The 109,395-nt window shown below is 47.4% G+C and overlaps 8 protein-coding genes across 10 annotated transcripts; 4 read left to right on the top strand and 4 right to left on the bottom strand.

Annotated features, from left to right (window-relative positions):
• Window positions 1-21,187: 21,187 nt before the first annotated feature.
• On the bottom strand, window positions 21,188-22,174 carry LOC128273413 (protein atonal). The gene has a single exon (XM_053011368.1). It carries the CDS (start codon window positions 22,172-22,174, stop codon window positions 21,188-21,190), a length of 987 nt encoding a protein of 328 aa, XP_052867328.1.
• A 7,134-nt stretch (window positions 22,175-29,308) lies between these two features.
• On the top strand, window positions 29,309-33,674 carry LOC128270031 (uncharacterized). The gene is made up of 5 exons (XM_053007434.1): window positions 29,309-29,494; window positions 32,451-32,616; window positions 32,730-32,872; window positions 33,219-33,360; window positions 33,431-33,674. Exons 1-5 carry the CDS (start codon window positions 29,416-29,418, stop codon window positions 33,672-33,674), a joined length of 774 nt encoding a protein of 257 aa, XP_052863394.1. The 5' UTR covers window positions 29,309-29,415.
• Window positions 33,675-48,480: 14,806 nt separating this feature from the next.
• Window positions 48,481-81,159, bottom strand: LOC128274261 (estrogen-related receptor gamma). 3 transcript variants are annotated; one of them, XM_053012395.1, is made up of 6 exons: window positions 80,802-81,159; window positions 53,149-53,289; window positions 52,406-52,706; window positions 51,551-52,335; window positions 51,299-51,474; window positions 48,481-51,204 (listed from the first exon to the last, which is right to left on the bottom strand). In XM_053012395.1, the coding sequence occupies exons 2-6, from the start codon at window positions 53,281-53,283 to the stop codon at window positions 51,042-51,044; spliced, it is 1,560 nt and encodes a 519-aa protein (XP_052868355.1). In that variant the 5' UTR covers window positions 53,284-53,289; window positions 80,802-81,159; the 3' UTR covers window positions 48,481-51,041. The 3 variants fall into 3 exon arrangements, with proteins under 3 accessions (XP_052868355.1, XP_052868353.1, XP_052868354.1); XM_053012393.1 differs by lacking the exon at window positions 80,802-81,159 and adding an exon at window positions 60,998-61,405; XM_053012394.1 differs by lacking the exon at window positions 80,802-81,159 and adding an exon at window positions 60,998-61,405 and having other exon boundaries at window positions 51,302-51,474.
• Window positions 81,160-82,025: 866 nt separating this feature from the next.
• Window positions 82,026-92,086, top strand: LOC128272735 (uncharacterized). Its single transcript, XM_053010604.1, has 3 exons — window positions 82,026-82,881; window positions 87,588-87,716; window positions 90,776-92,086. Exons 1-3 carry the CDS (start codon window positions 82,491-82,493, stop codon window positions 90,901-90,903), a joined length of 648 nt encoding a protein of 215 aa, XP_052866564.1. The 5' UTR covers window positions 82,026-82,490; the 3' UTR covers window positions 90,904-92,086.
• Window positions 92,087-92,563: 477 nt separating this feature from the next.
• LOC128275610 (uncharacterized) lies at window positions 92,564-94,118 on the top strand. The gene has a single exon (XM_053014170.1). The coding sequence runs from the start codon at window positions 92,582-92,584 to the stop codon at window positions 93,956-93,958; it is 1,377 nt and encodes a 458-aa protein (XP_052870130.1). The 5' UTR covers window positions 92,564-92,581; the 3' UTR covers window positions 93,959-94,118.
• A 477-nt stretch (window positions 94,119-94,595) lies between these two features.
• On the bottom strand, window positions 94,596-96,698 carry LOC128270030 (zinc finger protein 3 homolog). Its single transcript, XM_053007433.1, has 4 exons — window positions 96,593-96,698; window positions 95,915-96,524; window positions 94,916-95,844; window positions 94,596-94,843 (listed from the first exon to the last, which is right to left on the bottom strand). The coding sequence occupies exons 1-4, from the start codon at window positions 96,696-96,698 to the stop codon at window positions 94,596-94,598; spliced, it is 1,893 nt and encodes a 630-aa protein (XP_052863393.1).
• Window positions 96,699-97,806: 1,108 nt separating this feature from the next.
• LOC128270029 (uncharacterized) lies at window positions 97,807-104,633 on the top strand. The gene is made up of 4 exons (XM_053007432.1): window positions 97,807-99,231; window positions 99,300-99,561; window positions 100,662-101,339; window positions 101,906-104,633. The coding sequence occupies exons 1-4, from the start codon at window positions 97,807-97,809 to the stop codon at window positions 103,660-103,662; spliced, it is 4,122 nt and encodes a 1,373-aa protein (XP_052863392.1). The 3' UTR covers window positions 103,663-104,633.
• Window positions 104,634-104,864: 231 nt separating this feature from the next.
• Window positions 104,865-107,020, bottom strand: LOC128271804 (torso-like protein). The gene is made up of 2 exons (XM_053009457.1): window positions 106,598-107,020; window positions 104,865-106,518 (listed from the first exon to the last, which is right to left on the bottom strand). The coding sequence occupies exons 1-2, from the start codon at window positions 106,895-106,897 to the stop codon at window positions 105,688-105,690; spliced, it is 1,131 nt and encodes a 376-aa protein (XP_052865417.1). The 5' UTR covers window positions 106,898-107,020; the 3' UTR covers window positions 104,865-105,687.
• Between the last annotated feature and the right edge of the window lie 2,375 nt (window positions 107,021-109,395).

The following is a 109,395-nucleotide window of genomic DNA, read 5'->3' as shown; positions in this document are numbered from 1 at the left end:
ATCCTGCACCAGCAGATTGCGCGCACTAGACGCTTGATCGCCGCTCGCCGCAACCAAATTCAACCATTGAATTAAATATAAAGGTTAAAAGCTTTGTTTCAACATTTCTAGAACAGGTTTAAAACAGCACGTTCCCTAGCATGGAACACCCGAACTCAAAACAACGCCCTTTATGCAATGCAAAACACAAGACGTGAGGTGATTTTTCCACCACATCCTGTTATTTTTTTTCCATTTCCTACAGTTTAATGGTGAAATTATTTTGTCAACCATGTTCATAACTCGAATCGAAAGAGGACTCGCCGGCTCAATTGTGCCCTATTATTCAAAAAAAAAAACACGAAAATTGCTTCCTTTAGGTTCATCCCCGCGGGAGCCAAGTAAACAATTGGACGCGAAATTTTCCACTATTTACACTGATCAAACACACGTCGTCGAGCCCCCGAGCCCGAGAATATGCTCGCCATGTTCGCCAGAACGCGCGCCCGGAAGGCAAACTCGCTATTGACTTTGGCTATGCTGTCCGGCCCGCGCTGCCGCGACGATTACCACGACGCTGGCCGTGATTGACGCACTAATTGGATCGCCGCCGGACCACGGCCGCCGGTCCGGAGGTTTTGGTTTCACTTGACTTTTCACTTGACCCACGCGCCGACCGGCCGGCAGTGACCTATGCTCGCCGGATTCGTTGCGCCAATCGGTGAAACTATTAGCGGTGCGATTATGTAGCGAAAAAGTCGTTAGGAAATGGTTTGCATAATCCACGGGACCATCCACTCCAGGGGGGAATGGTAAACACCCCGGAACCCGGAGTTATTGTTTTCCCGACTGTTGATCATTGCGGGATGAGAGGTGCGCCATAAAATATTAAAGCTGATGCTGGTACCACGCTGATGAGACTCATGAGTGCATAAAAGAACGGGCATACATCGCATTAAATCGATTCTCTGCACCGGTCCCTGGGGGCGAGCGAACCCAGCGCTCATGGAAGTCAAGTGCAGAGAAAAAGGCTGCACCGCTTGGCACACATTGCGCCTGATTAAACATTGTTCAGATGCAGCGTGGTCCACTTCAGCACGTGGGCCCGGGAATCCACTTCGGAAGTCCAGCACCAGTACACAGTCGGGATGGACCGGGCCGCGGTCCAATCACTGTCAAATAACTGTCATAATAAACAGTGCCAATGGCTGAACAGGGCGACCGTTCGGAAAGGCAAACAGCTTACTGACAAACCCGCCCGGTTTGGCAACTAGCCGCGGACATGGGCGCAGGTTTTGGCAAGCGAAGTCTGGTGTCCGGGCCGCACACGCCGATCCGATTCCGACGGTCGATGGCTGCTCGAAGGTGCGTGGCTCGGGCTTTTCGGGTTGCGTGAAGATTAATTGTCGGCGTGCGGGCCTGTAAACAGCCTGCTTCGTCCTAGCCGACCATCGCGGAGCAAACCTATAATTAGTTCGCGGTCGCAACTATGTTGCGGGAGAGCCTCGTGGTGCGTGCCCGTGCGTTGATCGGGTTCGAGCGGATCTCAGTTTACCCCTTGGTACGGGACTTCCAGGAATTTCAGCGATGGTCCAAACCATCGCTGGTGTTGGTTTCGGTGTTAACCCTCCCGAGGCTGTCCAGACGATTCCGCGCGGTCAGAATGAAGTCATAACGAGGGCTGAATGCCTACAAAAAAAAAGGATATTTAAATGTGACGCAAGGATTGCGTCGGTGCGTGTGATTATCGCAGCGTGTGTTCCTTCACCCAAGACGTAAAAAAAAGGATCGATCGCGTTCGGTCCGACGAACTGTATGAAGAAATTAATTGAAGCGCGAGGCCTCGATGGTTCGGCTAGTTTACGTTCCCCATAAAAAAAAAATGAATGTTTGGGTTATGCTTCGCTTCCTAATACGCCCCTACGAGGAGAAAGTAAACAAACATCGCTGCCGACTGCCGTTGTTTTAGGTAGACTAAAAATTAATTTATCCATCCACAGACTTTACAGTTGGCGATAGGTCGTCAAAATTCTTGAGCCTTCAATCAATTTGAGCAGGTTACCAAAACTGGGCCAAAAGATCGCTTTCCGACACCCGCAGACATGCTGCGACACTCCGAGGTGCGCCCAAAATCACGATTAGAACCCGGTTTGAAGTAGCGCGCGCGGTGGGAATTGAGTCGTTCGCCGGCCTGTCAAGGAGTTGAATCACACTGCGGTGAGAATTCTATTCGGGTTTGGATTGTTGTTTTCGGGAAAAGGGTAAAACCCGACCACAAACCTAGGTTTGCGGACGTGACTTGACGTAAAGGGTTATTGGGACGCGAAAGGATACAGAGAATCCCGAACTTGGCGGTTGTTCAAAGGATAAGCAGAATCCAGTGGGAGCTTCAGGATGCGGAGCTGCTGTCAGCGAAGGATTCCTAGGTGTGAGCGTTGGTCTGATGCAGTAGAATCTCTCGTTCTGTTAATTTTAATTGGATTATGCATTAGAACGCTCAGTGGCAAATAATTTTAAGGTTAATTTGGCCATTCATGTACGAATTTTCACCAGACCAGTGTTCAAATTTACTGACAAAATCGCTTAAAATTTTCGTGAATTTGAGATAAAGAACACAACTCACTATTAATTTTGAAATGTTGCGTCTGCAAGGTTTTCTGTAGCTGATTGCGTACGAAATTGAATGGCTCGATGATCGACAGTCATCATAGTTTCAACCGATCGATTATGATGTCCTTACGAATTTGACAGCACACACCAATTAAAGAAGAATTTTTTTTCTTCTGATCCCACCGATAATGAAACTGGAACATTTTACAAAAACAACAATCCTTGCCGATTCGTCCACCGAACTGGTAAATGCACCGAAATTAGCCGATCGGGGATCGGCCGAATCGCTTGATCCAATCCAACTCCATCGGGCTCGTCGGGTTCTCGTGATTTCGATGCCTGATGATAGTCATTAAGTCACCCCCGAACTGGGTTAAAATCGATTTCCGGTTTCGAGCCATCGATCGGAAAGGCAAGTGGCATCATTAGAGTGCCACGGCGTGTCATGGCGAAAACGAGGGTCCCCGGCACGCCGTCGCACGGCACAACCGGTACAACAGGAAAAAGGATTCACTGAACGAGGAAGCATTAATTTAATTCCGGGTTCCTAAATCGACCAACTCTACGGTCCCGATTCGTCCATCGTCGTTCCGGACTGTGCTGCGTTTCGCTTCGTGGTGTGAGCGTTTCAACGAAGGTAGAAAACTTGAGGACTGTGATCGCAGTATGATAACAGATGCTGTAGATCCTCCTGGGCAAAAGAAGCCACAGTCAGCAGCGGAAAAGAAAGATCGACGCATCGATCTTTTTGATGCACCCAAAAACCGCGCGCCCGACATTAGCGATGCTCGATAAATGTTGAGGATCTGAAGGAGGTGCTTCTAAAGCTGCCAGGTCACGGCGTGACAATGCGCTCGATCATCGGGAGACCGTGGCATGCCGCTGGCACCGGGGGATATGTTACGCCCGATTATATCCCGAGCGAACCCTTTGAGCCACACAGTGACCGGATTATTTATGACTTCCGATCGCGCCCAGAAGTGAGAAATGAGATGAGTCGGTGATGAGAAAGTACTCTCACACCGGTGGAAAGTTCTCAGCCGCCTGAACCGGAAGTTCGGTTATGTAAATCGCTCCTTCCATCCTTCGCTCGCACAGTGTGGCCCCCTGATTTCGGGGGAACCGAAATCGTTCCGAAGTTCACCATTCAGAGGTTAAATCTCCCGCGGTGAAACGGAAACGAACTGCCAGGGGTGAGCAATTTCAGACAGATCGCGGCCCGACCTGCAACAGGAAGAAGGCAAAAAACGTGTGCCCCGTGTGGCCATGGCAACACTTCCGATCACCTGTTGGCGGGGGCTTTCGCCCGGAAGACGAGCCTTGTAGCGATCGTGTTTTTGGCAATCCGGTGCCACCTACGAAAGCAGTTTTTGCAACCCACCAAAAAAAAAGCAAAGAAAAGCTATTCGGGCCGAAGAGAGGTTCGGGCACCAGCTGAACGATTGAAGAGACGGCCAGAAGGATCAGTTTCCTCTGATCCGCTTGGCGGTGGCTTCGGCCAACTGACGGGGTGCAGCTCAGGCTGGAACCGGACGCCGATTTCGGACCCTTTACGAGAGGAGAGAGAAAAAAAAGGATAATGAAGGAGGCTAGCACGGTGTGCCCAGCAGCCCTAGCCCTAGATCCTGGCCACGTGTGCATCGCGTATGGTCAGCACGGTTCGAGCCGCTCGGGCCAGTCGGTCATTAGATTTGTATCAAGTGAAGCAGCACGATCCCTTGGCCTAGATCACTTTACTAGTTCATTTGGTGCCTCATTCGTCTCGTGGTTCGCTTTTGGTTTCTACCTCCAACACCGATGAAGCCCAGCTCGTCTTCGCTGTGCCGCCAGTATGCTGGAGGAGCACGTGCTGACATATGTTTGATGCTTTTTATTTGTTTTCCGTCACCGATCGCAATTAAGCCTCGTACACGTTCGATCGGATACTTCGCCCGCCGGTCCGGTGCGGTCAGTTGTTGGAGTCCTGAAGGATTATCTCGAGCGCTGTCCAGCGATGTGAGCAATGGCAATCGGCTTGATACTTTATCGTTTTTTACGGATTCCGATCCGCAGGATCGTAGCAAAAGTATCGGTTACCGGTTACCCGCGAGCAAGGATATCGCTCGCTGGTGATCGACACCAAACGGACGATCCTCGGGCTTCGTGTCAATTACCTCGACGAAATAAACCCTTCATTTGCGTTTGGTTTCGCGTGTGAAGATTGTTGGCGCCTGTGCTGAAATTGATTTTACACATTAAACCGCGGTGTACGCATGGTCTACGCATGCTGCCTCGCGTAAGGAGCTGCGGCCTTTTAGAAGAACGCAGTGGCAGTGATTGGCAGTGACAAGCGATGACAGCTTCTCGCCGGGTGGGCACTTTGATATTTTTTTAATGTAACTTTTCAAGACACATTCATTTAACATAATTAAGCATACGATGATTAAAGTGTTTATATCAAAATGTTTTTAAAATTGATTAAATAGTTTGTGATGGTGGAAAGTTACTTTTATAATAAAGAGAAATAATAAGGACAAAAAATCACCTCTTGCTTTTAGTGCTACATATCTCGCGGGCCAAACAACCACTTGAAATAGCAATTTATTCATTTTAAAACTTGAATGCCTATATCTTCCAGAGAAGTTATTTTTAGTTCTTCAATTTGCTTAAATTAGTTTGAACGCCTTAATATGACCTAAATATTTTAAAAGATCCGTTTTGCTTCGAGATATCTTACATGCCAATTGTTTTTAGGGCTAATCGTGTTTTAATGTAAAAATATGCGTCCTATATTCGTCGTTAATTTGTTAGAAAAGCAAGGACATCAGCACCGGAAAGGTATCTGTTATTGATACTACTCGAAATCGACGGAATGGCTGGTTTGGGAAAGTGGCCGAGTTCCCTTTGCTATTATTCGATCCCATTGCAACCCGGAAGCACCTAATTCGGCACCTTTCACGTGGCACAATCGTGGTCGGAAGGCTACTCTGATCTTTGGCGGCACGCTACAATGACAATATAGCCCAGGTTCGGTCCAGAGCGGTTCGATCTGACGATGTGCCCCAGTATTGCGACCACTTATCGTCACTAATTAGACCTATCGCTTCAGATCTTTTTGCCGACTTGCCGACCGGAGGTCGACTCACGTGGGTCACTATCGAAAAGCAAACAAGTGGTCCGTTCCGGGACCTGTTCCGGTTGCTTCGGTTGACCGCAGGAGTATTCTACCGGGAGTGTTGATTTAACAAATTGCCTACCGCGTCGGATCTGTGGAAGACGACCCTAGGTCGACCGACGGATGTCAGGGATTGTGGGTTGCGCAAAAACGTAAAAGAATTTCAGCAACCGCTACCATAATGAGTAGGCGGTTGGGCATGTACCGCCCGAGGCCTTCCGGAAGAAGGCGTAAGGATGCGGGTATCAGATCGAAGGAGTCGTCGGTGTGTTTTCGCTTCTTTAGCCTGTGGCCCTTCATTGTTCGACCATTGTGGCGAGGAGATGTTGTAGGCACAGGCACAGGTAGGTCCGGGATTCCTTTCGGAACTAGTGACCAGCCGTCGTCGGTAGGTGTGAAAATAACAGCCACAACATTAATCCTCTTAAGGACACGGTGCGTTTCAGCAAGTGTTCTGAACTAAACGGGCGTGTCATTGGTTTCAATTGGACGCGACGTGGCCGTCTGCAGAGTCACAAAGGATGGAGAAAACATAAATTCAATCCCCCGGACCACCAGGCACGTTTTGGGATCAACCGGTTACGCTAAATTTGGTTAAAATTTATCGATGACCTCGATTGGAATACCCAGCCGAAACGGACCCTCTACGGCCCGATGGGGAGGATCGATAGAGTTATAAATCACATCTACGAGGATGCGTAAGGGCCGCCGTTGTTTTCGGTGCTAGCGTATTGTAGGATCCGATCAGGCAGGAATATTTCTGAGGCGGTTTTAAAAAGAAATTCTCCGGAATTTCCATCATTACGGTAATCGGTAAGGTTCGGTCTGTCATTTTACGATTCCCGAAGAATAGGTTTCCAGATTGAGTAGAAAGAAAATAATAGTACCAATGCGGTGTGGTACAAATTTTAATGACAGAGAATAGTACTCAACAAACGGCGCAAACCCAGAATGAGAAAAAAAAGTTCGGGAAGAAATGCCTCAGCAGCTTGTTAAGTTAAGTTGCTCTAGGGGTAAGTTTTAGCAAATTGTAATTTATAAATACGAAATAATATTTTTTTTTTGATAGAACACAAGTTTATAGGTTTCTTCAGCTTTAACTGTTATTACAATATTTTGTTGGTGTTGGCAGTTCTTTGCAGTTCTCTTAACAAAGTAAAGTAGTTATATTTAGGAATAGTAACAATCTAATAAATAATACGATCATAATAGTCATAAGCAAGACTCGATAGTGACGAAAGGATGAATGCGATACAACTCCGAGACTATATTCTCTGTAAGAAACAATATGTCAGAACATTGTTCGCTTCCTATAGCTAGGCAAAGGACCGTGATGACCGTGTTTTGTTTCAACATGTTTAAATTCATAAAAAATAGAATAAAAGCCTCGTTTATCATCAAAATAGATGTGGTGAAACTGCGTTAATAATTTGTGCCATTCTATGCCCTTGTTTTGCGGAAAACCATTATTGTTTTGTTTGTGTTTAACGCGTAAAGCCACATGGTGTTCGTTATCTGGCAATGTTCAGCTTCAAACGAGTTATTGTGAGAAAACGTATATTTCATAATACTTTTCATTAAAATCGAAACTAAAAGTATCACCATCGAAATAAAGATTTTACCAAAAGCGAAGTCACAAACAAGATAATAATACTAATCGCTGTTTGCTGCTGCATCGCTGTAACTTGTTAAATGTATAATTGCCTAATCAATTCACAGTTTAAATCATCGTAGTGAGGTCGTGACGAAAACCTGAATTTTGGTAGTGCGTAGAGTAAACCACGGTTGTTTGTTATTTGCGTTTAATATGGGTAATTCAATTTCTGGCATGGCCCTATCCTTGTACACACATCAGCGTCACTTACTGCAGCAAACCAATATTTCCGCTGCATAAAAACGTGAATGAATCACTTTCAGCTTCGAGCAAAACGACGACACGCTCAGGTTCCAAAGCACCATAATTCAACGGAAGGTGTATAATTTATCGTTTTACTCAATCACCTCATTCACGTTCCCGAGGATCCCGAATCGATTCGAGCATAATCCTTACATCCTGTGGCGTCACTTCTTGTTGTTGTGTTTTTTTTGCGCCATATAATCGGTAGATCCTTTAGAGCAACCTGCCAATTTAGTGGCCAAAACCGTGGGTCACAATCATCATCAATTGGCAGACCCTCGCGGGGAACCGACGGAACCCCTTCAGAGAGCTTCAACGTCGAAATCCTACGGCGGAGGGTTATCCGACGATCGTGTGCGCCTTTCATATCGCGGCCGGCGCAATCTTCATTGAGTGGCCGTATTTGTTTTAGCCACAACGGAACGAATTAAGTTTACGATCGGTAAACGGCCGGCGGGCTGGAACCAGAACCAGAAGCAGCAACGGTCGCCCGGACGCTCGAAGCAGTCACCGCAAAATGGTGCCTTGCCGGGCACCTTCAAATTTCGACCACGGTGCCGCCGCAGACGCAGGGGTGCGATATGTTCCCGCCGAATCCGGCACCATAGCTGACGAAAGTGCCGCGAAGTTTCACGCCGTGATTGATTGGAAGAAATTGGGATTTCATAATTTCCGCAGCCGGCTACTTCGGCTCCTTCGGGCCTACCGTTCCTACCGGGGGAACGGGGCAACGGAAATCGAGACGTCGAGTTAATCGATTACGCGCAGGGCGCGGAGACCCTTCATCGCGAGCGCGCTGAAGATGCTGGAAAGCCGGAGAATCTGACGAAAGGGTGATGAATTGGATTTTTATGGGAACACAACGAATCAACGGACTCGCCCTCAAGGATTAAGGGCGTACGATCGGGCGATCGGGCGCTATATCGGGGTTGGTCGGGATAAAAACAAACAAAATTGAGACATCAGGAGTGGTTTCACTTGTCTCGAGTGTAGCGAAGTGCCGGTTTGCTGTGCTGCGTGTGCAGAGTGCAGAGCGCTCGTCGACTCAGCACCGCGTAGCGAGTGCCTTCCTCTAATGACCTAACAACCTGCTGGCGCTAGTTGTCCGCCAGGTTCCGAGAACGAAACCTTAGATCACTGGCGCTGGCTGGCGGTGATTGTAATCGAATTGGTTCGCTAAATTAATCCGCAGAGCCGTTAACCTCACAGAACCGAAATCCTTATCAGCCTACAAGAATCAAGAGGCGGAACACGGCCACATCGAACGTCCGCACTCTGGTTGCCGTCAGCCCGAGGATCAGCAACATAACAAAAAATGGGAACTTTCTTCAGTGAGCCAATTTTCTTGGTTTTTCATCTGTCATCGTTTCACGTTGCCTAACGAGCCAGATGAAAGGTTCCGATTGGAGTTGGGTTTGGCGCTGAAATTGGAACTGCAGCGTCCGAAACCCGCCCCATTATGGTCTAATTACGATCGATCGTTCGCATCGATCCACGTAAACCGCTCCGGTGGAGAAGATGCATCGCCGAGAGTCTCGGCGAGAAGCAGTGATGCTTTCGTGTTTCGTGCGCACCACCAACGTCCATTGGCTGCCGGTTAATTGATGGGTTGGCTGGTTGCTGCACTGATTTTTGTGCCGGCCGACCGACGGAACGCTTGACAAAGTTTCCCGAAGTTTTGGAAACGACTAACAGGTGAACAAGTGTTCGGCAACCGACGTGGTGGCGTGTGCGAAACATGTGCGCGCCAAAAACCTTACGCAGGGTACTTTCAAGGTTCCGAATATGATTGATGGCTCTATACTTAGAATGTGGTAAAATTGTATCATTGCATGCGATGCCAACTGTCCACTCGGGGCCGTCGGGTCGTGTGGAATTTGGCAAATTAAAAGATAATTTAACACCTCACCGAAGGGACCAGCGTGCAGCAGCGCGGTCCCTGTGGACACTGGACAGCGGATGGAGATATCGTTTTTTCTAATGACGATTTTGCAACTTGTCGGAAAAGTACGTGCGTGGTGTTGCTGCCGACTGGCCGATCCGATGGGCGGAGGATGATCACCTTAAGCGGTCGTATCACCGCACGCCATCGAGGACTGGGCTTGGGCGCCTTCCAAGCCTCTCGGAAGGCTTGGAAGGCGAAACCGCACCGATCTTGAGCTGGAGATGCGCGTGAGGTTGGTGGAGTGGCCGCTCGAGCCTCAGGTAGGTGGACGCCACATTTAGAAGCCATTACGCTAAGCAGTCCGACTCCAGGTTCTGATCTGACCGACAGACATTCCTGTCATTCCTGTGGACGCCGGCTTGAAGCCGGTTCCAAAATATTTCGAGTGCAATCTCGATGGGCCATACACGCACACGATCGTGCGCGTAACATTGTTGGGCAATAACCACCCCGTTCTGTTCTGTTCTGTGAGCGTTACCGATCCTTGTAACGAAAAATAATTATTCGGCGATCGAACTAGGTCAACCTAATTCTAATTTATCAGAATAGGAGGTGTTTTCACTGACGAGCACTGACATTGAACTTGCAGTTTGTTCTTAAAAGTTTAATGACCACGCATGTTAAGTAATGCATGAAAAGAAAATAATTCCGAATACCTGAAAATTCCTGTGCTTCCGTAAATAAGATGCCTACTTGAGTTACATTGAACAACATTTTGAACTCTAGTAAAGTTTTAAGACTGCTGAAAACAATGAAAGGTCCTAGAGCGTTTAGAGATGAATGAGATTTACACAAAATGTTTTAAATCAGGGACGGAAGTATCGATTTTTGCCGTGAGCGTAAATCACAACTCAAATTATGTTACGACCCACGGTAAACAGTGTACCCAGTGTTTACGGAGCATCAAATTATTCTTTTACAATTAGTGAAACACGCGCACCCTAATTGAGGAATGAACCGTAAACAGTCCTCGGGGCGCATAAAGAATTTGAGTTGAAGGGGAATCAACTCAGGCGAGATTCTTGAACCCGAGTGAGTGAGGGAGAGAGCGAGAGAGCCTCATATTTTTATTGTAAAATCCACCAGCACGAGCGACGAAGAGAAAGATTGATTAACAACTTTATAGCATCCATCTGATCGCCTGAAGCTATTGAATGTAATTCGGCTGAGATTGGTTTACATTTCGCGTAAGGCACACCCGTTGGCTGTTGCACTATCAGCACGCGGAGTGCCGGCATAGCATTGGCCCACCGTAATCCTTTTTTAGCTCGGGGTGTTCTGGTCCGGTCGCTAACAGAGCGGCGATCGACGCCCCGAAACGGGAAGCCACACTGGAGTCCGGATCTCTCACCGTCACCGGGCCGGCAGGACACCGGCCCGATGGCGGTGGTCTCACTTTGAACCTTCCGTCGCGCCCTCCGCACGCAGTTTGTGGCCTCGGCTCATTGTGCGTCTAATAAAGCGATAAAATTGGCCACGGTTTGCGCGGCTGTTCGCTCGCCGACGGAGAGCTCCCTTCGGAGACGATTAATATTTTCCGACGTTCGCCGTCTCTCGGAGGGCTGGCGCACCGGAGGTCCTTACAAAGGAGGACCCCGCACAAAAGGCTCCGTGAAAGGACCTCCACAGCGGGGCAGCACAAGGGCACAAGGGCGCAACAAAAGCGGCGAAACAGGTCCTCCGGGGGTTGGTCTTTGTTGTGATTTACGCATGGGGCGAAATTTTCTCACTTAATAAATTTGTTTGAACGCATCGAGCGCAGTGCAGACCCGCCAGCCAGTCAGCGAAGAAAAGGGACCACAAAGGGCCGTCCGAGAAGCGTGAAGCGGCCCTGTAAGCCGCTGAAGCCGGGCCCCACCGTTCCGCGTTCGGTGTTTATGCTTTCTATGAGGTGTCCATCTCGGTGCTTAGAGCTTGCCAACCTCACAAATGTACGTGTCAAAGTGTCACAGCACACGCAAAGTGCAAACAACGCCAAAGACGATGGGCCCATAATTATCCCGCTTCTGAGGGTCTGTCGTCAGCAAGCAAGTGCAACGGTTCATCCGGAAGGTCAGAATTGGCCAAAGTCGGCAAAAAACACCCGAAATAGGGACGAAAGGAAGAAAGCAAAGGCGCAGGCGCAGCCGATTTTACGCTTTGGTTGGCCCACCGTCTTACGGCCCCGGTTCCCGGTGAAAAGCCCTTCGTAATCCCATCTTCAGCGCGTCTCGAGCCGGAACGTCCGTTAATCGGTGACGAGGTGCAATAAGTCAAATTGGGTGTGTAATTTAATCCTTCTCCGCCGTTGGCCGTTCGCTGCAGAAACTCTCACGGTTGGCCCACGGTTGGGATGCCAGTGAACTTCTTTATTAACCGTTTCTGGTTGCCATTTAGGTGGTCCTCAAGTCGGTAAGCCGATCGGCCGAACTGAACGAACGAAAATCGATCACCGGTGAGACGACGACGACAACGCTTGGGTTGATGGGTTCTTTACGTCCTCTCAGCCCCCGGGAGAGGGCTGTCTCGAAGTCATCACGGCGATCCCTTGAAATGACTTCCTTCTTCTGCACTCATCATCATCATTAGCGCGCGCGGGCGGCTTGATGATAAATACTTTTAATCACCACCGGGACCTAACCTGTCCTTAATTAATATTATCCTTGCGAAGCCGGCGGTAAGTTTGTCCTTCGGCGGCGTCAAAAGACCACCGTCGAAGAGTAAACACTACACACATTACGACCGCCGTTGCGATGCTGCAGTTCCGGAGCCGCGCAGAGTGGACCGGAACTATCACCCGAAAGGGACGAAAATCGTTCCAAGGCCCCTAGCGTCATTAAGGATACCGCGACGGGATGCATTCTGTGATCCCGCGGACTACCCGGGGAGCTCCAGGACTCGTCGATCGGATGCCACAGTCCCGAGCATCCTGCTGCTGTGCCATGTCAGGTTGATTTATTCGGGCAGCCATGCCGCGTCGGCAGGATAAAGGTGTGCTGAGAACCTGAAAACCTCCCCCAGAGGGTGGTCAGAAAGTGCATTTGCATTCGGAGCTCTGAACAAACCCGTTCCGGGTCGTTTCTGGGGTGAACAAAAAGCGAAACAAAGCCGCGCTAACAATGATCATCATTAGGCAGGAGCATCAGGATGTGGCCGGCTTCTAAACCCGCTTTGTGCCGGCACCTAGCCGGGCCCAACCTTCATCGATTTGGGCACGCACGAGCTCCGGGAGTCACGCTCGGTACACGCGACTCGTGTCCTTGCGTGAAGACCCCTCGCAGACCAGGACGCGATCCCACAGAGCGGTAACAAAGTAAACTGTAGCATGAGGCTTTACACCCAAAAAGGGGGCCCGTTGGCGCAGTAATGGTTGCTGATTAGCTTCTCGTACCATTAGAAGGCACACAAAAACAAAGGCTTAGTGCGCGATAGGCAAGGACCTGCCGGCTGTGATTAGAAAAGCCAAAAACGGTGCTCATTTAAGGCGCGCTGGCTGGTGACGTGGTGCTGCAGGCGACTGAAGCCAGTTAGCCGCATGCGCCGCGCACATTAGGCGCGACACGCCACGCCAGTGCTAAATGTGTATCCGCAAATTGGATTCTCATTAGGCCCCTAACAAGCCCGCGAGCCCGTTTCGCGATTATGACCGATGGCGATGCTCACGGGGCTCATTTTTGGCGCACGGGAAACATTATATTTACGGGCAAGCGTCGGGGTCGGACCCAATAGGGGCAATTGGTCAATGAGCCGGTCGCCCCCGGACAGGAGTGGCGAGAACGCTGCCCGAGAACCAAGCGGGGGCTTCAAATTAGCCTTATCCGTCGGTTCTCACGCGTCGCCAGGAAAACCAAAGTTAGGCACCGACAACCAGAACCGATCTTTCCTCGGCCGTGATGTGACCACCTGATCGACAAATTATCCCTTTTCCCGCGGAACGCAGCAGATCGCCTTCCGGTGCGCACGCCGGGCGCAAAACCAAATATTGTACCGGCCTCGAAGGCGCGCCCGAGAGACGCGCGCATGCAACCGTAATGGGCTCCTCCCTGAGGGATGTCCTCCCAAAACGAAACTACACCCCAATCACAAAACATTTAACTCTTTCTCCAAAAAAAACGGAAAAACTCGGCAACGCAGTAATCGCACTTTGAGTGAGGGAAGACGAAGACGGTTAGCTTAATTCCGATATCCGTGCGCGTAGAAAGTCCGGAGGTGCAGGCTTCTGAGGCTTCTGCAGTAGGACACTCTACGGCAGCTAAGGCGTCCGTTTCAAGGCTATATTTTCAAACTACCACCGTACCACCGAAAAAGGAGTAGAACAAAAAAAAAACCAAATCACACACACCGAAAACGGAGCCTTCCGTCCAGCGGCCAGCGATTATCGATAATCGTCGCTATCGCCGAAAAATAAACCCTTCCGAAAGCCCACGGGCGGCCACGGACGTCTGACAGGCAAATTAGGGCTTAAGGCGCGTCCGCAGGCTCCGCAGAGCGAGTAATTGCCCCGGGGGGCTCACTCACGGTGGACCGACGGAGGCAACCGAGTGCCATACCGAAAAATCCCTCGAAGCCACTTCCTGGCCTGGCCTGGCCTGGCCTGGGAGTTTCTGGCTGTTTTTTGGTGGGCAGGGGACTTTAAATTACTGTATTGTTTCTGTGGCACAACAAGAAAAAAAATAAAGTAAATTGACATTTAGTTGTACTGTCTTCCGCTCCTTGAGTTGATACAAGGATTGGTTTAGTGAAATGTAAAACTTGATTTTTTTGTAGTACATGAACTCAACGTGAACAATGTTTGTGGCTTCATCTGTTTGAATAAGAAAATTGAACTGCAAAACGAAAGCTTCGTCCACTTTGCCCATTGCTTGTGACACATTTTAAATTAAATTGTTGATGTTAAAAGTTCGCTCTTGCATTTGTGGTTTATTAACTGTCTATTTTTGGGGACCAAAACCGATTATCGAGCACATGATTTACACTTACACGATTATTCTAACACTATTTAGAGCTCCCTTTACAAGAACTCAATCGCTTACAGTCGCAATCAATGATAGTCTTCTTAGGAACATATTTTTTGTTTCATAAAAAACCCTATAAAACAATAATAAAAGCATAAAACATTCCAACACCGGAACACCGGAATCGGCGGCGTTTGAAAATCTTTTCCGTAACATGTGGCATCGGAAGAAGGGGACAATCCGTTGCGCAGCGTCTCGAACGCACGTGTTGCGCAAGGATTGAAACTTTTAAAGTGGACCTCGGAAACGAAACAAAAAAAACCCGTGGAGCCCCTGGCACGCAACGTTACACCCTCCACATGACGCACAAAAATCCATCGTTTGGTGCACAAACCGACGGCGGCAGTATAGAAAAAGGGGTTCCATCCCTGCCGACCGGCGGTGCGAAGAAAAACGGGGTTAATCGTCGATCAAAATAATATCAATACTTATCGACACCGCACACAGGTCCTGCAGGCCGCCACAGGGCTGGCTGGCAGGTAGGCCGGCAGGCGCCAAAGTGATCCTGCTGTTGCGCTTACGAGAGATCCTTCCGCACCATTTGCATTGCGCACCACACGATGGTGTCCTTGTTCGGCGCAAGGATACCAAGGCCAAGGTGGTCAACCGGGGTCTGTTGGATCGAGGAACGAGAGAAAATAAATGAAGAAAACATTTTCAGCTAGGAATCAATCAATGCCGACGCAGCATAATCAAAGGGAATAAACACGCAGCATGGGTGCGTCCCAAGGGTGAAGGTCCTGCTCGAAGCAGCTACTGACCACACGGTAGCGTGGCAAAATGGACTTCTTATTCCATTCGTCCTTTGTATTTCGGTCGTCCTTGCCACCCGCTTCGATGTTCATAATCGCCCCATTTTTTTCGGTTTTTCCGTAACTTATTATGCTCACCATATTTCACGGTCGCGGTCAGCCGAGAACCTGTCGATCAAAAAGTTTGCCATTTTATTATTGTTGTTGTTGGAGAAACCTTTAGCGCCGTCCCGGTGCACCGCGGGACGCTTTAAAAGCTGACGGACTTTCGCCCCGGAGTTGTGGATGCTTTGGTGCAGTTGGCCATGGAAATAGTAAATAATGGATGCAATTATTTCGGCTTCCTTAGGCCGGCTCGGGTTGGAGGATCGTTTTGACCATTTTTTGTTTGTGTCGTTTGTACCTTTCGGGCGCGAAGTTCAAGGAAGTGAACCCACGAAATGATAGAAAAAATCGTATTTTAAAGCAACATATGCGTGAGCTGTTATGCCCGGTATCTGCATGATGTTGCAGCATTGGGTCCTGAGCAGAAGCAACACAAAAAACAGGGGAACCACACACACATAGTCGTATGAAACCAATTGTAGACGTACAGAAATGGGCGAAGGATTCGGAGGCACACGACTGAGAAGGCTGCCGCGAGACAAAAGAAACAGACTGCTGTTGCTGTGCGCAGCTGTGATCAACCGATCGCGAGCCAGAAGGATCCTTCGCGGTGTGCAGTGTTGTTGCTGGGGAAGATGTGAATTAGATCATTATGACACCGAACAGCGTGATCTGATGGTCGTGTCGGTGATCCTCTATAATCCAATGCGAAATACTGAGTACGACACTATACAGTTGATCCTTAAGATATCGACGATGATGAAAAAATCATCGAGATGCAGATCGAGAGCGGAAGAGACAACCAAAAGTAAGTTGTTGAAATAGATTTCAACTGAAACCTAAAAACTCAACTGCCACAAAATTGCTCATGATTGTAGAGTTACCTAAAGTGTGGTGCTTTATGTCAATAAGTTAAACATTGGAACATTTTCTCTATTCCTTTTTGTTAAAAGGTTCCTAAATAATCATTGTTCAAAATATTAGGTTGGCTAAAAAGAAATCGACGTTTTTTGGGTGAATTTCAAAACTATATTTAACAGGTTTCCAATGGTCCGATTTACGTCAAATATGTACCGTTTTGTTGGAAAATGTGTTGTCTTTTCAAAGATAGACTTATCATGCCTCTTTTGTAAAAGACTTAGTCGTTATTGGTGAAAAACTCGAGCAATCCATTTTAACAATCCTTTTTTGATCTCAGTTTTTCATCACTCAGGAAATTTTTTAATGCGCAAAAAAGGTGTCAATCGCTTAGTGCAAGGTCCGGACTATACGGTGGATGCATTAAAATATCCCTAACAAACTCCCGGACTTTCTGGTGAGTCTCTAAAGACGTGCGTGACATTTCGTTTTCCTAAAGGAACACAAACACCTCTTCTGTTGGCCGATTCTGGTCGTTTCTGGTCAATTGCTAGCTTCGAACGGTGCAGTAATTGACAGTAGAGATCTGGATTTAGTGTTTGGCAGCACGGGAGCAACTCATAATGAACGATTCCTTTCGAGTCCCACCATATACCCAGTAGAACCTCCCTGGCCGTGAGTCTTGGTTTGACCACCGGTTAAGATGCTTCACCGCGCTTAGACCATGATTATTTTCACACAGTATTGTCGTATGTATCCCATTTCTCATCCCCAGTACCTATTCGTTTAAGAAATGGTTCGTTTTCATTCCGTTTAGCTAAAACTTCGCCGATGGAAATTCGAGCCATCATGTTTTTCGGTGTAGATAGGGTGGCGCCCAAACATCGAACTTCTTTGTGAATCCAGCTTTGCGCAAATGGCTTTAAGCTGTTCGATGATTGATCTTTAGCTCCTGGCCGATGTTCTGACTACTAACATGCCGATCTACTTTGATTATTTCTGTGATTTTATCGACATTTTCGATGACGTGTCTGCCTAGGCTTTAACATAAAAAATAACTGAAACGTGTCAACGAAACCAAAATTTCACCCAGCTAGCTGTTAGAGTATCGGCACCATGAACACCATGCGAAATTTCAGCGGCCTAGCTTGAATTTTCACCTTTATCGGACAAAAAATGTAAAATGCACCGAATTTTCTCTGCGTTGACCTCCATTGTTAACACCCTGTAACTCACAAACCAATAGAACAAACAAAAAACAATGAATGCATTTTTTAAAGTGTAAGGAATCAGCTTTAAAACGAGCCTAAACTTGAAACTGTACGATCGATACTTCACGAGATATCGATCACTAAAGGCATCTATCGTGAAAAACGTCGATTTCTTTTTAGCCAACCTGATATTATTTACATTGAAAACGACCAATTTAAACTAAACGTTCAATGAAAAACGGAAACCAGTGCTTCAAAGCTTTTATGGGCGAACCGAACATAGGAGAACATAGCAATGGGCAGACTTTCATAGCTTCATACCGACACACGTACCCTGACCCATCTAAATGACTACTTCTTCTTATTTGGCTCTACAACCGCTGCGCGGTCTTGGCCTGCACCAGAGACAATGTTAATCTCTGATGCTCTCTGTAACATTTAATTTTTACGGGCGGGATTGTTAGCCCCGCGCCAACACCCCTATCACGCCGGTATCGGGAATCGAAACCATGGCCGGTCGAGTTACAACCGATCCCGGGATTCGAAACCCAGGCCAGCTGCGTGACAGCGAAGAGCACTACCGACTGCTCTATCAGCGGGTCATCTAAATGACTAGGGCACTACTAAAGTGGACGATAAATATATGTTCTGCAATCTTTGTTGAAAAGTTGCACTCCCAATGTTGATCCAGTCGTAGAAAGGTATCGGTCACGCGAGAACAAAAGCTGGTGTCGTTGTTGGACTACGGTGCTACTGCCTCTTCTAGCAAACAATGGCTAACGAAAACATCAATCCATCAAGCGAAGTGTGAAGCGTCTTCGAGTGTCTTAAGAAAAGCATACACCAATTCCTAACGGTCTTAAGAATGACTTTCCTAGAATTCTTTTATCAAAATACCATCCCCGGCATTTTCGCCGCTTTTGGTGGTTGAGTATGCTAATTTCCGAACAGTAAGGCTCCTACCGAGATGATCCGTTGATCGCATAATCCATCTCCAGTACCTCTGCCGAAAGGTGTATAATTTTCCTCATTTCACTTTTGTTCCCATCCCATTCAAGAGGACTTACCGACACCGACGAGGGTGAAGAGCGGGATCATTACCGGGCAACCGGTAACGAAGGGATCCGCCCACATCCTGCCAGTCGCTCGAAGAAAGCGCAGGCCTTTCTCTGCAGTCACAGTGCGGTTGCAAGGATCATTAGCGCACGGAAGGAGTCCGGAATGAAACTGATCCTGATGCTGGACCGAGGTGAGGCCGAGGAGTCGTTACCGGCTGATCGGGGGCGTGTGAGGCGCCAACCAACCTGGCCAGTCAGTCGAACCGATAAGGGCGCCAAATACGAGCAAATATTGATTTCTGACCATCGCGCACATCCATAAGAGATCTCTCTTTCTCTATCGCTCTCTACAAAAGGACTCGTGACTTAGCCAGGCTCAACACTAATGGCACCGCAAAACCATATTTTTTTCTTTTTCGGCTCCCTGTGACGTGGCAGTTTTATTGCGCAAAATATTGACCGCCGATTGCCGTAGACGGGCGTCGGTTCGAAGCATAATTTATGAACATCGCAATCGCCAGGATCAATGGAAGCGCGTGTCGGCCGGTCGAAACGCAATGGTGCCCGCATGGCGCCACGTTCTCATAACGATCGTACCACAAGGATCGTGCAAACTGCTCGGTACCTGCCCTCCGTTTGTCGGTAGATTCGATCCGCCAGGAGCTCCGCAGGGTGCTGCCGAAAACTGTCAACGAAGCGCAAAAGGATCAAACGGCATCCTCGAACTCCTCCGTTGCGTTGCGCTTTGCTTGGTGTTGTTGCCATGGTACGTCGCTTGCTTTGACATTTTTGACCACTCGACACGGCTTCTAGTGAGCCGGTAAACCGGTTGCATTACAGGGGCCATTTGGCAGCGAATGTGATTTACATCTTGTTTTGCTTCCTTTGGTGACATCCCAGAGTTCCAGACCAGGTAACATCAGGTGCAGGAAAAGGGACACCTGTACAGAGGCAACAATGCGTTTCGTACACAGAACCATGCTCTAATGATTTGGCAGGATGAAGAACTGTAAACACTGTAATAAGTATACTTAGACAGCAAATATTGTTTTACTAATTTACTTAAGCACGCTTACTTTGTTCGTTCCAGATTTCGTCCTCAGATTACTTAGTTACTTAGTTGAAACAAATGTTTTCGGAGCGAATGAATCTAAGCTTGAGTACGATTCGAGAAAAAGCTTCTTAATCGATTTCGTAAATGCACTGAAAAATGGAATTTTAATAGGGTTAGTTTGAAAAGGGCGAACAAATAATTAACTCGTAGAGCAATTTAATCAATACAAATACGATAATGATCTGCAACAAAGATTGTGAGCGACGCTTAGACATGTATGTTGCCATATATAATTCTGCACAAAGTGATTGTCAAAATTCAGATTGGATTGAAGCTCGACAGATCACTCTACTAAAAAATAAATAGAAGCATGTTTAGGTAACATAATGGTATAATTCGTTGGTATTCTAATTTTATTCCAAAATCCTGGCAACTCAACACAATCATCAATACAGAGGGCCAGGAAAGGTATTTAAAGCTCTTCCATTCTGCTATGGCTCCCGGGTCATCAAGAATTTCTTTCTGCGGAGGTGAATCGAAAGAATGATCGGACCACGATTCGTATTAAACAGTGTTGCATAAACGATGGCGGAGCATGGCCGTCAAACATTCGAACAGTAAAAACCTCGAAGAAAACACCCTTGGAAATCTGCGTACGAGGAAGTTCCCTAACGGAAAACCCCAACCACCGTGCCCAACTCTTGGGATCAACTGCAGACGGGGCCGAGCCGCTGCGTTCGTGATTTTCGAGAACCCTTGAACCGGTGCGTGGTTCCTTTTCGCCTCTGTCTTATTCGCTGCCAGCGAATGTTTATCATTAGCGGTACAGCACCCGACGAGCCACAGTGCGGCACGAGTGTCGTGAGAAAGTTGGCGCTAATCAGTATGCGCAGACCCCTTTGGGAAACGGCCGCCGAAGGAACGCCACCTCGAGAGCCAGGGTGAAGTGCCTCGGTTGTCCAGCGTTTCGGAGGCACCGATAAGTTTTGGGACTTTTCAAGGCTAAAGTCCTCTAGACTCTGGATGACCTGAGGAGAAGGAGAAGTATTCGCGAGTCGTAATGCCACAAACCAATACACAATTTGATAAGATGATGCGACAGGTTCCCAAGTTGAAGATCATTTTCTGTCACTAGTGACCAAAGAAAACCCTTAAATTCTCTGTACTTTTATACTCTGTCCGTTTGTTAATAAGTTTATTCAATGTGAACAAATAAATGTATGTGTAATAGCTATCAATATTAATAATAGTAATAATAATGTTTATAATAAAAATAGTGGCGATAACAGTCTATCAGTAATAATTTAACCACCTGATTTACAGTTCAAACTTAACCACCCTCTTAACCGTCGCTAGAGCAGCACACCCGGGCGTCCCCGGGAGATGGCAAACGGAAGTCGGACGATTCCGACTGCGTACACCGCGTGGAAGCGTTGGTAGTAGCCTCATGTTAGGTTTTGTTTTCAATTAATTTACACTCCTTACAATCCCATTCTCGACTACTGTGGGCTAATGGCTCGAGTCTAGGCAATAAACTATCAAACTAGCAGGAAGTGGAACCAAGCGGCTACTACTGCAGCAGCTCGTAAAGCGCGGTGATGTAGGTCTGCGCCATCTGCAGTGTTTCGTGCTTGGAGAGCTGCCGATCGTTTCCCAGCGAGGGCAGATACTGTCGCAGCCGATCGAAAGCATCGTTTAGGCTCTGCATCCGCTTACGCTCGCGTGCGTTGGCCGCCAGCCGACGTTTCTTCTTGATCACCGGTGACACCAGTTTGCGCTTCCGCTTCCCGATTGCGACACAGCCACCGCCGGTCGTCGTCAGGAGCGCTCCGTTGGGGTGGGATTCTAGATGAGGCGCCGGATCCTGGGTCGCGGATTTCGTGAACGTTTTGGCAAACGTCAGACAGGACAGTTCCGTGGCGGAGGTAGCTTCGGTTTGCCCGGAAGCCGGTAGCTGTTCCGGCTGCTTGACCTTCGGTTTCCGGTTGTACTGTCGCTTTTTGACCGGCAGGCTAGGCCCCGTTGGTGGGGCGGTTGCGATCGACGCCTGTGGAGCCACGGCCGCTCGGTTACCCAAACACTGCTGCTGCTGAGCGTGGGCACCTAGTGGTGGCGACAGGGGAAGAGTCGGCGGTGACATCTGGGTCGTAGATGGTTGCTGCTGCTGATGCTGTTGCCGCTGCATGCCGAGCAGATTTTCCTTGTACTCCTCGACGTCAATGAAGCTGCGTTGGGGCGAGTTGGCCAGCGAGTAGTACTCGGGGCTTTCGGACCCGAAACTGGACGGACTCGGTGTCATCCAGCTTTCCGGGTATGAGTTGTCCATGAACCCGGGCAGGACCACCACGTTCGGCGCCACGGAGGAAGTTTGCTGAACCATGGGTGCGTTGGAAGCGGTGGTCACCTGACCGAATCCGTACATCGCCGAACCACCGTAACTGTCGGCGAGAGTTGAGGGCACCTCAAGGTGCTCCATTTTTACATTTACACCGCACTGAGGCATCGCTTCGTGACCGTAGTAGTAGAACGATTGATGCCGGCTAAAGTCACTCGCCATTTTCTCAAACACTTCAGATTGGGACGTCGGGTAGCTTCGAGTCACAGTTCGCGATCACAATTGTGTACGACGTAGTGTTGTGCACGGTATGTTCCAATTAGATTCCTATTTCGTGGCTACTTCACTTGTCTGGAGAAATTCTGGCAACTCCCGATCGGAAGGATTTTTGATTTTTGAGCTCGGGTTCACCGAAACCGGTTGTATTTATACGCTTCAGAACGATCTTCGATGCCGAACGCCCGATTCGACATCCCCACTCCGTTGCTATGGCTACGGCAGCGAGATGATGGAACGCGTGGAAAATGAAACGAACGTGAACGAACGAATCCGAGAGCGACTGGTTCGGTTGGGCAGGAAACGGGAGCGACCCGAGGCAAGCACGTGCCGTTCCACCAATCACAACGCTTCGGAACCGTTTGGACCGGCCCGGGGTTATATACTGACGAGACCAGGACCTGGACTTGGACTTGGACGAGTGGTATGTACAAACAGACGAAAATGATTCCTGAACTACCAATGATTATATCCGTCCGGTTTTGAGGCACGCGTCGGCCCGAGCCAGAAGGTTAGCTTTATGTATTTGACCACGGTTGGCCAGTTTTGCCCAAACGGAAATGGTAACAAGTGTTGCAGTGTGCGCGCAAAACGAGCCACTACACGCGACCGGTGGGCATCATCAATTAATTTGGTGGGCAACATTTTAAAGATAGGAAGAGCGTGAGCTGTAAGGAAGAATCAAGTAGGAAACGCGCCCTCATTCGATTCCTTCGGACGGCGCGTGGTCTGCAGACCTGCCGCGAACCGTCGTAAGGATGCAGATGACGCGCCTTGGCGTTGCGCGATTGGCAATGGGCGCTTTCCAGGAAGCCCGATCCGCGTCCTGGGGATCCCGCGTCACGCGGCTTTCCTACCCTGCAAACAGAACCGCAGGTCGGATCAAACAAGAATAACAAAGGAAAAAAGGACTCAACAAGGGCGATCGAAGCTCTGGGCAGGACCAACTAATTTCGGCAGGAGTCACCCAGGCCATCTGGCACGCGCACTGCACTCCTTCTCATCATCACCATCGTAACCGAAGCGCGAGCCCCTCGGTGGACTCAAGGCGGAGCGATCAGTTGAACACGTGTTACGATGTAAGGCTCTAGATGATTGCGCACAGTTAGAAAACATTTGATCGTTGTCTACCATTTTTGTTTTTGTTTTGAAAGGCTTCGGAAAAAGCGCGGCGAAACTGGAACAATAACAGGCCACTGAAAACGGAACTGGGAAAGACTTTCAGTGCGGTTGTAACCGAAGACAGTTTTAATGGTTTAGGTATAATAAAAATGTCACGAGGTTGTACAGTTATTTTTTTTTATTAGATGCGTAATGTTGATAGTCTTTCACCTTAGTGTACCGTTAGGAGCTTGAAGAGTGCTAGTATTGGTTAGTTTTTATTTAGTTACCATTGAACAGAATCCGATTCCTCGAGTAATGATTTTGTAATGTCAAATAACCGTGAATAAATGAATGAAAATTAGAAAACGGAAGTCAGTTGAAAATTGTAATTTGTATGGCAGTGTGAAGAATCTTTTAGCTTGTTCATGATTCAGTGAGAAGATATTTATTTTCACTAGAATTTTGGTACTATAACGTTTCCTATTCTTCTTAGCAGTACATTCACTGAACATATGTAGCTATTCAATGTAAATTGCACAAACTGTATTACATTTTTTATCGGTTTATCCGTTTAATTTTCTAAATGTCGAAACGCTTCCTGATGAAGAAAACGCTTCACGAAATTTTTCGATCTTTGCTTACGCGGAATATTTCATCTATGCAGTGAAGTTTGTCTAGAAATATTTCAATACGGGTTTAAATTCATACTTTTTTTAATATTATGTGTGTTGTTTCTACATGACGGTTACGAACGGTTAACTAGTGCTTTCGATTTCATTTCTGACTGATTGTTACTCATTTGAACAAAACATGTTGGAATTAATTTTTTTGAGAAAAAACCTAAGGATGTCCTTTCTGATTCTGTATTGAGGGTGTATACTTTCCATTCTGCTGGCATTCTATGGGACAAAAACAAGTACACTAGGAATGATTTTTCCCACAATAAAAGATCGATCAGGCCTGTTGTGCCTGACCAAGTTGGCGAATATGCAAAAAAAGCAATTATTGTAAAATGCGTCCCTATGTTTTCTTATGTCCTATCGTCCTATCGCCCTTATCGTCGTTATGCTGAACTTAAGGCGCGTCAGGATCGGCACCGACAGCGAACCATCGACGGAAGACGTTCGCTACGTTCGGAAGACGATCCATAAACGTTCGCAAATGAAAAATGATTCAAACAATTTCTACTTATACCAAACTGTCCATTTATATGAGGAAAGAGTAAATCAGTCTCAAAGTAAGTGTAGACACAATTTTTTTCTCCGAAAAGAGAAGAAGTCAACACGCCAAAGGTAAAACATTCAAAGAGCGATTTCTTAACTTAAAGTGCATTTATTATTGAAACATATCGAGTTTCCCTCCTTAAGAATCGTAAGCTGAATCTGTTATAACAATAAGTAACATTATTTACAAACGCAGAACGTTGTTTAACGGTATTATTAATTGGCTTCATGCAAAAAGATATTTTATTATTATTTTATATTACAGCAGAATACATTTATTCCGCCCAATTATTACAATGAAAATTACAATGATTTTAAATATGCTATGGCAATGGAATTTAATATTGCACACGTTGCACAAAAAACATCAATAACGCAAACTTAACCCCGATATTGGTTTCCCATTTCGAATCTCACAAGGAAGTGCCATACGCAATAGCTGTCCAATGGAGTGAAACGAGATGCGACTCTTGCAACCAACTAAGGACACCATAAAATTGGTGCGATAAAATTCAAAGAATGTGCACACCTTATCGCCTCTTTCAACAGAGATTGCAGACCAACGGTGTTTATTACAATTGCTAAACGAGATTCACACGGAATGCCACTCAGTACGCCTTTATCGTTCCCACTGGTGGTGAATGAATATCTGAAGTCATAAATTTTGAAATGTCATGAAGCCTAGTCTTGACAAAGGAAATCCCATCGTACACCTAGGGCGGAAGCTGCTTGCGGCCGATGGATACCACTGCTCAAGATATTCTTCACCGAATACCCCGGAATAACCTATTCAACACGTTTCCCTTATGGTTTATGCATGCATTTGTTATTAACACGGTTATGCTGTGCTCGGCATACAGCTATGAAACATTTTTCACGACGCCTTTTCACAGCTTGCCAACGAACGCCGCGTTTGGAGGAACTTTGCTTCATTCAATTTATTAGCAAATTTACGAATCGCCATTATCTTCAGAACTATTTCCCAACACACTAAATTAGCCGGGGCCGCTTTTCAATTAAAACGATTGCAAATGGCACCCTCTTCGAAGAGCCTCCGGAACGGGAAAGAAAAAGAATTTCTACAAGTGACCGCCTTTCTTTCTGGCTTTCCACAACAGCATGGCGCGCCGTGGCGAGGGTTTTTGTTGCTTTTAACGTAATGGAATCCGAAGAAAACCGTTGATTGGTGAAAGGTGTTACCACCCGAATAGGTGCAATACAATCAAACCAGACTGCTAAAATTGTTTTTCATTATTGTGAAAATAGCAGTGAAGTTAAAAAGAATCCACTTCGCAGAACCGACTGAAGATTTAGCTTTTCTGCCGATGAATTGCTTCTCTTTTATTATGCCCCGCACTAGTATGGCACGTTTCCGTTGAATTTGGTCGCAATTTAGAGGGTGCTGTGAGGGAATTCATTCACGGCACTTCCTGAGCTCTCTACAGTCCAATTCGGTCACACGTATCCTTGTATCGATTTCCCCGTGAAGTTGTAAGCGGAAATGAAAAACGAAACGATTATTCATTGGATGCGACTGAACAATGCCGGTCAACCGTTTCCAGGTCACCCGGCAAGCTGCTCCTGTATTCGATGGAATGTATAATATTGGCATTCCTATGTCTGCAGTAGCCCGTTTGTGTTTGTCTTGAGAAAAATCTTTAACGTTTTATTGAAATGCGAACGTAAATGGCCCAAACACAAGTTGACCACAATCGCCTGGTAGTCATCGTTTAGTAAGCGTAATCTTTTCAATTTCTTCTGCGGAAAAATGAACACCACATTTCGGTGTAAAGTTTTCCGAACATGACTTTATCGATATTAGCGAGCTTATCGTTACGGTTGACATCGTATCGGAAGGCGAAAGGATCGCATCGCAAACAGAATAAAAAAGGGAATGAAAAGACGAGAGGCAAAGAAAAATGGAATGCAAAACGGACCTTTGAAATCCGAGCTATCAATGCTGCCAACCCTTTCCGGACCGCAACGGCGGCGGTTGCTTATCCTTGGAAACACCGAAACCCATGAAAGCGAAAGCGGCTCGCTCTGGCACGTGACCGCACTTAGTTAGTGGAATGCTTTCCGTTCGGTGGTTTTTCTGAGCACGCCGTAATGGGTGTTATGACACCGAGTAAATCGTTTCAGGCACACCTCGCATAAAACTTGATTAAAGTTAAGCAAAGTTTGCGCTTCGGCACCGAGATTTCCCGGTAGTCCGCGAAGTGGAAGTGATTCTTGCCATTGGCCACACGGCTCAAAAGGCACTTTTCTTCGGCAGCATTTTCGGCCACTGCAAGAAATGGAAACGAAAGACACTGATTTCTGCCTTTCATCGGAACGAACCGAAACGTCTGCGTCTGCGAATGGTTGACGAAACAGCGAAATTAATTCATCACCAAGAATTGCTAAAAGCTGACGATGATTGAGATTGAAGAAGTTCGAGTGGTCGAAGGACGAAGAGCGAAAAAACGAAACCAGGGTCGGCTGTTTAACAACAAAGGCTCATTATTAAATCAATCAAGACATTAGCCGATCTGTTAGCTCATTTTCCGGACCCGAACCAAAATATACCAAATGCGATAAAACACAATTAGGCAAGGCAACACCAAATAATGGCAAGTCATTCGCTCGTTTGAGCGATGACTGGAACGGAATTTTACTGCGTGTTTATCAGATTTTACAACTGAAGTTTTAACGGGTTACGAACAGTCCATTCATTCAAAACATTTTCTGTCCTGACTTCTGAGGTAATAACCTATAATGAAGTTTGAAGGTATAGAAAAATGAAATGGAACTGTCCCTAGACGGCAGAATTTGATGATTGTGCTGCGCTGCCGTCGATCAAGCAGTTCCCCAAATAGGCGCTGTCTCGTCGCCGGGAAGGTATTATTGTGGCTGGATCCACCGGCTTACAACATCACGCCGTTGCCTTGTCTGATTCTGACGCGAAAAAGCGAAAGTCGTCTCACGTCGCTGATCATTGTATTATGCAAAACCCAGACTGATTCGAGACTAAAAAAGAATCTCTTCGACAAATTTAGTGTCGGGTTTGTTCCTTAAATAGACTAGCGGCTGTTTGTGGCGTCGAAAGAAAATTGTGATTTGAATGTAGCATATCGCAAACATCAGTGCATAAAAGCCGATGAAACAAATGATCATGTTGAAAGTAGAACCGTTGCTTTAAGAAAACTTGAGAGTGATTTTAAAGTAAACCTTGACAAGAGCTAGTGACGTTGTGGTTTCGGTTTCTTGAGTCTAAACTAAGTCAATGGACGTTTTCTCCGTAGGCTTAAGATCCGTAGGTACACTAAACATATACTGCCTGTGGTAAAATTCAGACTATAACATCTACGAGCGAAGGATGGTTTTCTGAATTGTTGCCATTATCATATTTCCTTAAGTGCTATCTTCATATTAAACAATGAACCCCTGGAACCGGGCACTTCGTGGGCAGAACGCCCAATCACACAGAAAAGTGAAACATGATGCGTAGCAGAATACCTATTCAGTATTGAATTTCAATTTATTTCGTAAATTTACACTAAAAACTGTAGTCGATATTTATAAGATGAAGTTAATTGAAATGTTATTTTAAGACGGGAGATAGCAAAGATAAAATTAAGAGTTGTTAAATTTCCGGACTTGTATTAGGTCCCATTAAAGTGGATCTTATTAAAGCAAATTCAAATCATTTTATAAGTATTTTGAGGGAACAACGATAAGAAGATCTAAGACCGGGAGAGCTTTGTGAAAGCCTGCAGTCTTATTTTCTAAAACAACAATTTCCTTTAAAGTTTGTCTAAAAAAACCAAACACCAACTATTTACAGTTGCCCAACTAAAGGTGTACCAGTGTACAATACGCCACAGAGCTCTGCAATTTAAAAACCTTTATTTTTATCCCAGATTATGGTACAGTTATTAACTGCAGCCCAGAGGAGGTGACAGTCTATTCCGAGTAACAATCAAACGATACGCGGAACGGGAAACCTAACAACGAACTCATGCTATTAAACAAATACACTAGATGCTGCCGGAATGCGAGTTACGCATTGCATTCGCGTGAACTCATCGTCGTTAGGAACAAGCATTCTAGGTTTCTGTTTTCAGTCACAAACAACCGAGACGCGAACTTTTAGTAGCATCTCAGTAAGCTCGTAGCATGTGCCGTTACTTCGGAGCGCTTTAAACTCTCGGAAACCGCTATCAATTTGTGCGTGTTGAAGCCTTTAAGAAACACGACTCGGTTAAAGGCTGCATTTAAAGAAAATTACAGGTTTCAACGAAGTCTGTTTAAAATTGATGATAGCTCAAAATCCCAAAAGCATGTCGCAATGGTGTCACTATCAGATATCCTTCTGGAGGCGCAAAAAATGAGCGCCACACGCGCGAAATGAGGTGCTCACTTTCAGCGCTACTTCATCGGAGAAGCCGAGCACGAGCCGAGCATTTCCGAGCCGTTATCGTAGGTCCTTTAAATATACATCCACTTGGCGGGACAATGACTAGTCGTCGACGAACCGGGAAAACAAGCGCTGACGAGCAACCATAAGTGCGAGAAGTCAAATGTCGGAAAAGTAAAGTTACGATAAACGAATCTCGGAGCACCAAAGTGCTTGTCGTGCGATGCGATGTCTTACGGGTAACCACAGATTAGTGGTCGGTTCTTCTGAACATCCGTTATTATTTGTGCAAAGAGATACAAATGTTTGAACGTGACGTGAAGAAAACCTCCAGTGGATGATGTTGTAAAAAGTGTTGGAATAGTTTGTGTCAAAGTGTTTAATTGTACAAGCCATTGTAATGACGAGTCAAGTGAGAAGCTACTTTTAAGCTTCCGTTTCAATTTAGCCGTCTCTCCCAAATGAAGTACTCAATTATGGATGCCGCTTCTTGTCTGAAACTTTGGATATACACCGTAGCCCTAGCGCTGGCGAGCTGCGGTAAGTAGATGAGCGGATAATTGATGGTTAAAATATTTGAAATAGTGCCCTGCTAGTGGCGCGATAAGTAAATGCAACACGAAAGTCCCTGCGGGGATTAATCATTCTAAGGTTGCATTTATACGGGCACGGAAGGTCTTAGAATAAATTTCCTAGAGAAGTAGTTTAACGTGATCCCCATACTTCCCCGTTAATTACTTTACAAGGCGCTAATAAATTTAATCGGATTAACCAATCCGTGGCAAAAAAATTTACGTTTTTTGCTAGAGAAACATTATCTGTGAACTTTTAGCTAAAATAAATCCACTTCCGACAATTTTTACAAGCGAAAGAAGTGAGGAAACGCAGCTGAAGCCAAGCATGTACATTTATTTCGTAGCCCAAATATACCACTGACGCAGGAAAATTCAAAATGTACAGAAAGATAAGATGCTAAAGCAAACGTATTGCAGAGCAGTAAATCATGCGCATTATCCTTTATCTTCCAACTTTTTAGCGAAACTTGCGACATTTGCGAGGCATTTTTCAATTTACATATCTGACGATGGCGAATCCAGCCACAGATGGTATCCTACTCCTAGGAAACTCACCACCAACTTCGTTTAAAGGGGGATTACACAAACTTTGGCTGGAAGTTACCGCCGGTGCAGCAGAAACAACAATTTAATCAACGCGCACTCACACTTCCAAGCAAAAATCTTATGCAAATAGCATGGCGTGTATCAAATTTGCAGGATAACAATAGAAATGCATCCACCGTATGGGTTGTCATAACTTTGAGCGAAACCAAATGAATCGATTATGCAGCAGGGTAAGCTTCTTGCCAAAGTCCGTGAGTGATGACTACATCGGCAGGAACTATGTGAAAGTTATGGGTGAAGGGCCATCATCCTCTGCTTCTTCGACACCTCGCGAGCCACGCCGATGATGCGCCAAGAAAGCAACAGTCACCCTTGGTAAAAGCCATGTTGAGCGATGTGGAAAACTTTCCAATGCAATATTTGAGAAAAGTTTTTGCTTAAATGGGCCATCGGGCAGAAACTTGAACCATTGTCTGGGGATTGGGCCGCATCACGAGCGTTTGCCTAGGGACTAGGATGATCGGTAGCAGGGTCGACGATGGTTGAACATGAAAGCAAATACTTCCCAGGGATATAATTTGTAAAATACGATATTTACTTTGTTCCTTTGATTCATGCCAGAGCGTTATAGCCGACGGCTCTCTTAACGAACTCGTTTGAATTTTTAAATTTAAAGTGATGCCATAAATTGGTCCTACAAAGGCTTGAGGAACGACTTGTGCTACTCAAAGGCTTAATGGGCTGGTTTCAAATAAAATATGTTAAACCTTCTACTTCTTAGAATCTCTCAAAGGCTACAGAAGCTGCGTAAAACACCACCCATGAACAGCTTGAGCTATTAGAATTTTTAATCGCGCAATTCCGCAAAAAACCTTTGGTATTGTGGAGGTGTTTTCAATTAAATACTTCCATGGTACAAAACCTTAGTACCTGTTACGAGCGAAAGTTTCGGGTGAACATCTAAGCGAAGCGCGAAAAAACATTTCGTACACATTTTATGTGTAAACACATGTGGTTGGCGGAAAAGGTAGGTGAACTGGCGTTTATGAACGGTATTTACCGTTCGGGGCAGAGAACAGCATGTGCAGGACCAAAATGTTGATAAGACCACGAGCACAAACATCGACGACCAGCAAGTCTCTATGACGAGACCCTTGCTGCAAATAACACACGCCTGGATGCAAATTTATATCGATATAATTATGACTAATTAGTTCACTGATGCGAATCAATGTTAATGAGTATCGCTGCGCTTTAAAATCATCCACTTTAAATTGTTATTGGCCAAAATGTCATGCTAATGTTAAGTTCTAAACGTCTAACAAACAAAAATATTTCGGATTGTTTATTAAATTTACAAACAATTTTAAAAATATAAAATTGTTTGTAAATTTAATAAACAATTCACGACCAAGTTCAGATTCAGAAAAAATATAGGCAAGTAGCTAAACTAACAGCAAACAATATGATCTTCTTCTTCTCCTTATCCGGCTACAACCAATATGATATGACAATATGCAAACAATATAATACAAACAAATTCATACAAAACAACGGCACCCAATCAAGGGCATCAAATACTATTATTATTTATGTTTTTTATGTTCTATTTTTTGCCAAGGTTGTAGTTCAAGTTTTCCGTAATTTATATGAAATAATAATTACATCTAATCGCTTTTCGAGACTGCTCTAACCCATTATTTAAAAGCTGTTTAAGCTATTGACCACAAGTAATAAAAGCAGGTCTAATGCATACGGGAAAGTTCTACGTGCTTCGAATATAATAACTTCCAACGCGTTTCTTTCACGCAAATGTATAGTTCGCTCTTTTTACCGATCACTCGCAAATATTAATCATAAAAATTAACTGAATTACTATAACGTAAAAATTATTTTAAATTTCGTTCTTCTAAGATTAAAAAAAACGATTTTAAACAAAATGAAATTGTTTTTCTATTGCCTTTGATATTTGCTACTTTTACTGAATGTTGACATAAGAAAGTTCGGGATAAATAAACACACGAATGATGCAATCACTAAACGCTTAAAAAGCATCCTTCTCAGCAACAGAACACACTGAAGAGGGCTGAATTGTTAAAAAGGGTCTGATTCAAGCGTTTTACGAAAGCTTCAAGACCGATAGTTAACTTGTTTTAAAGTATGAAAACCTATGCCTATGACTATTAAACCAGACACCACTTTCCGGGAGCCCTCATTCAGTTCTTTATCGTCGCTATGGCCCTCGTTTCAACATCAGCTGCAGCAGAAAGACATTCAATTAGTTGTGCAGAAGCGGCTTCGCGTTGTAGGCGTAGCAGCATGATTTATAGACGTGTACACATTCGCCATCATTTCATTTCGGAAAATCGTTTCAGACACCATTCAAAGCCCGGCGGAACCCGCGCTACCGGAACCGGTGTGCGGTCAAATATCGCAAATGCTGGACAGCTGTTTCCGCAACTCGTCGCCCTCGGTCGCCGTCGAGCTGCTGCACTCGGTGAAGATCCCCGACTCGGCGGAGGAAATTAGCAATCGCTGTCTGTAGGTCACCAGCATCCGCAATAAAGCACTCCGCCAGGAGGAGGATGCATTCCGCGTGCTCTCGGCCACAATGCCAACCTCTCCTCTGGTTCTCTTTCTCTCCCGGTCTGCAGGTTGTTCAATCGGGGCATGGAGTGCGTTCAGCACTACTTGAACGTTTGCGTTGACCAGCAGGAGCGGAAAATCATTGAAAACGAAGTTTACGGTGCCAAGCGGCTGTACGAGTTTCTGTGCCGTGACCGGTCCTTTCAGAAAGGTAAGAAAAGGGCCTCCGGCCCCCTAGCCGGATGTGACTTAAATGGTGCTTCCCTTATCCTTCACAGTCCGTACAGCGTTTCATTAGTGTCATTGCCTAACTTTGTGCGCGACTATTTTTTGTTTGCTATCATCTTTCACGGGAGTAAGCTAGCTTCTGTAGAGTGTCCGGGTTATTAATAACATTTTCCTACGCCCAGCCATTTCCTTAGCCCGCGGGCAACTGGTACCTTTGCCTTTTGTGTTTGGGACCCCGTGGTCTGTGGTAGGAATTTCTCAATTTAGCGCCGTCTTACTTGTGCCGTCTAACATCCCCACCACCCTTGGCGGGGTGCATTCTTTCTCAGAATTTCTGCAGCACAAGGAGTGCTTTCACCATGTCCACCACGATTGGGACGCTTGTTCGAACAAATTTGTGAGCATCCTCAAGGAGGAAATGTCGAAGACGACGAAACAATCGATGAACGTGCAGTACATGCAGTTCTGCTGGTAAGACGCAACCTAACTTCCTGCACTTTCTGGCTATTGATGTCATTCTCCTTCTTCTCGTTTCCGCCAGCGCCCGGTACGGTTACGAGAACTGCGTCTACAACAGTGCCCGGTACAAGTGCCGTCAGGAGTCGGCCGTCTTTTTGCGCACCGTCGCGAAGCTCCTGTCCACCGACCGGCACTTCCTGAACTGTGATAAGATCGAGCACGAGGTGTGCTCGGCCGCCGGCAAGGAGCTGGCCCGGCACCGGGGACCACTATCGCTGATGGGCGTGATTGGCTTGCTGCTGTCGGCGAACCTTCGGCTCCGATAGGATGGAGGCGCATGGTGCCCGACGAAGATCCGTCACAGCGTAACCTGGCCACCCGAATCACGCGGATGGTGTACGAAGCGGAATGAACGAATTAGTTGCACTCCCACGGTTCGTATATCATCGTCTATAATTAAGTGGGTCACACATCAGCTAACGAAGTGCGAAAAGAAGCGATTTGTCTTAATCGATGCGGTGCTGTGGTGGAAGTTTTCGGTTTCATTGGCGTGCGATAGATCGGCGGGGCCCGACTGTTAACAGAGGTTTGCTTCATTACGGCACAGGATTCGGCGCTGAAATTTTCAAAACTATATTCATGAAGAAAAGTATATCGATTTGATAATAAAATCACCGTTCGCGACGGAGTTTCAATGGTATTTGTAGTGTAGTAGGCTGGTGCGACCCAGGCCTGACTCTCGGTCGGGTCGGTCGTAGATGTATAATCAGCATGTTGTGATATGGACTGCGTATTGAGCGTTGCGAAAAGTTACACGTTGTACACGTTTCTTTTACGATTGAAAATAAATTCCAACTAAATTACCATCTTGAACCGGAGTTTTGGTTAGTTTAGCGGTTCAACGAACTGTAACGTTCCGTGGATGACAACCATGAACATGGACGTAATGAGAAGGTTTGTCCATAAGATGGGCTGATGAGCAGCTATTCAGCAAAATATGTCTCGTAACATTTCTCGTCCAACGTTCCGGGGTTGGTATGTGTTTCATGACTATGTAATGACACGACGTGATGCAATGAGGGCTACCATTCCAACCACTATCATCATGCGGACACAATGAGCTGAACTTAGTATTTTAATAGCGATTCTTTTCCAGCAGCACGGGTGTTTGATCAAAGCAAATGTACTAAGTTCAACATGTCGTTTGTAGTCAAGGTTGTTGCGCTCTCGAGCAACAGACCGTTGTGTTTGCATAAAATATCTGTTTAAAAATCCCAAATACCATTCCAAATATTTATCTTTGTGTTGCCATTCAAAGCATTTATTGTCGTGGAAATTGTGTCGTTTCGTGGTCTTTGGTATTAAATAAAGTTGTTAAACTACTTTTTCGTATAGATACAATAATTGTAGAATCCATTTGCAAAGTTTGATTAATGTTTTAAATCAGGGAGAACAATTATGATTTTTAATTTTGTTTTTTGAAAAAATTTGAAATATTTTGTGTAAATTGATACCGCCTTACAGAAAATAGGTGATATTTTCATTAAATTTATTCATATGTTTTAATTTAACATATTCAAATTTTTCACTCAAACATTGTCACTTATTATTAATTATATTTCTTTTAATCAAAAACGTTATAAAACTTCTGACAGGCTTCTGACTTCTGAGTATAAAACTGACTAGTTCTCTAATAACATGTAATAAGGTTCTTTTCACGTTTCATCGTTGTATATTCATTTTCACTCAGTGATGTATGTTGGTTGCTTATCAATTACGCATTTTTGAAAAGTAAAAATTTGGCATTACAAGTCTACTTTAAACAACAAAATAATTAGGATTTATTCACTTAAATGTGTAATCGATCGTTGTAGTGCAGGCGTTCCAAAATTAAAAATTATTGTTCTAAACCAACATTCCACATCACGACCGATCCCCGGCATGACCGCAAGAACATCGGCATGAAAATAAAGCATCAATTCTCGTCCATCCCATGACATCGCGTTCCATCTATTTCCACACATTTTCTCCAAACATCCATTGCACAATGGCGTGTCGGTGGCGAACGCACCTGAGATCGATTTGCGGCATTCCTGTACATGCCCCGGTGACAGTATTCCCGAGGGAAGGCCAAGCCAATGTGGAACGAATTTTCCATTGCATTTCCGTGTCGGGTACCACCGTGAACCAGCATGTTTGGGTTCGAATGTTTCTGTGCGCTTAAATTCGACCTGTTCATGCGCAACACATGTCGTGGCGTGGTCTTTGGGGCGAAGGTTGCACGTTTCCCGGTGAGTCGTGTCGCTGTTGCGGCTCATCGTTATACGAAATGGAGCTGCCGTTTGTGGAATCGTCCGTATGATTCGGGAAGTGAGTCAACAAAATCCCCATCAACAGCCCGTTAAAGGAAACAAGGAGCCATTCTTTATCACGACTTCAATAATGTTCCTTCTTTGAAACAATGTAGAGAGAAATGCGTTACGTGCGATATCATCGCCTTCGTTTATCCAATAACTGAAGTGAATGTCGTTACGTTTTAAAAAAATTGCCTTCCTATTGGCGCGTTAAGACAAAGAGCATGTAATGCTGATTGAGTTATCAAATCGATCAACTGCCAGTCACCTGTAACGTTGCCAGAAGGTATGAAACACGATCTCCTCTACTGAGCGTCTGAAGGTTTTTTAAAAGAAAGCAACAACTGATCAAAAGCCCACAAACATGTTCAATAAACCCAACTGTTTAGTGGGTTTTCAATTCAATGCACTTGTTTGGCCACCATCAAATTGCTAAACAGTTCCGCAAATTAAGAAACCAAAAATTTCATCAATCCGAAAGCATTGTTTGGCGCAACGATGTTCTGGAATAAGCTGTTGCGACGAATGGTTCTGTACCAAATGCCTGCCAAATGCCCGGATGTGTGGAACATTCACGGGCGGCGGATAAATTTCGTCGAACATGAAACCGAACATTCGCGACATTCGCGACCGTCGAAACGCCGTCCGTCCAGGATGAGCGACGGATGATGATGCGTACGGTAGATGGATCGCTCTCGGGCGAAGCGCTGATTAGATAATTCCGCGAAATTAAATCCCTTCCAAGCCCAGCCGAAACAGCGCCGCAACGACCCGCAACGGCAGAGATTCTTTCGCTCGTCAAAAGGACGACCGTCGGTGGGCTTATGACACATTAATTTGTGCTTCGCGGACCAATTCATCACTCGAGTAACGGTGCCCGGTTCCGTCAGGGATAGCGCAAAGATCGTCATGTGACGGGCTAGATACGCACAGCCGGCCTAGCTCGTGCCGTGCAGGTGAAGGGTCCGTTTTCGAAGGGATCGTATTTGTATGCTGCATTGTGTGATGCGTAAACTTAATGCCATAATCCGGAGTCAGCATGGTCATACGCTGACTGCCATACAAAGCAGATACGAATCGAAACAGTTGCGCATAAATCTGATACGAATTTATTTCACGAATTAAAGTTGCAGTGCTAGATCCATGCAATGCACTCGATAGGAGCTGTACTACGGATATGAAAAATGTAAGGTGTGATATCCTTTTTGAACGTAAACTGTCGACTGAACGCGACACTCGAGTACGATACGCTCGAAAATCTATGATTACATCTATGAAATAAATTATCACATCGTAATTTGTATCGTTACATATTGTGAAGCTCCATCTGGAGTTAAAATTACAAGCGACAACGAAAGTGTTTTTAATAAAACATAATCTAAGCCCGGATAAAATTAAATGTAGAGTCCTTTGTACACGGAGGAACTTGCCTTACACTCTAATTAAGGTTTAGGTCTAACCAAGTTGAAATAATTTTATATTTCAATGGATTTTCTATTGAACTTAAAAAATGTCCTTTTCATCACATTTCTCTCTTTGGCATTTCTCTTTGTTGCAGTCTAGGAGCATTCTAGGATCCAGTTTAGTGTCCCGAGGGATCCCCTATTGTAAATTTTACGAAACAGCAGTTTCACTAAATTACAGCAGAGGCAACTGTTAGACTATAAATTTGAAAAAAAATAAAACTTTGCCCCAACGACTCCACTGTGACCATAACATTTGCTTTACAATCCACGCACTACCAGCATCCGACACTCAATTAGACAGTTCCGTTGAAAATGGAGCGAAACGGAGCCACCGGCACGATTTCGTCATGGTTCAGTGGCACGTTAGATCCTGCCGGACTGATAGCGGGCGGGCTTTTGGTCCTAGTCCCCCGGCAATAAGCAATAAAGCATAAAACACCACGAAACGGACACAGGATATCGTTGTCCGAGCGAAAATAATTTTCCGTCCGAGCCGGATGCACCACTTTTTAGCGTTCGACCTGAGGGAGGATTTCAGCGAGCCGTCCGCCATTGGTTATCGAAAAATATCGCTTTTCACTATCCTCCCCAACAATCCAGCCACTGCAAGGCTAAAGAAAATGTAGGAAAACGTATGAATGGGCTTTTAAAAGTGGCTGTTCAAAAAACAATCTCTCAATAGCATACTGAAACCACAGTATGATTTTGACAATACAACTGAAACCATGCAGAATCATAACAGCATTTCCTTTCGAAAGCTAATAATAATTTCTGTTCCTGCTCAGCTCCATTAATAAAAATTGTTTCTGCATCAGTCTTCAACAACAACGCGTTCGGGAAAGTAGAATAAAGTTATTTTGAACTCTGTCGTCATGCACCAGGTGTCTTTATTAGGGACGTTATCAGATGTTAGACTTTGCGCTGGTACAGTGCTACTGTTTAGATTGTTTTTCACATCCACCACATTCTGTTTTGAGGCGCAAATTGCGAACTAATGCTTTTTCAGTCTTTCAACTCTCTTCTAGTCACCACAGGCGTTAGTTGGGGCGTACAAAAAAATTTGGAAACAAAACATCGCCTCCTTAGTGCCGCCAGCAACATTACATCGTCCGCAGCATAGCAACCGATACATTCGTTTACATATAGGATCGTTTTCAAAAACTCTTCAAACTTCTTTCCCTTGAACGTTAATTTGTTTATCAAGACCACATGCGAATGTTCCAACCATGACATCACTAATGCCTTATACTCGTTGAAGTCGTTGTTAACAAGGAGCAGGAGTCATGAAAATTATCAAACAGACGATGGAAGAAAATGAGCAAAATTGGTAAGTAATTTAGTTTCCTCGGTGCCGTGTCGAAGGCAAACTGCCGGGACCGGGAGACCCCTGCTCAACGGGCGGTTCGTGAATTAAATCCTTTGGGTTCAATTGTTTGGCACCCCGGGGGCATTGGGCAAATTGTAAATGAGATCATCTTTCGTCACCAAGCGGACACGCATGCCTTTGGATTACCGTGAATTGGTTCTATGATACACGTTGGGGTCTGCTCGGAGAGACTTTACTAAATTTAAGAGTAGCTGCTTGAAGGCAAGCAAAGTGAGCTTAATCAGACTCTAAACAAGCTTAAGCTCTCTTGATTCTATAATGGATGGAAAAATTACCTCTGCTCACTAAGGTTCACATATGTTCCTCCGGGGGCACGGAACAGTCTCCAACAACGTCGGATAAAGTGAGGACCCGTGTTGCAACAAGCTACGCCAAACTTTTGAAACAAGGCTTCATACACCATCTGTAAAAGCATAGCGTGTTTTTGTTAACTCATCGTACGTTCATGGGCTTCACTCAGTTACACAACAACCCAAAACAGAAACAGTGGCGTAAGGGATAGTTGGAGTCGAAAGTTTGGTTTATTACTGTTGTTTTGTAACTGTTTTTTTTTTCTGTTCATTTTTTGGTTGTGAAAAACGGTAGCAAAGAGTATAGAATAAACAATGACCCTTCCTGCTATGACCCAAAAATATGATTCTAATGTTATAAACTTTATCACAATCTTTAAATACAAAAACAATGAATAAATAATGAAAAATAAAATATGAAAAAGGGATTCATTCAAACTAATTGATATGGCCATAAAAAAATATAATAAGTTTGCAATGTAGATGCTCTTAGTGCTCAATAATTTTTTCACCGCCTCAGGCACTTATAATGGTGTACAGAATCAAGCAATCAATGTACAGGATTGCTTTCCCACACCGAGGGGACTTACCACAAACTATCAGGAATCAGTTATTCACAAACCAAAAGTGATCATTTATTGCATGGCCATTCTATTCGCAAGCATTTGATACCATTTCTGCATAAGCTCTCCAAAGCACCTTAAATGCTTACGGTCAAAGGGGAAAAGAAAAAGCTCGGCCACGGACAAGTCAAACACTCACAGTTTTCTCCTAAGGCAAGCTTCTCCAAGATGCACATTCTTGAGAATCGCCCGACTCGAAAATCCTACCCTTCTGCTCGGTGGAGGAGGAAATTAAATTTATGTCAACGCAATGATGCATTTCCTGCCGCAGATTCGACGTCCCGGTGCGTCCCGGTAGTGCACCTGAAACACCGGCCACCGACTGCACCGTCAGCGAGCCGTGCACCGGCGACGAAGAGTGACAGGAAGTGAATAAATTTAATAGTCCAGTCCGTTCCGGGACACGGTAATGGAGCAATGGGAATTGATAAAGGAGCACATTGCACCCAGTCACGCAGCCGGTCCAGTCGCCCCAGGTGGAGTGCAAAGTGCAAAAAATCATGGATGCATCGCCACCCTTGGGCGAATCCACAGCCCCACGGAGGCGAGAGACGTGTTGGTGAATGAGCCGAAACCACGAGCAAAAGTTTCACTACCCGCGCACACGCGGACCAACATGAAAAAGGAAAATGTTTGTGAAAGCTCCCGCAATGGTTGGCTGCGTGGCGTGCAAAAAAACAGAGTACGACGGAGGGATGCTAAGGCAATTTATGGTTTTCATGCTTCCGTTTCCATCCGCACGCACGCGTTCCGTGGTGCTACAGTTCATGGCCAAAGAGCGAAAAGCGCCCAAAAAAGGAAAATCGCTGGAGTAACACTAAAAGCATTTGCTGTTGTGTTAAAGCATAGCGCTGGCCCTACCATTCGTGAATCGGTCGTTTTCCGAGACTTTTGTTGTTTCATGGAGTTAGATTAATTTCAGCTCAGGCCGCGAGCTGGATTCCATCCAGCATCAGGTAACTCGAAAGCTTTATTGGGTCAAAACTGGGTTTAGAAACGTTACGGACTTACGGAGCGCAAAAGAACGCTACATCATCGTTCCCATTAAGCTTCAATGCTGAAGGCACAGCATACTGCGACTCCGACAGAGTTGCTGTCTACATGGGTTTCGTTATTTGTAACACCTTCACCCCAAAGGAAACTAATGATTTCGGGAATCGTGCACTGCATGCTGAAATATTTATGACCACCAGAGCACGAGGGTGCTAACGCGTCAGAGGCTTAACTGCCTTGCAACAGGTTGAAGGTTGGCCCTGACCTCCCTGGTGAGCAACGCTGAGCGTACTTCTGGTTGCGGTTGGTGCGGTTTTTCCTACTGGCCGGGTGAAGAATTATATTTCAATTACCAGCGCCTTTCTGCGGTACACCTCTTGCATTCAAAGAACGCTTTGTGAACGCTTCCAGCGCTCCTTAATTTCATTTGGCTATTTGCTAAATGTCAGAGGCCAAAATAACTTCAAGCCGAAAATAGCATCAATCCAACGTTGCCAAGCGCCAGAAACCAGAAAAAGTCATTTCAAATTCAACCTTCGATCGGTGAAACATTAATCTAGGGGCCCGGGCGGCGATTGGTAAACTCTTTTGACTCCCCAGCACGAAAGAGAGTTTAAAAAAATAAACTACCTCAATACCAAATGGCAAATGTCCACCGAGGGACATGATAAATGTGGCCACATTTCACTGATGTTCACGTGTCAAGCATTTTTTTTGTTTCACTTCGCAAATGCTATTAATCACATTCGGCCGTGCCTGGGGCCGTGATTTCGTTTTTCTGCCATCAAGCACCGGCCTGTCGAAAGACCCCGTCGTTGACCCTTTCTGATGGGGCACTTTTTCTGTTTAATTCGGCCCATTTCTGCTAATTGACCGTTTTTCGATACCGGAGGTCAAATTTGTGCCTCGAATTAATGGCACGCCGAAGGGCACGATCGTTTCGATGGGCGGGACAGTGCCGGTTGCTGAAAATTCGATACCATGTTCGATACATGCAAGTCACCAGGCACCAGGCTCTTTGTACGGTAACAGTTCCATGTGATAATCTTAAATTCTGATTGATGATGTATGAATTCTGTATGTTCCAATGTTTAGGTTTATTTAAGGAACATTGTTTCTGCTATCTACTCAAAGTACAACTTTATTCCACAGCGATGATCTGGATCCAGAATAATTTAAAGAAAGATCCAATTCATCAAATTAACAAGTGGCTAGTCAACGATCAATGAATCACGTAGTTTTGTTGAAAGGGGCCAAATTCATATTAATTTTGCTCACAAAACCGTGTTTTTCAATACAAAAATACATGACAGTGACATGCTGAATTCTGGTCGTTATTTGACTTGTCACAGTATCTTGGTTGCTTTTGGTGGTATTTTCTTCGAAGTCGTAAAAGTTGAAAAATATGTAAAGTCGAAGTTGTAAAATATGTAAATTTAATTCTTGTTTCTAGCGGTTACCACCTTCATGGTTTCATGAAAAAAAACCTCATAATGGGTTTACGCAACAAAACATGGACTTGGGCCGAATCGCCCAGCGGAAGCTCAGGTACAAAAACCTCACAACCGGCCGTTAAATAACGCCTCACAAAGCAATTGCAACCAAGCACAACCAACCTTTCTTTGCGAAATGGCAATTAAAAACGACGGTCACGGAAATGGGCGCTGTTTAAAGCTTCATGGTCGACCACAATTTTCACAATCCTATAGATTTTGGGCGACTTAATTCTATCCTACGAACCACAATCTTTCTTTGCGGTTTTCACCCAAATTGGGCAGAGATGCCGATCCGATTTGGCCACAGAACCCGCTAATATACGTTAATTACGAAAAGCACTAGCGCTAATTATTGTTAAAAAAGCAAGTGACAGAACCTAAAACCAACTTTGGCTTTGTGTGCCCTGAACGTTATTTTGTAAAACGTAATTTGGTGATGTTCGGGGTAATTTCAATGGAAATGAGTGTCTCAATTTAAAAAAAAATATAGTGATAACTTTACTTAAATTTCTGGACAGGACTTTAAATTTAGCATGGAGGCGCCTAGTGCTTCATAGAAATTGGTTTAGTTGATTAAATGGCAATTGGACAGGCAACATAAAAGCCTCGGGACTGTTTAAAGAACTGGTTGAAAATCTCCTACGACATTTCAGAGAACGTTCCCTATCCAAAGATTGGATAATAACATTAAACGAAATGCTTGCACCACTCTCCAATTTTATCGCCCACATTCCAAACCATTATGCAGGTCCAATCGAACTGCTCGCTCGGTTCGGATATCCTTCTGATTTATTCAATGTTTATTCCAAAAAGACGCACTCAACTCTTCGCCATTCGCCAAACTAATGTAACTCCAATAAACTTGTGCCATCTTCGCACGGATTACTTTCAACGGGCGGCGGCAGGACGATCCCGTCAACATTATGCAAACACGATGCTCGTGAATCGTTGACCGTGATCACACGGATTACTATCACGGCATGGTATCGAATGTAACACGCCTTCGGAGATGAGTCAATACCCGGGGTGGCGACCCTGCCACCGGTGTGCGGTTTGCGGTACCACGAGATTAGCACTTTGGACCAGATTGCGACGCCCAGCTGGCGCCAACCGAACACACGAGCTTACATACGCGAGGGGCACCCTTTTTTAAGCGCCCTGTTTCCCGCCCCGAAAAAGGGGCCACAAATTTATCGCTACACTTTGCATCGGTGCCGACATGGTTCACGCCGAAAACGCCTCGAAGTGAGAAGCATTTCATCTTCGCTCGGATAGTGGCAGGTTGCGTTTTTTTTTTCTTTCGGCTCTTCGGTTCTTCGTCTATTGCAAACTAATGCAAAGAACGTTCTGTCTGTGGTTTTGTCATGTTGGGCTGTCCTGGTGGGCAAAAACGGTTCCTCCGTTTCCGGTATCAGCTTCGCAGCACAGGGTGGAAAATATAATAAATTTAACGAATGACAGTGCACGCGGTGCACCGTACGACCGAAAAACGCCCGAAATCTCGATCGAACATAATTACGAATAGTTTCTCGATCATCGATTGCTTGTGGCCAGCTGGCCGTGGCCGGATGCATCGTTTCGCAGTGCCGATGATAGGAAAGGCACTATGGCGCAGGCCGTTAGCAAGTAGTAGGCACCCGATGCCCAATTTTAATTAAAACATTGTTACTGTTAATTGCATTACAGATTTGCATTCTTTTAAGTGCTGTTTCTTGCTGCGACCCGAACGAGTGAATGCGTTTAGAGGAAACCAAAGGAGGTTTTCAGGAGCACTACACTAGTGTTCGTTGTTCAAACGGCAAATAACAATCTACAAGAGCGATCCAGGAAAACGGTCAGTATTCTTTATCTAAAATAGTCTTTTTATCTGAATGTATAACTAAATTTAACTAATTTGCAACTAATTTATTTTCTAATAACTTACGAGTAGTCGACAGATAAACGCAAAAAGGAGCTCGTTGTGGTGTCAATAAGAGTGAGTAATATGGGCCAACATTTTCTGTGTGTTTCATTCAACACTAATCGACGCTGTAGTGTCGAAGGATTAATACTCACTTGCCTTCTGTGTCTCAAGGGGACCATGCTGAAAAGACGCAAAATTAAATTCAAGCCTCAGCAGAAGCGAAGGCAATTTCCCTTCGATGATTTACGTTCGCGGTACACCGATGGACGACGGAACATGAAAGTGGCACCTTCGACTAAGAGGATGACTAACACAGTACGCGAAATTCGTTCAAGAAAACCCATTACGAAACCCCGACCGTGTCCCGAGCGCGAGACACCTAAGACCCAACTCGTATCGATTCAATCTCGTATGCAAATTGCACTCCGCAACGATGGCACTAGAAAGGACTCCGACTAACGACATCCCGGACCAGGGGCCCAGCATTTAAATAACAGCAACACAGCATGATTGCAGTGGCAACTAAATGGCGCGCCGTGGGCGAACATGCTTGTGGTGCCTTTCATCGGACTGCAGCAGCACGTGTTACGTGTTTTTTACGCGGACATCCCGACGGGACAAACTTCTGCTTGTCCGCTATCCGTTACATCCGACGTGCTCCGAGTGGTGCTGCAGCCGATAATTTGTGTGGAAGCTCTCCCACAACTCGAGCTCGAGGCAGGGCGCCGTGTTGGTTGCAGTTTGTGTCACAATGTTCAGGGCCAAGCGAACAAACATGCCAGTGGTGGCCGAACAAACCAAAGCAAATATTAAGAGTGCACATCACTAAACAGACAAACCATATTTGACTACATTTGACTTCGGCATGATAGGATAAACATGTAGTCCGTGTGCGGAGCCTTGATATGTGGTAAGCTTGTTAAAGCGTTGACGTGTGGCGTCTTTCGGATGGAACTGTTTTTGCTGAGACGAAATTGAACAGAATGGTCAATTGTACGGCAAACCTACCGAACAGCCACCTCATATGGATGCCGCCCGAAGGTTCATTTTGCAAAACGCAACTTCCTGGAAGGTCCGAGAGAAGGCTTGGATTGGTACATTGTCACGATTCCCGGATTCCCAGTAATGCGGGACTCTTGCTTTTCCGAAGGTCACAAGCATCGTGCGGTGTGCTTTAAAAAAAGGGCCAAAAACTGTACTGAAGTACCAACAGTAACTATACCGACTGAAATGGCTAACCCTCGGTCAGTTTCGAATAGCAAAAGACACTTTCTAGTCTCAAGTCCGAACGATTTGGCACATATTTTTATTTATTCCCATGATTTGTTTTATTTACTAACGGCTATCGACGGCTTCCCAAAAGAAAGAAAAAACGAAAAGGATACGATTCTATGTGGTTCGAAGAAGATGTGCTTTTCGTAAAAACACGCCAATGGCCGGCCTCTCAGACAGTTTATCTTACAATACACAAGGATTCAGACATCCAGTTCTCGTCGATTTGAGGTTCCACTTGAACGTGTAAATTGCTGAAGTGAAACCAATTTGATCACAATACATTACTGATTACTTAAGGCGGCAGTTCAGGCCGTCAGTGGCTTGCATCGTTTAATTTTCCAAAGGAAACACATTAAAGCCACCGGCAGCAATGCCCATTTAGGCCGGTAGGCTGGTAGGCCGCTCCTTGAAAGTACTTACTACTTGGAAATCTCCATTGTCCACGAGTAGCCAGGCGCAGAGTTGGCAAAAAGACATGCCACGGTAAACGTTTGCTTCTCGTGTCCGAAAAATCATATTATTCAATGCCCCTAGAAAATTGGCCGTTAGGCTGCCGGAAATTTTAAAGCACCAAAGCACCGAAAGCGACTCGGAGATATATGAGATGTCGTTTGCAGCCTCATTTGCGGCTATTTCTGGAAAGACACGTGCCGCTAACGTTGACGCCGCTGGCTACGATGTCTCATTTAACGCCTTGCATTCGGTAACTCGACAGGAATATATTTTCAACCAGAAAAGTGGCCAGCGTTATGGACTTAATTAAGATACGGGTTGTAGGCTATTCGTGTTTTTGCGACTAAAAGAACCTTTGTCGTACAACCGAACTTTACAGGTGTACATTAACACAAGTTCAACAAAAGCCATTTTCAAAAAGATGATTCTTACACTCAGTACTATCATATAAATTCAATGCAAAGGTTGTAATTTTTAAAAACTTTATTTTAGTTCATAAGTACTTATCTTTTAGTAAAGATTTTGTTATAGAAATGTAAAAAAATAATAAAGCCTTTAATAAAGAGAACGTCTTTAAGCAAAACCACTACAGCTGGCTATCTTTAAACATCCAACAACATTTAAAGTTATATTTGTTGAATAGAAAATACTAATTTTATTATCGGCCACTTGTGAACTGAAAACTGAAAATTTTCCCCACGTTTGCAAATTTCAGGAGCATATTTACCAAACAATCTGTAGTCGATGAATGGAAAAGCGTAAACAGAATCTTACACGTTTTCAACGAGCTCAAAAGCCATGTCACCAAAACGAGGATTAAAATCACTCAATAGTGGATGGGACAAACTTTGATGGGTACTTAATTGCTAACGGCGGTGGCTGACCCAGGACAGAGCGTGAACATGAAGCGTTCTGAGGCGAAATGGCGCAAAACAATGTTCACCAATTCGCTCGGAAATTTGCCAAGCGCCAAAAACACCATTCATAATGAACGACGGGCTGGAACCGTAGCAACGGTCCCGGACTGCTATGGGAACCACTGTCCCTGGCATGCTTCGAACATCGATGAATACCGGCCGAATGACAGTTTTTGAAAATGGATTCCATCGCGCAAATTCAATGGGTTTGTAACATCCATTGAACTAATATTGCTTTTACTTTCACTTAAAATGTTTACTATTGGCCACGTTCAATGGGCCTCGGTGGCTTAGTTTTCATCGAAAGAGGCTTACTCGATTGATTCAAACGGATTCCGGCACATTTCGTGTCTCGTGGTTTATGCTTTTTCCGAGAAATAATAGAATCAAATATAGGCCGCGTCGCATCAAGGGAATTAAACCAGATCTTAATCCAATGGAACAGTGGTTTAAAGCTTGTTTTTGTTCGTTCCACATTGGCTGCGCGGGGAAATGGAGCGTTTAAATTTATTCATGATTATCGTCCCCTTTCGACGGTCATTTTTGTCTCAATTGAAAACTTGTTCAGTGCGAGTTCTCTCTCCACGCAAAGTCAGTCAATTCCCAAAGCAGAAATATTAATTTGCCGAATAAAAGTGTTTTCCACAGAATCGTTTGTTTACGGCCATGATTGGCCTCGTTTGCTGAGACGATTAATTTATGCCCGAACGGGAGGAGATCCCGTTTCCTGGCCATTTATTTTCATGCACACCTAAAGAGAAGTTGATAATTGAGACAGTGACACTCGGTACATGCAAGAGCTTTAATCGATAGCCTTTGGCTATGAATGCTGCGAACTCCGGGAGGTCGGAGGCCGCAACCGAAGTGACTTATTAATGGCATATTTCATATTTTAAATGAACCAATCTAAATTCAGATAGCCTTTAGGTTGACCTTCACGATCGTAGAACGTGGATGCAAAGTGCATCGTGTGCAGTCAGGGTGGGCTTATGGGGGCCCATAGTGGAACGATAAAAATTGACCATATGGAAATGGAGACCGAGCATTTTTACCACGAATGACAACGTGCGCTTCGCAACACACGAACAACGATGGTGTTTTATGCATTTCGTTTGCATATTGGCTTTAAATTTGTTTAAGAAAGGCACAATAAACGGTGGAAAAAATGGAAGAATTAAACATTGCTTACTTTCAGTTTACTTTATTCTATAGGGTCGACAAAAACTCCATTATGGAAGTGCCAGCATGTCAATCAATTAAGGAGTTTAGCCCCAAAGCTTGCGATGCTATGCTGGGATTTTCCAAAGTGTTCAATCATAAGACAACAAATGAATTTTGTGCAGTCACACTAAATAGTGTCGAGTTATATCGCAAAACACACACTACGCTGAACACATTGTGAAATAAAACTAAATTCAACCTTTCGCCTGATGAAGGTAGCGATTAAATAAACACTTTCCACCATCATCCTAGCGCACGCTCTTTGTCTTGGTAAAACGAGCGCCAGCATTAAGGCGGCGAATGTTTGACTTTTGGCTTTCCGAGAACCAAACATAAAATCCCTCAAGACTTGTGCTACTTTTGGCGCACCAATCGCTTATGGGGTTTGACCGATAATGTGCTTATACACCTTAGCTTTTGCATTGCGGTGCTATATCTTCGTTCGGTGCTCGGTTTCTCCTTTTTCCAACCTTAAAAAGCCACATTGACGAGTCAGACCATATAAAACAGCATAATACATTATTTGGTGTGTAATGAAATGGAAGAGCAATTATGTTTAAAATTATTATTTTAAGTATCGGCTGATCGCTACTGAGCAGAGCGCATGGTTTGGTTCTTTCATCATGACGGATTTGATGGACTGGGCGGGACACCACTAATATCTTGGCGCCAGTCTCAACAATCACACTCAAACAATTCCCAAGCAGCGGCTAGGTCCAACAAACAATAAACTCCAAAGCAATCGGGTATCGGTATTAGCAATAGTGCTAGATATAATTTTATTCTTCCATTCCAACCGGTAATCCCCTTCGTAGTCCTTTATTCCTTACTTTCTCTATTCATTGCCAGTTTATAATCTGCTGCGCTACGCCACACGTAGAAACAATCAACAATCGCATACACTCTTAACGCCTAACTTCTCTCCTTCAAGCGCACATCGTAACATTCCCTGAGACTAACTCACCATCGTTATCAATTATCATATTAATCGTAACTTCCAACACATCTTCTCGGTCACTTCCGAATTCCACGATTACTGCTTGCTATTGAAATCCATCTGAATCGCTCTCTCATCGTTCTCGTAACGAAAATCGGTTCCCAACACGTCGTCCACAACCGGTGAGCTGCAGAACACGGCACGGGTTGTAAGTTTAGTGCCCAGTGCCCTTGTTCAACGCAATGCTCGGCTTCGTTCCACGCCTAGGGTGGCCTTTTGAGTGCCCTACCTTTTTTGGGGAGCGCAAGCATATGTTTCTACCGCTTAACGATCTCCTCCCTTTAACCTTAAACATTTCGCACATTGTTCACTTGCGGTGTTGTACCTTAATCGCTATAACTTACTCACTGGCAACGCGTTCCTTACGGGGCTACGGTTTTGTTTTGCTTTGTTATATAATTTCGCGGTTGTCTTTGTGGTGCTTCTCTATGTGGGGTCGTGTTCGCGTCAGAAAAACGGTCCCTCGTTTCGCCCTGGTGCCCCGCGCTAGGGGGTTCATATAAGAACGGTTTCTTACCCTCATTTACTTATCACTGAGACATGCAAAACGAAATAATCGGTAGAGAAACGATGTACTTTTCAGTTCGCTCCGCCTCGAGGCCTCGAGCTAGCTCGAATCTGTCGAGACCCTTCGACTCGAAGCGGCCCCGTCAGCTCGTTACTGGTTCTTCTGTGTGTGTATGTGTGTTGAGTACAAGATTTATTACAACTTTCGGTCGTAGTATCAACGTTCATTTTTTATGAACCTGCATAGTACTATACTGCGCCATATACTCTAATATTAGGACAAACGAAAGTATAGTTCCGAAGAAAGATCGCCTGATCGATTATTGCTTACTACAAGATGCAGTCAGCGTTGTCCATAAACATAATTGGTTGTGTTGGTCCAACTATATATCTAACGGCTGCATGCCTATCGATCAAAGATTTATCCAGTTTGTGCCTTTTCTTCTTCTAGAAATTATTTCCTTTAAAGAACCATAAGGTAATAGCTCAGAGTCCGGAATATACGGCTACGACCGAGCTTCCATTTACGGTGTTGTAATTTCGACGAGATTCAGCAAGTTTGTGTTAGCGGCACGATTTGTTAACCACTCCTGCCTGCCTGCCGATAAACTCTCACTAAAGTTCGGGTCCTTCTTTTGCCACCCGTTCATTGGTGCACTCGGGTGCGCCACTTATTTTGCATGCCAATACTTTCTAACTCACTTCTAGTCTTGATACAGTTGCAATGTAAAACTAAGCATTAAAACAACCACAGCACGTCTACATTCAAAACCGGAACGTCTCCGGTGCGTGGACCCACAGCAAAACGGACGATTCTAATTGCACCTCTCCGCTTCATTCTCTTGCCATAAATTACTAGAGCACTTACACACTATTTGCATCCATTTGTATATATATATTGCATTTTTCTTACACACTTTCCGACGGTCCCGTGCGGCGCGTAATTGAAGAGGAGTACTGCATCATCGAATGCAAAACAATCTCCAGGGAAATCCGTAAAATAAGATAATGCGTGCAACACATTCTAAACAATACGAAACGCTTCCAGCGCACTTCCGCCGATACGATTCCGAAAGTCGTACCGCATGACCTTCGTTGTGCCATGAGGGTCTCATTCTGATGCTGTCGGCAGAGTAAAACAAATTATACTGTTCACTATTTCTACTAACCAGTATACCTCATCTGCCATAACTGGAGGCCCATTTCAATTGTACTTTTGTTGGACAACACGATTGTTTTGTCTACAACACGATTCTTGATCTACGCTCTACTTGTCGTGCACCTTCCCCTGACAGGCAGCAACGACGTCGAGGAGCGTGAATGGTAACTTTTTGAAAACACTAACAAAGAACGAAGCTTGAAAAAGGGTGCTCAAGTAAACCTCCTTTCAAAGATACAGAACTCATTAACGAAGCGCGTTAGAACGCAGACAAAGCGTCCAAACAAAGTGGACATTAATGTCACGCACGGACACGGACAAAGGCTAGAAAGGCTAGAAAGAACTAGGATACCCTTATGAACTATGTAAACAATTCGAATATAACTTCGGTAACCATTCCACGAAACAAACGAAAACATTATGCCATACCGACGACTACGCTAATAATGCAACACATTACCACGCTTCTTCGTCCCCTTCGGGGTTCGCAACAGGACCGCACACAACGCCTCGAGTGTGGGATCTGATTCGAAATATAGTATATAGAAAACGGGTGTCTTCGCAAAAGCAAACATGCGAACCAAACGGCCTTCCTTTTGCCGGCCGGCCGGTCGGCGGTCCGGGTTCCAACGATGATCCGCCCTTCACTGCCTTATCGCGACACCGACTCCAGCATCTCGACAAACAGCTTGTTCATTGTCACGTTGCCCTCGATATGCACGTTCGTCCAGAACTTGCGGATGATGTAGTCCGCCTGGCGCAGGGATGGAAGTAACAGCAACAGCTGCTGCTGGTGCGAGACGGCCTGATGTTGCCTGCGGTAGGAGGAGCGGGAAGGAAAGGAGAAAAGACGCCCGTTTCAGTAAAGTACATAGTCCTGGAACCCACTCATTCGCATTCGCGCATTACCACCTTATTAGCAGAACACAATCGTTGAGCGCGTACAGAATGGAGTCACGAATCTTCTTCAGCGCACTGTAGTTGTCGAGTCGGATATCACAATTCGAGAGGGAGAGGGCCTTCAGCAGATAGTATTCCTCCTTGGTGGCCGAGATCTTCTCCAATCGTTGGGTGATTTGTGCGAGCTGCGAACGAAAAAGCGGTCATCGTTACGGTAAAGAACTCGGTTGGGTAACTCGGCGGATTGCGGTAAGGACTTACATGGTTGTAGAGATCAAGTGCACCGCACTCCTTGGCGGATCGTTCGTCGAGCCAAAAGTCGGTAGCGAAGTATAGGCGACCATCGAACGGAATCGAACGGTAGGCCAGCATCAGCGTCAGCAGCTCGGCCCAGCTCACCTGCAGCAGTCGCATCTGATCGTTGAGCGGCAGGTCGGTGAAACCGGGTATCTGTTTGGCCCAACCGATCACCCCGACCAGCTCCTTGTCGTAAATATCACTCAGGACGCTTAGAATTTCCTGCGCATCCACACCCATCGCCATCCGATCGAGCCCGGAATCGGCCGCAATGCCGGCCGATGACGAGCTGCTGCTCGCCGACGACGAAGACGACGAGGACGATGTCGAAGACGAAAGCGACGAGGTGGACGATTGTGCTGGACCACCACCGGCATTGCCACCGCCACCGCCACCGCCACCGCCGCCGGCGGACGTGCCATCCGTGTCACCGACGTTCATCAGATCCGCACCGTGCCCAATCGACAGTGGATCCGGCTCGAACGAGGATAATACTTCCAGTATCTTAATGTCCTCCAGCGACTGGGGCGTATACTGAGGGTTGGACTGGATCAGCTGCAGCTGGTACGGATTTGCGCACGGATTGCGGCGGTACTTCTGTCGCCCGCCGCGTACCCGGTCCAACCGGACGCCCTCCTTCAGCATGCCCATCAGCAGACACTTCCGGAAGCGGCACGCCTGGCACGCTTTCCGTCGCCGCTTGTTGATCTCACATTCGTTGCTCGCCGGGCAAGTGTACTCAATGTTTCCTGAAGTAAAAGTAAAACCTCAATTAGCTGATCGCGCGTTCCAACGAGAGGAGTGGTGGTGTCCGCTTACCTTGGATGGTGCGCTTGAAAAATGCCTTGCACGCCTCACAGCTGGCCACGCCGTAGTGAAAGCCGCTCGCAGTGTCCCCGCACACCAGGCACAGTCTTCGCGGTATCTCCTCCTTGATCGCATCGTGGTTGGTGCCGTCGCTTCCAAAGTCACCGATGGCCGAGGTAGTGGAGCTGCAGAACTGTCGGTCGGGCGAACCGGGCGACTGTGGTTTGCCATTCACGCTGCCGCTGTGACTTCCACCGTGTAGCTCCGTCAGATGGGTGTCGCCGTTGTTATTGCTGCTACATTTGAAATCCATCTAAAAACCGTTAGAGACACAAACTCAGCATCAATGATGGAACGCAAACTCGTGTGAATGATGGAACGAACTCGTTTCTTTAGCATAATGATGCGAAACATACCGAAACAAACAGAAAACTAAACCAAAATCGTTTATAACTTAATTATAGGCCATTTGTTATTCAAAACCAACGCAGTGTGTGTGCTCCATAAACCGCTATTAACATATTTGTCGGTCATCAATAACGCATGCATTAGTCTCTAAAGCTAACATTTATGGTAAGCGGCAGTAGAAAAAACATGTGGTGTCACGTAAATAAAGCGTCCTTGAATTGCAACTAACACAGTAATTAGAACTTAACGATGTGGCGCGCAAGATAGAGGGTTCGTTTTTGCTAGGGGTCACACAGAAAACCCGGCCCGAAAACAAGGATTGTATCAAAAGAAAAGAGAACAATTACCTTGCTTGTGGGTGAGTTGCCATACACCAGGTTCGTCTGTGTCAGACTGCCGGCGGACGATGGAGACGGACTGCAGCACGACGTTTCAATCAGTTCCTGTTTAATCCGAGCAGGCGTACCGTCGCCTGCCATCATAGAAACCTGCAAAACGAAGGGAAAGCGATCGAAATTGCTCGTGAGATTCATGGAAGGAGAAAATGTTTGGGATTGTTGTAGCCCCCCTTAAATGAAGTAGAACGATGCTCAAAATAATGAAGCTTATTTCGGGAATTCCAAAAAGGTCCTGTACAGCAATTCTCAAGTGAAGCTCAACAACACAATTATTCTCTCCTGGAAGGCCTTCCGGCGTCGCTACGATTTAAAGCAAAAATGTGGAAGGCAACGGATACTTCGATTACGTATCTACCGACCAAGGCATCAGGTAATTAGTTTGTAAAAATGTTTTAAAGCGAAACAATTTAAATCATCTTTAAATCGTTCAATGTGAGGTGGTTATATTCTTCCGTCACCGCCTGCTGAGGTGCCACCCATTGACGCGTATCTTTGGCCTTGGCTAATGGTTGGCTTGGTTAATGCAGGAAGTTTAGAGGGAAAATACCTGCAGCTGCATAAACTAACTTAATAGTGATGAAGATAACACAACACAGCTGCCTGTTGGTGGCTGTCAAATGAACGCATCATCCGTTGCTAATAGAGTCGTTTGGAAGCCATTGGACCAAACAATGATAAATGCTAACTCACATTCGATACATTATTCAATGCTTAATCGGAAATCCGAATGCACGTCGCCCGCGAGCCACCGTTTTGCCAATTACTTGGTGGATGTGCATTTCAGTCAGCAATCGAAAACCCCAGAAACAGGTCACTAATTTGGTAGTGCAATTCGAAACCACCATATGGTTTTCCCCGAATCCATTCCCCGTTCGGTTCGGTGCACAACCCTTTCGGCGGGTGGATGAAAATCCGTTGATAATCCGTCCGCCACAGCCGAAAGCCGGGTCCTGCGCTGGCTAATTACCGTCTTCACTTGGGCGACCGGGGGCCGGGGACGACGACAACGAACGAACAACCAGAAAACCCTGGTCCCCAATGCAACACACCTTGCGTTCTTTCGCGTGGCCCAGTGGCCAGCGCAAAAAACTGGCTGCTGCTACCGGCCGCCGGTGGCAGCCAAAATTGTTCGTAATTAATTCTAAATTTTTCTTTGTCCAATCCGAGCTGCGTCCGATCGGGGTGCCTTTCCCGCCGCGTCCAGTCGTCGCAGGATTCAGTCGGCCGGACAGGAGAATGCATTAAATAACGAGGCACACCATAAATAAAACCAAAAAAATGGCTGCATTTCGTTCACGCTAGTCAACTCCGGGCGCGCGTTGGTGGTTTTTGCTGGCTCTCCGCTGTAGTACTTTTTCGGCCTCTAGGGAGGCCAGGGACGCTGCGCCTGCGCCGCGCCGGGCGGGTTTAAAGTTGGCTTTATTTTTGACCACTGCGCACACCATCGCACCACCGGACACGCTTAATGCACAATTGATTGATGGATTTGTTGCGATTCGTTCTCCCCGGTTCGGTCCGCGCGCGTGTCTGTGTGTGTGTGTGCCCATCATATTGTTGTGGGGGGGCCTGACCCGGCCCCGTGCCCCGATCCCCGCGAGCCATCCGCAACAATTCGCTTGGCTCGTTTTGTTCGCATGGTAATCTCCTACGCTCACGTTCCACAATTACAATAATCATTTCTACCACCCCGCGGACCCCCCGAATCCCGAATGCAGCAACCCGGCCTGGGCCACCACCCCACCCGTAGGAGCCCGTTCCGGAACTGGCTTGAATTGCACGGTTCATGGTTATGCGCCCTCTTGCAGCGGAGAGACCAACTGACCGAACCGCGAATGGGGTGGTGGTGGTGGTGGTGGTGCACAAAAAATCCCTCCTTCACGGATTGCCATTAATCGATCCATGCCACGGTGGTGGTGGCGGCGGCGGCGACGGCGGTGGCCCCGGCGGAACCGTGTAATGAGCTGCAGTTTGATGCAGATTTTGTTACTTTATTTATTGTTGGCCATTTTTTTCTCTTTTTTCGTTCGCGGCCGATTTGGAGAACTTCTTCCGATCCTCCCTCTCGATCCGCTGCTCTTCGAGCCAAACCTTGACGGTGACCAATGACCCCGGGCCCGGGCCCATACTTAAGTGGAAGATGAGAATGCATCATCATCACCCGACGTCGTCGGCCGCGAGGCGCCCGATCGTTGGCGTTTTTAACGAATTTCGGACACCACCCAATCCACTCGATCACGGCGGCCAGAGTGAACGGGGCTGAAGTGCCCGGCCGGATGACGGAGCCGCCTCTCCCGTCGGACAGCGTCGGAGTATCGACGCGGGCCCAAGATGGCCGACCCGCTGTGAGGTGCAAGTGCACTTTCCGTCAATCTGTGTGTGTGAGTGTTTTTTTGTTGAGCCGCCGCCATCGCCAACCACTTCTATTTATCCGGTCGATTTTACGGACCCCCCCACTCCCATTCACCGGTCACCGGGGCGCACCGGTGCGGAATCGATCGTGCGCTGTGCTTTATTAATTTATCGCAGCATGTAGTCAAAAATTAACACTCCGCCGAAAACTTTATCGTTCAGCTCGATGGCCAATCGATACCGGGGGCGAAGCGGGGGGTGCACAAATAGCTTCCTCTGCTCGGTTTCGCTGCTGCTGCTGCTGGCCCGTCATCAAAAGCTCCGGCCGTCGGGGCCACCGAGAGCCGGAAATTAAAGGCGAAATAAATTTAATCCCCTGCCGGTCGCGGATTCGAAGGCGCTGACGTTTCCAGAAAAGCGCTCGAGGAGCTTGAAAAATGCTAAACATTAATAAGAATAACAAACCCAAAAAAAAATGAAGCGCACCCAGTCTTTTGGGACCCGTTTCGAAGATGACTTCACGGGGCGGCCCCAAACCCGGGGGGACCACTTTTACTTTTCCTGCGCAGCGCACCAGCGGCCCCGCCGCAGGAAGCTTCCCACGAATCTTACACGCGACCACAACCACCACTAGACAGACCCCAGGACGGAATCATCGGCACCGGACAGCTAGAGCGGCGGCTCACACCTTAAGCTCTTGGGCCCCCCCCTCAATTAGGCTCGGCCAGTACGTTGTTTGGGGCGAAACTCGCAAACTCCGCGTGGCCACCGTCGGATCTATCGGCGAAGATTTTATAGCAATTAACCGACGGAGCGAACCGGGGCGCAGACGAAACGACGGCAGACGAAAGCGAAGGAGACGAACATCAAAACACAAAATCTAGCACCAGCGGAGCGCATTCTACGCAGTTCCCGGCCGACCGAGTCTTGCGGACGGGGCGAAGGCCGGCGAACACCGATGGGCGAAATAATAGTAAAAGCCTCTCCTCGTCTCATGGTCAAGTTCAAGGCGTTCGACGACGAGCTGCCGGTAGCCGGTGGTAGCCATCACCACTACCAAGACGCTGCTGGCCGCAACGGGTGGCAACCCTACCCTACCCATCCCTGTCTCTGTACTGTTTTCCAGCAGCCGGCCGGCCGGCGGCCAACACCAGAGCAATTACGGCACAACGGCGGTTTGTGTTACCGCATCTTGGCCGGCAAAAATGTGAGGTAATAGAGCGCTGCGCCGGCGAACTTCGTCTTCACTTTTTGCGTTTGCGTTTGGCACACAGCGAATGGGCGCGCAACTATTTTACTTTCCGTTTCAACCCGTCTGTTGGCTCGAGAACCCTCGAACACACTTGGGTTGGGTTGGTGTATCTAGAGAGATGATCTTGAGAAGAATTTCAAAGCGGTCTCTCTCTCGCAGTTCGACATTTATTGGGGTTCGAACTAGTGCCAATCGGTTCACAGAGTGCTTCCGAACAGTGGCCTATATAAGATGTGGTCTTTCTTGATCTGTTAATTTATTTAATGTGCGTCTCTGGAGAATCAACAACGTTGGTACAACATCATGGGGGCACTATCTTTACGCGCGCGCTGGTACTTTCAAAAACATTGTACATTGAGCGTTCGAAGCGCGTCCAGCGCCAGTCAAAACATAAAACCCACCACCGCACCCGAAGTCCTGGGTGCTCGTGACCGGTTTGACCCAGCATCTCGCCGGGTTCGGCCAGAACCGTGAGAGGGCGCAGATACCGAGCCGAGCGCGCCGATAGATTGCCGCCGGCCTGGTTCGCCATCCACGCCACGGCAACTTCGCATGACGATGATAATCGCGCACTATCAGCACTCGAATACAGAGTATCGGGGCGGCACCAGACCCGTCGGTGGCCGCCGCCGAATGATGCGCGGGGTCACCCAGCCAGGGGGGCCGACCCAAACACTGACTGCACACAACCCGCAGAAGGAACCCGCCCGACCACCACCACGCCCAATGCGCATGCAAGTCTGCACCGAGGTCGGCTCCACACCTCCACTGGAACGTAATCTGCGGTGTTCACTAGGGCACGCATTACGCAACCGGAACACCCGGGTCCGGGGCGAGGTGACGCTCGCGACAATTAGCCAAATTGAAAAGTGTAACCCATTACGAGCGATCGGACGTGGAGTTGGAGAACACAAAACAAACACAAGGAACATGATTTACAATCCTGTTAAAGGATTTGAAGATTACAACATAAGTCCAACCACCGAGCACACGACGTGCATTTGAACAGCGGGGAAGAGGACAATTAAATTGAAGGTGTTTTTGATGGACCACCACCAGACAAGAAAGGACCAGCCATCATTCTGGTCGAGAGAGAGCTTAACCATCGCAGCTCATTAAGCCAACTGATTGATACGATCAACTGCGGGCGGGCGACTGACGCAAAGCCATTGGGCATTAAAAGATACCCATCTCATCGGCCGGCGTGGACACAGTAGCCAAATGATTGCATCTTTCCAAAACTTTACTACCTCGCGAAGGAGAAGTAAAGTCGGATCTTGGAACACAAACAGCCAAGCAAAAGATCACGCTGATCGTTCGCTGAAATTTATTGCACCACGATCGCACGGAGGGGGCTTTTGGGTGATCTTCGGCCCGACCGGAAATGCTCGCACCGACTGCACCGGCTGGCCCGACAGGGTATCGGTGGTCGTAAATCTTCGCCACACTCTCGAGCTCGAGAATCGTCTCTCGACCAGGTGTTTGGTTCCCTCCTGTCAATCTTCCGCGTTGGATCCCGCGCGGATCAGCTTAAACGAAGGGGGGGCGAAGTGATAATTAAATTAAAAATGCATAAAACCATCCGCTTTTTTTCACTAGAACCAGTGGGGGGAAAACCCCCGAACCAAAGGCTGCCCCACAACGCGCAGAAAGATGACGCTCGTTAATGGATGTCGGTCGCTGAGGATGCGCGCGCGGGAGAATGTTGTCTCAACTGCGCTGCGCCGATCGAAGCGATCCGTGCGTCCGTCGGGCCGGGGTCCGTCAGTCAAAGTCAGGAACGCATAGCGCGGATTAGGCGCGGTATGGGGCGCGCGGGAGATCCGGAGGGCAGGGTCGTAAAACGTTTTGTTTCCGTTCCGTGCGCCTTTCAAGCTAATGGGACGCATATGCGTCGGTTGATGGATTAACACTCCTGCTGTGTCCGGGTTGATAAGCTCTTGGGGCTGCGCAAGACACCTGCGTCTTGGCCATTCCACTCAACGCGAACGAATAATGGCGGAGTAAAGTGCTGTAAATTCAACTCTTTCAACTCGACAACACAGAACAGAAAGTCCTGTGTGCAGTTTCATCAACTTTCCGGATTCGGTTTCGATTCGATGCCAAACGAAACTATGGACCCCGACGGCTGGAGCTTGGTTCCTACCACAACTGAGCAAACAAACCGGTTACCAAAACTTATCAACCCGACGACGGGCGACCGGCGAATGGTGCCCATTCGTCGCACACACGGTCTGGCGCACGGCACGATAACGAAGAAGGGGTGAAAAAAAAACCCAACTTCTCCAACTTTTTGCATACGCCAGAGCGTCAGCATCGGCCGCTAAAAAGAGTGTGAGGAGTGCGAGGAGTGCTCGAGAGCTCCGCGGGTCCCACGGCTTACCGACTCACTCCGTAGATGGCACATACACGAAAGTAGGAGATGCGATTAGTTTTAGTCACTTTTTGCTCATCGAAAACATTTACCCTACTCCCTTCTGGCGGTGGGCGCCCCAGTGTCCCCCGCATAACATCGAGAACCGTTTTTAAGCAACGTTTTTCGGTTTCAGTTTGCTTCGTCAAGCTAAGATTCCACCATCCACATCCCGGGCGTTCCCCGTTCTGGGCACGGGTCGTTCCGTTTGTGCGTGAATCTCCACACACCGCTCCGATACATGGACTGGGCTGTTCAATAATCCGAACAGAGAGCGCTGCTAAGAGTCCAATTTTGTTTTTGTTATGTTGTTACACTCTTCATATGAACGTATGTAAAGTTTCATTTCAATCGATCGCTTAATCCTTTTTTACATGCCATTTAGTAACGACGTGTTAAAAATCAAGTATCTTGTAGTGATTGAATTTTTATTTTTGGAAGGTTTAAAAGTAAAGGAAATTTATGAACGAATGTTGAAAGTGGACAAGGGACTCTTCGCTCTTGGATGTACTAATTCATTAAAAAGAGGATTTCTGTATTTAAACGTGAGCATACAAGCCTTCAAGACGATCCACGTCAAAAACGTCCATAAACAGACACAACACCAGAAATCGTTGAAAAAATACAGGATGTCGTATTGAAAAATCGTCGAATGACTGAAACTGAACTGTGTGTTTTTCTTACCGAAGCTACGAACTTATCGAACAGCCTAGTAACTTCACCCCCGTGTCAAGCTTTCGCGGGACCACAACCTTAAGCAAATGGATGGGTAATTTTTTTTAACGTTCCTGTTTCCCCGACAACGCCAGACGAATGGGCGAATTGGCTGGTCTCTCGAAAGAGTTCCACCTTTTCGATGTCACAAAAAATTGGGGATCCTCATTTTGCTCCCCAATTTTTCACCAACAACTCGCGCAACTCAAATAAGATAACTCAAGCATCAGCACCGGCATCATTCTAGGGAATCGGGCACGATCGGGTGGCGCTGGAAAACAAAACTGGATTCAAACCGCACGATCGCACGACTACACCGCAACGTCGATTGACGGCAATGTTCACCACAACAACAAAAAACAGCCGAGCTGTCCAGAAGAAATGATCGATAAGCATAAAGGGGAACATATTTCTTCGCATATCTTTCGCGAACAGCCTTTTTTCCTTCGCTCTTTGGGAATGCGTATTGTGCGTAGAATTTGATCTTTTTGCCCGCGACGACGGCTCATCAATGCCCGATTCCTCCCGTCATCATTGCCGTGAGCAAAGAGATCGGTGACGTAACACACGCTCGGTACGCGGCAACGCGGGAAGCTGATTAAAGCATTGTGTTCCCGTTTTCTCCCGGCACCCCCCAAAAAGGACACTTAAATCAACGCCGTGCAACAACCAAATGATCCCGGCACGATCATCAATCGTTGCGCATTATTGAACTACACATTTCGCCGATGCAAAAGGACCTGACCCAACTCGCGGGACTGATGCGGAGACGCGGTGACGAGCCCCACGACAAAAATAAACCATAAATCACACTGTCAAAGAGAGCGAGAGAGAGCGAGACCGATGGAGTGCGGGATACTAGAACAGACTGAGGCCGGCGACCGGCGATCGATTTGTGAGAGTCGCGGCCCTCGATGGGGACAGATTACACACGACGGGCGAACGACGACGGAACGTGTAATCCGAGAGGGCCCGTCCGCCCTCCCATGGCCCCCTGCAAATTGTGCAACATTCGAGGAGCGCGGATCCGGTTCCGGTCGAGTGTGCTGGTGCCGCGGCAAACCACTTACCACTTCTTGCATCCAACTGTCCATCGTGGAGCTGTTTCGGAGAGGACTGCTGCTGCTGCTGCTACTCGAGGACTCGGTGAAGCGCAGCCCGAAAAATGTCCAGTAAACCAGTTGTGTGGATCACAATAGTTCACCACTCACACATCGCTGTGCGGCGGGTTACGCGACTGGACACCGAAAAATAAAGTGTAAGGCACCTGTGCTCCGAAGCTCTCTCTCCCCCGAACCGGGTGTCGGGTGTTTCAAACCAATCGCGAACACTACTCAGAGGGCGGCGCGGCTTTTCACGGGGCACAACACACGGCGGATCGGCGGTGATCTACTCTACTCGGCTGTCTGTGTGTGTGAGGAGCGTGTAGTACACGATTTAGCGCGGGCTGTTTGCTTTGGAAGGCACTTAGAGCGCACACACAGAGAACGGGCGGCGCACCCACGGCGCACAATCGTCAACAATGACACCTGAGGGCCGCACCTGAAGGAAACACGGAGTGGCACAGCAATGTGTGGACACGATCCTTGATCCTTGAGCAAATGAGCCACATTCAGCCAACACTTTGCTTCACACCACCCGGGCGAGGACTACTGGACGGACTCTCCGGACGCTCTCCGTTTTTGCGGTCGGTTGCGATGGATGAGGCGCACAGTGTGTGAACCGAACCGAGCGACATGAAGTCTCGTACTGAGCGCGCTGCGAGTCGCGAATTTTGTTTTCCATATAAACCGCGGCGGACGGGAAGGGCCAGGGCGAGCTCGAGAACGACGCAAACCAACCTTCTTCTTCTGCCCCGCGCACGATCACTTATCGGCGGCGGCGGCCGTCGGCGTGCATCGGGATGTTGCGTGGCCCGCTGTCGGTCTCTCTGTGTGTGAGTGACGGTCGACTCGGGGTTTGGGTTTTTACCCGTGGGTTCTTGTGGAGCGGACACACACAGCACAGACACACACTCCGGCGGACTGGCGAGCCTCTCACCGGCGTAATTCGTGCGGGTTGCGCTACACACGCGTGAACGGCACACGTGAAGTGATGAATAAGCAGCCGCCGCTGCCGCCACCGCCACCGCCACCGCGGCCACCGCAACCCGCCGTTGCGGTATTTTGCATTCACTCGCCTTGCCGGTCCACAGAGAACCAACAGCAACGAGCAAGAAGCAAACAAGTGGCGGCGGGTGGCAACGATGGTGCCGCGGGCGGTCTTCACCTCTTCAGACCCCCCCTCTGTGTCTCCCTCTCTCTCTCTAGAGCTGTGTGTCACAGTCTGTCACGCAGAGCGCGACTCAGCTGTTTACACGCCGCCGCGGCCAACGCACACCGCAAGAACGCAGTCCGCAACCAACACACGAACACACTCAGCGGACCGCGACGAATCGGACTGGCGGGGAGACCGGCCGCCCCGGCCCCCGTCGTCGCTGGTGGCCACTCGCAACACGCACACCACGGTGCTAGATGCGGTCAATGGAGCTGCGGACCGGAGGAGGCGGCGCGCGGATGTTTTTATTTGTTCACTTCGTGTTCCTTTTCGTTCGTTGTTGGCCATTTTCTTTGCCATTCTCTTCGCCACCCCAACAACCGACTCTTGGTCCGCCGTCGTCGTCGCGTCGTGGCGGCTTTGCTGGCCGCGCCTGTGTTTGTGTGCTGTGGAATGGATGCGATAATCGAATGCGTTCCGCCACCGTTGGGGAGAAAGGGAACGAACGAGAGAGAGAGTAGAGCCCTCCCCCCCCTCGGGTTGGCCACCGCGCCAAAGGAAAACCATCAATCTCAGCTGGCGCGCCATTGGAATGCCGCCACCACACGGACACACAAGGCCCGAAAATCGATGGCCGAGAGCGAGAGTGCCGTCGTCGGACAGCACAGCACACAACGCACGGAACACTTTCCCAACACCCCTTTCCTGCCCCCCGCGGGACCCGACACGTTTCCTTCCGGTCCGTCGGACACGCCAGATGGGGAACAATAGATGGCAAAGGGGAAAGGGGGCCACGAACGCGAACCTGGAACTAATGAGTCTTCGGTGAACCGACCATGGTTGCTAGAGGCTAGTCGGTTCGCGCATATGTTCCAAGGCCGCCAGTGTAAGTTTGGAACATTCATAAACATTGCATTCCCTCGACAGAAAGTGCTAGTGATAGTGCTATCAATGGAGACGCCTGGTGAAAATGGGAAATCAGTTAGCTTATCCGCTTAGTGCGTCGGGCACGGGCACATTTCCGACAATAATCGGGCATACCGGACAGGGCACGTTTGATGATCGCACACCAGGAGATCGTGGGATGGCACGTGGGATCGAACTCTGGCATGTGATTGATTGCCGATAAACAATCGTTGGTGGAGGTTATCTGAAAATTACGTAAACAGCTTAGTACATAAAGGAGACGCCTGGTACTTCACACAAATTGCTCCGCAAGTCCAAATGTTACTAATAAATGTCTGGAATGTCTTATTTGATTGTTGTCTTATAATGGGCTTCAAGGAATTCGAAGGCCTAAACTTAAGCTTTAACGGTGTACAGAAGGTACTCAATAAGTTCGGAGCCTCAACTAATTTTTTTTTTTTGTTACGTTGGTCCACTCTTAATATGAACGTATGTGAAGTTTCATTTCAATCGATCGTTTAATTATTTTTATACAAGCCATTTAGTATCGACGTGGCACAGTATTTTTTACAATGGAAAAAATCAAGTATCGTGCAGTGATTGAATTTTTATTTTTGGAAGGTTTAAAAGCGAAGGAAATTTATGAACGAATGTTGAAAGTGGACAAGGGACTCTTCGCCTTCAATTAGTACATTAAAAGGGTTGTTTCTGAATTTCAACGTGGTCGTACAAGCCTTCAAGACGATCCGCGTCAAAGACGCCCAAAAACAGACATAATACCTGAAATCGTTGGAAAAATACAGGATATCGTATTGGAAATAAAAAAAAATTCCATTGTTTTACATTTTTTAAACCAAAATACTAAAAGAGCACAAGCCATATAGAAACTCAAATAGGAGAATTTTCTTCCAAAGAGTAGATTCACTACGGAACAAGAACTACGGTGTGACCGAGAACAAACCAAGCTCCTGACCATAGACGCCAATTCGTTCGCAACAGCTGACTCGCAGTCGGTGAGCGATTAATGCCACAGCCCGGCCGAAAGGCCCGTTTGTCTTAGCATTCTAATCGATGGGCAGCGCGAGTGAGATGAATAATTGGAAGCGTATGGCGGCGGCGCACGGCACACACCCGACGAAAAAAATCGATTTACATGCAATCAAATTTTCAAGATCAACCAGCTTCGCGGCCCGGCTCGGCCCCGCCTGGGTTGGGTCGGTTGTTGGTCTGCAGCCAGAGTTCTTGCCCTTGTCCGAATTTTCCGACCACCGGCCGGCTGGCCAGCCAACGTCGTGGCGGTCATCTGTCGCCCACGGTCAGATTATGCACAAGCCCAGCCGGAGCGGACAGATGGATGGTTCACGCCAGAGGAGCGTCGGCATTAGAAGTCAGGAACCCCCTTTTTTACCCCCGGTGGTCAGATTTGGAGATCCGATGAAATTTCTAATTCTTGCCACTCAACTCTACATACGAAATGAAGTGCGATCTCCGAACATGCGACATCAGCGCTTAGGAATAAGTTTTCCTTTTCGATCGGGAGCCGAGGGGGGCCGATCTTGACCGTGAGTAACAGGCGGAGACTTGGGTCTTCTTCTTCTGGGTTTTTTATTTTTTCGTTTTTCGCCGAACAACCAGCTGACGAAGTTGACCAAAAAATGTAAAGTGGTTCGACACGATAAATTTACATGCATTCTGATGCTGCTGCTGCTGCTGGCTGCTGGAGGTGACTGGAGCGAGGCTGAATTGCATAAATTTGGCCAAACCTCCGAACCGTGCCCGAAATCAGAACCGAAAACGCTTTTCGGCGAGACATGACGTAGAACTCTTTTGAGGCTCTATCAAACGTATCTATTTCTAATCGAAAAGGTTCCTCACAAAATCTAAGGAAATGGCAGAAATGTTGCCAGGAATATTGGAACTGGATATGATGGATGCATAAGAATTATTCTGTCAATTGTGTTGATGCTTTATAAAGTATTAAAACAGGTCTAAAACTTGAAAACAGAAAAGTTAAACTGATAGTTCTACCGGTTTAAAACATTTAAAAATGGCGATTTTGACTTATTAAGCAAAGAGCGTCGGAGGGCTCCAAAAAAGGACTTTCTGATGGGACCACAAAGGGAATGATGTATCACAAGCTCCTAGCACCTGATGAAACCGTAAACCGGCCAAAAGCCACGGTGCGGTAACTTGGCTTCGTGCCAATGCGCCTGGACACAAAGTAAAAACTGATCAGGACACAATTGAAAAGCCATTTTTATTTAAGATTCTGGGCGTTTTCCTTAACAGCTATCTGTTCGGTTGTGTAAGACTCACGTACAGATCTTGAGATATTACCATTTTTATCATCAAAACTGCTACGTGAACCGCAATTTGAAGAGCTTCATTTGATATGGAACAAAAAACGGTTTTTCAACGAGGTACTTGAAAAATTTTCAAACATTCGTATCAACACACACACACACAGACAGTATTGACCAAACAATTTGCGCCGTTAGTGTGTTCCGCGGTAGGACGGTGGTCACGGACTCGAACGGCGGTGGTGCAGCCAACGTGAAGAATGTGGAGTGTAGCAAAAGCAAAAGCAAAAACGGAAACTGCATTTACCCAAGGCAAACGTGCGTGCACTTGTTCGCAGGCTCGTATCAACTCTGATAACATCGCCATACAGGGCCGTGTTTATGCAAAACAAACCAAACATTACACAAACACACACACACACACGGTTCCGAGCGACAGTCGCCTTGAGAGTGCCGCGATGCAGCCCTTATCGGCGATCGCCAATCTATGGCATCGCGGGCTGCCAACATGCGCGGGCCAGGCTGATAATCAATGAACGGGTGCCCTGTGTGGTGCTCGATGCTCGGAGAGTTATCGCGGCCAGATGAGAAAGCTCCTGGGCGCTAGAGTGCCTCGGCGCTATCAAAGACCTCCTGGTGATGATAACCGCCGGCGATGATTGCAACGACGAAAGCCGTTCGAACCAAATTCGACACCCAAGAGGGTGTCACAGGACGCCAGTAAGAACCCCGCGGGCCGACTGGGCATACATTACGGCGACAGCGCGGCGGTTCTGAATCTTCCGTTCGGTCTTTGGTCGAGAGAGCCTCAAGAGCCTTCAATGGGCGACCGGAGGCTCCACGGATCCTCTTATCCATAATCACTTATCCCCAGGAATATGGATGACCTACAAAAGCCCATTCTCGCGCAGAATAAAAATGGCAAACAAATACGGCAGCTCTCGCAGGCCAGCAAAACAACACGAAAATTCACGAGAAGAGCGGTAGAAGAAAGTTACAGCACGCAAATTACAAATGCAAATCCCCTTTTTCCTTGGCCCGTGTTGGCCTTCGCAGCCCACACGATCGTAGAATCAGGATCCCTTTCCTACTGCGACGGCTTCATGACCGATAACTTGAGTGACCCCACCTTGACTGAGCACACCTTGGGCCCGGCGGAGGGAGACAGTGAAAGTAGCTTTGACAGGTCTTCCACTAAACTCACAACTCGATGGCTAACGTGCCGAGTTGTTCGATGGCATCGACAGCGCTATGGCCGGGTACGGGTGCACCAACCCAAAATGGGATCACGTTTGCCGAAACGTGACACCATCTCGCTCTCTCTCTCTCCCCGGCGACGCACAAGGCGCGGCGATCCTGACGTAGACCAACAAGGAACTGCGCTCTGCTGAGGAAAGGAAACGCGATTGACGCATGGGTTATCGGCGAGCCGCGATCCTTGATCTTGCGCCTGCGCGCCAGTGCCAGGCCCGATGCTAATCAACGTGCGCGGTTGAGCATCTGACAAACTTGGCGCTAATCCGGTATCGCGCTAATCTACGTCGAAGCGATGCTCCACGGACGTCAGTAGTGCGCCGAGGGTCCTAGGTGATCGTACCGAGCAAATAATAATATTGACATCGAGAGCGCCACGTTTTCGCACCGATGGCTGATCCACACCCCTGATGGGTCCACCCCTTCTAGAACGTGGAAAAAAAACAATGGGATCAACTGCATCAACTGCAACGAAAGACCCCAGAGCTAACCAATAATAGCGCTCCAAGCATTCACGTTGGCGAAGAAACACGGCGGAACGCCGTCAATCCACTGTCAAGTTCACGGTCACCACGTTCCGGATGTGACGCAGGGGTGCGGGAGGCCAACGAAAGTGTAAGGGGGGTGGAAAGCGGGCACGAAAGTGAAAATTTTTCACCATTCCAAGCCGACACCGCTCAACGAGATCGAGAGGACCCAACGAGCTCTTTCTAATTTTAGACCCCGCCGCAGACATTTATCCCCAAAATGGTGCCAATGGCGACTGATGGCATCGCGGCTCTAGACAGGAGAAGCGTTAAAAAGTGCCATGCACATGCTCTGCCCAGCGTCAAGCGCAAGAGTTTCTACAACATTCCGACACAGGCGCAACAAGAGTTAATTCTGGCTTCACCGCGGTCCGGAGGCGGAGTTCCGCCTCTTGATGTCGGTGGTGTTGGTGGTTCTTTTCGCTGCCGTTCCCAAGCCGTAGTGGATAGGCTCCAGACGAACGGCAGACGGCCGAAAAAAAACCAGTTCGCGTGTTGCGGCGCTTCGTCTAGAGCCAAACTTCCCCGCGACACTCAGCGGCAGCGGCGAGATCGCGATCGCGATCCGGCATTGCTTCGGGGTTTCTTCTATTTCTAGCCGCAAGTTGCCCACCCCGAACAGAGCGCTTCCTGTCGAGCTCCTTCCTGCTGTACCGGGCGCAGCAGACGGTAGACAACCGCACACACAACCTGCTTTAATGATGGCGCAGATTTGAAATTTTAATTGCCCAATTCTGCTGCCCACCGGCGGCAGATTCGCGACGGCTTAGTGTGGCCTACCTACCTTCCGGCAGAGCCACGGCGCCGGATTCGTCGGATGCGAATGTCTAGCGAATTTACCTACATTTTTTACCTCCCGCAACCGAAGTTATTACTCTTCTTACTGCTTGACCTTATAATCAGCGGCCTGCGGTTTCGCTCACTTGCGCGCCAGTTCAGGCCACTGCAATCAAGCAGTTGGCTCCGGAGTGACCGGGTCCGCTTTGAAGTACGACATTAAACAGATTACGCGGCCGAGCCGGCCGAGTTTGAGGTGGGTGGCTTTCCTTGCTTGCTGGACGCTGCACGGAGCTAAACATGGCTTCTTATTGTTCGGCTTGGCTTGAGCGTCTCCGTCTCCGTCAACATGCTTAATATTAAAATTGTAATCGGTTTGTTTCGGCTACGTGCACGATGGTTTCGCGAATGCTGCTGCGGCTGCACGGCACTTAAAATGCAATAAAATTCAACGTGCGGTAAACAAGAAACGAGAAATTCGCCATAAAAATCGTTTATCGGTTTATCCGAAGTAGTTACGTGTTAATGTCTAGCCTTAAGGTTGCCATGATTAGTTTTAAGCAACTTGGTTAAGCCTCTGGCTCGTCGAGTACAGTTTAAATAAATACATAAAAATGTATATCATCGATAACAATAGCCAGTCTACCATTTTAGTTGGACGCTTAGAACCTTCTAAGCATCAAGTTAATATCGTTCTTACTTCTTTTATTGCGCCACGAAAACGTTAAGATGATAGCGAAATGACAGTTCTAGCCCATTGGGATCTTCCATCTCATTTGACTAACGGAAACTGGTCAAGAACTATCATTTAGCCATCGCCTGTGGTACAGGAAGTTAACTCTATCTAAAAGAATGTTTATGGAACCATGGACAGGCTGGCTTTCATAAGGACCCTTGTTTATTGGACCTTTTGAGACATAGTAGTTATTCATTATGGGACGTTGTGTCTTGATCAAAATTCCGTCAATGATAACAATTTCCTGGCTCAATTTTCCATTACAGCCTTAGAAGCCAAGAAATTAGTAGCATAGTTGGAAGAGCTCTCAATTTTGCCTTTTTTTGCGGAGAATTTCCGATCTGGCTGGCGACTGATCATAAAAGTGACGAAAAATTATTTCAATCAGTTTACAAATCGAATACACGAATTGGCGGTCAGTTTAAAGCTTAGCTCTAGAGATAATTTAATGTTTTGTAATCAATGATGAATATTTTGAAAATCTAGATCAAATAAGTAAAATGGTTGCCTTTTTATGAATGTTTTCGATTGCGCACGCTTTATAGGCATTTATCGAGAAACAGCTTGAGACACATCTTGAAAAAGCGTTCAAACACTCACTGCTCCGCCCTAACACGCTATGGCACCGGTTGTCAGCGGAACGTTTTTGTACCTGTAATGAAAAGAAGGAAAAAAAAAATGAAGATACTTCAATCACTTCCATTAAACTCCAGTGGCTTGTGTTCGCGGAAAGAGCAAATATCTACAAACAAACATGACGGACCGAAACGGACCCAGTGTTCCCAGCCAGCGTCTCGGGAAAATCGTTCGCCGTGCTCGTTCGCGGACTTCGGCGATCGGCGGCAAATATCGAACGCGGCCAGCAGCGGCCCACGCCATCGCGATTCGCATCGCACCAACACGCCGAAGATTCCGCCTAATAAACGATCGTGGGGGTGCGTCTAGCAGTGCGCGTGTGATCGTACGGAAAAAATTGGAGCCGGAATGGAGAGAATCGTCAACAACCACCAACCAACCAACAGACCGGCAGCACCCATCGTAGTCACTCCAACCCTCCTCCAACAGCTGGCCACGGGAGGCAAAATTGAATTTTCGCCCAGAAACCCGCATTGACGAGACAAGGCCCCACCAACAGATCCCTGGTGTGCGTAGTACGGTGCGATCCAGACACCGGAGCACGGAGTGTCCATCGTCAGACGACTCGGGACGGATCGCTTTAACACACTGACACCGTTTTTCTTCCGTGGCCAGCTTCGCAATCGCAAGCCGTCGGTCGGTCCCCACCTTTTTTTGCTCCTAGACACAGCATCTTACGCGCTTTTTTACATCGCGGCAAGAAATAAATTATCTTTTCCATCGGCAGGCGGAGGAATTGGTATTGAAAAAAACGAAAACATACATTAATTCACAGCTTGATGGGCGATCTACGACATTTTGGCCCGTAATCCATCATTTATAGTTGGCTCGCAGGCGTACTATGCGAAGAAACATGCCATCGTGTCGCCGGCACACGACCACCGTAATCAGTGAGTGATTGCCATCGTTTACGGCTTTAAAAAACTAAACATTTCTGCCAATTTTTGTACCATCCAATAGCCCATCGACGTGGCTTGAGTGAATTCCAACAAAATAAGCGTCCCATCAACGACGCACCGGAACATACCGCAAACTGCAAGGCTCGCGACGGTCTAACGCGACACGCAATCGAAACCATGAGAGAGAGACATTAGCCCGGGGGGAGGCTGGCTTTGAAAAATGTCATTAGTATGGTCATTCCGGCAAATTATAACGACGAGCCACACGCCGCCGGGGAAATACGCCCGGTTTTTGGCCCGTCATGAAATGACGTGGTACGAAGCGAACCGGAAACGATTTTCTCTCGCAGCAGAGGCACCAAAGTCCAGCACGACCACATGTATTGATATGCTCCGATCTGTATCCGAAGTCAGAATTGTTTGTTTGGAAACCTTCCAAATCATATCCAAATCGAATGGAAGCTTTTCAAACCTGATGTTCAACATATTTGCGGCTGATTTCGCTGATCGCTTCAAACATTTTGGAAGCCTTTTCTCGAACAAACAGGGGGAAAACCTGGTCAATTCATAAAAAATGACCGCCCGATGAAAACTTCGGTTCGGGCATAATTATTGCATACAGAAAGGTGTATTTGACTGGCATTGGCTTCGGTTATGGCCACAGCAATCTACTGACAGTTGACTGGCAGCGCGAACTCTAGCTCGATTGACGTACGGTTTCAGCGGTTCTCCACCGTTGCAATCCTAGAATGAAGCGCTTTACGCGATATTTTAGCGCATACCACACAAAACATTTTGGTGTTCCTGTTTTCAATCCACTGTCAGTGTTTGGATCGTACAAAACCAAAACCGATCGTACGATGATAGACGAACCAAATTTTCCCAGTAGTACTCGCTACTATCCCCACCAGGAGTGAAGAGCAAAGCGCTTCCGAAGCAGAAAGGGGATTTTTTTCGGGGCGGCCAAACATTTGTGGGGCCAGCAAAAGATGCGTATCCCCCGCCGTTCGACACACATAGCCATTGGACCAACACAGGCGCACGTGCAAAACCGGTAGTAAGTCCCCGTACGCACATTTCTGCGTAGCGCAACAATCAAGAGCCGCGCCGCCGAACACACAAAACGCGTAGCGTGACTAAATCCTCCACAAAACGCACACCCTTACACGCAACTACCAAAGCCGCTGCACACGCTCGCGGGTGGGTGCCACGGGTGGCGGGAGGAAGCTCCCGAAAAGTGCAGCAAAAAACAACTCAACAAACCAACGGCGGAACACCAACACGACCACGGAACCACGATGCGCTACGAACATTTGTGCAAAATCGACTGAAATAAATCTTTTCGTACTGACCCTGAACTTGACTTGAGTCTCGCGCACCCTTTCTCTTTCGCACCCCATCGGCCACATCGCTCCGGCCACACTCTCTCCTCCTCGTCTCCTCCTCCTCGAGCCGCGGATTCTCCGTCCGCGTAAGTCGCTTCTCTCTCGCCGTCTCTCTTTCTGTAGCGTTTCGCATCGCGCACCGCCGTTTTCATGGTCAGAGCGGTGGCGGCAGCATATGTGGCGAAGGCGAAGAACAGAAAAAAAACGGTACGAACATGGCGTTCCAGGGCGCACACACGACCACACATCATAGGATGGCTGTGTGTGGCGGGGGGTGGCCGAGAGAAAAGGGCCGCCAAAGTACGCCGAGCATGACAACGATTACCCGAGCGAGCAGCACCACACGAAAAGGCATTTTTTGTTTGGAAAACGGTGGAAAAATACTGCGTTGAAGCTGCTGCGGGCTGATGATGTAAGGCTCTGCGGCGTCGGAAATGTCAGAAAATGTAGTCGTCGGCCAGTCGGCGGCACCAGTCCAACAAACAAACCGACCGGCACTGATCCCCCCGGTTGGCGGTTATTGAGTAACATTGGTCACACCGCCAGTCAGCGCTAATGCTTGGCCAGGAAGAAGCAATTGTCACCATCACCCGGTTGGTTGTAGCATCGAATGTCGCACCGTTACCGGCCGGGAATGCAGCAGAAAATGCAATGCAATTTGTGTTTAGTAGTTTTCGGTTCCACCCGTGATCGTCAATGATCGTCATCGCATGGATCAAACGCTTCGGTGACCAAGATTTGCGCGACACAATGGTGTCGCACGCAAAAAGTAAGCTGCATCGTCACGTATGGACACGCAACAGAGACTGCAGTTGATGGCAATTGATTGAGATGCACCGTCCCAAAAAAACACCGAAAGAGCGACCGGGAGAGAAAGAGAGAAGAACGCACCGAATTGCAGCAATTACCCCAAAACACGGTCGAACGCACACAGGCACTGGGAGCAAATTTTGGTGGCCGGTGGCCATCCTCGCCCTGGGCCTGTGTGTGTTCCCATTTCACGGTACGGAGTTTACGGTCTTGCCACCCGGCGATGGGCCCCAAAACGGCCGAAGGGGAAAATGGCAGGTTGCATGCATTCACTGGTCCTGGTCCTAAAAGACCGGTAGCAAAACCCGGACCAGGATTTCGAATTCATAAAAAACAGTCAATTTAATTTAATGAAAAAAAGTACGATAAATTCATTGCGGTGCGTAGAGTCGTTAGTGCTGTAATGACACCCAAATGCCCGTCGACTGTTACACGATGATGATGGGTGATCGACCTGCGATCGTCAAATTTGACGGCTCCATTAACGAGTTGGATGTTTGGACAAATTACAGATGTTTGGACGACCGAAAACATAGACATTAGATAAACAATAAAAATCAAACTTATCAATAACAAGATACTGTTCGGGAGGAAATAGCCAGAATTTGGACTCATAACTCAAAAAAATCTTCAAAATATAGGCTTCTAAATCTGTGCCATCGCCTTTAAAGTAATCCCTACTCAAGGCAACACATCTCTGTCTACATTTGTGCCAATTTTCTTCTTGGGAATAGCCTTCAACACATTCTTGGCCGGCTCTTACCTCCCGCCAAACGAACGAGGTACATGGAGCGATCTCGTAAATTGAGCGAATCACCAGAAGTCACATGGTGTCAAGAAAGGCGCATACCGTGCTTGCGGAATGACATGGGTCAAGTTTGTGGTGAAATGTTCATGAAATTATCACGAAAGTATGATGCAAAATCCAAGAATTGTCTCTCCACCAAAACAGTGATCGCTAACACCAGAGAAATAACCCTTGATTGTAAAAATCCATTAAAACTAACTCACTTGAAACAGTTGTCTCTTGAAAACTTTCGGATTTCTTACTAAATAGTGGTCAACCAAGTTTAGCAACGAAACACTGTTGCCGACAATTTCGACCAAAGGGATCATTTGTGCTTTAATTATAAAAGCCTCGTTAAAAATTATAATTTGAAAGTTTTAGATCAGTTTTAATTGATTCGAAACGTTCGTTGACGAATTCGAAAAAAAACCCTTAGCCCTTGTGGAACAATACCACCGAATTGAGCAATTAAGTCGGCCAAACTTCTGCTGATTGTTTTGAGGCCGGCAGATAATTCAGACTGCTTCTAGCCCCGGCATGGGCTGCTCTAGCGCCTCGGACACCACCTAACGAGCACTCAGCAGTGCGTGATTATTTATTTGACTCTTGACGAGTGTGTCGGGACAGTGCGTCACCGGCGTCACGCGTACCGAATAAATTCCATTCTAAAGCGTGCGCCATAAATCACTCCTCCCACATTAATAACACATTGATTCGAAATGTTTACTCAATAATTCAATCCATCACCTCGCGCGCGGCAATCGCCATAAACCGAATGCCGAAAGAGAACGACGAACCGCATTCGCCGCGCGGTGCTACTTCACAGAGCGGAGACCCGCGGAGAGAATTTCTCGTTTCAGCCCCAAAAATTATTTCATTCACGTTCGCCCGTTTATGTTTTGCAAAATTCTCCGACATTGAAACGATGGCCAACATTTTGGAAGCCGACCTTCCGTCGCATGCAAAATGCGCCGCCGTCGCCGGACGAAAGGGCAACGGGGGCGCGCGCGCGCGCGCGCTCACGTCCATCCAAGACACTGGCCGTGGCGGCATCGTAAAATTGTACTCACCGTCGTCGTTACAAACCCCGGTGTCGGGCTAATGCGAACGTGCGAATGCGTCCCCTAGTCCGCCCGGCGGGATATGTGCATTAAGCGACATAAAGTAACTCTCTCCAAATAAAAAGAAGAAACCCACATGCAAAGCGACTCCTTCCTACGCACGACGCGCTGTGCCCACCCACGCGCGAAGGATCGCCGAAAGTCAATCCATAAGACCCATCAGCCGCCACCACGAAACGAGAAAAAAGTTTGACAAACGTCAAACCGATCGCTATCTGTCAAAACTCCGTTCGCCCAGTCCGAAGTGGTGGTTAACGAGTGCCGCGCGGGCGAGGCTTCAGCCGGCCGCGCGTCCAAAAGTGCCAAAAAGGATGCTATAACTCCGCGCGTTTACGACCGCAGCGCTACGTGTGGTTTGAGTATCTGTTTTTCTGTTTCGGTTCCTTTTGGTTATTTGAAGTTTTTTTCCACTTCTTTTGTGAGGTCTTTCAAAAGAAGGACACACAGGAATGGCGGTTTCGAAAGGATGCACGACCATTCCCCGGTCGGTCGGTCGGTCGTCAGCGTCGCTAACGCCGAGATAGCGCGCATAGCTGCACATAGAGAGGCACTTATGGGCCGATGAATTGTTAATTTCGAAGCGACCAACTGAAGTTTTGCTTGATTTCGCCTCTCCCGTGCCGACCCCTGGATGCCGCGCGGAAACGGCCCCGAAATTGACTTTTAATTAAAATGCAACAATTCGCGCGCGCGCGCGCAGGCGAATCGTCCGGTGGCCAAACTCCGCGGGCGCAAAAGTGGCCCACACCGCAGCACTGTGCAATTGGACCTCAGCGAAACCTTTTCATCAGCCAGCGTGCCACGCTGATCCCGCAGGCTCGGACCAAGAGATCCGTGAGTGGGTTATGCAAATCATCCCGAGCCCCGATCCAAACATCTTTTTTTATCTTCCCTTTACCGAGAGAACGTTAACACACTAAAAATCAAGTACCGCGCTGCGTATGCGAGCACTTGCAGAGTGTGGCCAGAAAGTTCCGAGATTCCGGCCATAGTTGCCGTCCATTGTCCATTCTATTTCATTGTAAAAATGTTGGTCAAAGGTGTGATAAATCAAGCCATTACGGTGAATGATTCAGATGAGGACAGAGGTCGAATGCCAGCCAGATCCTGGCTTAGGCTGATGACATAGAAACATTGTAGGTCGAAGGTTTTCCGATGTAGGCTTACATTGGGATTGAGTTGAGCAAGATTCGGACATTCTCGGTCTGTACATAAGCGAAAACAAGGCCAATTTTATGATGGCACCAATCTTCTACAGTCTGAAGAAACTGTTACGCTCACATCTCGTGTCGAAACGGTCGGCAAGCTGGAGTTATATAGAACCTTTATAATAATAACCAGTTCTAACATGAACTTCGTCCAAAACAGACAAAATCCTCTATGAAAACCCCATATTGTAAAAGCGCTCGAACGCGAGCCATGGAGGGAGCTTCAGGTACAGGTCAGGACCGCTCGGACCAACCATCAGAAATGATGTGGTTGATGCCCGATTAAATCATTTCTAGTTCCCATTCCGGTCAATTCAACGACATTCCAACAGCCATTGCTGCCCGTTTGTAAGCTGCTACTGCGATCTCGAAACTTTCTAGCCGCACTGTGTGTGTGTTCCCGTCCACTGGGTCCCACAAATGCAGCTCCCAAAAACCGCCACACGAACCGACCGACAAAAAAACAAACCCAGCACTAAGTGCAGCAGCCACGGAGAAGTAAAACGGTTGCACTTGTCCTGGCCGTGGCGCGTGACGACGACGGGCGTGCGAGCCGAGCGCGGGGACGAAAAACCTTGACGATCACTCGCGCAGGTGATTGAACCAAATGGAGGATGCGGATTCTGGGTCTGTGTTTTTTTTTTTCGCCCGTCCCGCGTGTGTGTCAAATGGGTTTTTGCATCACTCTTATTTGCGTAAAGGAACATGGTTAGATTGTGATGATTCCGTTCGTTCCGTTCGTTTTTCTTCCCCAGCGCGCCGCTGCTGCTGGCCCCTTTTTGGGGGGAGACCAAAGTTTTGTTTGCTTTGCTGTCAAGTTGTTTTATTGCCATCTTCCGCGAGCGACGATCTCCCCGCAGCCCCCCGGCCCGGCTCGGCATTTTCGATGGCGTCGACAACGATGACTTGATGATGATGGATTTTTCTTTAATTTTGCACTTCCTTTTCCGATGGCCCAGGACCTCCCCCTTCGTCGGCCGTCTGCTGTCGGGGATGACGGCAGATTTGGCGTGCGGATTTGTGTTATTTTTTGTGGGGAGAAGGTTTTCGTTTCGTCGTCTTACTCCGGGTTGGCTTCTTCTCGGGTGCCGGACGCGGAGAGGCATTTCCTTTTTCGAGAGTGCTCGTTGCAGACGTTGCATGGTGCAATATAAATTACGGGGTGGCCGGCCCGCCATGGACCGCCGCGATCGGGTGCGGAAGAATGACCGTGAGTGTGTCCGGGTTTCAAGAATCGAACGTTGGGGCCTTTCTCGCTGTGCCCCGCTGAACCGTCTGGAGGCGAGACCTCTTGCTGGCAGTCCGCGTGCTGCCGGAGCTCGCTCTGGCAAGCAACAAGCCCATTATGCATATCGATTTTGAATCTCCATTTCGGCTGCGGAGTGCCGCACAAATGCATTCATCAGTGTGGGAGAGGATCGTGAAAATAATTAAATTACCAAGATTCCATCAAATGGAAACATTATTATGATTGATGCAGCAACGACGTGCGCGCGCGCGCGCGGAAACAAATAGAGACATTAGGGGCGATTGTTGAACTTTAATTTACATAAACTGCACCGCCAAACAGCTTGAATACTGGGACCTCCGAATGGGGATTAGTTAGCGAACCATGTGTGTTTATTCCACACAACTGAGAGAGAACATGGTACTTGGTTTAGTTTTTAATTAGATTCACTGACGGTACATCAACAATAATTGTGCTAGTGCCACGCATAACACCGTCGGGATGAACAATAATGCGCTTTGCCTATGCTCTATCTTGCCCCGGGGGCGGGTCTTTTCGAAAAACAAAGTAATTGTTAATATCACTTTGCATGTGCTTAACGTGGGCCGACAAGGTTGACACGCATGCTGAGCAGAGTTTTATAGCATTACGAAACACCGAGCACCGCCTCGGCGGGTATCAACAACTCGAACAAGCGGCAATTGGTCGTAAAACCGCCGACACTAAATATGGCTGCCCATACAAATTATGCGTCATGCAACCAGAACAGGTTGTGCCAGGATAAGCATCAGAATCGATGACGGACGGCGGTGGCGGATCACAAATTGCACGCACGGCAGCGGCAGCCGGCAATAGATAGCGATCCTAGGGCGGCGGCGGTCTCATTACTTTATGTGCCTCACAAAACTGTCCGAGTGCGCAGTGTGATACGCCGGGGCCCAAATCAAAACCCGAAACCCTTCCAGCTGTGGCATTATGATTTATCGCTCCGATTAGCCGCGGTCGACTATATAGTGCGCGCCTTGCCTTAACCGGGGCCGAATGTAAAATAATGTTCCTTTTGCAGCAGCGAAACCTTTCGAATCCTGCGCGAGCCGCACCGTCGTGGTTCCAACACCATCTGACCAAGGAAGGCCAGCGTGCGCGTCGGGCGTACGGCCTCCAGCATATGCTGCTGATAGTAAAATCTTAATGAACATCACGATCAAAACGTAAACCAAGCGCGTGAGAGTCTGTGCAAATGGCAAATCAGTGCAGTGGCTAGTTTAGGGTCTTGCTTTGGATCGAGCGTGGCAAGAATGTGTCACAACAACACCATTATTCGTCCTTTTGGATGATTTGTGGCACAGCGTTCCGGCCGTGGGTAATGGGTTTTTCCTTCTACATTCTTTTCGCATGTTCACCATAATTGAGGCAAGTTAACGCATCATTTCAGATCAGCTTTCATACATTGCCGACACATTTTTCATTTGCCAAACACATACCAGAGAGAGCTCTTCGGGCCAAAAGACGTCCAAATTGACTTAGGCATTTGTCCCCGTTTTGGGCAATAAAACAAACAAAACCAAATTACACTCACGATCAATTAGCAATGCGGCTCAGAAACATCGAGCGGCGCACGTAGAAGGACTGTAGAAATATTGACTTCTACCGCAAACAGAACCTGCGGATGCAAATGCACCGAAATTCGTCCACCAAACAAGTGCATTAACCTTTCGGAAGCGGAATTTCACGAACCACGAAAATCGCAGGTCGAACAGTGCGCGGATTTGTTTGTTAATTTTGACAAACTCGTGTGAATTTTCGATCTCCGTGCAAAAGTGCATTCACAGCGCGCATTGATGCAAAGCCCCAGAATTGGGAACTTGGGAGTGGGACGTGTTGACTTTGCCTTCGCTGGCAGCGTGAGGAAATAAAGCATAAAGAATCGTGATAGTGACAAACAATAGAATCAACATTGTGATGTTTAAAATAATTGGTCGATTTCTTTGTGTTACCCCAACTTCCCGTCATAACTTAAAGAAGCAAAAAAGCAACCGCGCTTTTGTCGGCCATCCTCAACATGAGTAACCGGCTCGATGTCCGGTTCTCTAACGATGTCTTGAGGGTTACTGCTTTTCGACTAACGCGTCCATCGTTGAACATGTGTAAAAGTTTGCATTTTGCGACTGCCTTGTTCAATTTGCATTAACAATTTTACAAACCCCAAACCATTGCAAATAGACTATTTGGAAATATTATTCATACTGTCTATCTATCATTATTAGCTAGTTAAATTACGGCTTTTGCATAACGCAACTCGAAGTACGTCCACAAACCGATTATCCATGACGAGACGTTGCAGCACACTACATTCACATGTCACCAGAAAACGGGTCCCAGTTCCCAAACAGTCAATGGTGTTTCACTGTATCTTCCTTGACATTACACACCTTACGGTCACCGTCAAACTGAACAACGCGCTCGAGCTACCAATATTGGCCGGTCGCCTCTTTAAACGAGCTTTAAAAGCACACTACCGAGCATCACGAACCAGAAACCATTTATCCGAACGGTTACTTCTATCGTCCGGGAACGATCGGATAGCGTGCTCCACGCCAAAAACGTAACGACGGTCGGTCGGTCGGAGGGAAGCTGGGCGCCAGGCAGAGTGAAACAGACGAAAATGTTCGACTGCGCATAAGGTGCCAGGGGTCTGCCATAACCCGGCGAAAACCGACAACGCCAGCCCGGAAGGTCCCCGGGCTCGTTCGCGGCATGGAGCGATAAAACCCTTCTCTAAACCTTCCCGCAGCCAGAAGGTCAACCGGAGCCCAGCCCAGCCATCGGATTCCCGGACCGCCATGTGCCACCGTCGTTTGCTCGTACCTTGCGCCGCAAAGTAGGCCGCGAACAAAGAAAACTGTAAACATGAAGCGCCGGATCGACGGCGCGCCATGGCTTACAAGGATATTCCGGACAAAATATCCTTGAACTCGAAAACCGAACCGAACCCGAAGGCGCCCCGAGCCCGGCACGAGCCCCGACCGGGAAGCTTGGTGCGACGCATTTCCCGCAACACCGAAAAGTGAGTTTCCTTGATTTGGACCCAACCAAAAACGGATTCCACCGAAACCGAAATCGGTCTGGGTAACCGTATTGCAGCCGTACACCGAAACAGCGCCTTTTGTCCAGCGCGTTCGGGAACACGACTCTCACCTAAGCCGCCGCGCGGTCGTGAGGCATAAATTAAAATATGACTCTTGCATAATTTCACACATGGTACTGCCGGCAGCGGCGGCCGCGGCGCCATCCGAGGGCGGCGGAGCAGCGTAGGAGACGAGAGTGCCACCTCCGGTTGATTGTTATCACTTGCGCCCACCGAGTGGCCGACGTATCTGTCGCAATCTAAATGGATGAATATATCAATCTCTCCTCCGCGCACGTGTGACCCCGCGACCAGCGGGCGGTGGCGGAGCTTAATCGCGAAACGGCAGACCTACCGGATCGCGCCTTTGGTTCTATCTCCCTAGACGGCACCAAAAAGTGCGCTTTCTGACACGTATCGGAACATTAATTCGCCATTACGCAATGGGGGCCTCTGGCCGTTTCTTGGCTCCCTTGGATGGCTGAGTACGTTCCCATCTGGCAAGCCCCCCGTTCTAGGGCGACGTTATTGAATCGAGTCGTCCTTGGAGGGCAGCGTAAAGGAATGTGCGATATATATAGTAAACAAACCGTTCCCTCAAGGATGGACGGGCTACGGCGCTCGTTGGCAACACTGGCGCGCTTCTGGTGCTGTCTCTTTCGCGCCGCCGGCGCCTGCTCAGGCTGCTTCTAGCTCTGGCACACTGCTGCGGTCTACCTTGCTACAAGATACAAGTTAAAAACCAGAACCAAACACACACACACAGCCACACGTAAACACAAAGGGACACGATCGAAACGCGAGAAAAATCTCTACGCAAGGACATGGTTCCGCGTTCGGTGGCCAACAGAAGCACGGGGCGAAACAGGCACTCGTCCCTCTGTTATCCCTCCTTGAACCCTTCTTTTCAAACCTACCTGCACACGCAGTCCGCGCCTGTGTTGTGGTTGATGAATGAACTTATCGAGCCCCTTCGGCAAGGCGATGGGTTGTGTCGCACGTGTGAACGTCGACCACCTTCGGAAAGGGGAAACACCTGCCCACCCGTGACACCCCTCGAGCCCTGAGCTTGCTGCTTGTGCAATCCTTCTTCGCACGGCCGTGTCACTATCCGGAAACGAACGCAACAAACTAGAGCGGGCACGGCGACAATCCTGCGACAAACGGCACACAGCACTTTCACAACACGGAAACTGACCCGAACCGAGCGAAGGTGGACACACTGAAATCGACCGAGAAGGGATTCATCCTGGGACGGGTTCTCGCTCGTTCCCCAGCAACACACTACACGCACGCACGCACGCACGGTGTTGGCTTTTCTCCGGGCACTTTGCTTTCCTTCCAAATTTCAGTGAAGAATTTTTCTGCGTTTGACAGTTTGACAGTGAAAATATTTGGATAACGCCGCGTAACGACCGCGAGTTACGGTGGCTGCGGCTGACGCCGTCCCGCGACCACAGCACGCAGCCTGCCCAAGTGAACCCTTCAATGCAAACGCTGTTTTGTGGATGTGGTGATGAAAATTGATTAAATTAAAAAAAATCCCTTTTAGAGGAGTGAAAATATACTAAGCCTAGTTTATGCTTAATTAATATGATAGAGAAAATGAATTGATAAAACGAAATGATAGATTAAAATGAACCAAAGAGGCTAATGATAGAAAGTTCTTAAAAAATACACCAATTGCTGCTATTTGAATGAAAATTGTTCACTAAACAAATAATTAGTATGCATAAACTTCTTATTTTTGTTCTGGTTTCCTACCGTCGATGAGTCCGGATGATTGCAAGCCTGGAAAGTTTTTAGTTTTTTCAATTATAAATCTAAAGTTTTTAACATAAACGAAGCTTATTTAATCTACGATTAACAGAGGCAACATTTCAAAGATGTATAGTAAAATACATAAAATGCAACGAACATATGGCGATGATCGTGGTATTTACAAGCCTAACTTCAATGTGTAAACCTAAACCCGTGGAAGAATGGTAGTCGCCTCGCGCGAAACACATCGCACCCCACTGTACTTTTTATCACGAACACGCACGCACGCACGGTGTCCGGTGGCAACATAACCTATCGCCCGTAGCCGGAACGCTTTCCGGCGCATTCGCTGCCAGAGTTTCGTACCGGTCGGAGTTGTATCTTGCGCGTTCTCTACGCGGGGCGTAAAACAGACGCACGTGCGCTACGACGTTTATCTTTTGCGTAGAACCCTTTTCGTAGACATCGTTACGCAGTGTCCTCCAAGAAGGAGTAGGGTCGTGAAAAAAATGCCAGTGTATGTGTGCTAGATAATTATGGTAGCTGTAGTGGTGCGAACCAGGATGGTGCGGTAGCGCGTGTGGAGTTTTGCACCTTGTACCCCCTAAAGATGTGTACCGAGCCGAAGAAATAATCAAAAAGGAGGATGTAAATTGAAGCGACACACCATCGTGAATTTGTGACACAATCTGTGGATAAAGGCAGAAAGAGGGGACCAGTCTGAAGACAGTTTCTTGGTTCTGTTTGAAAGTGTTCCTGTGCGGTTTCGCAACATCATTTATGGGACCAGATTGGCGGATGATTGTGTTTCGATAGTGTCGATAGTCGATAGTGATAGTGGGAAAATGAATGCGGTACGACCAAAACATCAAAGGAAAGCCTCCACTGTTTTCGTGCGCCTCGTGGCGATCCTGGTCGCTGTTTGGGGGCCAAACCTTGCGGCCACGTCCCTGGCAACGAACGATGTGCACCTTCCGGAGGAAACCGACCATCGGCAGCACCAAAAGGGGACACAAATGTACCCGAAAGCCAGCGCGACCCCTTTCGTGACGTACCACGTCGAGCATGAGCAGTCGGAATACGACGCTCGCCGGTACGTGGCCCTGCTAAACGAATCGGAAATTCACCGTCTTCCGAGTTGGTGCCACAAGCACTGCAACAGCTCCTTACTGCACTACTGCCGGTCGAACGATTTTCTCAACGACCACTGCTGCTGTGAATATTCACACAGCAAAGGTAGGTACGCAACGGAAGTTGCATGCTCCAGCTCCAGCGATTCGGTGTCGCGTGTCCTACTTTCATTCTGGTTTGATATCCTGATGACTCATCGGCAAGTCCCATGGGTGCTGTCACGCTGGGCAGTGCGTGGCCTTGTATCCTAGCGGGTGGGATTTGAAAGGAACATCGTGGCGCCACATCGCGTTTCTGGTCGATTAAAGTGCCGCCGTCAATCTGGAGCGGACGCTTAACGCTGACGCCAATCAAAATCAAACGTGGTGCTACATGGTGCTTCCTAATAGTCATCAGTTTGTTCAAGAAAAACATGCTCGAATGTTTGTTCTAATTTTATTTCAGTTGGTAAACTTAAGGCATCGAATTTTTGTTCAAACTTAAGCCAATGTTTGCGTAAATAGCACGAATAAAAAAGCACTTTTCTTGGTATGCAAGAAGAGTTATCGAATGAATCTTTAATACAAGGTCTTGCCTTTGAAGACTTTTCAAATGTTCCTCTGCCAATAGTGTTTAGAGCGCTTTCGCCACCTTCGTTGGCGAGGAACCAGATTAGCAAACACATGGAATGAACCAGAAACGGCGTTTTGTTTACTCTAACTGTACTCAACAATAATTTCATTACACTCATGTTCGTTACACCCTCCAGTAGCACCCTTTGAACCAACGAAACCGGGGCTCATAACATTTGTTTAATCCCTAACAACCTTGGCCCGGAACTGCGTATCGAACCCATTCCGAGCCGGTCGGTGTTTTGGTCAACGAAATCATTCGCCCACGCGCCGGTTAATTTTGTGGTTACAGGTACTGTGTTTTATCCGGTAAACCCTTGGCCGAGGCGCACAGTAACGCATACAAGTGTTATCCAGCAAAGCTCGCTTCACTGGCGAGTGGGACGTCATTCCCGGTGGTGATCGTTTTCGCTTGAACATTATTTCGATATCATTGTTGGATCCGAAGGACCATACTGTCCGGTGGCCGAACGTGATTAGACTCCCATTACTGCGTTTGCCGTCGATGCATAAGCCGGTAACCCACACTAATGGAGCTCATAACCTTGCGCTCGCTAAAAACGACCGCACGCCGGAGGAGAGCTTGTGCAGTTTCCCGGCTACGAAACGGTCACACGGAAAATGATACGGCAAATTCGCTGTCACCACTGCGGGGAGAGCACGCGGGAAGAAAGAAAATTACTGGGAAAAACAATAGCGACGCCGGTGTATGACAAATTGCTCGGCCGGTACACGCGCCAAACGTGCCCATGATTAGACGGGCTACGGTTCTCGTTCCGCGGTCAAACGATAACGTTTATTAGCACCGCATTACATTTCGAAACTGTCCCAGCGAGCTGTGTATTATGTTTTTTGTTGTTTCTGTGTCTATTGTGAACTTGTCCCGTCACGAAATGGCACACTGCAAGCGTCTTGCAATGACTCCGGAGCGAAGTGCAGCGTTACGCAAGCTGATCTGAGTAATTTCAGACGGGACGATGTTCTGTCCGGAGACAGCGGCGTTGTTGGTACTTTTTAACTAATTGTTGGCCGATTGTTCTGTTGGGAGTTGCATTACAGAGCTTTTGGGGAACCATTTTGTGTGCCTGACGTCGCTCGGTCGTCCAATCAATCCTCGTTTCGCTTGGTTTCCGGTGCCCGCGACCCACAGACGGCCAACGGTACGAAAACAATCAACTGTAGCACTCCATGCGCGAAGATGGGCATCATCTGCACAAACCCTTTAAGACGCGCCTCTGGCCGGTGGACCGGGTTTTCGACCCCAGCGCAAACAATCGATTTGCATGACAATGTCCCTCGTTCTCGATCCTCAGCATGGTCCCATGGTGGTGGGGCTACAACAACATAACCATTGAGACTCGCAGTCCCCTATGTCTTGTGTGCGAGCGGCGGAAAGAAGTGCTGGCTCTAATCACCTTAGAGCATAAAGCAAAGCAGTCTTTTTACGTTTGCGCGCAATTTCGCAACATCGATCCGCTAACGTTTCGGTAGTGTTATCGATGTTTGCAGAAGAAAGTATCAACAAATGCTACACATTTTGGATCCGTAAGTGTGGACTTCATTTTCTGGTTTTTGGGAGCGTTGTTAGAGCGGCACGATTATTATACCTCCCCATTCAGACTTCATCAGGGTGAGGCTTATCTTGCCAAACCATCGCTAATTGCTACGCATAGTGTTGCAACCAAACAGAAATGGACGACAAACGTCGTCACATGCAGGCAATTCACTTATCTACCTTCAATCACTGTTCCTGGTCCTGGTCCTTATACTGGTTAAAACCCTCCGAGAGCGACAGAGAGAACCGAAGAAGTAAAAGAGCTCCAAAATACATATTCGCATCCACCGGAGGGCTGCCATGGTGGGTTTTTTGCGATTGTGATTCACAGACAAGCTGCTGCGCTGCCAATAATCTTATCAGAAAGTCAACATGGGGCCCCATCCCGCGGTAGTTCAGTACCCCAAGCGCACATCCGCAAACCTTTTGGCAGGAAATGAAACTACGACGGCCTATAACCCATATCCAACATGCAGTGCAGTTTACAGAATTCTGTCTCAGTAGGTTCGCAAAATGGCAACACACTTAATAAATAAAACCAATTCAACCAGTGTGACCCCCAATATCTTTAGGCACTGCACCCAACGAAGCACCTCGCGTGTGGCACGTGCCGCAATGGGACAGAGTGTGTCGAATAAAAAGTGGTGCCAAGCATAAGTTTGTTGAACTGAGAAAAATGTGTTGTCCTGCGTCGCCAGGGACTGCCCGACAGCTGTAGTAGGGTCCCAAAAGTGGGTCTACGGTGAATAGAAATGAGACATTATAATAAAAAACGCAGATGGCCAAATGAGGGGTCCGTTCGTATTCCAGCGGTTGCCGATATGACGTGTTCAGCGAAGGGAGTGAATAAGGAAACGAAACGAATTTCGGACCCTTGTTGTGGGTTTAAAGGAGCACATTTAAGTAGGGCTAACTGAATGGGCTAACTGAACGTTTCTTACACACTTTTTTAAACACACTTTCAGCGCGGGTCTGTTCTGAAGAGCTTCAAGAATACACTTGAAAAAAGTCTCACAGAATTGCAATTAAAGGCATGTTGATTTTCATGCCGTTGGCAGTCGGTTAATTGAATGCGTTCAGATTTGCAGTTTACGTCAGTCAGTTCCAGTTGATAAAATTTATTCTCCCTCGCTAACTCTCGAAGACTGGCTGTCCAATTGGCCGGTGACGAATAGAGACGTGGACGACGCTCCGATAGCACGTCGTTTAATCTAACGCAGCGCAGATTGATTATGACAGTTAAAACGTGCCTAAGCTCAGAACGCAACAGAACAATAGAAGTTACAAGCCGCTGAATGTTATGGCGCCAAGCGGCCATCACTTCTCTCTGAGTAGGTTAACAGTTGATCAAGCTGTCAGCGCAATGATTGTCATCAACCCATGAAGCGCACATTAGTACTTCATCATCAACTTCAACGACATTGGCTTTTCGTGGCCTTTCAAAGCATATCTCGAACCACACGCCGTACGTGATCTTTTGGGGCGGTACTCATCTTCTGCCTCCAGCCGCCACTGCGACGTGATCCAAATTCTATCCAAATTGCATTCACATGCCCAACTTATGGTCGCGTGTCGCGTGGCCCTACTGTCTGCCCGGGCGAAACGTTGCGATTTCACGATCAGTTGATCACGTCAACACCGATCGATCGTAGCGATTTCTGGGCACATATTAGTTACGCTGAATTACGCAGCCAGGAAGGCGCTCCAGGGTTTGGTATGCATGCCACGTATCCCCCGTTGGCGATCGACTACCATATTCCGGTGAGGTAAAGAATCCTGGGTAATGCAGCGACAGCTGGATGGAAGCGTGTAACCCAGTGAGTTGTGACACAAGAGACCTCACAAAATAATACTCGCCAGTGTCGGGCTTAAGTTTAACCTACCGATCACCCTGGGTTGCACTGTAATTTGATACCATTCTAACGTATTATACGGCGCTGGACGTGAACCCTGGCGGCCCGGGAACAGCCGTTCTCGACCGTCTGACACAGTAATCCGCTGCGTGTTGTGCTCAAGCATGGTCCGCCTACAATTAGCATTGCCGCGGTGAAGCACCAACGTTCAGTGGATTCAGTTCCAACGGTTCTACGCTCCACCCTGTATGTTGTCTTTTGCCAGTAGCACTTTATTCACCGAGGAATTCCAATTGTTACTAGCACGACGGCGGCTCCGTAATCGGAGTAGGCGATTCAGTTCAGTTAGGCGCCATGATGAACATTAAACAAACTCTTTTACCTTGCGAAATTCTCCTAAAAGTGTTCTTCCTTTTGGAGAGCTCCTTATTAGCATCTATAACGTAATCGGTGTTTCATCATCCAATGAGACCTAGTTAACATAAATGGCGGTTCGCATCGGGCCACTGCATATCGACAGGTACACACGCTCAGGAAGTGTAAATAAGGCAACGTTGGTACGAAAACTCAAACAGCTCCTGCACTTCTGACCACACGTTTCGCACGTGTGTGTGAAAATTAAGAGTCTGATGCGTCGGCCACACTATTCGAACGCCACATGGAAACGAAATGTGGACTCTACTACAGCGTCATTAACCAAAATGGAGTGAGATCTGATTCGGATGTTCCCGTATCAGCTTGCCCCTTCGTGAATTCGCCTAATCACAGCCCGGTTGTTGTCTTTCGTTTCAGAGCAATTGCCATGGATGCCGCACACCTGCCTACGCCAGTTGGGCGAACGTTGCACAGCGAACGCCGGATCGTGCAGCAACTACCGCGCGATCAAAGAATGCTGCTGCGATCGGCTTACGAAGCACGAATGTAAGTCCATTTACACTGAATCACCCACCGCTGGTGGGATATGGTTTGGGATTAGGTTTCTTTCTGTGTTTGTTGCGGTGTGAACCATGTTTGTTTAACCTTTTCGCGGGCGGCCCGATAACGAGCACTCCACAACCATCCCTACGGGGATATGAACTTCACCTATATTCACTACGAACTCCACTACGGCTGCAGCCAGTCTGGCTGCTTATCTGGCGTAACACAAACCAGACCTACTGCCGGCCACAGGCTGGCTTCCTGCGGTGCCGGTTTAATGCGCCACCGTGCTGGAGATCATAATCATCCTCCATAATCCATAGGATCTCGTTTAATTTAACGGTTTCCGACATTGATTGCACCTACACTGGTCCGACATTGGGCTGGAAGCTCGGAGCTGCAGAAAGTACTTGAAGGGATACGGACCAGCACGAGAATCTTGGGTCCGGTTAGATCATCGCAGGCGTGGCTTGTGAAATGCTCGTCGAAAATAGATGAACCTCAGTATCGCAATGATGATTATCGTAATTAAAGTACCAATAAAATTTATCGATCTGCCCACAGACACATACTGGTGGGAATAAATATTTACACACATAAAAGCGAACACCATCGATGTATCCGGCTGTCGGAACCGAAAAAAAACTGAACCACAGATTTCACGGTTAGCTCGATTTTGATTCCGGCGAGGTCTTAGAAGGGTTTCCTCGAAGCAAGGGAAGCTACTGTATACACGTTCCTTAGGCGTCGCACGCAAAACAACAAACGTTGGCCAACATTTTATTGCATCCCGCCGGCTGTCAACCAGTTGACACGGCTGGCAGAGTTTTGTAGTTTTTGGGTCCAGACCAGAACAAAACCAACCGAGAAACGTTACGGCAACAAAACGATCTGCTGATCGTTATGGTACCAACATTCGGCAATAGTCGTTGTCTTGTCATGCCGATCATCGTCACGGACGAACGGTTCGACTGAAGAAAATATCCCAGTTTTACGATGCCACATAACTAACATCATGCAGGCGAGGCATTAATAAATTGGCCGCCGTTCATGACGACTGTATGACCTCGGCGGCGCACCGAATCTCCAGCATGCCAAAAATACCTTCCGTCTGTGAAGAGCTGACGCTGTTTTCAGATCGTAAATAATAATTCGAATTGATTGGGTGTTAGACTGTTAGAGGAGCTAACGATTCGATAACGTGTACATCGCGTGTCTAGTTCTTGTGCAAGCTTCTAAGCCAATATAGTAACGTAGTGTAAACCACCCAAATTTTGGTTCCGAAATACTCTTTCCATGATCACCGATCGCTTGGCGCTTGTTCTGACATTAGTGCAGAAGGTAAACGTCGAACCGCGTAGCAATGAGTTGCGTTGAAAGAATGAGTGATAGGTTGGTAAAATGTTTTCACTTGACCTCCCGCGCACAAGGGTGGCATTGAAGACTGTCTGCCCGTCCCTTGGGAAGCGAAGTAGGAATTTGCTAAAACCATTTCCAACAAGACGTTAATCATTATTTTCCGTCCAAAAACGTAATCTCGCCACGACCATGCGAGGTATCGCTTTCTCGTACAAGCCGTCCGGGTGGCTTTCGATCATCGTAGATTTGGGAACTGCTGACAGACTGCCGATGAAGGTTCTTTCGACGATCCACTCCACTTCGAGGCTGTGAAGTTTCCCCGAGTGCGTTCAAATGCAAGCCGTGGCCACTGTGATACAGTATGAAGTCGCCGGTAAGCGCACCATTTAACACCTCTGTGTTTATTGGAGGACTCCGGGTTTATCCGGGCTGCGCCGAAGAGGACCCGGACGACGGATTGACTGTTGATACGGCTGGGGACGTTTCGAGCGCGGTTTTGCCACTTGTAAACAAACACTGGAAATAGATCATGTGACGCCCTCCAGTACCTACCACAGGGCGGCTGCGAAGCTGTTGCATGTACAATGTTTGTCACACCGATGAGCATGAAAAATGGTACACTTAAGCTGAGCTTCAAAGGAATGTTCAATTTATTTGCGTTTAATTAACATATTAACCAAATAAATTCGTTTTGGCTCCAAAAGTTCTCCGCCGCAGCTTTCTTCTGTTACGAATCACATGCCGAGTGTACTATTTGTGTTGCACACTTCCGTAGGATCCACAATGATTCCGGTAGCGTATCTACTTGAAGCCACTCCAGTCCACAATCTTTTAAAGCCTGCAATTTGTAGATATTCGTCATGGGGGTCTTGAGCTGTCGGGCGCGTGCACTAAATCTACTCGCTCATGGGCTGTTTTTAAAATGACAGTTCAATCACGTGCCATGTATAGCAACCTACAAAATGAACATGTTTCGAGCAAACCGCAAAATACTGTTGTTTACAACATCCTCAACAATTTTACCCGATGTCACGCGTTCTTGAAGCCGCACGCTGGCAATGAAATTTGCATTATCGTTCCGGAACCGTCAACTCGATAGTTGTCATTTTACGGCAACCGCAAGGGTCGATTTCCACTATGGCTCCGCACCTTGGCATGATCCGATGGAAGATCCATTAACACCGGCCTCTATTTCGTCACCAGTGGGCACAGTTTTTGTGTAGTGCTGCACGTTTTCCTTTCAACAAATGGTTCATCTCACTGACTGGTACTCATCATACATCTGTTTTGTTTTCTTATGCTCTCTCCGAGAGATTCTCTGGTTCTCTGGCGAACCGTTCCGATTGATGTGTGTTGGAGGTTAAGAATGTTGGAAAATGAACTTTGCCACACTGAAATTTGGAACTATTTGGCTTTGGGAATACCATAATCCTTTGGGCCCATTATCACCAACATCCATCTCTATTTATCTAACCTCGAATCTTAAAATAGTTTCGATTGGCTTAGTAAAGGGATTTGAAAGCTCATGTTACCTATTTCGTGGGATATCCTTTTTTTGCTATCAAAACAATTCCAAAGAGCTGCGAATATTGTTTCCCTATGCGAAAAGTCTATTAAAAGATATCATTTCAATTCGAAAGAATAGTAAACGTCTCTGTTCATTAAGACATTTTGTAATTTTTTGTTCCTGTTTTTCATTGCAGATAAAATCAAATTCTCAGCGGCCACCAGTTTGGAAGCATTCCTCGTCTCGAGGCTTACGTTGTTCGCCGGATTAATTATCACACTTGTGCCGACTACCATAGCTGAATGGCCATATCTACTCAGTTAACATACTCATTGCTGCGCACATAAGTGACCTTATTGACACGTGAACGGAGTGGATTATTCACGGCCCACTTTCGGTGCATTCCGGTAATAAGTTTATCGTGGTTTCTCTATTTTGTGTCTGACCGCAGCCTCATTTTACCGCATCACTTATGATGCAGTGATTAGAAACATGTCATCGGTATCGGTAGCAGTGACCTAAAACGGAGAAGTTTCATGAAACTGTACCTTACCCGACATGCTAGTGATCATAATTATGGATGTGCGAAAGTGTCGTTCTTCTTTCCATAAAATTTGTTGTTTAGTTCCTAACCGATTACAAAAAACTATGAGTTATTGCGGATTGTGGTTGCGAAAACTAAATTAATAGTATTTTAATTATGGTTTTAGCTGACGAATTAGGGAAACAGTAAATTTATGCAGGTTCTTTTGAAGCAACCTTGTATTGAATACGCTTGTATTGTTTCAACACCATTTTTAGTAAGGAAAGGCACAGAATTATTTTGTGCTGCCCAAAGAGTTTTATCGGTTTAATCGGTTTTATCGTAAGTGATGTAATAAAGAGCAAAAGAACGATTCGGTACTTAAAGCATAGAGAGTATGCCACATCGTTTTTTAAACTTTCTTTTCTATCTTTTAAATATTTAGGGATGACCGTTTTAACTAATACCTAAGTCTTAAATTTGTTTGTTTTCTCTTATTCAATCAATGGAAGTTATTAGCCAGTTTAGGTTCAATTGTATGAATTGTGCGCCTTTTTCACACCAACAAATTCACCAATGGTTGCTTTCGAAGGATAATGTAAATTACCATACACAAAATAAAAATAAATGATACCGTTACCGAAACAATTAAAATAATACTGATGCGATATTTAACAATATTTTAGCGATAAACAAACAAGAGTCATTTAATTTTAATAATTGATTATAATTGAAAACATACTTTCTAGGAAGGAAAATACTACTATTACATTGCCGGTGTTATTGATCTGTGCATCTGCAAAAAGATTTCTACATAGAAAGTATCAACAACAATATTAGAAATCACGCTGCGTTGGACTTTATTTTGTTATGCATAACTGCAGTGTGTAAAGCAACAAAAAGTGCATTTGAAAATTCCGCAAACAATGAAAAATGGATGATCATATTACTCGCATATGGTATATGCGAGGTTTTATAGTTCAATTTACATGCTGAAAGAAATAAATGAAACCAATTTTAGTGTAAACAGTCATGTGTTTTATTTTATTTATCCGAATAATAATTAATATGGTAAACGTGTTTTAACAAAGTTGCGAATGGTATTGGTTACAATATTTTGATAAAATTGCATAGATATAATTGATAATTATGGTTCAACGCTAGCTAGTGGTCAACACATCTTATTAGAAGAAAGCGTAGATAATTTTTTGCGAAGATAATGTCGTCAAAATTCAGATATTCACTGTCTTCCAACGTTCAGTTCGGTCGGTTATTTATTTTTGTCGGTTATTTATTTCAATCAAAAACCCACAGCTGATTTGAAATGTTGACGAAATATTTCGACTACAACAGTAACACGTCTCGCCCCTAGAGGTCGCTTATGGTCTGAAAAATTTCACACGATTGTCAAAATTCGATGCGTCATTATTTGTTTATTATTATTTGATCATCATCATTTAAACTGCCGGAACAATCGCAATGTCTCGCGGAAGTCTTTTACTACTTTTATCGTTCGCAAGTGTTTTTCTGAACATCAACTGTGCGTCTGATCGTGTCATAGATCCGAAGTGGATAAAGCCTGGTGCTTTGGACCGCTGGGAGCAGGAGCAGCGACAAAAACAGCGCCAACAAACGGAAGAGTCCTGCGAAGCACGGCTACCGATAGAATGTGACTGTCCTACGTTGCCGGAACCGGCTCCAACATCTGATAAAACTAATGCAAACAAAGAGCAGGAACTGGCTGTGGTTCTCAATCGTAAAATTGTGAATGCTTTATTCGACAACGATGGTTTACGGCTGGACGAGAGCGGCGACTTTTATCAAAGCGAGCTCACGTTGACAATTACTCATCGACAGCTGGAAAAGTTGAATAATGGTGACGCAAGTGTTAAAAGCATCGATTCGATCCTATCGGAAATCTTTGAACAGTCATCTAAAAAAAGACGCAAAATCTTATGGCGAGAGAAAAATTGCGAACGATTACATGTTTTTGTAGTCACTTTTGCAGAATCTGTATTTTTACAGACCGTGCTACCGATATTGCTCCTTCTGGGCGCGTGCTACTTAGTGCGTGTGATAGCCCGTTTCACGCACATACATCCCATCGTGGTATTCTTTTTGCTTATAATATGTTCCACAATATGCAGGAAGTGGGTCGAATGTAATGACAATTTGGCGAAAAAAACATTGAAGCAGCTGGGCAATGATCCCCGCACCACTTCATCCAACCTGTGGGGAAGTTTTACGAGCCTGTTTGGTACTTCTAGTGGGCAAATCTGCGATCCAGTGCAAGTGCTCGTTGAATCAATGGTTTCACTGCAAGCTAGTTATTTAAAGGCATCCTTCAAGGAACTGCTGGACACGTTCAAAGAGAGTACAGACGGAGCTGGGTTCATTCAAACGATAGTGATCGGGTTATTGCTGCTGGGCTTTGCATACATCCTGCTCACCACGTGTCTGGATGTTGGCATTCGTAGCGGTTTTCTAATGGTCGGCAATGTGGTAACCCGGGGAATACGAGGATCAACAACAACTGGTTTTATCTCGGATGCTGGTAATCAAAACCCTCCTCAATTGCCGGCAATGAACTTCAACATTCACATAAATGATACAGCAGCTCGCGTAGTACCTGTGATAACCGAAGTAGTAAGAACCGACACTCAACGTATCGAACTGGTAACAGAGCCATCGGCCATCGAACCGGTTGAAGATGGATCTGGAGATGCGAACGAAGCAAACACGGCAAAAGCTATTGAGGCAAACCCTACGCCAGGGGCAGGCAATGAAAGCCACCAACAGAACAAAACGGAACGGCAAATAAGCAATCAACAGTCGACTGTTGTTGATGACACTTAGGCTTTTCGAAATCATCCATTGTGTGCCATGTGTTCTATTTTAAAACGCTTATTTTTGTACGACCACAGTAGTTGTGATCAAATGCAGGAAACATGAATGTAACGCATTGCTAACATTGTAAAGTGAACAAACAATTACCAAATATTGTAAAGTAAATGTTAAGCTACAGAAAAAAAGGATGTTGTGTTTTAATCTTTGTGTTCCTAAAAATAACCGCAATAGTATTGCCTAAAAATCGATGTCCCTAGAAGAATGCGACGTGTCATTAGGCGTTAGGACCGAATGTGTTTCATCATAACGGTTTTCTTAACTGGAACGAACTGGGCCGTATTTGACGGTGTTGTTTGTGGAATTTTGTTTGATTTCTTGTGTGTTTAGTAAATTTTAAAAAAGTTGCTTGTAGAATATTATTGTTTTATTGATCCCAAGACCATAGTATTAAAGTCAGAAATGCAGGTCGAAAAAATTTGACTATCATCTCCCGCAAAAATGGTCTTTAATCCCCTCGAAGGTGTCCAAATTTATCACTAGCCACAAAAGGTTTAATATTTTACAATTGAACGATTACAATTAGTCATTTGTAGATAAAATTGAGTAATTTCTAGATCGCAGCAGGTGGACGTAGCTTCGTGGACATTCACTGTTTCAACAGTTCCTTTCGCTCGCTCACCGATACAGGGACTGAAGCTAACGATTCGTTTGAAAATTTTGTAATATCGGTGGACCGTCCAGGGTGTATACAGTGTGGATTGATCAATTGAAAGTGTTGCTCACCACCGCAAATAGAGATCATGGTGGAAAATATGGGCAACTGCGCGTCGTACAGCAATGGCCCCGCGAGAGTCTCCGACGTAAAGCTTCTTAACATTGTGCTGGAGGGATTTTCTGCAAGAAAGAAAAAACAAATATTATACATACCAACGTTTGGCATTACGAAATTGCGCTCACACTACGTACCACTTTTGCAGAGATCGGTAGATTTCGCTTGTTGCTTGTGTGCGGTGATTAGGTTCTTATCACTAACATCACATTCCAGCTCCGAAAGCAGCAGATCGTTCGGAAACAGAGCTACGTCGCTATCATTCACCAACTGAACGCCCAACGGGTCGATGATGCTGAGCTTCGATTCATCCGACGGTAAGCATTTGAAAATGTCTTCTATTTCTCCCGCGAGTGGTTGAATCAAATCGTCCTTACAAACTAAGTTGAGATCAATGTTGGAGCTTTCGCTCACGTACGGTAAGGATTCTTCCTTAAGTATCTCGGGCGCCGATGATGATATCGCTTTCGAAGCGCGTTTTCTAGGTTTTGCCGTCGACACTTTAGTGGACTCGTTTCCCCGCTCAGCTGGTGCGTCTTTCTTTTTCGTCATAAACTTTGGCACACTGTCCAGCTTCTCGCCCGTGCGGTGATCTACCTTATGCCGGCGCCGGATGTGCTTTAACCAGTTGGGAAAATTCGTAAAATCTCGCGTGCAGTACTTGCACTTGTACGGCCTCAGTCCCGAATGGATGTTACTATGTTGGCGGAGCTTCGAACTACTCAGAAATCCCTTGTTACACTCACTGCAAACGAAGGGCCGCTCGGTGGTATGCACCGCGGAGTGCACCTTTAAGCAGCGTTCCGTTTTGTAGCATTTGCCACACGAGTCACACCGATAGGGTCGCTCGTCGGAATGGTAGTTCAGGTGTCGCTGGAGGTGTGCCTTTTCGCAGAACGATTTGTCGCACTGACCACATTGGTACGGTCGCAGCCCGATGTGCGTTTTGCAGTGCTGTATCAAATTAATCTTTTGCACAAAAGTTCGTCCACACTCGCCGCACGCGAACTTCGGATTGTCCGAGTGTATCTTACGATGCGAGTAAATGCTGCCGGAGGAGAGATATCTGTAAATTGTTGATAGTGAATTAGATTTGCGTTACTGGAATAAGTTCCGATCTAGAAATCAATACACACTTTCCACAATCAGGACACTCCACAAGCTGTTTCGGAACGGGATGCACTTTACGCATATGGACTTTAAGTTTAGACTGCGTTTCGAAAGATTCATTACATCGGCTGCAAACCGAAACCTTAATATGCCCTTTACCATCCTCCCCAAGAAGTTCGCCTCCAACGCTAGCAGGACTCGCAACGTGCGTTAGCTGATGTCTCGCCAGGTCCGACTTCTGGTGAAACGTTTTCGAGCACTCTTGGCACGGGAACCGGTATCTGGCACTGTTGATGTGCCAGTAACTGTGGAGCTGATATGCTCGGTACTGTTCGATCTGTTTGCCGCACACCGGACAACCGTAAATAGGTTCCTGCTGGTAGTTCGTACGGTAATGCGTTTCGTAGGCCGACCGAGACACAAATTTTTTCTCACAATTGCAACAATTGATCGTGATAATGTGTGTTTTTTTCTTGGTACTCTTTTCTTCCTGCTCATTTGATTTATCGTCGGGGCAGTCTTCATCCTGCATCAGTTCGCCCTGCTCCACAGCCTTTCGTAGCGGTATGCCATTGTTGTCGAAGTATTTCGTTGGTGAAGGATTCTGTGGTTCCATCACAAGAATCAAATCACCATCTGTCGTAGAAACGTAACAAGTTTATTGAAACATCCATCCGCTTCAGCTGGGTTGAATGTATTTTTACCTTTTCCCTTTGGCTTGCTGCTACACGCCGAGACTTCATTATCCCAGCGCTGGATGCTCGTGCTGGCCTCTTTTTTTACCTTCGTAAGTTTATCGTCGCGCTCCATCTTCACTTGTCGGAGTCGGAGACATGCCCAAAGCGAAATATTCAAAACAAACAAACCGGGATTTGATCGTAGAAAAGGTCAAAACACAAAACACTACAAACGTCAGTGAGGTTACTTTTGTTTACGATTCTATCCAAATCACTTGTCCGCTATCAGCGTTAGTATCATTTGATTAACACAATTTCATCCCGTTGCAGTCACAACACTACGATTAACTAGCACGAACGGTGAAATAATGGTTCGAATATGAGCGATTATCGGCAGATTTTATGAAGAAAGCCACCAAGCGAACCAGTCACCATGCGCGGCCATTTTTGATTCTCTGCTTTGATTGCATTCGTTACACAAAGCGTGCTAAGGAAAAGAAAAAAATGGACAGTAGCGGCGCAGTCAGCCCCGCCGAAGGGTCATTCGAGTAGCGCGCAATTCTAGCAAAATTTAACGTTTGAATTCACAACATTTCGTCACCTTCCCGAAGTTATTACGTAATTTCCATTTATGAGCAAATTTATAATTTATAACATAGTAATTTCGTAACATTTTGCATTTTGCGCTTTAGTTCAGGTTGAACTAAACCAAAAACAGGACCAAACAAAACTACTCGAATATCACGATGTTTGACAATTGAAACAGCTCGCCCTCAAGGCACACACACATTCGCACAGCACGTCGAAACGTCGCAGGTGTTACGAACGATAAAGGTGTTTTCTCTGGAGCAATTTTCTTCGTGCACAGTAATAGGAAAATTCCATGTTTTCAGCTGCCAAGCTGGTTCCAAACGATTTTGCACAAAAGCAGTTCCTCAGGCGCAATGTTACATCACTCTACGGGGGCGACTGTTGTTTGGAATCGTTAATTCGATCCACTTTTGTCCTCCGAACGTGTCCGGGACGTCTCGCGTATTGATTTGCTGGCAGCTGGACGTAAGGCGCAAGGTGACGAAAGAAAAAAACCTCTGACAAAGAGTTCTCCACGGTTGGTTTAACTCTTTCAAGTTCCTTCTTGTAGTATTTCGCGCGAAGAGGTGAGATATTCTGAAAGTACCTTAAACAAAACGATAGTTACAGTATCAACATTTCAAGGTCGTCGCTGCTGTGCGTGTGAAGCAATGTCTAGTCAGATTCCTCCACTGGTTTGTCACACACCTCCACCGATAGACTTCGATCGAGAGGATGACGAGGATGATTATGGGCCGGACATACCAGATGATGATGTGATCGACGACGATGGCGATCAAAATGTAGTCGGTTCCCTGGATGATGATTTCGGTGATTTTGCCGCGGTCCCCGTCGCACTGGGAAAACCGTTCCCAAACGAGACTGTGATAGACGGTGAACCAGATCGAAAGGAGCGAAGGAGCGGTGCAACAGAGAATTCGTTCGCCGAGCGAATGGGAAACGACAGTCCACCGTCACTAGTTCTGCCACCCAACGACTGTAGTGCAGGCAATGGCGAGGGGTACGAAGAAGAGGATGATATCGATTTCCAGCCGTTCGGCTGTCCAACGCAACCACCAGATCCTCCGCCGGAGGACTGCATTAGTTTGCCCTCGCTTCACCTTGACGCCGATTTGTCCAGATCCGAGGAAGACGACAACATTTCCGCAGCTGTTCAGGTATCCGTGGGATCCGGTATCGATACGGAAGTAGATCTTCCGGCGGCAGCGGCAGAGCGAACAACACCCCTCATCCAAGAGGGTAGCCGGTTCGACGACAACACCGAAAACGATTTTACCGACTTCACAACGGCATCGAACGAAAGGTCGTCGGTAGTGCTGGAAATTCCCACGGCGAACGATGTCTCCTTTGAGCTGGACGATTTTGCGCAGCTGGAATCAACGCCATCGGTGGACAGTAACTTTGTTTCGCAGCAAAGCCGTACCGATTTCGCGACCTTTGACGCGGATTTTAGTAAATTTGACTCATTCCAAGCATCCTTCCCGGCCACCGGAGACGATGGTGCAGTGCCACTGAAAACAACGACACCGGTCGACGAGGCGAAGAGCGTACCGTTCGGCGAACAATCGACCAGTGGACGGAAACCAACCGATCCATTGCCTGAGGATGATTTCGACGATTTCCAAGAGTTTGCGACCTTCTCCGCACAGCCAAAACCAAACGAAGGTGCCAATTTAGCGCCAGAACCGGCCAACGATGCCAGCAACAAAGAAGAAGAGCAGACCGTCAAAACAACAAGCAGTCTCGCTGCTGACGGTGGCGACCTCGCCGGCAGCGACGGTGATGACGAGTTTGGAGAATTCAGTGATTTTCAGCAACCCGAAAACTCGGATAGTACGACGGCAGTGCCGACTTTTTCGATGGAAACGGTACATAACCTTCTGGCAAAAATGTTTCCGATCTCGGAATCACCACTGGCCACCGATACCGGTCAACAGAGCTGGGTCATTCCAGAAACTTCAGTTCACTCCCAGCTACAGGACTTTGATAATACCAATGCTGTGGGCTATCAGTACAGTAAGTCGTCGAGTGGCAAAGCGCTCGTAACCGCACTTGGAATCGATTCCCGAAATATCGTAAGTAGTGAACAATTAATTCTTCATCGCCTCAACGTAACTATTGACAACTATTGACACATTTGTAGATGTACGGCCCGAAATGGAATAGCTCAATGCCACGGTTTGCGGCCAATCTTAGCTTTAATCCTCTCGAACCGTTAAAACCGAGCCCTGTGGCACCCAAAGAAGCGCCAACCAGTGCGAGTGAAAAGAGTGCCAGCGGCGTAACATTTTTAAAGATGTCAGTGAACTCGAGTCTCGAATCACCGCAACCGATCGTTGCCAGTAGCTCGGTTCCGGCCGCGCAGTTCGATTGGAACAGTTCGGGATTGGTGAACCCGCTCGAAGGTAAGAACACATCTATCCGACTCATCAATATCACTTGGCCCAAACATCTATTTCGTTATTTCTTTCAAAACGATGTAACCCTTCTCGACAGCGATGCATATTTTATTTGTTTTCTCAAACACGTTCATTGTTCCATTTGGAAAGACCATAATTTGATTTCCCTATTTCCACCTCAATCGTACCAGCTTCTGCCATGGAATAGTGGATTAAATGTGTCCCTGATCTAGTTGTGCCAATTTCTAGACCGTAACGGTCGACCGGCTTGAATCGCATTTACTTGTTCTCTACATCCATTGTACGTTAGTTGTTGTGTTGAATGTGTTGATATTTTTTTATTAGAATTTTCACATTTTTCAACAACTATCAATGGATAAAAGAAAAAAGAGACTTAAAGATTATCCCCCTTCAGCATATGGGTAAAGTACGACTGTCCAACCGATATTCTAAGTCCAACCATTACAACTCGTGCAACTAAAGATAGAGAGAATCATCTCAAGAAGATCAGTGTCCAATTATTTGTTTGGTTTTGAAAAGTTTAGTGTTTTTAGACGCAACAATCGTCAAATTTTTAAACCTCACTTGTCAGGCAAATTTTTAATAGCTTTATGTTTTAGGTATTTTCATACATAAATTGCGTTAGATTCGAAGCATTTTATTTTTAAATCAGATCTGCATATTGTTTAAAATACTTACTTCTCGACATACTGATATTGTAAACGGCAAGCCTTTGGGCAAGCGACAGTGATTTAGCTTGCACAAGAGTATCATTCATCATTTTTAGTACCTCCACCGTAGAGCAGTCACCCTTGTATAGGTCATTTTTCATCAATCACTGATTCTGCCTGCTACCATCTTTGGTTACGATGCTTCTAACATTTCCACGTTCTTTTAGCTTCGCTGTGTCGCATTTACATGATAGATACTACACGATTTACGTTCTACTCGCCGGGTTCATTTTTCAAACGCTCTTTTTTTCTTTCTTCCTTTATTCCTTAACTCCACCATCTCTTGATCGTTGAATCTTGCGTACAAACTTTGCACCAAACCGAATAAATCAACAACCCAACCAACCTCTCTACCGAACAACAACTTTCCTTTAGCCTCACATGCACACACATTATTATTGGACCTCGAACAGCTAGAGGTGATGGCAAGTCTGAAAGATAAAATAAATGTTAATTCCTCCTCCTACTCCCCCGCACACCGGTTCGCGCCAAACGTTGTCCAAACCGTGCAAACGCATTCGCCAACAACTGGTGCAACAATGGATGCGATAATTGTTACTACTACTACTACTACATCTCCATTGCTACCATCACCTTCACTACTACCAATACCACCACCGTCACAATTACCACCATCTTCTGCATCACTTCCGTTGCCAACAACAAATATGAATACAACCAATCACCTGAACAAACAATATAATCAACACCAACCACCACTAACGAACAACAACAACCAACACCACCACCACCACGGCGACCTGGCGCATCCTGGCGTACCGGCCACACCGACTTTGCTCTGCTTTGCCGATGCCAACGATCGTGATTTCATGATTACGATGACTTTGCCGTTGGCGCCGGAATCAATGGTATCTTCGGTGCACCCTGACACGACACCGTCACTACCGCCGGTGACATCCGTGGCGGGACCGGGCACGCTATCCCCTTTGTGTGTTTCCTCCAACGTCAACGTTGTTTCCGTGTCACTCGCTGGCGCAATGCAATCGTGCACCGCGGATCGACGCCAATCGTTCGATGATTACTTGGATCTTAGTAAGTGGCCGCCCCATTTGTTGCCTTCCGTTTGGTGTTGTGTACTATAATCTTCCGTTTCCAACCGGATTTTGTGCATGCTGCGTAATGTTGTACATTGCTTGTTCTCTTTACTACAGGTTTTGTTTGTTATCTTTTTGTCCGCTTTCTCCTCCGCCGAATGGTCCGGTCGCGATTGCATATGGCTGAGTTTTGGTTCTATTTTTGAATTTGATTTTATTACGGCCTCCGTTTTATCAGGTTCCTATTTCAGTTCAGTGGATTATGGTTGACTTCAGCGAACCTTGTTTTTGGAAGAGCATGTTCTTTCGTTTGCTGTTTTCATATCATCCTTATTTTTTGAGCATGGTGGTAGTTCTGTTGCCGTTTAGCCGATTCGCGACACAACAACTCATTTTGGAATCATCTTTAAACACGAATGTTCGAGTGAGCCTTAGACTTCAGTCTTGTGCGGTTTATTACTTCGTTGCTCCTTTGTTGCTCGCACACAACGATCCGTTTCAATACTGTGTTCGTAAACTTAATGATCTCCCTTTTCGTTTCTCACTGTATTCCGTTCCGAAAAGGTGTCCAGGAGATGCTCCAAAAAGCCCCCGCTGGTCAGCCCGCGGATGGGGCAAAGGGCGAAGTTTTGGATTCGAAAGTCACAGAAGACACAGGCCCGCCTGTTGCAAATGACCTAGCAGTAGTGAGCCGACCGGCCGAAGCCTCCTCACCCGCACCTGCGTCTGTGGTGCAGTCCGCCGAGAGCGACGAGGATGTCCGTTCGCTCGATTTTAGCAACACGCACGGTAGTAACGCTCACTATTCTACTGCCAGCTTGTCCCCCCAAGCGATGCTCGAGCCGCAGCAACAGCAACATTATCCCCCGAACCAACAGCAATCTATGTCAATTTCTGGGTCCACCTCCCACGGCGGCGGCAGTGTGCCCGTGATGCGCACGATAAAGCTTCCCGAAACGCATATCTTCACGCCCAGTCGAGGTGGGACGCCGGTATCCCGAGACATTACCGATCGTGACATTGTCGTCCGCGAGTATCACGACGTCGAGTACAGCTTGGAGCGAACCGGCGGTGCTCGGAAGGAGGCCGAGCCTGACGAGTTTAATGACTTTCAATCGGTGCCACCCGTTGCCCAACCTTCGATTACTTACGCAGCAGCAGCAGCAGCAGTGCCGCCGCCAGCTAGCGACTACGCAAGACCAGTAATTGGTCGATCGCCAACGGAAGAAATAGAGCAGGAGCAAAGGCAAGCAGAGTCGGAAAAACAAACTTTAGACGAGAAACGGCACGATCCAGTCGGACACGACGCGTTCGGAGATGATGATTTTACGGACTTTCAAGCGGCACCGGCAGCTGTGGTGCAATCGGTTGTCCAACCGGTGAATAAACCCGTTTCCGGTGTGCAACACAATCGATCAAACACAAGCTCCCCGGTAATGTTGCTCAGTCCGGCGATTCTGTTGCCACAACAAGCTGCTCCAGCGGACAGCCGGAACACGCCTGGGCAGGACGTGGCTCAAATCAATTGGCCCGAGCCGGGAGTCGATCCGGACGAGCTGGCGAGGTTTGAGGCCGCATTCGCTAAACCAGTGTCTCAAGCGCCGCCACCCAACCTAGCCCCACAGCCATCGAAGGGTAGCATCCCAGGAGCAGCTAGCCAAAAGCTGCCCAAGCCCGTCGCGTCTCACGAGGAAGACGAGTGGACAGATTTCATCTCATCCAACCCGGTGGTAAACGACCAACCGAACGTCGCAGCGATCGCTTCCGTAACCACCCAGCCGACCGGAGCGGCACAAGAGGAATGGACTGATTTCATTTCCAGCGCCCCGGCCACTAGTGGACCCACATCACAAGGGAACCACCGTCTCTCGTCTAGTCAGAACCACTTCAACTACTCCCGTCCAACGGTGGCCACATCCAAATCACCTAGCTCGTGGTCCCAGCCTCAGCTACCACCGCCGCAGTTTAGTTCTTGGCACAGCGCCAGCCTTTACTACAATCCGATGTCATCGTTGCCCGTGGTGTCGCAGCGGCATCCACCGCCACCGACAACCCAAAACGCATACTATGGAGGAGGTAGCAGGGTTGGAGGAGGTGCTCCCGCGAAATTGCCACCGAACGCCACCCAACAACAGCAGCAGCAGCACGGTGGATACCATCCGCCTAGGATGGCCCCGGTAACCGGTGCCGTCAATCTGCTACCCGAGCTGTCCATCATCACACCGAACGCCGCAGGCGTTGGTGCGCCCGGTCACACCAAATCGGCCACACATTCCTTTCTCAACAGCGTGATATCGAGCAACAGTTTTGCGAAAAAATGATTGTTACTTCACCGCGGTTACGGCGCCCACCCTAAGGGAGGGATGCGTAGTGGCTGTGAAGAGCGGGAAGGCAGCACGGGGCGTATACAACAGCGCTTCCGCCTACGAAGTACTCCGGTTGACGGTGATGGTGGTGGCAGCAGCAACAGCAGCGGCGCTGCTGGAGGACTGACTAGTGCAGTTACCGTTGGGGATATAATTATGTAAATAACACACTCAAAGTGGCGCTGAATCTACTCGCTGGACGCTGGGACCCTGCCGCCGGACCCCCCCAACAGTTTGTGTAGCTAGTGAGAATAGTTATCCGATAACCAAGCAACTCCGCTCCGCTGCCGTTTCGCGTTGGTTGTCATACTTGTTACGAGAGACGGTTCTCGAGGAACGGTGTGACCTTTAGCGGCGCAAAAACCCAACGCGCCTAAGTAGGAATAAGCGTCGTATTAGCCAAAAAAAACAGACGAAAACAAAAATGTTGTGCCGCCCCCTCCCGGTCCTCGAAGCGTGTCTACTGTGACCTCATTGACCCCCTGTCCAACCCCTCTGACGCTAATAAGCGGCTCGTTTAGGACTAAAGGTACTTAGCGCAAGAACACTTAACCGTACGGCATCGTACTTATTACTACGCTAGCCTCTACCGGCTGAATGTTGAATTTTGTTTAGAACCATTTTACTTTAGCTCGTACGTTTTATTTATCTGTACTTAAATCCAATAAATTAAATGTAACCCTTCGACTCCGACCGACGGGGTTGTTAGTTTCCCAAATTTCGATAGGATTGCGCAGCTCGGGAGAACCTTTTGGTCTCCTGGTTTTGTTTTAACTAGATTTGGCTTCGTTTTCCTTGCTACTGCTCGACAGTTCACAGCCGGCGCCAAGCAGTTATGCAGTTATGCTGCGCCCCCAACGTATTGTTCATCTTGATCTGGTTGTTTGTGTGCGGCGTTCGTCCCATATAGAAACGAATATACCGCGAGGGAGAAAATAGAAAGATGATATTAGTGAAATAATATAGTGCGTGCGAGAAACGGTGAATAAATAGAAAGTGAATCATTTTGAAATTATCGACCCTTTGCTTACTTACCGCAGTGTTACAGAAATATTATAATGTGAAGCCGCAGTTAACCGCTTCGATGAGATCACCCGTTCTGAAATCCTAAACTAAATCAACCAACGTACGTTTAAAGCTTGGTTCTTTTTATTTACTGTCCACTTAAATATGCCTATCACTAGTTGATTTAAAATCGAACGATCGACGCTTCTCGTCAGTAAAGCGCCACCAAGCGCTTCGTTTCCCTTTTTGGAAATGCGCTGCGCTTCTTTCGCATGTGCACTGTGCACAAGGTCCTCGCCGTTACACTAGTTGCCCGTAGCCCGTTGTTGCCATACTCGCCACGGTACTCCACACGAGGCACAAACTAAAACACTGAGCCAAAAACTTCTCTTTCCGAAAAGAGTATGCTCATTCTCTATCCATTCGCGCTTGATCGGTTTCGCGCTTAATCGATATCCCTCACATCCTGGCAAACACACTATTAGCTAAGTCTATCACAGCATGTGGAAGTAGTACAGTAGTGAAGTGGGTAGTGGATGCCTCAAGGGTGTTTGTGTCGGTGTGTGTGAGTGAGTTTGTGGGTTACACTTGCATCCTTCCTTGTCCCAACGCCTAAAGCTACCCTTAACCTAACCTTACGTTGATAAATTTGCACCTAATCATCCACGGTCCCACGACTTCTCGGGGGGCCGTCGGACGCCCTGGACACGGCACGCCACAAAGGATAGACTGTCTACACACCATTTTCTTGCACAATCAACACACATCACTGGAGCCGCTGGAGGGTTTCGTAGCGTTTTGCACCAGAGGTCAACAATGGACTCCGGACTCCGCACGACACCCAGAAATGCATCGCTCACACACGCACACTAGCAGCTGCGGCCAAGTGCGGCACCGAGACCAGAGAATCGACCGGCCGTCATGTCCTTCGCTAGGTCTGCCACTGATAATACTAGTGTTCCCGTCTCACCACGGCTACATGTTGACTTCCCACAGTTTGAGATAGTTGTCCAGGATCTCCTCGTACCAGGCGCGTTTGGCCGGATCCTTGAAGATGACGCCTAGCGAGCGCAGATCCAGCTGCAGGATGGCCTCGTTTTGGAGCAGCTCGCTCAGTATCCGCAGCAGCGCCCCGTCGCCGTGCAGCTTCAGCAGGCTGCTGTACGTGAACACGTAGTACGAGAGCCGCAGCTTCCGGGCAGCCCACGCCTCGACCGTCGCGTTCCCACTGGCGCACCGTATCTTGCCCATGTGCTCCACGTACCAGGGCGCGAAGTGCTCGTGCAAGTCCACCCGCGAGAGCGCGAGGACGCCCCGCGTTTTCAGCTTCTCCTTCACGTGCGCGTAGTTGCGCTTGTTGAACACGAACACCTGATAGAGCGAGTTGCCGGTCACGTACGCGTTGATATAGTGCGTCCCGTATCGGTTCATAAACTGCACCGCCGACGTCGTATCGCCGACGGCGACGCTCTGCACCCGGCGCGACACCTCCGGCTCGAGCGTCTGGTTCGGCGGGATCGGCTTCGCGAACCGGGCACTGTCCCGGAAGCGGGACACGCGCACCAAAACGTAGCAGTAGTCGTCCCGCTCGAGGTACTTGCTTTGGATGCCTAGCTTCTTGGCCGCCACCTCCGGGTGCCAGCCCTCGGTGTACGCCCGCCACGGGCTGTCGAGCCGCTCGATCTGGAAGTCGCGGAAGTACGCCTGGAACAGTTGCCGCCGGTTGTCGCAGAACTCCATGTGAAAGTCCCCGTTGAAGATGCCCGGCTTTACCTCGTACTCTTCCGTTTTGAGCAGATCGAGTCCCTGTGAGTGTGCAGGACAACGGAAAGATTAGCACGCACGCAACCGAGGCGGCCAGCGCGTGGCCGTAATTGGAGCCTACCTTGAAGATGTTGTTCGTCGGCTCCTTGAACAGCCAGCGTTCGCTGTCGTTGTATGAGATGACCTTCATCGATATCGAGAGATAGCCGTAGCGTAGGAACACGTTTACCGCCTTGCCCAGCCGTAGCTGTGACTCGCGCTGGCCGGTGCAGGGATCGGGCAGGCCAACCAACACCGCTAACCCGGCGACGAGCAGCACCAGCCCCGCCGCCGTCCGTGGTGCATACCTTCGCCTTTCGTACACTCCCGGTGCTGCTGCGGCTGCTGCATGGTGGTGGCCCGGCGTTGTAGCTTTCGTCATAACTCGTCCACCCAGTAATTATGCTGAGCCTGCGTCGAAGTGGCCAATCGCCCGGACCAATTGCCTATCACACCGTGGTTCACTTGTTGTCGCGCCCGCCCCGGTTCCCTTGCTCCGTATAGAACTACGGATCGTGGAGCCCTAGCCGCGCGGCAGACGTTCCATTATCGATGTTTCGCAGTGGCTGTTGTCGATGACGTCTACAAGCTCGGACCAGCTGGGGGAGAAGCGAGAAATTCGAAGGAAATTACACACTCATTATCCAACTCGTCGAGAGGTTACGCAAACCGCAATGCCACGAGACGATTGGCGAGTTCAAGATCACTGCCACTGCAACCGCCAACACCGGCGGCAGGGAGAAAACGGCGGAACGGCGGGTTTTGTCCCGCCATCTTTTCACCGCCTGTCCGCCTACCGTATTTACCAAACAGAAGCCCCTCTCGGTCACACAGGTGTCACACGACCGTCCCTTTAATGCGACAACCATTGAGAGGATCGACACCGGCCCCGGTGTTGGACGCCATTTTCGGAGCGGCGCGCTTAAGGCCTTCGTGCCTCGGGTTTGCGCACTTCTTCGGTCGGTACAGGGCAACAAACAGGGACAACATTTCGCAACACAACCACCACCGAGGAACCTCCTTTTAGGCCCACGATCCGACTGGCCTCCGATCAACCGGTCAACGTGCGCATCAGAACCCACCACCGTGCCGGTGGGTCCGATCGGTAAAGTGCATCCGTGGCCGGAGCGATGATTGGCGATTTTTGGAGGCTGCCCGTACATGGTTAGCGCCCGATTGAGACGTTATGAAACGGCCAGTCACGATCGGGGAGGCTGGTGGGGGGCGGTCTCGGCCAACCTAAACGACTAACCGAAGTTCGAACCGGACCGGTGCGTCGGTGGGAGACCGTCGGAAACTAAGGCCCGAGGTGCACGCAGCAAACGCGGTGGTTTTTGAAAGCGCGCCACAATGCATCGCGACGGCGGCATGCTCTTCGGCGGCGGCCCCACAACAAACCCCAAACCGGTGCCAAGGGCGCACGCCAACTTCAGCTGCGTGTGTATGTGTGTGGAAGGGACCGACGGCCAGAGTTGCACCACACGGCTACACACGGATGGAATGCAACGGATTGAGCCCCGAATAGCTCAACCATCTGAAGGCCTTAGTTCGATGACTGAAATTTATGTTTCTTCCTGAGTGCTGCTTTTCTTCTTCAACGTTCCGAATTGATTTTGGTCCAATTTGTCCAACCCAAAAGAAACCGTTGGGTCATCTTTTCCATTTTAAGAATAAACATCCTAAACAGACGCTCCCAGACCCAGAGTCCAGAAGTCAATGACACACCCGAGTTCGCCCGGGCGGATTTGTCTTATTTGCCAAGACAGTTAACACCTTGCACCTTGTATTTCACGCTCGGCTGACACAGCAAAATGGACCGTTTTCGCGCGGACCTGTCCCGCGGAACATCATCACCGAAATGACGCAAGAAGTGGCCACTGTGGTACGGTGTGCGAGAACTCAGGAGTCTATCCCACTGATGCTCGCCCTTTCTTTGCCAAGTGAAATATGATCCTCCCCTCGACTATTCTACTTCCTGGGAGCACCGATGAACTATTATTTTTCCTGAAATCCACCATTCGCGCAACATGGAAACGTTTTTCTACTTCATCCGAAGATGTGATGGGGAATGGTTTGATGGTCACTAGTCGAAAAAGGCCGAGTCTAATGCGGAGATCGGACCCACAGTAATCTTGCCGCTTAAATTAATAAATAAATAAATTATGCCTTATCGTGAATGTGAATGCACCTAGTCGCCAACCAAGAACAGAATACAAAGGAATCGCAAATGTTGAAGGATGCTCAAATGGTGTGTATTTTTTGTTGGTCCTTGGTCCTTGGTCCATCCTTGGTCAGTTTTGATCTTATCTGCGCCGTTTCATTAATCGAATATTACCATAAGAGTATGGTTATAAACAGGCTCAAAACATAAACATGGGCATAAAACAGAAACTTAAGGAAGTAGGTATTCTACATGAGTAAACATTGTTCAATGATCGAACTATCCGATGGATAGTCTCATTGAACGACGGTACTCAAATTACGGTGGGCCTTGGCTAATTAAATCTCAATCCGACCAAACGACGACCAAACGTAAATAATCGATAAATCTACGATTTGCTTTGTTCCCATTGTAGCCCAAGAAATCCGTACGACCTCCTGCAATAACGTACGACCGTTCGTGGCACGTCTTGGAGCACAGATCTTGAATCACGTCGATCCGCACTGTCAACGATATGTCGCTCGTCAATTATGTCGGATTTGGAAGAACCTTCGCCTACTACTCTGTCACCGATAGCATCCCAATGAACAATATCTGGTGTTCGGAACCTGTAGCAGCGGCGCCGCTAGTGGGTTAGCTAGTGTAGCGTCGCCGGTGGCATCACGATGGCCCACGTACCTGGCTCCGGCGGCCTTGACTTAGATACGTGTATACGAACG

The sequence above is a fragment of the Anopheles cruzii genome, chromosome 3 (assembly GCF_943734635.1).
Source record: "Anopheles cruzii chromosome 3, idAnoCruzAS_RS32_06, whole genome shotgun sequence".
Classification (NCBI taxonomy): domain Eukaryota; kingdom Metazoa; phylum Arthropoda; class Insecta; order Diptera; family Culicidae; genus Anopheles; species Anopheles cruzii.
The sequence above is the reverse complement of the archived record's forward strand: the minus strand, read 5'-3'. Positions and strand labels throughout refer to the sequence as shown.

Excerpts from the sequence above, each read along its gene's own strand:
- LOC128273413 (XM_053011368.1), bottom strand. The coding sequence starts at position 22,174 with ATGGCGAGTGACTTTAGCCGGCATCAATCGTTCTACTACTACGGTCAC.
- LOC128275610 (XM_053014170.1), top strand. The coding sequence starts at position 92,582 with ATGTCTCGCGGAAGTCTTTTACTACTTTTATCGTTCGCAAGTGTTTTT.
- LOC128270030 (XM_053007433.1), bottom strand. The coding sequence starts at position 96,698 with ATGGAGCGCGACGATAAACTTACGAAGGTAAAAAAAGAGGCCAGCACG. Across the intron at positions 96,525-96,592 it reads CAGCAAGCCAAAGGGAAAAG|ATGGTGATTTGATTCTTGTG; the intron begins GTAAAAATACAT and ends TTTCTACGACAG. Across the intron at positions 94,844-94,915 it reads TACCGATCTCTGCAAAAGTG|AAAATCCCTCCAGCACAATG; the intron begins GTACGTAGTGTG and ends TCTTTCTTGCAG.
- LOC128271804 (XM_053009457.1), bottom strand. The coding sequence starts at position 106,897 with ATGACGAAAGCTACAACGCCGGGCCACCACCATGCAGCAGCCGCAGCA. Across the intron at positions 106,519-106,597 it reads CGACGAACAACATCTTCAAG|GGACTCGATCTGCTCAAAAC; the intron begins GTAGGCTCCAAT and ends GCACACTCACAG.
- LOC128270029 (XM_053007432.1), top strand. The coding sequence starts at position 97,807 with ATGTCTAGTCAGATTCCTCCACTGGTTTGTCACACACCTCCACCGATA. Across the intron at positions 99,562-100,661 it reads ATTGGTGAACCCGCTCGAAG|CCTCACATGCACACACATTA; the intron begins GTAAGAACACAT and ends ACTTTCCTTTAG. Across the intron at positions 101,340-101,905 it reads CGATGATTACTTGGATCTTA|GTGTCCAGGAGATGCTCCAA; the intron begins GTAAGTGGCCGC and ends CGTTCCGAAAAG.
- LOC128272735 (XM_053010604.1), top strand. The coding sequence starts at position 82,491 with ATGAATGCGGTACGACCAAAACATCAAAGGAAAGCCTCCACTGTTTTC. Across the intron at positions 82,882-87,587 it reads TGAATATTCACACAGCAAAG|AGCAATTGCCATGGATGCCG; the intron begins GTAGGTACGCAA and ends CTTTCGTTTCAG. Across the intron at positions 87,717-90,775 it reads TCGGCTTACGAAGCACGAAT|ATAAAATCAAATTCTCAGCG; the intron begins GTAAGTCCATTT and ends TTTTCATTGCAG.
- LOC128274261 (XM_053012393.1), bottom strand. The coding sequence starts at position 61,021 with ATGGACAGTTGGATGCAAGAAGTG. Across the intron at positions 53,290-60,997 it reads ACAGTTGGATGCAAGAAGTG|GTTTCTATGATGGCAGGCGA; the intron begins GTAAGTGGTTTG and ends TTCGTTTTGCAG. Across the intron at positions 52,707-53,148 it reads GCAACTCACCCACAAGCAAG|ATGGATTTCAAATGTAGCAG; the intron begins GTAATTGTTCTC and ends AACGGTTTTTAG.
- LOC128270031 (XM_053007434.1), top strand. The coding sequence starts at position 29,416 with ATGAAGTACTCAATTATGGATGCCGCTTCTTGTCTGAAACTTTGGATA. Across the intron at positions 29,495-32,450 it reads CCTAGCGCTGGCGAGCTGCG|ACACCATTCAAAGCCCGGCG; the intron begins GTAAGTAGATGA and ends AAATCGTTTCAG. Across the intron at positions 32,617-32,729 it reads GAAATTAGCAATCGCTGTCT|GTTGTTCAATCGGGGCATGG; the intron begins GTAGGTCACCAG and ends CCCGGTCTGCAG.